At 36.9% G+C, this 126,919-nt stretch overlaps 1 protein-coding gene across 4 annotated transcripts; it reads right to left on the bottom strand.

The window, feature by feature from the left end:
• Nucleotides 1-5,985: 5,985 nt before the first annotated feature.
• LOC150089259 (transcriptional repressor p66-beta-like) lies at nt 5,986-95,964 on the bottom strand. Of its 4 annotated transcripts, none has more exons than XM_090388693.1 (6): nt 95,619-95,964; nt 66,006-66,138; nt 65,094-65,165; nt 44,139-44,853; nt 17,795-18,016; nt 5,986-7,305 (listed from the first exon to the last, which is right to left on the bottom strand). In XM_090388693.1, exons 3-6 carry the CDS (start codon nt 65,126-65,128, stop codon nt 6,385-6,387), a joined length of 1,893 nt encoding a protein of 630 aa, XP_090244819.1. In that variant the 5' UTR covers nt 65,129-65,165; nt 66,006-66,138; nt 95,619-95,964; the 3' UTR covers nt 5,986-6,384. The 4 variants fall into 4 exon arrangements, with proteins under 4 accessions (XP_090244819.1, XP_090244833.1, XP_090244825.1 ...); XM_090388707.1 differs by having other exon boundaries at nt 65,094-65,162; XM_090388699.1 differs by lacking the exon at nt 66,006-66,138.
• Nucleotides 95,965-126,919: the final 30,955 nt, after the last annotated feature.

Genomic DNA, 126,919 nt, shown 5'->3' with positions numbered 1-126,919 from the left:
ATCCTCTCACTTCAGCATTCTTACGAGGAATTATTAAAATGTCAAGCACAATTTAAGACAATTTGTTAAAGTTTCCTTCTGCACTCATTCAATTCCAAAATTGGGGGCCACCATACATCAGTTCTCTTCTTTCATAATAGCTACTGGTGGATTTTCAAACTAAAATTGACAAAACTAATACAGCAAAACATCTGTTACTTCATCAATTTCTTTATCTTCAAAGACATGAAAAAATTCAAATTTTAAAATGATAAAAAATTTCATCACTTTTATGAAATTCGTGCCATTTACAATGACATTTTTCAGTGAGAACTTGTGTGCCATGTAGCTACATACAGCAATAAAGTATTTCCTCACTGAAAAAAAAAAGTACAGAATTGCCTCATTTAAGACTAGGGGTTGCCAACCCTTTCCTGCATTATTCCACGTAATGCATAAAAAGGTTGGAAATGGGGTGTGTCAGCTAGGGGCAGATTCAGAAGCTACTGGTAAATGTCCCTAAACATTTTTGGCAACTATAAGGGAATTTTAAGCTAAGCACATAATTAGAAAAAATGTACATTCACACAAAAAATTTAATATAGATTAACAAATTTATGTCATGAAGAATTCTCTAACTCCCCTTGTTATGCTGAAAAGTAGTAAACACAAAGACAGGTTCCTGCACATTGCAATCCAGGGCATAACTTCTAACAATAACAGTAAAATTTAAACACACTACATGTTTATCTTCATTGCTGATTTTTATAATCAGTTGTGTAATTTTTTACATTACTTTTTCCAAAATCAATCGAGAGGTGGGCCACTGGCAAGAGCTGCTTGGGCCAGTTGTGCCATGCATTCCACAGGTTGGTTACTCATGTTTTAGGCTCTCCACAAACCTTGGCAGTAAAAATATTCTTGTTTATATTCCACGACCACCCACAAGGTCAGAGGAGTTTAACATTAATTATTTTTGACAATGAATACATCATTAGCCATATCCACTAATGTCCACTCAAAGTGCATGTGCTTCTGAACCCTCATGCCTGACCACTTGGCTATGTTGGGACGCCTCTGGAAAAAAATCAGAATCACCTTTTTTGTTCAGGCTGCTTTGTAATCAACTTCTAAAACAAAAGTGAAAAATTTAATAACTGTTGGTCAAACAAATTAACAAACCACTGCTCAGAATGGACCAAAGCACTCCACAATGCTGTTTGTCAACACATGCACATCATTAACGTCATGTACACACTTGATTATTAAAAATGAGATAGTTTATTAACACTGTTTCATAAAATTTTCCATTTTGCCCTTGAGTGCACCACATATTTCAATATGTCACGAAGTAATGACCATAGCAAATAGACGTGAGCCACTTTTGATTCAGGAACTATTTTTGCAATTTCAAATTTTGGCATAATGTTTAAAGGGAACAAGCAAAATGCTTTACTGAAGTCAGAAGAGAGGAACATAAACAGACTTTTTGTATGTGAGGATGGCCCGCCTATTTAGAGAAAAAGTTTTGTAAATCAGGATTCACATAACATCTTGTGCACACTGGAAAAGCAGTTTTACAAAGTTATGGAACCAGCATGGCAATTCCACCCCTATAATAAACTTCAAATTACTGACTGTTCAGAGTTGACTACATCTGTTGCAGTATTGCTTCTAGTCTGATTAACAGTTGCTTAAAAGGGTTTATATTCACTGTAATAGAATCTGCTACCCATCTGGATGGTCATTGGCTGCTTTGTATACATTGAGTAGACAGAAATAATGGGATACCTACCTAGTAATGGGTAGGCCCACCTTTTGCCCAGATAAGGGCAGTCACACAGCAAGGCATTGAGTCCACTAGTTCACGAAAGCGTTCCACAGTTATTTCCATCCATGCTTGCTGCACAGCTGTCCATAATTCCTTCGCATTTCTGGTTGGAGGATCCAAAGCTCGAATGGACCTTTCGAGAGCATCCCCAAAGTGCTCCACAGGGTTAATGCCCAGTGAATGGGGAGGCCCCATTCCATGGTGGTAAAATCTGCAGAATGCTCTTCAAACCATGTTCTAGTCACCACAGCTCTGTGGGGAGGTGCATTATCCTGCTGGAAGTCCATTGCCTGTGGGTGCACGATGACCATGAAGGGATGCAGATAGTCTGCAAGGATGGACACGTAACCTGGACCGTTCAGAGATGCATCTAGACATACCAAAGGTCTCAACATGTGCCAGTTGAACACGCCCCAGACCATTACTGACCATCCAACTGTCTGAACAGTTCCTTGTTGAGATGACAGGTGCATAGCTCTGTGTGGTTTCTGCCAGATACGCATCCTCCCATCTGCTCAAAATAACTGGAAACGGGTGTCATCGAACCAGGAGACCCATTTCCAATCATCCAAGGTCCAGTGCCGATGTTCTTTGCCCAGTTGGGGCATAGAGTCCCGTGTTGTGGTGTTAGTAATGGGTCTCTGGTGGGTCGGCAGCTCCCATAACCTGTTGTGGCTAATAATTGCCTGATGGTCTTGGTGGAGACGTTTCTGGCACCTCCCTCATCGAAGTCAGCGTTAATTTGTGCCACTGTCACTCTCCAGAGGGCTGAAACAATGCGAGGCAGATGTCGACGGCCATGTTCATCCACCACCTTTCTCTGCCCGCAAGGAGATGTTATTCCGGAAATGGCATATTCCCAATACTCTTGATACTGTTGAATGGGGATAATACAATTTCTGTACCACCTCCACAACAGAGTGACTCGTGCATCAGACACCTCCTAAAATCCCTCTTTCAAAGTCGGCTAACTCACATTTATCACACTGACATCAAATTACCATCTACGTGAATGCCGTGTACCTATATATATCTGCCAAGCAGTGGGTTTGTCTACTAGTGAGAGGGGTGACAGCGTTGCGTTGCCCAGGAACCCCACGAATTTTGTCCTTTCAGTGTAATTAATAATTATCCTGAAGATTCAGATTTTTCCCCTCTCCTTCCACCGCCACCTTTTTTCTCTAATATGTATGATTATCATGTCATGTGATCTGTTATTGTCCATAAAGAGCCGAAATGTACTCTCTGCTTTGTGTATTTTATTGCTTTTATTCCTTTATATTGTATCAGTTATTAACTGGTTTTTATCTTGTTTTATTGTACCTTACCATTCTCTTTTGTATACTTTATTAAATTTCACTTCATATTTGTGTTTACTTAATATATAAGAATTTTTTCTGTCTATAGTTATCATCAAAAGTTTGATTCAGGTCATGTCCATGAGATATACATCTTTTTGCAAAAATGTATCATGAACTTACCTTAATTTATACATTTGCCAGTGGTGCTCACTAATGATTGCTTGTTGAATCTTTTAATTTTGTTAAAACTAAAAATTGCCCATATGAATTTTCTCACCAACCTCTCCATTAAATTTTTTTTAACCTCTTCATTAAATATGCATATCAGAAGTCACCACTTCTGATACGCATACTTCAAAGCTTTTTTACTACAGCAGAATGCATTAATTGCTTCTATGTCTTTCCTTATAGCATCTCTTTCAGGTTCACCACACATTCATCCACTTACAGAGGAAGGCATCATCCTGTGACAGCAGTGGTTTTATCACTTGTTTGGAGAGGTCTGAGTTCATAACCTGTCGTAGACTAGAAATTTCTAAAGGCTTCTCCAAAGATGTAGTTAGTCGATCTAAATGGAGGGAGGATTTTTCTCCTGTGAGTTATTCTGGATTTTTCAGCCTGTAAGCAAGTAGTCTTTGCCATTGTACAAAATGGCATGGACTAAGTTGCTGATCTAAAATATAACAACAGAAGAAGATGCACGCAGCCCCTTCTCAGCACACAAATTAATCAGATTACAAGGACAATCAATTCTGCCTTAGTAAGGACATTATCAAAACTAAGTGACACAGTTTTCCAAAGGAATCACACATGCTTTCAGGTTGGTCAGATGCCTAATAGTGTATTTTGTAGCATCACTTTCTGATGCTGGCACTGAAAGCATATTTTGTTAGCAAAGGTCATCATAATGGGATATAGCTTGGAGTCACTGACTAGTCTTCAAGTAGAATGGGGTTCAAGCCCCTGACTGCTAAATACAGTCAATCTGCCAACTTGCACTGGACCAGTGAGGCAGATTATGGTCCATTTTTCCCTCAGCATGAATTGTTGAAGAGGCTTCCATCCTGCAGTGGGTTGATAACAGCTGCAGTTTATCCCTTCTTTCCCTCTGTTCAATTTCACTAACAGTGCCTGCTGTCTTTGTTCTGCCGCCATTTTTTTTTTTTACTAGACTTTTGGGAAGCATATTTCAAGCACAGCTCAGAGTAAGATTATGTTCTATGGTGGCCAGTGCAGATAAGCCTTATATATTTAACCACAGGGGCTCACATCTGGTGAGTAGGGGTTTGGCACACCCAGGGTCCTGAGCTGGATATCATCATGCTTCTCTTTCTTGGTGATTCCCTTCTACTCTCTCTCTCTCTCTCTCTCTCTCTCTCTCTCTCTCTCTCTCTCTCTCTCTCTCTCTCTCTCTCTCTCTCTCTCTCTCTCTCTCTCTCTCTCTCAGGGTAATTCATAAATTTTTTTTTTGGCTGGCACAGCATAAGCCTCAGGCTTCCTTGCACCATATGGCTAATAATAAGTATGAAACTATTAGTGCTACTGCTGTCAGGGAAACATTGGAATCTTGTTTTAACAGATGTCAGGCATAGGTATTATTAAACATGCTATATAATACTGACAAGATTTAAAATAATAAAATACTGTGACAGGTAATTATATAATTTAAGTAATTATGATGAGAAATTTAATTATTGTCTTTTGTCACTGAAAGAATGGCTTCAGATTTAAGTAAGGTTATAGACATTCTGCATTCAGTTGTATCAGTTTCACTGCACACTGGGAGTATTTTAGAAGTGAATAGTTTGAATAAATTCAAGTAAGAACTAGACAAACTATTGAAGGGATGAACAGGTGATGTGCGAAGGGTGTTTTTTTAAGCTAATGCTGCACAAGTTTTCTTTTTTGAATCATATACCATACTAATATTAATACTATAACAGTTACAGGTCTGAATTATAAAGAAGGAGGCAGGGAACTCGTATGACTTTTCTTGACACATCTGAGGGTTGGATGCATTCCTGAACCATTTTTTAATCAAAACAGTAGTGGACACTTTTGTCTTCACTTTAAAATGTACATCTGTCTTCCCATGTCTTCCTTTGCACAGAAAGATGCAATATGCATCTTTTTATGCAATGCATATTGCTCATAGTTATTCATTTGCAAATGTGCATTTTTATTTATTTATTATATTAGACAATCCCAGCCAGCTTTCCTGGCATCATTGCTACTAGTCACAATACTTTATACAGTTACTTAGACTTAAGTGAGAACTGCCTGTATATTAATGAACTGCAGTTGTCCAGAAATTTTCTTTTTTCATATAACTTTTCTGCTCATATCGTCACTTTCAAAATACAGTATAAAACTATAACCAATTAAACAGCAATGCAATCTTTAAATATGTTTTGAAATGGTAAAAAAAAAATAAAATAATAATAATAAAATAAGTAAATTGTCTTCCTTCATATACATATAAAAGTCAAACTGATTTTTCTTTCTGGACACTAAATTATTTCTTAGAAGTGCAAAGAAATAAACATTTTATTTTCATAATTTAATTATAAATTTGCAAATATCATAAGTTAGCTAAAACAGTACATGACATGCACAACAATTTTGTTTTGTAAGTGCACCACTATTTCAGCTTCAAACTGTATTCAGGAAGTAGTACATAAAAGGTATGGAACACTAACTTTTTCTCAGTTTCTCCTATTTTAGTGATTGAAAAAAGTGTGAAATACTTACTCGGGCTATAAGTCCTTTTCAACAGAATAAGAAAGAGATAGATCTCGTTTACACACATTTATTTAAGTAAATATAAAATGGATTATAGCTTTAGCTATAACCCATTTTATATTCACTCAGCCTGATATTTATTAAATAAAAATTGTATGTACACATTGAAGCTGAAATATGGGCTTAACTATCCAAGTCTACTTAGCTAATCCACAACTCTGTCTAGTGTTTAAAATGTCACTGTAGTATATGAAAAAAATATATAAAGTTGAGGCTGTTTCTGCTTTGTTTCTTTCTTGTACAGAAGCAGAATGCCAATTCATCACAAAAAGTACAACATTCTGACTGAAAATTACAGCATTCTGTAATCTTCAAATGCTTAATTTAAATACAAATTTTACACTGCTGGTTACTATACTATAATAGCAACATAGCCTGCAGTTAAGAGATTAGTGTCTATCAAAACACATTTGTACATCATTCTAGGCACTCAGCCTTAATAAAGGAACACCACTGTACTCATTCTAGTAATTATGTCTTCCAGTTCAATGACCCTTGAGACATGGACCTAGAAGGTATCATATCCAATAGATATTGTCGCTGAATATCAGTTGATAATGGTGCTTTCCCTAGCATTTGATAAGGATACTGTGTAGCTAATAAAGGTGGGAATGGAAGCATGTGGGCTGGTTGAGGTAGACTCTGAGTTTGGGCTAACTGTTGTGCTTGAGCTTGCAAGATTGATTGATGTGCTGCACTTAATTTAGGTATCTGTTGCAACAGTGACGTAGAATTTGTCACTCCAGTAATTGAAGGTACAGATGAGTTTCCTCCTATCCTACACAAAGAAGTAGATAAAGGACTGTGCGACAATGGAGGACTTGATGCTGCTGCTGCATTAATTGCTATAGGAGTAGGAGTTGAACTTGGTGTGCGAGAAGGTGGGGTGGTAGAAATAGGTGGGCTAGGAACAGCTTGGGCCATACGTTGTTCAATTTCCTGTTCCTGTTGCAGGGCTTTCACGAATGCAGTTTTCAAACGATTTGTATGCTCAGCTTTCAGTGCTTTTTTAATGTTGGAGGTTACACAACTTTCACAAATGACTGATGTGTGCTTTTTATCTGGTCCATCTTGCCATTTCCACACTGGAGTAAAGTCAGTTCCACACTGAACACATTCAAATGGGGTGGGTGGAGTTTTGCTGCTGCTGTCAACATTTGTAAGGAAGTCAACAACTGTCTCCAATCCCAATAAGCATATAAATTCAGGGTTATTAGCATTTGGTATAAAATGCATTTCTGGTGGAGGGGGCTTTGGAGGAGGAATCTGAAGCAAAGTCTTTTCAAGTTGCTTGCGCAAAGCTAACTTGGCTGCTGCTTGTCGCTGAGCAGGTGTCTGATTCTCTATTCTCTCAGACTGTGAAGGAGGCACTGGACTAGTAGATAGAGGAATCTATAAAATTGAATAGTTTTGTTTAGCATATGATGACAATTATTATAAAAGTAATTTTAACCTTATTTAGTGAAGTAAGAGAAATTGCAATGACACAAAAATACATCTGAAAATTATAAAAACTTCATTATAAAAGTTGTAAAATAAAATCAGTAATAAAGTGCAATTTAGTGTTAACAGCTCTTTTTATTAAGATTAAGTATTTTTCTGTACAAAGTCAGCATGTGTCACCTCAATCAACCACATCCAAAGATAAATAAAAAAAATTCAAACAAGGCACAATAAAAAGTGTTGCCTTTCACTGCAGTTACAGATGGAAACATGATTCTTACAAATAGACAAGTCACTGCCAAAGAGATTTTTCAATGAATGCATTGCAGACACAATGTTGTGGAACAGCTGGTCATTTAGGATTCTGAAAAGTGTTTATTTCTTGTCATTTAACAAAGGATATGAAGCTGCAAAGGATAAAGACATGCAGAGATATGGTGAATAGTGCAAATGTGCTCATTGGGACTGTTTCGAAGAATAGAAAGTAAACAAGTGAGGTTAGGATAAATGCCTAGAAACTCTGAAATGTGTGGCTATTTTATTTTCAAAGTGATATATATATATATATATATATATAGACAATACCCTCAATACAAATCCCATGTTTACACAGCAATATAAAATTCCTTCAAGTTACATTGTTTAACTTGGGGGATTTCAAATTTCAACTTTCCAGTAGCAAATTCTGTATCACTGAAACGATGGGAAAAGGGAGATTAGCTAAACAGATATATGAAGCAAAAGTGAATGTAATAGGCACAGAGGAAGGTAAATTGATAGTGGCAAGCAAGCGAGGACTTACTTTGGCTTGGGCTAATAGCCCGACATAAAATATATCTCCTAGCACATAAATCTGATAGACTAGAAGGACTGATATTTCTGTTGACATAGTAGTAGAAATCAGTCAGTCTGGATTATCAATATTCTGTACTATATTTCCTGTTAGATTTTTACCCTGTTTCTTCTAATAATTGCTTGATACCATCATCCATCTCCCTTTCTGTCTGCTTCTGAGTCTATTACCATTCACATTTGTTGTTCAAATAGTTGTTAGTTTCCTGTATTTTTAATTAAAACTCAAATTTTTTGAAGATCCTAATATTTGATCAATTACTTTATTTCCTTCTCTCAGCTCTCATCTCCATAGGTTAACATAAGCTTAAAAATTATGTAAAATGACTAACTTTGCCTTTCAACTAATTTATCTTTTGCTCTAAATTACCCCCAGGTATTTTCCACTTCCCTGAGAGCAGTACCACACAGTTGGTACATTTCTTTTCAGTTATTGCTACCCATATCCAGTACTTTGCATTTGTCGATGTTAAACTTCAGTTGCCACTTCTCAGCCCATTTTCCCAACTTATCTAGATCCAGTTGGAGTAGCATACTGTCTTTACTGTCGTTAACAACCCTGCCAACCTGTTAACAAAATCTGCAAACCTGGACATTAAACCTGATATACCTTCATCAATATCATTGATAAATATACAAAACTACAATGGGCCCAAAACCGAACCCTGGGGAACTCCACTAATAACATTCATCCACAAAGAGCAGTGTCCATTGATTACCACTCTCTGTCGTCTCCCACTCAACCATCCCTTTATCCATTGTAGCAACTTACCCTTAATGCTATACCTCTCCAATTTGTACAGCAGTCTTCCATGTGCAACAGTATTAAAAGCTTTCCTGAAATACAAGTATATGATATCAAAATTATTTTTGGCATTCAGTTCCTTTGTAACCACATCATAGTATCCAATCAAATTGATCAGACAAGACCTCCCTGTAACAAACCCATGCTATGTCTGAATTATTGCTGCAGTCTTGTCTAGATGATCCTGCAATGCTTCTTTAATCAGTGATTCCATTATTTTACCTGGAACACAAGTTAAACTAACAGGTCTGTAGTTACTTGTGTCGCCTTTTGAGAACCCCCCCCCCCCTTGTGAATTGGTGATACATTTGCACACCTCAGTCCATGGGGACCTCCCCTAAGTCCAAGGAAGCTTTCATAATTATGGATAAGGGTTTGCTTACTTCCTTTGCTGACTCCTTTAATATAACTGGATAGATCCCGTCCACCCCAGGAGCCTTCCTTATGTTTAACTTCAACAATTTCTCCTCTATTTTGATCTCAGTTATTACAAAATCACTTAGCTCCCTGTTAGCATTTCATACACTTCTGGCACTCCCCTCATTGAATAACTCCTCATTTATGAATGTAGATGCAAAATACTCATTCAGTTAATCAGCTTCTGAGCATGACCATCAATAGTCAACCCATCTATGTTAATTGGTCCAATCTGATTCATCCCTTTCCTTCTAGAGTTTACATAAGTAAAGAACTCTTTGCTGTTTTTCTTTGCATCCTTTGCCAAAGATTTCTCGTAATTTGCTTTCACCTGCCTAACCTCCTTTGTGACTTGATTACAGACTAGCTTATATCTGCCATAGGCTTCTGAGTCGCTTGATAATTTATATGCATCCCATGCATTTTTCTTCTCTGTCACGAGTCTCATTAGTTCATTTGATAACCATTTAGGCCTAAACCTTGAACAATATTTCTTAATAGGTATGAAACTTTTAGTAGCATCCACGATTAATTCCTTGAATGCTTCCCACTTAGAATTTACTGTTGGTAACATTGTCAGTTGATCCCACTGTACAGAATTTAAAAATTGTCTGAGAAAACTGTACTCACCTTTACGGAAGCAAAAACCATTTCCTTTACCCCCGATGGTAATTATATCTTTAAGTAAATCCCACATCAGTACACTGTGATCACTGCCACCTAGTGGTTCCTTTATCTGCAAATTCTTAATACACGAATGATCACTGCTGATAACCAAATCAAGAGTATTATACCCTCTGGTTGCCTCTCGAACATGCTGCTGCAGAAAACAGTCATCCAATAAATCCACAAAAGTCTTACTAGTGTGTGAGTGACCAACCCACAAGTTCCAGTCAATATCCAGGAAGTTAAAATCCCCCAGATTTGTTGCTGCGCTAACTGAAATAAGATTCTGCTTGCTAAAGTTGGATATGTATGTGTGTATGTACGTACATATCCAACATACATAGTCATGCATTCAATTCTCATTGAATGCGTGACAGTCTTTTAATAAGTATTTATGTATATTAATTTCAATGTAATTTTCGTAATTGATTTTATTTAATATTAAATATGGGACATTTATTCGTATAATTAGATAATCACATAATCCTTCTAATGTGAGTGTTGAGAGAATTCTGTTCCTGCATAAAGGTATAAGGTTTCCTTTTATAGTTTATAATTATTGAACAGAATATATACTGTCCAGTCAAAACATTATGACCACCTACCCAATAGTGGGTATATTTTCCTCTTGCTGCTAGTACTGCCACCACAGGTGAGACAATGGACTCTATAAGGCCTCTGAACGTAACAGGAGGTATACAGTACCATGTTGCCAGGATAGTATCATGTAGGTGTGCCATAGTTTGTGGTGGAGGATCCAAATGCTGAATCTGTCTATCCATGTAATTCCAGAAATGTTCTAAGACATTCATATCCAGCAGCCAAAGCAACACCTGGAAGTCACTTGTACATTCAGTGAACCGCTCTGCTGGAACACACATGTGCCATCTGGAAAGACAGTCACCATGAAGGGGTGTGTACCTGTTCAGCTATAATGGTTAGGTAGTTTTTAGAATTCAGTGTTGACTGTGGGTATGAGGGCAACATGTAATTCCCAGAAAAACATTCCCCATACCAAAATACCACTGCCACCTGCTTGTTTCTGTTGGACCAGGGCATTGGAGTAATTCCTCTCCACAGATTTAATGGTAACTTCATTACTGCTTGTTTTATAGTTTACTGTGCGGCACTGTTAAAAATTTCGCAATGTAAATATAAAGTCTAAAGGTAATATTCTAATATATGCTGCAATGAGTTGTTTTGCACTGAATGTAACCAAACAAATAAAATGCACTAATTTTCAATACTCTGCATTATTCAGAAATGTGTAACTGTTATACTTCTTTCAGCAAAAAATTACATGGTACACAGTAAGCAGTATGGTGGTGCTTTCTGAAATCCCTTTTGAAATTGAGAAATGCAAACTGACTAAAATAACTAACGGTTGCAATGTAAAGTTTTAACTTTAAGAAGAAGTTTTATTCTAACAGGAATCCTCCTTGAGTCAAGTGATTAATTCATTCACTCTAGGAAGTTATCACCTAAGGCAACAACCTGTAAGTCATAAATAATTTTTCACAGAAAATAACATACTAATACTGGCTGACAATGTTCTGAATCAGACTACCAGACTTCCCTTCTCCCAAGAGTGTACTTTAGTTGTGAACAGCACATCTGAACTTCATAGTACAGAATAATTATGGAGAACATTAACAAGCACAGTTAACTAGTTAATGCACCCTGTTAAGCTGTTGTTCAAAAAATGTTCTCTATAACAAAAACTGCATGGGTTGCAAATGAATATACATCCACAATCTGATAAATGGTGTTCACACACACACACACACACACACACACACACCAGTGTTGCCAACTCTTAATAATATTTCCCGCTAGCCGCATACTCAAAATCCGCTATTTTTAGCACTTGACCCGCCAAATTTTTTAAATTTTCATTTGTTTTGTACTTTGTAGTGAATAAAAACAAAACAAACAAATAGTATATATAAATAGTTATTTATTTTTCTGTTTTTAATATAAAATCAATATCTAAAAATCTAAATTAATTTCGAAATTCAATACCTCCTCATCATATGCTTCTTGTGTACCTATTTTGCGAAGCACTTCTTCAGGTAAAACATAATTTTTACAACACTTTTCAACTCTTTTGAGCCCGTATCGTACTGATAAGATTGCATTAACCGTGCCAACACTCATTCTGTTGCGTGTTTTGTTTTTTACTAGATTTAAATTGCTGAATATTCTTTCCACATCTGCATTGGATGATGGCAAAATTAAAATACCCAATGCAAATTCGCTAATTTCTTTAAATGGATTTTTACCGCTTGCATCTCGATATTTCGAAACTTCTGACCAAAACTTCATTGTATTGTTGATGTTTTCCCATTTAACGAGAGTAATGTTTATATACTGTTGCTCAATTTTTTCAATTTCTACTTCAGACAATTTGAAATTTTGTAATAAATTTATCAGTGGTTCTTTTTGTTGCTTTAATATATTGTTAACTGAGATTAATGACATTTTTTCTAATTCTTTTATGTTGTCCGGAAGGCGTTGTTTTAATTGTTGATACAAATCAATCAAGAAATTACGGCATCTCTCTCTCTCTCTCTCTCTTATTGCCATTTCATCTGTTGTTGTTGTGATAAGTTTATTCATTATTAATTCATTTATTTTTCTTTCAAATTGGTAACCTAAATATGGCTTAGGGTCTAAATAATTATTAATGTCCTCTTCTATCCTTTCAATATATGTATTTGGTAAAAACATTTTATTGGCAATCATCGACAATAGCATGTTTAAATCATGTAGTAATAATGTAGGATCGGCAGTATTTGATTCAAAAGATTTATTTACTCTTTGTACTTCAGATAAGATAGGTTTTAAAATAAAAGATATGCTAAATTACTTTCATCTTTGAACATTGAATAAAAAAGTTCTGCAGTATAACATTTGTCAGTCAAACGAGTTATTTCAAAATGGGCTTTTAATTCAATATACTGTTCTAAAATTCTTGTTATAGCAACTTCAATGGATAACCACCTTGTTTGATACGAATGAACTATCTTTTTCGGATCTGCACCATCGTTTATGGCACTGTATAAATATTTGAATTGATTTTGTCGGCTGGTGGATTTACTAAACGCACGATTTTGCATTGCACGGGGGTTTCTAGGAATACAACTATCGTGCTATACGAGGACTGACTATACTAAGATATTATTATACTGTGGTTATTAGAAATAATTATTACTTATTACTGTTATTACTTATTGCTCTGTAGTTATTAGAAACGTTGAAAGAGATGTCGGTAATTCGGATCGCATTTCTTGGAAGCCAAACAAATACGACGAAGAAAAATTATCCAATGCCATTCCTTCACTGTTTCAAAAAAAGGCGTCATTAGAATTTTTTCCACATTTATTTTTAGATTTGATCCAACAATTTAAAGCCATGACCCAATGATCAGGTCGTTTGACCGCGAGCGTAACTACGTAAAATTGTTGGGGTTCTCCTCAGGGAAATCCAGAATAATATAAAACCGATTCTTCGCTTTATAAAAAAAAAACTATGAAATATGATATCCCTACTATTTCAATTATGAATTAAATAATTAATTGAACAATTAATTTAATATTTCTTAATATAAATGTTACATTGCCAAAATCCATAAAATGCTAAACATTTATACTCTTCCCGCTAAAAAATCCGCTATCCGCTATTTCATATTTTTATCCGCTAAACCTGAAGCAATTCCGCTAAATCTAGCGGGAAAACCGCTAAAATGGCAACACTGACACACACACACACACACACACACACACACACACACACACACACACAGAGAGAGAGAGAGAGAGAGAGAGAGAGAGAGAGAGAGAGAGAGAGAGAGAGAGAGAGAGAGAGAGAGAGAATGGTCCACTAACTGGCAGGTGGTTCCCCCCTACAAAGGCGAATGTTTACTTTTAGCATTTCATCAATTTTTTTCCCCCTGTGCATTGTACTGATGAACACTCCTTTCCAATTCATTCTGCAGATGTTCACTAGACATGAGATCTATAATTGGGCTGGCAAGGTGAATGCTTGAAGTCTTACTCAGGTTTCTCGACTTACTCTTTAACACATTTGGTGTGGTCAATGGTTGCACTGTAATCTTTAAAGCACTTCTGTCCAAAGTTATTTAGGAGGACTTAATAAGCTAGACAGAATTTTCCCACCTCCAAGTGGCAGGGGTGGAAACCTGGTTCACTGGGATAGGTAGGCTGATATCTAAGTCCTATCTCACTTCATCACAGCTAAGTGGCATTTCCTGCTCTCTCTTTCTTTTAATTTGAATTTAATGTTTTAAGTTGCATTTTAATGTATTTAATTTGATTTAGAATAAAGCTTCTGACATAATTTAATACAAAGATCTAGCCATGAATAGACTGAGGTCTAAGCAGTGGTTCGACCTAAGTATCTTTAATATCCGGCAGGAATTTAACACTGGACAATTCAATTGAATTTAATATTGAAACTGAATTGTCCAAAGTTGCATGCTAAAGTAACTTTGTCCATGCAACATTGCCAAGTGTATCCGATTCACAACTATGTTTGGATATGCTCTGGCATTCATAGCATCCTCCAGCGAAACTGAGAACATGCCATTCACCTCCTCCAGCAGCCTACCAGTGCTGAAATGCATAAATTAGAACTCAGACTATTTGACTTAACTTCAGTTCTACCTAATTTAGTTTTTTTTTTTTTTTGTTGTGGTATAACATATTTCATATATATTTTTATCTTACCTTCAGTGCTCTGATTCCATCCTGGCACCAGTGCAGCTGCTTTCTGGTTGTTGTCCAAGGTCAGTAGCTACCATGAAGATCTCACTATCATAGTTCAGGCACTGATGTTTTGTAATATTCCAGCACTCTTGTCACATGACAACAATTGACAATCTGCTTCAGACATTGAGTGCCTTGATCTGTCACGTTACATTTTCATCCATTTACAGTTGCTTCTTATGGATGTTTTCTGGTGCAGCTGTCCTCTCTTATTGTAACACTAGCTGAATGCACACAGACAATCATACCTCTTTGGATGTACAAAATCTTCCCCCCCCCATTGCCAGTGAACCCATTTCATCACTAGTCGGGTCACACAGCTTTATAATGCTTTCTTGCACATATCATACACCTTGTGACTTCTTAGATTTACATATTTTTGCACAGACTACTGCATAACCTCCATGGTCCTAATTAAATGGCCAGGAAGTGTATATCATAAACAGTTCAACAGATTTAAATTTCTAGGTGGCCATTGTAGTAGTACTTAACATTAAAACTTGTTTTTATATTAATGTCTGAACTGCCAGTACACAACAGGATGCTACCAGTGACTAGAACACTTGAGTTCATTATTTTTAATTTTCAAAATGTAGTTAGTTACTTTAATTTCACAGACATTAAGAAAGTAGGACCATTCAGTAAAAGTGAGAACAACCAAAACTAAGTGTTAAAAAAACCTGTTTACTGGAGAGCACAAAGCCAGAATGGAATAGTTTTAATAGTAAGAGAGAGATAAATTTTATTAAGGTGAAGCTCTAATCGTGATTTTTTTAAAAATTTCTTATGGTGCAGTTGACTGCAATGAACCTATGTGCTTGGTGAGAATATTCTCAAGTTAAACTGTCCAATGCTGTCATTACTACAGAATGAAATTTCATGTCTATTGCTCATGGGTGAAGGATGACTGTGTGTTAAGGAATAAATTGTTATTACACCTATCCCAAAAAATTAGAGTAAGTGCTGGTTTTAGAAATTGATTTAAAAAAGACACATTAAACTGATGAACACATAAAATAGATAAATATATTATACACCAGGTGCACAATCATGCCACCACAGAGGGGAGATAGCAGTAGATGGCCTTAACAGGTTCTGCTCTTGTCAGATAAAAACAAGCAGCTACAGGTATAATGAGCATAGGAACACTGACAAGGATCATCTGAGTTTAAAAAAAGGTTGCCTGGTCTGATGAATACTAATTCCCACTGTTTCCTGATGATGTTATCAGACAACAGTGCGAATTGGTATTCATCAAAACACTGCAGATGGGCTTCAAGCCAAGAAGGCACTATGAGTTTAACCCCTTCATGGATTATCCCGAGATATCTCGTTTTTAGTTTTAAAAGTTATTTGGAACTACACGAAATATCTCGGGATACAATAATACCCGAAGCAAACAATGATACCTCCAAATTTAGGACTGAAACGTATTTTCTCTGGCATTTATCTGGCTAATTTTGCACTAGCCAGGTAAATCCTGAGTTTTCTCAGGATTTTCTTACGCCTGGCAGCAGACGACTGGCTTTCGTTTTATTTATATTGTACAGCAAGGTCAGAACAGTAGTGTGCGTTCCTGTGCTGCCAGCAAGCAAAATATAATTTGCCGTCCTAAATGCAGAATATTGAACCCATGAAAACAATTCACAAAAACAATATCGAAAAATATTTCTGCGCCCTCTTGAACTGCCGCCCGTAAGCGACGCTTACCTCGCTTGTCCACTTGTGGCAGCCGTGTGTCAGAATGTAGTTGGTTCGTGATTACTGCTTGTGCGTTCCACTTGATGTTTTAAATTTATTTATATAATGAGTAATGAAGACCTTTTCTATGCCTTTCTTTTAGCTCAGGTGCTAATTTATTAAAAAAATCTGTATAATTTGCACACTTTTTGGCGTACACGAGATAACTCGGGATATCCCAAATGGGTTAATTACTCCCATGTATTTTCTACGAAAAAATTAATAAAAAACACAAAAAATTATACGAGTATATGCATGATGCATACTTTTAATCTGTAAAATAAAAAAAGTCAATCCATTACGGCACATTTTCTGGAAAAAAAATGTTCCGGGAAGGGGTTAAAGATATCTCAATGTTCCCCAATAACAATAGGGTCAGGGTATGATGATAACATCATAAATTAATGGATCCATCATGTCAGTGGTGCAGGCTAGTAATGGAAGTATGATAGTGTGGGAAACGTTTTTGTGCATTAAGTCCCTAATACTGGTGAATTGATGTTCAAATGACACAATCTGAACAAGGTTTCTGACAGGCAAATCCCTTCACGATTCCAGTTTATACACCCAGCAACAGTTACTTCTAGCAATATAACTTGTCATGTCACAAGGCATGGACTGTTTCAGTATGGTTCCAGAAGCTTAAAGGTAACTTTACCAAACTTGGTCTGCTCATACAATGGATCTCAACATGAATGGGAATTTGTGGGAGGTGGAATGAGCTGTTCATGCAGTGATCCACTGCCATCCAATCTGAGGCAATTGTAGGATGCATTCAAGTCTTCATGCACCAGCATTCCCTATGAAATGCTTTCAACAACTTATGGATAGCTGAAATGAGTTTAAGTTGTTCTGAGGACTAAAGAAGGTATTAACTACTGTTAAGCCAGTTTACCTAATAAATTGGCCACTCAGTGCATTACAGATAGAAGAAAAAAAGTTAACAAAAATATTTACAATCTTTCGGTGCCAGTTTGTTCTTAAAAATTTCTCATGCTGTTTAATTAATATAATATTTAAGAGATTTTATTATAACTAATTATTAATTAAAATAAAATCTCTTAAATTTAATGTCTTTAGTGGCATATTAAATTGTATAGAATACTCAACAGAAGTGGATAGAGCAGGATTACCAATTTAGTATATATATATATATATAAAATATACATACCTGACTGGTTGACACTTGAAGAGGGATCTGAACATTAGATGGAGGCTGAGAAGTTTGCAGACCTTTAATGGGATACCCCATTACCACATTAGGAGTTGCAATAGATGTCTGTGACAGAGATCCAACTCCTGTGCGTAATCCAAGCTGATGATGAAGTGTATTTCCTGTCACTGATGAAGTGTTATTTACTTTTGAAATAGGATGGGCAACATGATTTCTTACCTGTATAAAATAGATATAAAATAATTACCCACGAAGAATTTCTCAATCAAAGTGGCCATCTCTGATATGCAAAAATTTAATGTGTTTAATATGTAATTTAATATATTTAATATATTTAATAAAATTTTTAAATAAAATTTAAAAATTTAATTTAATAAAAATTCAAACAAATTCTGAATAGAATTTACAAATTCTATACATAATTTGTAAATGACTAGAAAAATATCTACAGAAAAATTTAATCTCAAAGTTAAATATTTTTGGAAATAAAATCAAAACTACAGTTTTTACAGTTGTGTATATAATATATCACAAGATTTATCCTAGCACATATTTCTTATTATACAGAGATGTGTCCCTATGCAATTTTCACACTTGCACCATCTTTGTTTCATTTTGTCATGTGACAGTCTTGCTTCACCTATTTTACACGTAACCATTGGATTTTATGACTGTACAACTAAGATGTCTGAAATCAAAAGTTAAATGTAAGTCACAGAGGCATAGCAGAAGGCCTGGCTAACCCTACATTGGGAGAGTGGTGTATATGGGGCCACCCCCCCTCTTTCCATACTCCTATTTGATTTTTTTTTTTTTTTGGTAGTTGTTGGCGCATAGGCTTCTGTGGCCATAATGCACCTCCCAAGGTTTTTGCAGTACTTTGATCCAAGCCCGAGGCGGGAATCGAACCCGCAACCTTTGGGTTGCCAGGCAAGCACTTTACCCACCCGGCTAGCCCGGTCAGCTCCTATTTGATGCATGCACAAACTTTGTAAAACCTGCATGGAAAGGGACAGAGAAACACATGTGTAAATTGCCAACAGTTACAGGTTAATGCATAGTTGCAAACTTCTGACTTTCAAAAAAGCCAGAAATGAGGCATTTGTAAGTAGGAGGAAATCAAGTCTTTAGGGCCAAAGCAGGCAAACAAAAAAGTATGGTTTACTTTTAAATATTAGTTACTTAACATTCTTCTGTCTGCAGATTTATTTTATATTTTATTTTTATTAATAAAATTTTTATTAATTTTATTTTATTAAAATTATTATTTAATAATTTTTATTAAATTTTATTTTTCAGAACATCAAATTACAATGCATGTGTAACAGAATAATAATTATTATAACAAAAATAATGAAATAATAAATTAAGAACATAGTGGGATTAAAAAAAAGAAAAAGAAAGAATAAAGTCTAATTAAACTATATTACTTATTGCACCAATGTAAAATGCAAAGACATTAATGATATTCAGTAAGTTGTCAAAGAAATCTAAACTGAAATTATCTGCAATTGGGAAAATCTGTTGATGTATATTCTATTATACATCAACTGATTTTAATTGCTTCAAGAAAGATACTGTCAGTTGTAGATGTCACCCTCTTCTGAAATGTTGAGTCAAAGCTTTGTTCATAACAATGGCCCTGGTGTCTAGACTCAGTGGTCAAGAGCATTTCAAAGCTTCATTGGAAAGAGAAGATTTGAACTCAGTTTTTGTTTTTCTCACCTGGCTGAAAATTCTCTCACATACAGCTATGATAAAATATAACAGACTATCTCAAGTCATGCTTGGCATAATCTGTTATATTTAAAGTTTCCTTGTGCACTCTTCAGTTCCTCAAACAAAGACCACTGTACATCAATTCTTTCTTCTTTCATAAGAGCATCTTGTAGGTTTGCACACCAAAACTGTCAGTGATGATGTTGCAAAACATTTATTGTTTCATCTATTTCAGCAGTTCACAACCTTTTTTTGACTCGCGAACCCTTCTCAACAAAATATTTCTATCGTGAACCATTAAGCCTATATTCTCTGAAACTGTATAATAGTTCTGAATTTTTATCATAAAATATTTCCAGTACGTTTTTATATGCGATATTGTGTAATAATATAAAATTATTATTAAGTACCTATATGTAACAATGGTCTTTGAGAATGAAAAAAAATTTAGTATGGAAAACATTTATTTATGAGGTCTTAGAGGGGAACAGGTATCCTGTGTGTTATCAGACACTCAGTCTAAAACACTGATGGATCCAATATCTTTCTATTACAGAAGATTTAGGAGAAGTCCGGTTGGCCTGCCTCCCTAAAATCCATTCATGCACACCTTCTCGATGGCAAGCCCTGTTACGTCACTTAGGTGGCAATAAACGTGTAGAGTGGTTCTCTTCAAGACACCTGGTCAGCATGAAGAGGAAAGGACCAAACCCTCCAGCATATGACAGCACTACAAAACAAATGGCCCTCAGTTCCCAGCAGCTTTCACTCCCCCTCTTACGGCAGCAAGAGGATCAGAGTGGAAGCAGAGGGTGCTAAGAATCTCTGGGTATGACCAGGCTGCCATGCACGGAAACTGAACTTGGCCTGTTACAACGTAAGATCACTCATCAGTGAAGACAGGATATTAGAGCTGGAAAAGGAATTAGAAAATGTGAATTGGAATATCATTGGTTTGGCTGAAACAAGAAGAAGAAGAAATGAATCACTTATAAGTTTATCAAGTGGAAATCTGCTGTACACCAATGGAAACAGTGAAAGGAGTGAAGGTGGAGTTGGGTTTCTGGTCCATAAAGATTTAAAAAACAACATTTTGGAATACAAAAGTACATCACCAAGGGTGTCAAGACTAATACTCAAGATTTCTAAGAGGTACAAGCTAAAGGTTATAATGATTTATGCACCAACATTGAGACATGATGATGAAGAGGTTGAAGAAATGTACACCAAAATTGAGTCTTCTAGATGAGCAGAAAACCCACTACACTATTATTATGGGAGATTTCAATGCTAAGGTTGGAAAAAGACAAAACAGCGCAGATAGGGAGACTATAGGAAATTTTGGAATTGGTGAAAGAAATGAAAGAGGTGAAAGACTTGTGGAATTTGCAGAATCTCAAGAAATGTCAGTAATGAACACTTTTTTCAAGAAAAGGGTGAACAGAAAGTGGACATGGAAGAGTCCAAATGGATTAACAGCTAATGAAATCGACTTCATTCTCACTAACAGAAGATATATCGTGAATGATGTTACCGTCCTGAATAAGGTTGGAAGTGATCACAGAATGGTAAGATGTACACTTGATATAGATGTAGGAAAGGAAAAACATTCGAGTAAATAATACAAAGGTCTTTGAGATAACAGAAGAGGAGAAAAAGCAGTATGTACTGGAACTTAAGAACAAGTTTGAGCTTCTGCAGACTGCTCAGGACCAAGATATCGACGAGGAATATTACGACTTTCTGAAAGTGATAAAGCCCAAGAAACCTATAGGGAAAAAGAAATCCAAAGAAGAAAAAATTAGTCAAGAAACACTTGTTATGATGAACCGAAGGTGAAAATTGAAGAGCAAGATAAACACTGACAAGGAGAAAATTGAGTATACTGAGTTATGCAAAGCCATTAGAAAGAGCAGAGAGGACATAAGAAGATTTAACACAAGAAAAGTAGAACAAGCATTAAGGGAAAACAAAGGATTTAAATCAGCAGCCATGAGCAGTAATACAGAAAGACAAATGATACTGAAACTGAAGAATAGCGATGGTGTACTTATAAACAGCAGAGAAGGCATAATTCAAATAGCAGAAGACTACTATAAAGAATTATACAAGTACGAGTGAGGGAATGATGCCAGCAGTCGGGAAGATGGATTGCAAATTAGCAACACATACGACATACCCAATATTCTTCCTGATGAGGTAGAACATGCATTGAAGAAAATGAAGAATCAGAAAGCCCCGGGGGAAGATGAAGTTACTGTAGAGTTGTTAAAATTGGGAGGAAGAGACATAACACAAAAATTGGCAAGGCTCTTCACAAAGTGCATTAGAAAAGGTGTGATGCCTAAGCAGTGGAATATTGCAATCATAGTTTTGCTGAATAAGAAAGGAGATAAATCAGAAATTGGAAATTATAGACCAATTAGCTTGTTATCCCACATCTACAAGTTGTTCACAAGGGTCATCACTAACAGATTAGAAAGAATATTTGATGAGAATCAACCCGAAAGAGCAAGCTGGCCTTAGGACAGGATTCTCAACTATGGATCACCTTCACGTAATATCACAGCTAATGGAGAAAGCAAATGAATATAAAACCCCATTATGCCTGGCATTTGTGGATTATGAAAAGGCATTTGACTCCATACAGCATAAGGCAATGTTTCGGGCACTGGAAAGACAAGGCATAGATATCCCACATATTATGATTTTGAAGAAAATATGAGAATGCTACCTCCTTTAGTAGACTAGACAAAGACAGTAGGAAATTTAAAATGGAGAAAGGAGTTCGACAAGGAGACACAATATCTCCGAAGCTGTTTACTGCTGCCCTTGAGGAAACTTTCAGAAGATTAGACTGGTCACAGAAAGGAGTCAATGTGAACGGTGAGTACCTAAACCATTTACGATTTGCAGATGACATTGTGGTCATAAGCCACGATCCCAAAGAATTAGAGGAAAATCTGAATCAGTTATGCACAGTTAGTAAGGATTTTGGACTAAAGATGAATATGGCTAAAACAAAAGTAATGATGAACAAGTATGCCACAGAAAGGGAAATAATGATTGGAGGAGCAGTAATTGAAAAGGTGGAGTCATATACTTATCTGGGACAAGTCATTAGTTGTAATAATGATAAATGGCTGGAAGTCAAGAGAAGAATAAATTTTGGATGAGTAGCATTCAGGAAATATAGTCACATACTGAAGAGCAAAATCCCAGTTTGTCTGAAACGTAAAATAATGAACCAATGTATACTTACTCCCCACCATGACTTATGGAAGTGAAACTTGGGCACTCACCAAAAGAATGGAAGAGAAGCTGAGAACTACACAGTGAAGAATGGAACGAATTATATTGGGAATCAGACTGTTAGATAAGAAGAGAAACACATGGATTAGGCAGCAAACTCAAGTAAAGAACTAAAATGGTCTTGGGTAGGACACATAGCTCAAAGACATGATGACAGATAAACTAAGAAATAACAGAATGGTACCCAAGAGGAGCTAGAAGAAAACCTGGAAGACAAGGGTGGAGATGGATAGATGAAATTCATGAGTTTGTGGGTAGTAAATGGATGGCCAGTGCTCAAAACAGAAAGAACTGGAAAGTTGCTGGAGAGGCCTTCATCCTGCAGTGGATTGAAAATGGATGATGATGACTGTAAGATAGTAAACTAATTATAAGGAACTGTGGGAGATGTGGTTTCTTTTGTTGAAAATTTTTTACTTTATATTTAATTTAATTTTACTTTATTCTATCTTTATTATTAGTTATATACATATCATTAGTTAGCTGCACATCGGCATGTTCAAACCCAATCCCCCCCACTAACATTCTGTCGTGCATGCTTACTATGTAAAGGCACTTGACTCAAGCTGCAACTAAATATAAATTTTGAACCGAACCGCATAAATTAATAAACTATTTTGTAGTTTACAAAAATTTAATCTAAGCAGATGCCATTATTGAATTTTGAGTGCGGACCCCCAGGGGTTTGCAAACCACTGGTTGGGAACCGCTGATCTATTTCTTTATCAACACCAAGATTTACTGGAAAATTGCCCACAAAAAATTTCAAATTTGAAAATGATGCATTGCTAACTGATGAAATTTGTGCTACCTCAACAATTACAAGAACATCATTTTTAAACGGGAACTTGTGCACCATGCAGTCATATGCAGCCGTAAAGTACTTCCTCAGTGAACAAAAGAACAGAATCTTATCTTGTTTTAGACTCTCCAGAATCTTGGCAATAGAACAGCCAGTGATTAAGTCTGAATCATCCTTCTGGTTTAGTCTGTTTTGGTAATCAATTTAAACACATATTCAACATATTTAGAATGACCTCAGTGCATGGAGATGTGAGGTACATTGGGTTGAAGTGCTATGTTCAGATTTTCAAATGTGGGAAAAACAAAAATAATAATAAATAAAAAATAATAAGTAAATTGCTCTATTAAAGCAGAAGAGATGAATGTGAACAGACTTTCTGCATGAGTGAGGATAATATGCCTCAAATTATCATTTTGCTTGACCTATTTAGGATTGCTTTCACCAGAAGTTTTCCGTTCACAATTTATTTTTCTTGTGGAGTTCATTAATTTGCCTTCTTTCAAAACTTCTTTTGGATCATGAACTGGATTTGGATATGAGTCAATGCTATTCATTAGTGATTGCTTGTTGTACTTTTCAATTTGGAAACTCTGAAAAGTGCTCATATGGCTTTTCTATCCTTCTAACCTCTTTAATAAATAGACTTGTCAAAGTCTGCCATTATTCCACCAGTCTAGTTATGCATTTAACCAAAGATGCAACATGTATGCACATACTTCAGCATATTTTTTACTTCTGTGTCACACTGTTTAAATCTATCTTTCCTTTTAGTACTGCTCTCTAAATAGTAGTAAATATCCACTAAATATTCATCTCCTTTCACGGAGGCATGCAGCTTCCACATCAGCAAACAAATTAATAAGATGGCAAGAACAGCCTATTACCACCAAGTGATCAATCTCCTATATGAATCATTTATTTTGAGGCTTGCCATGACAGATGCATTATCAATACTAAGTACTAAACAGTTCTCTGAAGGAATTCCACGTGCTTTCAGGTTGTTCTGACATCCAATGTTGTAGCCTGTAGTCACCTTCCAATGTTGGCACAGAGTGCAAGCTGGTGTCAGAACAACCACAATAACACATAGCTTGAAACCAATTTGATTACTGCCATCTGTAGCAACTGAAAATGGTTTACTTTATCAAACACTAAAAATTTTTTCCCAATCAGTGCAATTTCACTAACAATGCTGTTGTTTTTGTTTTTCTACAACCATATTTTTTGCTGTTTCACTACTGGGAAATATCTGTGAACAACACACCTATATGATCGTGCTGATCATATAGGTGTGTTGTTCTGAGAAGATTATGTTCTATAAAAAAAAAAACAGATGCAAATAGCTAATAAACATTTGGAAAGTGGCATCACCACGAAATGCAACATCTATGTTTACAAATTTCTGATTACAACACATTTCCCACTTGAACTTGAAAAATCACATCTATGGTACATAATGTAAACATGTTACTATTTTCAGATGTTACAATACAAGTAAAATTTTGCATATACGAGGTGCGGCTATTAAATAACAAGACTGAGCATGCAGCCACTACAGACCAAGTGTCATATATGACACAAAGGCACAAGCAGTTTACTGTGATTCCCTAGTTGTCTACCAAGTCAAGTTCATTCCAATGTGCTAATTCACTTTGCAGTGACACAGGTTTTTATTACCTTATGTTTTTGACTTTGCCAGAAAATGACAAAAAAACAAAGAGAACAACAAATGAACCTCAAATTTTTAACAAAACAGCAACTGAAAGTTATGAGTTGTCAAGTTCATGGGGAAGATAACACGTAAAGAGCTGTCATGTCTGAATGGCATAAAACATTTTTTAGAATGAAGAGAGAATGTGGAAGATGATGAAAAATCAAGCCATCCAGTATCCATGAAAACAGATGAAAATGTGGACCGGGGAAAGACATTGATTAGAAGTGATCATGTTTAAGTAGTGGAATGGATTCATCAGAACTCAATATGGACAAAGAAACATTTATACAAATTTTAACTGAAAATTTAGGCATGATAAAAGTTTGTGCCAAAATTTCTAAATAAAGATCAATGATGAGAAGACTTAAGTTTGTCATGATGTTTGAAACAAACAGAAGAAGATCCAGTTTGTGAAGATGTTTTAAAAAAAACTGAAGATCCAGACTTTCTGAGTATTGTAATTACATGCATTGAAAATTTGGTTATGGGTTCCTATGCGATTCACATTGCTTTAGATGTTACCTACCTCCCCTACACGTTTGTACCAATATTTTTGAGACACCCTGTATGTACTTTGCATTTGTCAATGTTAAACTTCAGTTGCCACTTATCAGCCCATCTGCCTAATTTTTCTAGATACTGTTGCAGTAGCATACTGTCTTTACTGTCATTAACAACCCTGCCAACCTTTATCATCTGCAAATATGGAACAATGTGGGCAAGCACTAGGCAATTATTTTGAAGGGGACAATTTGTAATGCATGAAATATTTCATTATATTTATTTTATTGCAACAGTCTTGTTATTTAATAGCCATACTTTATTTCTCTGGTATCTTACTGAAAAACATTATTAAATAATGTCTGTTAAATTATTAAATAATGATACTGTTGCACATGGAAGACTGCCACACAAATTGAAGCAGTGTGGCATTGGAGGCAAATTGCTGCTATGGATAAAGGAAGTTGAGTGGGAGAAGACAGAGTGGTAATCAATGGACACTGCTCTTCATGGACTAATGTTAATAGTGGAGTCTCCCAGGTTCAGTGTTGGGTCCATTGTTGTTTTCTGTATTTATTAATGATGGTATATCATTATGAGGCTTATCAGGCTTAATGTCCAAGTTTGCAGACTATACGAGGTTTGGTAGGGTTGTTAATGACAGTACGTTGCTGCAACAGAATACAGAAAAGCTGAGCAGATGGGCTGAGAGGTGGCAACTGAAATTTAACATTGACAAATGTAAAGTACTGCATATGGGAAGCAGTAACCCCAGAGTAACATATCAACTATGTGGTACTACACTGACAGTGGTAGAGAATGAAAAGGACCTGGGGGTAATTGTGCAAGCAGATATGAAGTTTTCTGAGCAGTGCAAACTGTCTGCAAGGGTAGCTCATGGTGTCTTGTCAATCATATACAGGAATTTTTTTTAGCAGGGATAAGGTGGTGATTATTCCCTTGCATAAGGCACCCTGAGTACTGTATACAGGTCTGGAGGCCTCATTTTAGGAAGGCTGTAGAGCTGTTGGAGCAAGTGCAGAGAAAGGCAACAAGATCAGTGAATGGAACAAAGGGTTGCTCTTACAAAGAAAGGCGTAAGTTTTGCAAATTACAGTTCCCGGAGACTGGGCACCTGCGAGGTGATCTGATTGAGGTGTATAAAGCCTTGAATGTTTTGAGCATGCTCAATGCTGATAGGATTCTTCCTCTTGCTCAGAATAATCGCCTGAGAGGGCAGAAATTCAAATTGAGGAAAAGGACAGTTGTAGGACAGATGTGCAGAAGTTTGCCTTTAGCCAGCATATGATTGATTGCTGGAAGAAACTTCCATCTGTCGTTGTAGAAGTTGATAGCTTAAATAGATTCAAGGCAGAACTAGATAAACATTTGGAGTGAGTGGATGGGTGAAATTAGAAGATTTTTTTTTTTTGCAAAAACATAGAGAAACTCTTCGTAACAACTACAGCAGGCCCTCATTATAACGCGGTTTGCTCTGTGCTGATTCATTATAACGCTCTTCTTATATTAACGCTCACTCTAACGCTCTTTTCCAGCATACATATTGAATCTTTGGCATGTTTAACGAAAACATTTCATCTGATGTAGTCGATAGCTTGAAAATGAATAGCAAAATTTTCTCTCATGCTAATTTAATTGCACTATGGTGACTTGTTACGTAGTTCCGAGATCAACATTTTAAAAAATGATCAAGTATATTGCTTGTAATATTTGCATTATATGCATTTATCCGAAGTCTAGTCATCACTCGGTACAGTGTTAGACATCGCCCGTAACGGACAGTTTACTCGAACATTGTAGACGCCTCCGTAGCCAGATGGGCAGGAGCAGCAGTGCATAGCACACGCTTCTTGATTAGACCGGGATTCGAGCCCGTGAGCCACCAAATACGGAGGATGCGGAAAGGTCAGGGAATGACCACCGCATATCCCCGGAGCAATATGGCCTTAGTTGCTAATGCTACTGAAAAAAAAAAAAAAACACAAAAAAAAAAAAAAACACAATAACAAACATTGTATCATAATTAATGCAACTCAGTTACATTTTTGAAGATTAATAATGGCAGATAAGAATTAAAAAATAACAACACCTAGACGTGGCATGAAGCCTACCAAGATAAAAAAAATACTGAATTTGAAAATTAAATTATACGTTTTGAAGCGAATTGATTCCGTTCAACGACAAATGGATGTGTGCAATAATTCAGGACTGGCAGGTTCAACTGTAAGAACAATTATAAAAAATGAAGAATTAATTTTAGCAGTGGGAAAGACAGCTGTTCCACTGCAAGCAACTAAGCCAGCTATTATAATCGAAATGGAGAGACTTCTAAATAATTTTATTGAAGATAATATCCAACGCACAATTCCATTTGGTTAAATATTATTAAAGAAAACACGATTAGCCTATATGATGATCTGAAGAAAGCTCACCTTAAAAAAAACAAAAAAAAAAACAACATGCCATGCTTCAAAGCAGCGAAGGATCAGTTGACTTTATTGTTGGGTGGTAATGCTGCGGAGATTTTAAAGTAAAACCCTTTTTAGTTTACTAGGAAGACGGCCAAAGTACAACCCAAAATCGACCAAAGTTACGAAAACTCGACAGCCCAGGGCCATTGGATTAATAAATTCATGATTTTAATTGGCATTTTAAGTTTAATTTTGATACGTAATGTAGTTACTTACCACATAATTATATACATATGTAAGGGAGAATATTTTATATGTACAGATTTTTAATATTAAATATTTTGACCAACATTTGTGTGTCTTTTCACTACCGTTTATTATTGATTAGGAAATATCCTATGGTATAGACCACGACTCAAATACATATGTTACATTACAGGAATACGGTGCTTGCCTAGCACTGATTCTCTTAGCGCTGTTTTTCGGGAACGAATTATCAGTGTTAAGCGGGGGTCACCTGTACATTACAAGAGTGAGATGTTGTTGTTGTTGATGGGTTTTCAGTGCAATGGCTACTTAGGCCATATTGCACCTATAAAAGTGGTTCATACTGCCCGTGTTGGTTGCTGTGGAAGCAGTTAAATTCATTTTACGAAGGAGAAAAATTCCGTGAGCTTTGAGTTTTCACTTACGATAAGGCTAAACAACAAAGGTTCCTTTAAGTTTGCATGAGAACTGAATGACACTAGACGAGAAGTATTATACAAAGCACATTCCAGAAGTATAAGTTGGACTGTGAGTGGTATGTGGCAGTGATCATACTGAGGAGAGCCATTTCCTCACAAAGAAACAGATGGGTTAGGTGAGTATGGCCTATTCGGGTTCTGGTAAAATTACTTCTTCCTGTCAGTTTGGAATGAAGCTGGAAGCAAAGAATTTTGGTACAGGTTTAATTTGAAGGAGTTTATTATGAATTTGAGCTTACATTGAAGTGACCTTTACACTTCAAATATTTACACAGCGACAGTTTATAATTTGTTAATGGTACTAGGAAATTCATCGGGGCTGTGCTGGATGGATATTTGGTAACATCATCCACAATTTCATTTCCTGGTATTCCAGTATGGTCTGGGATCCAGCAGAAAACCTTTTGCTGATGCTCTCTGAGACAAATCAACTCTGTTCTGATGAGCTTTATTAACAGATGAGTAGATGGGGAAGTGTTTTGCATGGCTAATACGGAACTTTGAGTCTGTGTATATTAATAAATAAATAAATTTTATGTTTATAATCTAGGATGACCACATGGTCAGAGGAATTCACAAACCAGAGAGAACACAACAAACAGCACCATATTCAGCAGTCACAGGTTTGAACCCCAGTCACTCAAGGCACGTGTATTTATGCACCCCTCGTAGTAGTAGTGGCATGTGATGCAAGAAAGCAAGTGTATGAGCTTATGCACATCAGCCAAAAAAAAAAAAAAAAAAATTACAAAACAATTCCCTCTAAATGTTTGTCCAGTTCTTCCTTAAATATATTTAACCTATCAACTTCCACAAAGACAGATGGAAGTTTGTTCCAGCAATTAACCACCCGCTGGCTAAAGGCAAATTTCCACACATCTATTCTACATCTGTCTTTCCTCAATTTGAATTTATGTCCCCTTAGGTTCGTAGTTTGAACAAGTGGAAGCATCACATCAGAATTCAGCATGCTCAACCCATTCAAGGCCTTATACACCTCACCAGATCACCTCGCAGGTGCCTAGTCTCCAGCCACTGCAATTTGCAGAACATAACCTCTCTTCATTCCCTCATCAATCTTGTTGCTCTTCTCTGTACACGCTCAAGCGTGTACAGAGAAGGATGTACAAATCTACATCCTTCCTAAAATGAGGCCTCCAGACCAGTATGCAGTACTCAAGGCGCAGCCTGAGTACCTTTTCCTCAGGTACTCAGGCCGCACCTGAGTACCTGAGGAAAATCACCTCCTTTTCCCTGCTAGCAAAATTCCTGTATATCATTGACAAAACCCCATGACCTGCCTTGGCAGCCTGTCTGCATTGCTCAGAAAACTTCATATCTGACTGCACAATTACCCCCAGGTCTTTTTCATTTTCTACCACCTTAAGTGTAGTACCACACAGTTGGTACATTTCTCTGGGCTTACTTCTACTCATATGCAGCACTTTGCATTTGTCAATGTTAAACTTCAGTTGCCACTTCTCAGCCCATCTGCCTAAATTTTCTAGATCCTGTTGCAGTAGCACACTCGTGCCTGACTACTCAACTACTTATGCACTTGGACCAAGGCAACAGTGTTAACAGGGTGCAGGTGGGTAAATGGTGGTGTGGTTACACACAGAAAAACTACATATATCCAATAATGGCACTGTGACATGGTGAGGAAGCTCCATCATTAAATAAGAGCAACCACACCTATGGCTGCGACAGGTTTGGCAGTCGGCAGCTTAAATTTATTGCCTTCTACAGAAAATTAAGCCCCAGAAGTATGATTTATAACAAAAGAATAAGGGGAGACAAAAAAGGGGATGGCAGGACATGTTAAAGACTGGTGTGATTAAGAGAGGAGGAAACTGGAGTGAAATCAACGACGAAGAGATGTACTTGGATAGAACATGGTGGTGAGGCTTCTTACGTCGACCAGTGGAGCGGCAGAATGATGACAAATGAAGATTGGATTGATAGGTGGAAACTAACTATTTTCTAAAGCAAGCTTTATGCCATATAATCCAGTGGTGTAACTACTACATACTGTGGGAACTGATACAGAAATGGCAGTATCAGGAAGTACCACTGCAGCCCCCTTTCTACTCTCAGACTTCGATCCTTCAAGTATATATTTTAGCAAAGTCAGGACAATATTGTGTATGCGCAACATATAGCTGTTGGAAGTTAATGTCTGATAGAGTGTGTTTTCCCCATGGAAGTTAATGTCTGATAGAGAGTGTTTTCCCCATGGAAGTTAATGTCTGATTGAGAGTGTTTTCCCCACTGGTGGAAATAATTGTCACAAGACAGCATAACGACAGACCATGGAGGTTCAGGATCTATAGGATCTTGTAGGCCTTTACTGAAGTGTATATTCCAATCTTCTGCTAGTTTCCTGATAAAAAACTTGAGGATCTTTGTTGTAGGAAATTTTGGATAAAATATGGCAAACAGCCTTTCGGGCCAAGAGAGTGTAGATTGTTTAAGATGCCAAATGTTATGTGGTGTCAAAGGGTTTCTCAACATCAAGACAAATCACGATGAAATGTTCCTTTTTGATGAATGCATTTCTGATGTTTGCTTTGACTCGAATCGTGAGATCCAGTATTGATTGAATTTTTCAGAATCCAAATTGATTGTTGTTAAATCAGATTTTGGGACTCAAGGCACCAAGGTAATGTATAATTTTCTGAAGGGTTTTGCTCAGACAACTGGTAAGAGATATTGGACTGTAGTTGTGAGGAACAGAATGGTCCTTACAAGGTTTTGGGATTGTCAGTACATAGGAATGATGCCAGGAGCTTGGGAAGGTATGTTCAGGGAAGATTCAAACAAAAAACATCAGCAATGAAGATAGAAATTTTTGATCTAAATTTTGGAGCATTACATAGTGCATCCCATCCAGGGCCAGCAGCATCGTTTCTTTATTTGGTAAGAGATTGCTGCAGTTCAAATATGGTAAATGGTTGATTATAAGGCTAAGCAAGAGTGTCAGTGAAATTCAATCTGGACTTCACTGTTTTAATTTTTTAAAATAGTTGGTCGTAAGCTTTTGAAGAAGACAACTGAGAAAATATGATTCCCAGTACATTTGAGATTTCTGTAGGAGTAGAGAGCTCCTGTCCATTCCAGTTCAGCAGTGAGTGGATAAAGGAGGAAATTTACCGTTTAAATATTTTATTTTTTCCCAGATCAATCTGATATCAGTATTTTTATTAACTGAAGAGGTGAATTTAATCCAACATTCTTTTTTTGCTGTATGTCTGATATAACAAGCTTTTGCTCTAAGACATTTAAAATGAATAAGAATGGAGGCAGTTAGATGTTTGCAGAATAGGTTCCTTGATATATTTTTCTCTTTTGTTGCAATCTTCATTCCACCAATAATTTATTTTTTGGCGATTTCTTCCTTGATATTGCAGAATGGCAGTGAATGTGGCTCTTGACATTTGATTTGTGATGTGCTCAGTAACACTGCTGATGGAGCATGACTGGAAGATCTAGTTGTCAAATGAGACATGTATTCTGTACTTTGTCCACTCAGCCCATAAAAATTTCCATTTAATTGGCTTTTCTGTTGGGAAGGAATAGAATGTCTGAATTTTGCATATTAACAGGTAATGGGTGCTGCTATAAGGATCATTTAGAGCAAGGGTTCTCAACGGGGGAAAAAAAAATCATAGGTATTAACAATGGTTTGTGGCCCTCCAAAGTTCAACCCTATCTGACGGCATCTTATTCCTTAATATTTAATTTCTCTTATTGGGTTTTCTTTTCCCCTGAGACACTGATTTTTAGCATACAGGTATATATTTTGATAAAAGGAAGATAGTGGGCATGATTTAATTCAACCACCTTTGTTCTTCATAGGCATTAAATGCTTAAGTGCTTTCAGAGATAATGTCCCTGCAACCCTTGGTGTTTGTGCCTTTCCGACAGCTGTGACCTTGGCAGTGGCGAGGTGGGTGTGGTCTATTCATTTATTCTTTTGTTTCATTGGTCAATATATGAGGTATGGATGGAATGAGGAAATGTTTTCTTCTATTGTTTCTACTTTCTAAGCAACAATTAGTATTGATTTATTGTTTCCTTGTGGAAGTTGTTTATTTTTGATACACAGTGCTTTTGTGCATGACTTGGACTTAATTCTCTGTAGTTATTCAACCCATCATCAATCATGTCAAGTGCTGAAAAGAAAGTGTCGACAGTATCTGGATGAATAAAAGTGTACGGTACTGCACCTGGGGAACAGTAACCCCAAAATAACTTATACACTTGGCAGAGTTGAACTGAAGCCGTTAGTGGAGGAAAGGGACTTGGGTGTTATGATACGGTCAAATTAAGTTCTCTGAGCATTGTAGACAGGTTGCAAGGAATGCCCATGGTGTTCTATCGATGATGTATCGAACAATTGCTAGTAGAAATAAGGATGCCATAATCCCATTGTATAAGGCTATTGTTAGACCACACTTGGAATACTGTGTTCAGGTATGGAAACTGCACCTAAAGAAAGACATTGTGCTTCTTGAAAGGGTCCAGAGAAGGGTACCTCACCTGGTGAGATCGGTAAAAGGGCATCCATATGAGGAAAGACTTCGAATATGTGGGTTGCAGAGCATGGAAACTAGGCACCTTAGAGGAGACTTGATTGAGATGTTTAAGGATGTGAGAGGAATGAGCAAAATGAATGAGGAAGAAATTTTCAGGGTTATAAATGATTCGGACCATAATTTCAAGTTATGGGGAGGGGGATGTTTAGACTGGATTGCAGGTGGTTTTATTTTAGCCAGCGAGTTATAAATTACTGGAATAAGTTGCCTACATGGGTGGTAGAGGCTGACAGTGTGGGGAAATTCAAAGGCCAGCTGAATAATTACCTACAGGAGGAGAGAAACGCTTAGTTGTTGTGTTTGTTATTTGGTTTTTAGGAGCATTAGCAACAAGGCCATATTGCTCCGGGGATATGCGGTGGTCATTCCCTGACCTTTCCGCATCCTCCATATTTGGTGTTCAAGGGCTCGAACCCTGGTCTAATCAAGAAGCTTGTGCTACGCACTGCTGCTCCTGATCACCTAGTTACGGAGGCACGGGAAATGCTTAAGTTGTCCATTTTCTTTTCTCTTATTTTTTATTATTATTTTTTTTTTTTTGGCTGGTGCAGCATAAGCCATAGGCTTCCTTGCACCATGTGGCCATTGCTAACACTAATATCTAGCTTATGGTTTTATTGAAAGCCCATCTGACTCAAGACAGCCAATATGTCTTATGTGTAATAGTTCTTTTCCAAATGAGGCTATGAAACCATCAAGATTTTTAATGAAGGAAATACACAAGTGGCCTGTTAGGGCAAGGGACTTAAGATCTTGCAGAATACCAAAATGCCAAGTGGTGTCAACAGCCTTCTCTATGGTGAGATATACCATGACAAGATGTTCATTTTGGATAAACGCATTCCTGATGTTTGTTTTAGCTTTGACCATGAGATCCAGGGATGATAGATTTTTACTGAAACCAAACTGATTATCAGAGATATTTTTGAAATCAAGATACCATGTCCGTCAAAGGTGTATAATTTTTTTCTATGGTTTTATTTAAGCAGCTGGTGAGAGAAATGGATCTTTAGGCGTGGGGAACAGAGTGGTCTTTCCATGTTTTGGATATTGCCAGTACACAGGAATGATGCCAGGAACTGGGGAATGAATGTTCAATGAAGATGTGATTGTAGAAGGTCAGCAGCAAGGTTAGTGATTTATTGTCTAAGTGTTGTAGCATTATGTAATATATTCCGTTGGGGCCAGCAGCACTGTTCTTTGCGGTGAATATGGCCTTTTGAAGTTCAAACATAGCACGTAGTTGATTGTAAGGTAAAGAGGATGTGGTTCTGAAATTCAGTTGGGATTTTTTGGCTAGCATTTTAATCTTTTGAAAAAAAACAGATCATATGCAGTCAAGTCAGACAACTGTGAAAATACAGTTCCTAGGGCATTCACAATCTCTGAAGGAGTAGACAGCTCCTGCCCATTCCAGCTGAAAAGTGGAGAGGATAATAGGGGTAATTTGCCATTTCATTGCTTTATTTCCCTCCACATTATTCTTACATAAGAATAATAATGTGGCGGGCCATGGTTCTAAGTTTCTTGTAGTTTATAAGATTGGTGGTGGTGGGATATTAGTGGAATAGATTCCGCACACGTTTTTTTTTCTTTTTTGACATTCTTACAATCCTCGTTCCACCAATAATTTATGATTCTACAGATGCTTGACTGTGATTGTGGGATGGCAGTAGATGCAGCTGCTAGAATCTGTTTTGTATTATGGTTGAACATGATCAATGACAATCAGATCAATGATCTGATTGTCAGAGGATATACGAGAATTGTACTTTGCCCAATCTGCCTTGGAAAATTTCCATTTTATGCAATTTCTGAAGTTATATGCAGTTCATTTGGAGTGTGATGTTTGGATTTTACAGATTAATGAGTAGTGGTTGGTTGATTTCTTATTAGAGTCCTTGCATTTGTTTCTCCTCTAGTGTACAAACATTTGAATCAAAAAAGGAATTATTTAGAGCAGGGGTACCCAAACTAAATCTGGCCTGCAGATATTTCAATTAGATTTTAAAAATTAATGTTTATATTAGATCACAATAAAATTTATGAAAAACACCGATTATTTTAACATTTGTCGGTTGATTAATAGTGTTGACACCTCTGTGTCATCAGCTTAGTCTTGTTAGATATTAATTGTTATTTCCACCCAAAGCTATTCTTTGAAACATTGTTAAAATAATCCGTTAATCTTTACTCTGTCATTAAACAGCAATAGGCATTAGAGACAGTAATTAGGGATTGCCTAATCCTTTGCTAGCCTACATACTAACCCTTATGTTCAGAGTATGGGAGCAAAGGTCACCCTAGGCTTCCAAGTACACAAGAATCCTGGATCCAGGATAAAACTTGGCACTAGCAGCATGGTCTAATGATTGGCATCGGTAAGATCCTGAACCAGCCTGCACATGAACCTTGATGTTCACAGTATGGTAGCAAAGGTCACTCCTGGCTTCTACTATACAAGAAGCCCCGGATCCAGGATGAAAAACATGACACTATCCTATTGGTTAATGGAGTTAATCCCTCTGCTATAAATTAACTACTGGCAGTCTGTATGTATGCACATAAAGTTTCTGGTAGCATCACAGCAAGAGGAGGCTGTCGGCAAGTACGAATTTAATCTCTTTGTATTATCTTAGACTTCCTGTTTTCTATTGTAACAGCAATTCAAACCTTAATACTTTAGAATCGTAAATGCAAATTGTAATATTGGTAATTGTAATTGTATTATTGGTAATTGTAACTATTTAATATCCTAAAATATTTAAATTTGTAGCCCTTTATGTTCTTCCCACAGCATGGTCTGATGATGGGTATCGGTAAGATACCTGAAATGTCACCTTATTAAACTATATTACAATTAATAATCTATATATTAATACGGAAGCTGTTTTCTTGAGACGGCCATTGTGAACGACAGGCCTAACTGATTGGGTTGAAAGTGGTCTCAAATTGAAGATATTTCTTCCTAGATGTGCATTCTGAATAGTTTTATTTTACAGACTGGGCCAGTTTTGTACTACAAACGAGAATAGTTTAACATTCACTTCATCGATGGAGCACCACGAAGATGTTAACTGTTAAACAAACAATCGTCTAAGTTGATAAGGCATCTTTTTCTGATTAACAATTTGCACATTCGCACAATTCTGTCCTTTGTTCCGAAAAAATAATAATAGGACAGCTAGAGAAAAACTCTACTAGCAATTGTAAAACTTTTGCAATGGGTTTAGAGACCTATTTGGTCTCAAACTGAAAATATTTCTTCCTAGGTGTTCAGAAACGTGGGAAAATATAAAAATTCCGAATAGTTTTATTTTACAGAATGGGCCAATTTTCTCTATTAGCACTGCCTACCTTAAAAGAAAGAACTAATCGTTAGGATTCCACTGCACTGCTATGTCCCCACATTGCACATGCAAGCTCATACACTCATTGCCATTTGTTGTGTTTAATACATTTATACTCATCATTTTATCGTTATTCATTTTGAGTTTATTTGAGTTAAGTAATTTAAGGATTTAGAAGTATGTGACAGTCAGAGTGTGGAAGAGGAGGGCAATGTGGCTGCTGCCATGCTACACTGACTGGTCGTGTTGAATGTATCTCGTCAAAGAAGAAACACAGGTTTTCGTACTCCTGCAAATGCATCCAGGATCGAGGATCACGGCAAAACATGGACTACATTTCTTTAGGACAGCTAGAGAAAATCTCTGCTACCAACTGTGAAATTTTTGCAACGGGAACAGCTAGTATAGTTTTATATTATAATAATATAGTTTATTAGGCAAACAGCCTAAAAAAAAAAAAAAAAAAAAAGGTAAACTGCAGCCCTTATCAATCCACTGCAGGATGGAAGCCTCCTTCAACAATTCATGCTGAGGGAAATGGACCATAATCTGCCACGCTGGTCCAGTGCGGGTTGGCAGATCGACCATATTAGCAGTCAGTGGTTCGAACCATGGTCTACTCAAAGAGTGTGTGTGCTACTGCACTCCCATCCTGACCACTCGGCTAAGGAGGCCTGTAGACAAACAGCCTAATAAACTGTATTATTAATTTCATATGATATAAGAGAGATATAAATATAATAATAACCTTTATGTTAAAAATTTCACAAAATTGTATGACACGTCAGTGCTTGCTTACGTTAATATTCACGAGTATTTTTTTTTTTTTTATTCCAGTGACCCCATAAAATGTCGAAGTTGATGTAAAAAAAAATAAAAGTTGATGCTGAGTGTCGTGTTTTTAATGAGCGGTGGCCAATTAATTACTTTTTTGCACTGCTCAATGATAATTGCACATCTGTTTGCAATGAAGCCTTGTCAGTGTTCAAGGAATATAATTTGAAATGTCACTACACCACAAAACATGCCTCAAATTACGATAAATTTCAAGGTACTTTGTGGCAAAAAAAACTCCAAGAACTAATCCAAACTTCAAAGTCAACAACAGAAGATTAGAACTTTTCCTAAAAGTATCTGCAGTTAGAGCTTCAAGCTTCCCAAATCACTGCCAAAGAAGGAAGGGCCTTTACAGATGGAGAATTTGTAAAATGAATTTTTTTGGCAATTGCAGAAGTATGTCCTGAGAAAGTAAAGAATTTTGCATCTGTAAGTTTATCTTCATCAACTGTAAAGAAGAATTGAAGATTTAGGAGCCGATGTTCAAAATCAACTCGTAGAAAAAGTTCATGAATTCACACATTTTTCAATAGCAATTATTATAACAAATGAGTAGATGAGAGTGAAGATACAAGCCATACAGTTCAATTACTAATTTATATCTGAGGTGTAAATCAAAATTTTTCAGTAACTGAAGAGCTAGTTGCATTAAAAAGCTTGAAAAATCCAACAACAGGTGAAAATATATTTTTGAGTGTGTTCGAAGGCAACTGACGACCTCAAATTGAATTGGAATTTGCTATCAGCAGTTACAATGGCTGGTGCTAAAAATATGGTCGGTATTAAAATTGGGTTCATGGGTCGGCTTCATAAATATCTTGAGAGCAAAAATATTAAAAACCAATGCAATTTCATTGTATAATTCACCAGCAATCTTTGTGTGTAAATTTTTTTAAAAATATTAAAAAAACCAATGCAATTTCATTGTATAATTCAGCAGTCTTTGTGCAGAAAATTTTTGGGCATAGATTCAGTCATGTCAACTGTAATATCAACAGTAAATTTTATTCGCAAGACTGCTCTGAATCATCGGTAATTCAAAAATTTTCTTGAAACTACTGAGGCTGAATATGGTGATTTGTTGTACCACAGTGAAGTACAATGGTTCAGTTGTGATAACATGTTGAAGTGATTTTTTGAACTTAAATCGAAATAAATCTATTTATGAACAAAAAATCAAAACCTGTTCCGGAACAGTCAGATCTCAAATGGTTGTGTACCTTGCCTTTTTAACAGATATATGTGAACACCTGAATTTTTTTAATATGAAAAAAGGACGAGATAAACTTGTCAATGAATTGTATTATAATGTCAAAGCATTTGAAACAAAACTGGAGTTATTTAAAAGTCAACTACTTCAGAATAATTTTTCACATTTTCCATGTTGCAATAATTTATCTAAAAATATGCCTAGTTGTAATTTTCCTACTGAAAATTTTGCTCAAAACATTAGTTTGTTGCAGAAAAGAAAAGTTTTGCAGTGATTTTAAAAATAATTCAAAGGTGTTTGAACCGTTTCAAAATCCATTTGATGTACCCGTCAACAATGTTGATAAGAATTTACAATTAGAGTTGGTAGATCTTCAATCTAATGATGCACTGAATACAATATTTAAAAGTGAAAATCTAATTCAACGTTATCTGAGTCAGATTATCCAAAAATTAAAAATTTTGCAAGAAAGGTTACAGCAATTTTCGGAAGTACGTGTATATGCGAGTAGACCTTTTCAAAAATCAAATGCGTAAAATCAAAAATACGATCATATTTAACTGACCCACATTTACATGACTTTTTTAAGAACTGGAACGAGTACTTTAAAACCCGATATTACGAAACTTAGTCACACTCTACAACCACATTCATAGCATTAGTTATAATTTTGTTCTATTACTAACTGTATTTTTGTGATTAGTACAATAAATAAGTAATAATTAATTTTGTTGTATTATTGACTGTATTTTTGTGATTAGTACAAGAAATAAGTAATAATTAAAATTTGATATAAACAAACTGGTATATTTTATATTACATATCCATCTATTTATTTTTGAATCTGTAGGTATAAAATTTATTTCTCTGCATAACATTTGAAGTTATGCAGAGAATGTAGTTTTCAGTTTTTTTTTTTTTTTTTGGTAGTTGTTGGCGCATCGGCTTCTGTGGCCATAATGCACCTCCCAAGGTTTTTGCAGTACTTTGATCCAAGCTCGAGGCGGGATTCAAACCCGCAACCTTTGGGTTGCCCAGGCAGGCACTTTACCCACCCGGCTAGCCCAGTCGGCGTAGTTTTCAGTAATTAGGAATTTTCTCTGGCCAGCCAAATACAGTCGGTCCTCGTATAACACGTGTTTGCATTACACGAATTCGATCATACACGATTTATAAATAGGGGAACGATATCTTATATAACACGAACCGAATTCGCTTATACACGATTCGCCTTTGTGTTTACAAGAAATAGCGGTCGAACGCGGAATCACCCCAACTGAACGCAACACGATAGGAATGAAGGAGATTCTGAAAATGTATTTATGTGTTTTATATCAGTGAAGGGGAAACACATTTCACCATAATAACGTAAAAACCAACACAATTCCAGCTATCGATATAATCGCAAATGCAATTAGATAGAGTTTACTACCAGTTTATAACAGGTTCCACTAGCAGAAATGCAACTGGAAATTGTTTTTATTGTTTTATGGTAGTAACCTCCAAAAATGTGCTTTAGTAAAATGCGAGGTGTTAATTAATAGTGTATCTTGGCCTTTACGGTGTTATTTATTCAGTTGCTACACGCGCGCAGCTTTGTTTATGTGTATCAAGCGTGCCTCCTCGATTTGTAATTGTGCTTTATTCCCTAAAAATTAGTAAAATACTTAAAAGGTGTGAAAAGGAAGCGTCCTGGCTAAGACACTGCAGATTCAGAGAGGAAAAAAAAAAGCAATATCGATAAACAGAGGCGGACTGGATCAAAAATTCTTACCCGGGAAAATTTATAGTGGCCTCATATTATGGTTTATGGCCAAAATCACACCGGCCTCCGGCCCACCGTGGTTTCCCCCGTAAGGCTTATGGCCAGTCCGCTTCTGTAAATAGAGAAAAAACATGAAATTGTGAAACGCTTTGAGCGAAATGAAAGACCATGTGATATTGCACGTGCTACACACCTAAATGAGGCAACGCCGAGAATTACAAAGAATGCGGAGAAAATAAAAACTTTCATAGCGGGAACAACTCAAAGTGTAATTAAAATCCATTAGATTAAGACACAAAGAATTGGAAGAGATGGAACGGCTGTCATCTGTTTGGATAGAAAATCAAACAAAAAGCAAGTTTGCTTACGATAGAAGCAAAAGCATTAGCAATATTTTATTACGATTTACATATTATAATTTATACAGTACTGACGTATTATAAAATACGTAAGTATTTTATTACGACTATTTTATTTAATATAATAATTTTTTTACGAATAAAATACGTATTTTATTCGTAAAAAATACTTTTTTAGTATTAAAAAATACTAAAAATACTTTATTATAATATAATATTATTTTTATTACGTATTTTAATCGTTATAAAATACTTACGTATTTTATAACGATTAAAATTACCCGATTATTTATTGTGTTTGGTAATGTTTTGGTTCCAAATGTGTGTTCAATCTTGGGTGGTCGGCACCTAACCCTACTTTTCCCATAGGGCCTGTTGTTTATATTGCACGATTTTGCATTGCACGAGGATTTCTAGGAACGCAACTATCGTGCTATACGAGGACAGACTGTATTCCAAAAATTCATGTGGCCCACTTCTTGAAAAGTTTGGGGACCCTTGATTTAGAGCATGGTAAAAAAAAGGTAGAAGATAGGTTAAAACTTACAATTTCAGTACATTCCTATACCGAATTTTATTAACACGTGTTATTTCGCTGCTTATTCAAATGAATTACTGGTTGAACAAAAGGAAAAATATGATTCAATGACTTTTGCCAAACCCATGATATGGAGCCAAAAGACCACAATGTTGGTTGTTGCTTTTGTAATGTGAATGTAAGCGTTTCTCACCAAAGAATAAGCACAATACTGTTTATCCAAACTTGGAATCAGCAATGAATCCAATCCTTCACAATAATAGTACTACTTCTTATACCTCCACATCATAGACTATATTCTTCAGAAGACAATATGGAATGCAATGAAGATGCAATTGGCAGAGACATGAGAACTTTGGCTGATCTTAAGTACACTGGTCTCTGGAAAAGAATGCAAAGAAAAGCAGCAAAGACTTCTTAACTTATGTAAACACCAAAAGAAATGTGATCAATCACACTGACCCAATATGAATGGTTTAACTATTGATGATTATGAAAGTTCCCAAAGAGGTACAGATGGTCTGGGATAACTTCCAACAGTGGCAGAATTGCTGTCTCACTGTTATCAAGTTCAAAAGAACTACTTCAGAGATGACAGCATGAAATACTCAGTGATATTTTTTAAAATACAATCTGGATACGTTTTAAACATTCGGGTGAATATTTGCATGTGGCAACATGCTGATGCTACTGATGCTAATGATCAAACTGATGCTGATGCTAATGCTGATCATTAGCATCATGCTGATGCTAATGATCAAACATTTCTGGAAGTTGCATAATCTCCAAATGTCAGAACAATGTCATTGCCATCCGTATCACCAGTGGATGCTTTTAAGAGACTGGATAATTAGTTTAAGCAGGTTATCAAAGTGCAGCTCATATCAATAACAACATTGCAATAATTCACTGAGGTCAGATAGAGTGGTTACAAGAAAAGGTCACCACCTGTGTTGGGAAGGTTATAACAGGCAAAGATCAAGTGATTAGATATAAGGCTCTAACAAATAACATTCAACTATTCAATGATGTGTAATGACAATTCTGTGCCATCCACAAACTGCATGAACCACTGCAAGATGCCATGCAGAGACAGAAATGCATGCCCACTGCCCATTACATTGCTTGCCACTGTTTGACCAGCATAAAGAAGATAAATGTGACCTAAATACTTGGACAGTCTCAATGAAGAGTCCCACATTGTCCTCAATGCAGGTTATAACCATATTCGTGCATCGCCATGCACCTGAAACCATCCACTGTTCGTGAATGCCACAACATGGGCAGCAAGTGCCATGGTATGGGGGCACCATAAGTTATGTCAACCAGTCCCCTATGGTAACTGTTCGGAGAAGTTTGACAGCAACAATATCCTGCAACCTGTTGCCCTGTACTTTTCAACCTGTGTACTAGATGGCACTTTTCAACACAATAATGCCCATCCCCATATTACCAATATCTACATTCTCTGCCTGCATCACACGAATACCACACCACGTCCAGCCAAGTCTCCAATAGAGACTGTTCGGGACATGATCCTGTACTTGGGCTCATTACCAGTTGGGTCAAACTACAGCAGCGCTGCCTGACTACTTGCAAGATATGTGGTGGATGTTTTATAAGCTGATATTCATCAGCTGTTAGACTCTGATCTCAACGTGTAGCAGTGTGTATTGCCAACCAGGGAGGTAGATACTGAAAAAGCTTAAAGATCCACAGTTAAGATGCAGGTCATTTTTGTGGCAGATCTCTTCTGATTACAAAAATGGCGTGTATAAAGTTGTTAGACCTAAACAGCCTATTTCTAATGTTATAGGATTGGGCTGGTAGTGAAAACATACAGAAAACTCATAGTGATAGCAAAATATGTGATGGACAAAATGACCTTTAACAGAAGTCCTGTATCTTTAGTCCTCCTCTCAGGAGAAGGCACTCGACATGATTGACATTTGCTCTAGCAACAGGCTGCTTCATTATACCAGTAGATAATTGACTTTTGAAGATGTGTTAGTTCCCCCGTGAACATCTATGGTAAATTGTAAATTTTGGAAAAACAACCCTTACAAAAGGAAGGAAGAAATAATGCCGATAACAAACAAAAGACAAAAGCTGAGCAAAAAAAAAAAAAAAAAAAAAGGTTTTGAACAGGTGTCTGTTGGAAATCAACACATTCAAACTAACGTAACAAATCAATCTGTTGCCAGCAACACTAATCACATCACATGTCTTATCCTGAGAGGAGGAATACCCTAATATACAGATTTCAATGATTAGATATGACTTGTGTGAATGCTAATTACTTGTCACCATTATACCGAAGTTAAATTTTATCATTTCATTTATTGAAAATAAACCTTAAGTATAAAAATTAGAATAAAATATTATGTAAAACTGTTAAATTATTTCCAATAAGAAATCTGACTGATGTATTTTTGGAGGTTTAAGTAATACTTACTCCAGTACTCCCTACTGGAACCTGCTGTTGCTGCAGGATATTTTTACTGCTCAGATGTTTGTTTGGTATAAGTGAGGTAGAAGGAGAACTGTCTAACACATGACTACTCCGACCAACTGAAACAGGTAGTTTTGCTGAAACTGGCGTTGGTGGTGCACCTGATGGAACAACTAAATTTTCTTTCACCACCTGACTTTGATGCAGTTTCTTCAACAACACCAATTTCATTTCCTCATTTCGCAGTTCTTCTCTCAGCTTTTGAATTTTTCTTTCTCTATCCTGCCACTCTTCCTCAGTTAACTCCTTCAGTTTTGGTAAAGGTGGCATTTCTAAAGTATCACAATCAGAATCACTGTCATAACCATTATAATGGCCATTTATCTTAGCATTTTCTTCATCTGATAAGACAATTACATCTGGTGAAGGTGGACCACTAGTACTATATGATTCAGTATATCGTGCTGCTCGATGAGGTTGCAAACGTGTTGGCTGAACTGGCTTGCTGCTATTTCGCTGTTCTTCATACTTAATTTTCCTCCTGTTTACAACTGGTGAAATTATATCTGGTGTTAAGGTAACATCACCAGGTTCATCTGGTCTACAATCTAAGGAATCTTTGTGCTTCAGACTTAGATCTATACTCTCATCAGGACTGTTAGAGGCTTCAAAAGAACTCCAAGTTTCTCCACTTTTACGTGGTCTTCCCCTTCCTCGCCTATAGCAAATAAACAATAACAAAAAATATCAGTACACACTTAAAAATTTAGATATTACATAAATAACACAGGCATGCAATATATTTTTTAATCTCTTAAATATTTTACTTTACATCAATTCCCACTCTGAAAATGGTATCTAGTTTTCATTATCACATACAATTTTCACAAAACTTCATGTTTATTTTTTTATTTAAATATGTCATTGTTGCACATTAATTGGGCTCCACTCCCATCCATTTTAATGGCCACGATGATTAATTTTATCATTCATCGCAGGCTTTTTAGGTGCATTTGGATATACAGCGTGTCTCAAAAATATTGGTACAAACGTTTAGGGGAGGTAGGTAACATCTAAAGGAATGTGAATTGCATAGGAACCCATAACCGGAAACGTCACGGGAAAGTAGTAGCAGAGGCACAAGAAGCAGAAATGACACAAGACAGTAATTAGTGGCAAACATTTATTTTACATAATATTAACAATGGAGTACGAGATGGATGCATTTCATGATGTTACAACAGATGCTTGAAGGTTCCACCACGAGACGCGATGCATGCATCACACCGATGCAGCATGGATTGGCGGACACGGTCGAACACACCTGGAGTTTCTTTGACAGTAGCAGCAGCAACACAGACGAGTCTCGCCACGAAATCCATTTCTGTCTCCACAGGTGATTCATACACAATAGATTTTAGGGCCTCCACACAGAAAGAAATCAAGGCTTGATGAATCAGGTGAGCATGGGGCCAGGCAACGGGTCCACCACGGCCAATCCATCGACGCCCAAAACGCCTGTTCAAATGGTCACGAATACACCTTCCATAATGGGCAGGCGCCCCGTCATGTTAAAACCAAATGTTGTGTCTCACATTTGCTGGAACATCGTCATGTAACCCTGGTAGAACTTGTTCAAGAAAGATCCGATATTTAGCGGAGTTCACGTGGGATGGTAACAGGTATGGGCCGACTAAGCAGTCACCGACCTTACCAGCCTACACATTTATTATGAAGCGATGTTGTGCCGCATGGGGGCGCACACCATGTGGGTTGTCGTGAGCCCACACATGAGCATTGTGCTGACTGAATAATACCTCATCCGTGAACAAAACATAGGCTGGAAAATTCAAGTCTTGAACACTTTCTTGGAGAAACCACTGCACAAAAGCCACACATGCAGGATGATCTTGGGGGAGCAGTAACTGAGCCCTTTGGAGATGAAAGGGGTGTAAGGAATCGTCGTGCCAGACACACTGTACACTGCAACGGCACGTGTGCTGGTAGTAGGATTATTCTGGACTGCATTCAACACACTTTCTTCCATGGCGGAAGTTCGCGTCGAATGTGGTCTGCCCACAGTATTCCTGTTACCTCTAAATGACCCATAATCGCACAAATTTTGATGCACATGCACAAACAAACGGTGGTCCAGTACATGTCTGTCTGTCTGTCTGGGAAGCGTTCTCCATAAATTTGTTGAGCGGCTCGTCCATTGCCCTCTGCTAATCCATACACTAGGTGCATGTCTGCCAGCTCACAGTTCGTATATCGATGCATGCTCTTTGTGTGGCGACTACCGCGCCCTCTACCGACTCACAGTGGCGTTTCCAGTTATGGGTTTCTATGCAATTCACATTCCTTTAGATGTTACCTACCTCCCCTAAACATTTGTACCAATATTTTTGAGACACCCTGTATATGTGCATACACGCCTATTGTTTTTACAGTGTCCACCTGTCTGCATAAAACAAAGGGACTCCCAGTGGATAGATTTTCACGAAATTTTATATTTGCACTTTTTAAAAACATCTGAAGCCATTCTAAATTTTATTAAAATCAGACCTCCAGCATTTAAAATGTATTTTTGCCCATACAATTTGTATGGAAAATAGAAATACATAGATTAAATGTAGTTTTAATGCAGTATTGTTATGTAAAACTCGGTGAATGTGGTGTTGCTTGTGAAGAGATACATACACATATAGAGAGAAAAGAGACACTTAAAAATGTATATGGAAGAGAATAATAAATATTATATGGTTGAAATTAAACTAAATAGCTGTTTCGAGTACATAAAACTATACAGTTTTAAGTGTTCTATAAAGCTATAATCTTAGTAATTAATTGATAAGGAGATAACTATATTTACTTTTCACTTCTATTAATCTGAGAAAAAAAAAATTCAATAAATTCAAGAAAAAAACTAAACACACATGAAATGTAGCACTGTGCACCTTGACTAACTTGTTTTCTGTTTCCATATTTGGTCTTCAATGGCACATTGGCATCTAATGCTCCAGGTCAAGATAAACTGCCACTGCTTGATTACAGACTTAATCTGCTTTAGTTTATTCGCAGCTTGTCCATACCTAGAATCTTGCCACTGGAAGTATAGTTTGCCCATAATCTGTTAAGGGGAAGTCTTGTCTAACCAATTTAATTGGATACTATGATATGGTCACAAAGGAACTGGATGCAAAGAATAATTTTGATATCATATACTTGGATTTTAGGAAAGCTTTTGATACTGTGGAACACTGAAGACTACTGTACAAATTGGAGCAGTATGGCATAATGGGCAAGTTGCTACAATGAATAAAAGGATGGTTGAGTGGAAGAAGACAGAGTGGTTATCAATGGACACTGCTCTTCATCGACTAATGTTATTAGCGGAGTCCCTCATGGTTCGGTGTTGGGCCATTGTTGTTTTCGGTATTTATCAATGATATTGATGAAGGTATAACAAGGTTAATGTCTAAGTTTGGAGATGATACGAAGGTTGGCAGGGTTGTTAATGACAATAATGATAGTATGCTACTGCAACAGGATCTGGAAAGGTTGAGCAGATGGGCTGGAAGTTGGCAACTGAAGTTTAACATTGACAAATGTAAAGTACTGCATATGGGTAGCAGTAACTCCCCAGAGTAACATATCAACTGGGTGGTACTACACTCAGAGTAGTGGAGAATGAAAAGGACCTGGGGGTAATTGTGCAGTCAGATATGAAGTTTTCTGAGCAGTGCAAAAAGGCTGCAAGGGTAGCTCATGGGTCTTGTCAATGATATACAGGAATTTTGCTAGCAGGGAAAAGGGGTTGATTGTCCCCCTGTATAAGACAATAGTTAGGCCACACCTTGAGTACTGTATACAGGTTTGGAGGCCTCATTTTAGGAAAGATGTAGAATTGCCGGAACAAGTACAGAGAAGGGCAACGAGATTGGCGAGTGTAACAAAAAGGGTTGGTGTTACAAAGGCTTAAAGTTCTGCAAATTGCAGCTTCTGGAAACTAGGCACCTGTGATGTGATCTAACTGAGGTGTATAAGACCTTGAATGGATTGAGCAACTTCAATGCTAATGGGATTCTTCCTCTTGCTCAGATTACTCACCTGAGGGGACATAAATTCAAATTGAAGAAAGACAATTGTAGAATAGACGTGCTGAAATTTGTCTTTAGCCAGCAGGTGGTTGATAGTTGGAACAAACTTCCATTCTGTTGTAGTGGAGGTCAGCAACTTAAATAAATTCAAAGCAGAACTAGACAAACATCTAGAGTGAATGGATGGATGAAATGGGAAGGGCTTTTTTTTTTCTTTTTTTGGCTGATGCTATATAAGCTTGCTTTCTTGCATCATATGCCTCTACTAATGCTATCTGTTTAAAGGACTGACAGCCAACAGTTATTTTTGGGGATTGCTCATTTTGCAGTATTCCAATTATGGCCCGGGATCCAGCAGAAGTGGATGTCAAATTCAAATAGGGAATAAAGCATCTGCTGAATCTGGGACAGGACTAGGTGAGGATTATACCTCACTGTTGATAAAGCCTGTAGAACACTTTATACAAATTAGTGTATATCACATCTTTTATCATTGCTAACTTTTATACGATCCAAGGCTAGTTCTACTGCAAGTAACTTAGCGATATACAGTGGAACTCTATTATGAACTTCTATTTAACGAATTTCTCTATATTACGAATTTTTTTGCAAAACATTGCACCTTGAAACGAAATTACATGTAAAATTAACCCCATATAACGAAGTGTTAGTCTCTTTATAACGAATTTTTAAAAAAATTAGTAAAAGCATTTTTGAAGATTTTTAAGCATTTACTGCTAAACAGCCGCTCAAATATACTGCCTCCTTCCTCCCGAAATTGCGCATTAGCATGTGGAATTAAATAATCATCCTTTTAGTGAACACTTCTGGCCATTGACGCCCGTAGGAGGGTCTTTGTTTCATTTTTGTTACAGTTATTAAACCAAATGTGTTTTCTTAAAAGTGGTCGTAAACTTTACAATAAATAGGGTAGATTTGTAAATTGATGTGGGCTCAGGGGAAAACGAAATTTGCTGCGGTAATCCTTTACCATAGTCAGTTTTTAGTAATGCCTACTGAGTGACATTCGCTTCTCACCTCAACTGTTGTTGTTGTTATTTGGTTTTTTAGGAGCATTAGCAACTAAAGCCATATTGCTCCGGGATATGCGGTGGTCATTCCCTGACCTTTCCGCATCCTCTGTATTTGGTGGTGACGGGCTCGAACCCCGGTCTAATCAAGAAGCGTGTGCTATGCACTGCTGCTCCTTCCCACCTGGCTACGGAGGCGCCTTCACCTCAACTGTACCACGTGACCTTCATGTCAATCATTATATGATATGTCCGTTCTCATCTAACTGGACTCCCAGTAGATGGTTTTCGTGAATTTTTTTTTTTTTTTTTTTTTTGTTCGTCATCAATCACATAGGCTATATGCTCTTGTTTTTTTTTTTTTTTTTTTTTTCTAAAAAGTAACATACAGCATACGTTAATCATAAATTTTCTTTCGTGTATATATGAATGAAAGTGGAATAAAAGAAATTCACAAAGTCGTATATTTCTTCAAAGTGAGTGATACTGTTGAATTGGTAAGCGAATGTCATTGAGTAGGCGGTACCTGTACTAACAATTCACTATATGGCCAGCGCAGCGAAGTTTGCGGTGTATGTATCGGCAAGAGCTGCAGTCCAGTAATTTTTACAATTGCGAAAACAATGCCGAAGAGAAAGTGTTTAAGTATTAATGATAAAGCAAAGATTGTTATGATATTGACCAGGGTTTTAAGAAAAAAGATGTTGCGGAGAAATATGGCATATCTGCAAGCAGTTTATCTACGATTTTAAAAAAAATCAAGAATCAATTTTAAATGCAACTGAAGGAGGAGCAGACAAGAAGCGAATTAAGTTGTGTATATACGAAGATGTTGATAAAGCTGTTCTAAAATGGGTGCAAATGATACGTGAAAAGAATATCCCAATAACGGGCCTAATAATTAAGCAACAAGCTCTGAAATTTGCACAGTCCCTTGGACATACAGAATTTAATGCGAGCACTGGGTGGCTAGATAAATTTAAGAAGCGCCATAGAATTGTGGAAAAGGTTATTTGTGGAGAAAGTGTTAATGTAAGCGAAGAAGATTGCAACAGTTGGAGGAACAATACCTTAAAGAAGGTTTTGGAAGAATATGAGCGTAAGAATGTTTTTAATGCTGACGAAATGGGTTTATTCTTTAAATGTTTACCGAATAGAACACTTGCTTTTAAGGATGATAAATGTTTTGGCAGAAAACAAAGCAAAGAAAGAATCACCATGCTAGCTGGAGCGAATATGACAGGAAGTGAAAAATTAAGACTTTTAGTCATCGGAATATCAAAAAACCCAAGATGTCTTAGAGGCACAAAATCTTTGGAAGTTGACTACACCTTTTAATAAAAAAGCATGGATGACAAGTGATATTTTTGAAGAATGGATATTAAAACTAGACAAGCATATAACAAAAGAAAAAAAGAAAATCGTGTTGGTAACTGACAACTGTCCGGCACATCCTGCCAAACTTAAAAGTGCGAAGTTGTTTTTACCACCAAACGTAACGTCAAAACTCCAGCCAATGGACCAAGGCATTATTAAAAATTTTAAATTTCATTATTGAAAGAGAATAATAATGAAGATTGTCAATGCGTTATCAGAAAATAGAAACTTGGAGGTTAAAATTAATCTTAGAGATTGCATCTCTGAACTGGCAAAAGTTTGGACAAACGATGTCACTGAATACACTATTCAAAATTGTTTTTCGAAAGCGGGATTTGCATTGAATACAGAAGTCGAACAACAACTGGACGAACAAGATGAACTGCAACTTTCACAACTGAAAAACTTTTGGACATTATTAGAATCGTCTGGAAACAGCGAAAATGAAATAACACTGGATAGTTATGTTTATGTAGATCACAGCAGAACATCCAAATGAAGATGAAATACTGCTGAACAGTGTTAAACGCGACCATGATCACAAAGAAATTAACGATGACGCTGAAGACGCATGAGAACAGCCCGTAGAAAAGCCAACTTGCTAAGAAATGATTAACGCTTTTAAAACGGGTCGTATGGGTCTACAGTTTTGTGAAAATGTTCCTGATAATGTTTTTAATGCTCTGAATAAATGTGAGGTTTTCTTTGAGAATCAGACAATTTTTAATTTGTGATACTGGCGAAAATTCTGTAAACGTAATTTAAATAAGTATGTTTTTGAAATAAAATACAATAAAAATAAATGTAGATTCGTTTTCATTTTCTAATTAGATAACAATTTCTAATAAAAAAGATATTCTCTGTATAACGAAATTTCTCTATAACGAATTTTTTCGCTGGATTTATCGAATTCGTTATAGGGAAGTTCGACTGTATATGCTACTTTTCATAGAAGCCGGATGTTGTTATCCTTGGATTAGAATACCAAAAGGTTGGGTATTGTCCAATGGTATTGTAGAGATTTTCCCACTGTGGCTCAAAGATTGATGTCCACATGGAGCGATCAAGCAGGACTCTAATACAATTAGTAAAAATCCTCGTGTAACTCCCTCTTATTGGCAAAACACTTGACAGTGTGGATCTGACACAAACTTGAAACTGGCAATTAAGTAGGAAGTTTTTAATAAAAACAGGAAGGTGACCCTCTAAGACCAAAGTTATGGAGGTCTTATAATATGCTAAATCGACAGGCTGTGCCGTACACTTTTCGATATCAAAGAAAACTGATACCAGATGCTCAGATTTAATAAGAGCATCACGAATGTACATTTCAGATATAATTAAATGATCCAAAGTGGCCCTGTTTCCTCAGAAGCCACACTGCAAAGCAGAACATTTGTTTCCAAATACCATATAAGGCAAGCATTAACTATTCTTTCTAGAACCTTGAAAAAACATCTTGTCACAGAAATGGGACAATAGTTACTTAGATTTCTAGAATTCTTTCTTGGTTTTGGGAAGGCAAGAAGAATGATTGCCTTCTTCAAGAAAGATTCTATTAAAACTAGAAGATGATCCTTAGATTCTGTTGAAATGTGGTTTATCATTTCGTAGTGGATGTCACCTAGCTCCACAGTGCTTGCTCATGAGAGAATGAGGGCTGCATTTAACTCTTCCTGTGTAAAGGGCTGTTGTATGATTTTAAGCTCTTCTAAAGAGAAGCTTAATGAATGTTTCTCACTTTTCTCTTTTAGGGTCAAGAACTCTGGGGGAATGATGTTATTGCAAATGTTTCCCCTAACATATTTGCAATTGTAGTTGGATCTACAACTGGCATCCATTGTACTGCAGGATCACTGAAGGACATGGTGGATATTTTACATAATTTTCCAAATCCTACTCCAGACTACTTTTGCACTAGCAGCCTGAGTTATGGAGGAGGTAACGCAGATCCAAGATTACCTTTGGTTCTGATGTCGAATATAGCATGCTTGGCATACGCATATTTAACGAATATTAAATTTTCTGTGGTGGGATATTGGTAGAATATTCGCCATGCTTGTTTTGAGCTTTCCTTGTTGCTGTATATTCTGAATTCGACCAAGGTTTTGGAAATGGTGTAAAACATGTGGGCCTTTTTGGAATGGCAACTGTTGCTGCCATGTGGACAATACTTTCTGTAATGTACATAACTGCATCACTGATGGATTCCTGGCTCACTCGTGATCTCAACCTGTGCCAGGTGTTTGAAGGTGTTTCAGCCAGAGGTGATATCACAGGGAAGTGATCTTTTCTATATGGATTTTCTTCAATCTTTCATGCAAACAAAGGGAGGAGAGAAGGAGAACAGATAGAGATCAATGGCAATAAATGTATGAATAGAATGTGAAGAACGGTGTTCATTCCCACATTAAGGAGAGAAAGAGCTCATTGTTTTCAAAAATGTACTAAATTTCATATCAGTGTCTTCATCATCCCAGCAGGTATTATATGTCCAATTGACCTCTTTGTAGGGCACTCAATAAGTACCCTACAAAGATGCAAATGGCAACTGCCTCTGCAGTGGTTGTAAAAGGATTACTTGGAAAGGATACGGTTGCCCACTAAAATGGCAACTCCACCACGAGTAGGTCCATCCCCAATTCTGTCTGTGTGTATTATCATTTGCTTTTAGATATGTCTCTTGCAAATAAAGGCACACTGGCTTGTGCCTATGGAGGAGGGCCTTGATATCAACGTTCCATCAGATTTTGCAGAAATTCCGTTGCGTGTGGATCCATCAGACAGTTGGAGCCTTAGGTTTTCAGTCTTGGATTTATCTTTTTTGGGGAAGTATGGATGCTGTCTTATATCAATTTCTTCCTTGGCAAAGAGTTCCAGGACTGAATCATCTGGTACCTTCTTTACCTCGATATCCATGTTTTTCTATGTTACAGGTGATTCTACAATCTATCTCTACCACTTTCTGTTACAGGTGGAGCATTAGGAAGCACAGATATAAGAGTGGCAGCTGATGGTCCTTCTGTATGGGTTTTTGCAAGCTCAGTAAGTAGAGTGCAACTGGATTAAGTGACTCTGATGGTATGGTAGTCTCCATTTCTGTCCCAACTTCCCAGAAACCTGGGTGTACAAGGGCCTGTTGAAAGGAAATGTTCAGTTGGTTTCAGTTTTTGAATTTTATTCTCTTCCTTTCATCGCTGCCATGCTCAAGAGTATGCAGGGTGCACTCCTGAAGCTGAACCAGTTAACTATCCAGTTGACCTTTGAATTTATTAAAACTGTCAGCCTCAACTAACTGCGAGGGCAACTTGTTCCAGCAATCAACAACTAGCTGGCTAAAAGAAAACTTCCTACAATCTAATGTAAACCTCAACCCTTGTAATATGAATATATGAGCTCTATTTCTGGAATTTTTTTTAACAGTGAGTATTTCACCTTCATTAATTTTACTAATCCCTCTCAGAACATTATAAACCTCAATTAGGTCACTTCTGTGGTACCTGGTTACCATGCTCTGTAGCCCACATAATCAAAGTCTTTCCTTGTACAGTTGTCCTCTTGTCAATCTTGCCATTCGAGTTGCTCGTCTTTGGACCCTTTCAAGAAGCTCGGTCTTTTTTCAGATGAGATCTCCAGATGTGGTCTTACAATTGCCTTATACAGTGTGATTATGACCTCTATCTCTACAGGATAACATTCGATAAATGAAGAGGCATTTAACTCAGCAATTCTGGAAGGTTGTTTTTTTTTTTTTTTTTTTTTTTTTTACATTATCCATTTTGAACATCTCTACAAGATAACGTTTAAAAGAAACCTGCCAGAATTTCTTGTTAATTGTCTCCTCATTTAAAATACTTTTGAAGTACTGTAAGAAGCACTTTTGTACCCTTTTGTGATCACTGAAGCAACTTGTTGAACTACCTTACTTAACTTGTATTTATAGTTTTTGCTATTCTCAACTTTTGATTATAGTTAGAATTTCTGCTGTAAACAAACAGAAATTCATATGATGTGAGAAAGTGTTCATTGTGCAAGTGAAACACATGCATAAGATAACAAATATAGCTTAAGTGGCTATGGTATAAAGTTTTTCCCATTGTAGTGCCGGCTTCAAGACAAAGCTGTCAATAATCAGAGAGTTGTAGGATATGTTTATGAACCTCATTGGTGTGCATCTTCAGCTATGAAAGTGCAGTCTTATTACATCACTTAAGTACTCTTGGGGTGGTAGTTTTTCATTGATAGCATCATATAACCACCCAGCTAAAGTTGCAAGCATTTTTAAGTCTATGTCCATTACAAGATTTGCATCAGCAGGAAAGTGCCATGTTAGTTAGATACTTGTATTTGTTACCACTCTCATCAGCCTGCCAAGCATATCACACTCAGGTAGGAGATCACCTAAGCCTCTAGAGAGGATATTTGAGGTGTCTCTCCCTCTCTAGACTGAATAGTCTGAATCAAGGTCACCGTTACGCAACATGCATAGTGGTGACTCTGACTTAATCTTATGAAATAAAAACATTTTTAATGTTTTTTATTTAGTTTTTCTTAATCTTTTGGTAACTTCATATGCATTTATAGCTCACAGACAGTGATCACTAGTGGACAGGCCTCACATTCATATACAGCCACTCCCCAGCTTACATTATACTCGACTTACGGAAATTCGACTTTCCATAAGTTTCTGCAAACTTAAAAAAAATCATGGAAATGTAGTTTGCATCCCTTATGAATAAATGAAGGTATCGCAAAAATATCTCATTGCGAACCCAATAACACATTATTTTTTTGGTAATTCGTTCCAAGACCTCGGAAGTTGAAATTTTCGCTTATACAGTGGATTCCGGTTATTTGGGCCACCGGTTAATCGGGGCAGCCGTTTATTTGGGACAAATCTTAAATACCAGAACCCAATTGTGAAAATAAGCAGGGTTTACTTCGCTTAATTGGGACAAAATGCCGTTTAATCGGGGCAGGAGACGGCAGCACTGGAGATTACCCTTCGATTGTCTCCGACTGTTCCACCTAGTTCGGTCGGATTTCTGGAGGTCACAACCATAAAACAATTAGCAGTCACCTGTTTATTGGGCTTTTCTGTTAGTGAAATCTATCATAAACGGATAGTAAACTCGATCTTATTGAATTTGCGATAATACGGACAGCTGGAATTCTGTGGGTTATTATAGTAAAATGTGTCTACACTCCATGGAATCTTCAATCACATAAAAAAAATAATTTTCAGAAGCTTCTCTTCATTCCTATTTTTAAAGCTTTGTAACTCGTTACTGACTTGCGCGTATTGTGTTACTTGCAATTTGTGTGTGCCATGTTCTTAGTTATTGATTGCTTATCTTTTTACTGTTTTAAATATTAACCCCCACCCACGAGAGGTATTAGAACCTATAGTACTTAGTACAGTGCTTGGGTTGGAGGTTGAGAACACAAAAGAAGATATTTGTTGACATTGGACTTGAACTTCTGCACATTGTAATTTTCAGGAAATACGTATGAAGGAAGGTTGTTCCAGAAAACAGCAGTTGAATGAATAAATGAGGAAGATGAAAAGTTGGTTCTGTGGGTTTGAAGTTGGACAGTAAATGGATGTTGGCTGGTGGCGGCACGTGTTCGGACTGTTTTGAAAGAGAGAGCGGGAATTATAGAAGCCAATTCAGAAGAACAGTGCCCATGGAAGTATCTGTAGAAGAGGCATGCAGTAGAAACAGTACGTCTATGAGAGAGCGAGTGGAGAGACTCTGTTAGAGATGAATCATTAATTAACCTAACTGCCCTCTTCTGAATGGAATCAAGAAGCCTGAGAGAGGTTTTGGGGGCACCACCCCAGATGTGGGAACAATATTCCATGGCAGGGTGGATTTGCAATTTATACAGAGTGAGCAGCTGTTTGGAAGAAAAGTAACGCCGAGAGCGAAAGAGAAAACCAAGTTTTTTAGATGCAGAGGAAGCAATATTTGTAATGTGCTTGTGCCAGGAGAGATTAGAAGTCAGGGTAATCCCCAAAAGAGATATATCATTTTGCCTAGAAATCGGAGTGTCACTAAAGATAAGCATAGGAGCAGAAGAATCCTTTTTGCGAGATATAAGACAAGACTGAGTTTTAGAAGGGTTGAAATCAACTAAGTTGTCTTTGCCCCACTGGAGAATTACCTGAAGATCGGCATTTAAGGAATTGGTAGCAGATTTTCAAGAAGTTGAAGCTGATTGAGCAGGACAAGGTTTCTCAAAATGGAAAGTGGAATGCAATGTGCTATCATCGGCAAAACTATGGATAGGATTTCCAGTCAATGGAAGAAGGTCATTAATATACAAGAGGAAAAGAGTGGGGGAAAGAACTGAACCTTGGGGGACACCGGCATTAGTGGAGAAGTTAGAAGACAGAGAGCCATCTACCATCACCCTCAGTGAGCGATCAGAGAGAAAACTGGATAACCAATTACTAAAAACAGTTGGCAGTCAGTGAATAGAAATGTCAACTAGTTCGTATGTACATATTACAGTACGTATTAATTATTCCGATTATCACGTATATTCTTCCGAATTTCACGTATACCATTTAATTTTTTTAATTGGTAGGGTAATAAAGGGTAAATTTGTGCTTAATATATCTTTGCTTTTATAGCCTGTGGATAATATTCCTCCTATTTTCGCTAATTAGAATCAAATAGAATTAAAATTCAATTCACAAACGCGATCACAATGACTGGCGTTTACTGCACCTCGTATAGTGAATGGTACTTTACTATGGTGAGTTCGTCGTAACGTGATTTGATTGTACAGTGAATCAATTGTAAAGGGGGGGGGTACATTGTATTTTTAACTATTTACGTGAAACTTCGGATAACTGGGGCAGCTGCTTAATCAGGCCAAAATGCACTAGTCCCGATGTGTCCCAAATAACCGGAATCGACTGTATAACTAAGCTACAGTAAACCCCCGCTATTCGTGGGGGTTACGTTCCTGAGAAATGTCGCGAATAGTGAGTTATGGCTCCCATAGTAATAAAGGGGTTCCATTCCAAAGTATGAAATATATAAGAAAAACTAGTCTAAAATTTTGTCTATGTATGTATTATATGTACCTTCATAATATGACTATGTACATAAACAGTACATAGTGAAATGCAAGCATATGGCATCGAAATGAAAATAAGAAACAATTTAATATTAAATGTAATATTTATTAGAAATTTCAAACAAATCTTTCAAACCAGCACCTTTGCTAGCAAAAAAACTTATCCCGCCAGTGCTATCACGAGTTTTGCTAAAGTGTTGATAAAGGAGTTTTGCTTTTTCACGAATGATGAGTGAACTTAACGGAATTTTATTTTGAGTTCGGTCTTCTATCCACAGATTTAAAGCCTTTTTCATTTTTTCTAATTTAACATCACGAGTTACAGAGCAAATTTTTTAAGCAATTAGCGCGTTTTCACGGACACTACGGCGGATTTTTTCTTCCGATTTTTTGATTGATCGTACCGTTGACTCATTGATTTTATGTTTTGCCGCTGAGGAGACACTTTCACCATTAGAAATTTTGTCTAATAACTCAATTTTATTCGCTAATGTCATCACCTTCTTTGATATTTTCACATTTCACATTCCCTTGTTATTTGTAGCCATATTTTTGTATGGGTTAGAAAGAACTTGTCCAAATAAAGTCACTTTCTTCCATTAACACACTCGAAAAAGTCTGTTTTACACTGCAAAACGGTAGATTTATCACTTTTGTAAGCATATCAATTTATAAATTGATAAATTTATTAAATTTATAAGCATATAAATTAAAAGCAAACGACAAAACCTTCCATGACCAGTGCATAACATATACTGAACAAGGATTAGCGAGAAACATCCATGCTCACGATTTTGTCACCCCTCTCCCCCCACTCACTGAGCGCTGTTTTGACCGGGAAAGATAATTTTAGCCACTCCCAATTTTTTTTTTTTATGGCGGAAAATATTCACGGCACTTTAAAATTCACATTTTTTAAGGTTTCATTTTATATTAAATCAGCCATCGCGAATACGCGAATAGCGGGGGTTTACTGTATTTATCTCTCTAAAAGGTCATTTTTATAATGGAAATTGCACTACACTTTCATCATTATCATATGTTCCGTTATAAGAATCAGTTTTGAATGGCTTTGTTGATATTTTTCTAAAACACATTTCTGGAAGTCATGACCATAAAACAATAAAAGCAATTTGCACTTTCCGCTTTATTGGGCTTTTCTGTTAGTACAATCTGTTATAAACGGGTAGTAAACTCAATCTTATTGCATTTGCAATAATACTGATAACTGAAATTCTGTGGGTTTTTATGTTATGGTATTATGGTGAAATGAGTTCCCCTTCACTGAAATCGTCAATCATATAAAAAACATAAATACATTTTCAGAATCTTCTCTTCATTCCTATTTACTTATTACAATGGTGAAGAGAAAGGTACCAATGGAAAGTGCAAGTGCTGGCAGTGCTAGGAAACAAAACAAAATTGATTTAGAAATTAAGATGATTAATTAAGAAGTACGAAGCTGGACAAAGTTTGTCATCTATTGCAGTGGTCTCCAAAGTTGGGTGCACGAGATAATCCACAATAAATCAATATTTATTAATTATGAAAACTGTAGTTTTTCAAAATGTAATTGAAAATAAAAATAATAAATAAATGTTTTTTTAATACTTCATTACGCGGCTTTGTTTGATCATGCACGTTCAAGTACATGCATTTCAACTTAATTTTGTTTTGTATTTTTTTATTTGTGATCTTTTAAAATTATATGTGATTTTAGATATAATGCCTTCCACGTAAATGATTTATAAATAAAAAAATATATTCAACTTATTTATTTAATTTTTTTATTCCGAGCTGCACGCTAGTGTTTTTAAGTCAAATAAGGGTGCGCGAACAAAAAAGTTTGGAGACAACTGATGTTATTGCACGGAATTAGGTCTCACTGCTTCAACAGTGAATACTATTTTAAGGGACAGTGCACATATAAAAGAACATGTTAAAGGATCAATGCATTTAAGATCAACAGTGATCACAAAACAGCATTCCGGTGCTATGTCGAAGATAGAAAAGCTATTAATAATATGGATGGAAAATCAGATTCAGAAGCAAGTGCCCCTGAGTCCAGTGGCCATTCAAGCTAAAGCAAGGAGTATTTATGAAGATATTAAGGATAAGTATGGTGAACTCCAAGCCAAGTTTGTGCCAAGCAATGGGTGATTTATTAGGTTCAAGCATTGCACTGGTTTACGAAACATTAAAGTATGCTGTGAAGTCGCCAGTGCTGATTCTGCAGCTGCAGAGAAATTTTGTGATGTGTTGGAAAAAACCTCTTCTAAATCTCCACAGCCCTCAACTTCCTCAGTGGCGTGCTTATCAGCTGGAGATGATTAATTCTGTGATGCTTGAAAGATAAAACTTGCTGACGTTTATGCCTGTTTCCGCTCTCTTTTTATAATTTTAAATTTTTGTAATTTTTCCTGCACATGAAATAAAAAAATTGAATAAATAGTTCTATTTACATGTTCATTGAACATTTCTTTTTTGCTTAAATCAAATTTGCGGGTGCCGCATATGCATTTAGGGAAATTCCGACTTACGTAGATTTCCGCGGAACGCAACCCTTGCATAAGTTGGGGAGTGGCTGTACTCCATTAAATTGAATTAAATTAAATACTGTATTATTTTTAAAGGCCCCTATTGTAATATCCAACAGCAATCAGCCATCATAATATTCCACGATTTCTAATACCTCCTCTCCATTTCTTCAATATCTCAATGAAAATGTTTCATCTATAACTAACAATTACAGATGAAAGATTCGCTAACAGTTTTGAGGTTTTCAGGGAAATATAATTTAAATGTCTGTATAAGGACAGGTTTTGTGAACTGCTTCAAGCCCAGTATCATGTGAAGTTGGAGGTAATGACTTTTATTATTTTTTTTTTTTTTTGAGCCAACCAAATTTTTATGCATGGTTTGATTGATTGGAAGAGAGGTGCTACATAATTGTTAATAATACAAGAATGAATTAAACAAATCACATGAAAGAGCGGTTTTTATTGAAATGCTGCAATTAAATTGGAAACAACTTATTTTAAGATCAGATTTACATGCCTGTGCATGGTGAGGGCATCTCCCAGTGATGCTGCTGGCCTTCCAGATTAGAATCATTGGGATTGAGTGCCGATTCCTTGGTTTCAGGTTATATCACTGAATCTGACATGTGCAGCCATGACCTATGGAAACTTGGAAAGGGAGAATCCAGGTGGGTGGGACCCCAGTCCTAATACACCACTTTGGCCCCTGCTTTGACAAGACAGGCGGTCCTGGATTGGCCTGGCTGTGATCAATTGGCAGGTGGTTATTGCTAGCCTTAACTGCATTCCAGTAGATCTCCTTCCATTTGGTCCTGAGATGGATCAAGGCTTACTAGAAATGTGGGTATGATACCCTAAGCAAACTTAGCATCACATTTGCATACACAATACCTGCTAGTTTGTGAGTGGGCTTCTTCTCATAGGGCTTTGTGGCAGGTGAGATACTTAAGAGCATCAGAAATTTGGTTTTGCTCTTATGAGTAATTTAAATCCTTTTTCTTCTGTGGCCCCAACAAGGCCCCTACCAAATCAATCAGATGATACTGACAACACTTGTAAAAAGACCCAGACCTGAGGATGCATTACTATCATTGACATTACTTTTCCTCTTTCTCCATTCCACTAGAGAGCAGGCAATCAGAAAAATGCCACCCTTATTTATCCAGAAAGGATTAGAAAGGTGACAGGATCTCTAAAATCTTGAAAAGGCTGTGTTCTGGAGACCTTTCAATTGAAGCTTCATGTCCAAAACATGCCAGAAACTTCAGGTCCAAAGAGATTCTGAAAGCCACATTGATAGATGGAATGTCTTATCATGTACTCCCATAAAACCCTGAACCCTTCATGTAGTGTCATATCAGAGTGAATCTTCTTTATGTTTCTGACGAAGAGATCTGCTCTGAATTGAAAGATTAAGGTGTGGCAACTGTCAAGTGGATACTGATGCAAAAGGATGAAATCTCGTTCGCATTCGAGTTCTCATCTTTATATTCAACACCCCCCCCACAGCCTCCAAGTTCCATCGTGGGAGGCTACATAAACTGCCAGTAAGGATTTACATACCAAATCCACTGAGGTGTTTTAAATGCCAAAAGTATGAGCACTCACAAACAGCCTGTGCTCGATGTAGTAACAAAGACCACAAGAGTAAGGAATGTTCAGCTTCAAATCCTCAGGATTTGAAGCTGAACATTCCTTACTCTTGTGGTCTTTTTCTCACAAACAACCCTTCTAAGTACACGATCAAAGTGAGAGGTCCTTTAGTCACCTCAGATCACAACATGGCGATTTTCTCTTCTCCAATGGAGCCTTTATCTCATGGCTATTCCCAACCTTGTATTGTTTGGCATTACAAGAATGCAAAATGGGATGACCTGCGAGATTTCTTTTCTTCTTTTCCTTGGTCGGATTACTGTTTCAAAACTTCTGATGTCAACATTTGCTCAGATCGTGTCAGTGAAATTATTCTTGCAGGGATGGAATCCTTTATCGAACACTCCACTTTAAAATCTCGTCCTTTATCTAAACCTTGGTTTTCCAATAAATGTGCTAATGCTGTTCACAAGAAGAACGCTGCATATCATAATTGGCTTGTTTCTAGTTCTTCAGTTCCATTTTCTGCCTACACCAAAGCTCGCAACAATTGTAAAGCAGTTATTAATCAGTCCAAACTACAGTTTGAACAGACTAAGAGTAGAAAACTTGCTTCTTGCCCTAATGGTAGCCAAGCATTCTGGTCTCTTGCCAAAGCTATTGGCCGCAACTTTTGCCCATCTCTGCCCAAACCAGATGGTTCTGTTGTCACTTCAGCCAAGGATAAAGCTGACCTGCTAGCATCCCACTGGTTATCCAATTTTCTCTCCGATCGCTCACTGACGGTGATGGTAGCTGGCTCTCTGTCTTCTAACTTCTCCACTAATGCCGGTGTCCCCCAAAGGTTCAGTTCTTTCCCCCACTCTTTTCCTCTTGTATATTAATGACCTTCTTCCAATTGACTGGAAATCCTATCCATAGTTTTGCCGATGATAGCACATTGCATTCCACTTTCCATTTTGAGAAACCTTGCCCTGCTCAATCAGCTTCAACTTCTCGAAAATCTGCTACCAATTGTTTAAATGCCAACCTCCAGGTAATTCTCCATTGAGGCAAAGACAACTTAGTTTATTTCGATTCTTCTAAAACTCAGTCTTGTCTTATATCTCGCAAAAAGGATTCTTCTGTTCCTATGCTTAACTTTGGTGACACTGCGATTACTAGGCAAAATGATATATTTCTTTTGGGGATTACCCTGACTTCTAATCTCTCTCTTGGCACAAGCACATTACAAATATTGCTTCCTCTGCATCTAAAAAGCTTGGTTTTCTCTTTCACTCTCAGCGTTACTTTTCTTCCAAACAGCTGTTCACTCTGTATAAATCGCAAATCCGCCGTACCATGTAATATTGTTCCCACATCTGGGGTGGTGCCCCCAAAACCTCTCTCAGGCTTCTTGATTCCGTTCAGAAGAGGGCAGTTAGGTTAATTAATGATTCATCTCTAACAGAGTCTCTACACTCGCTGTCTCATAGACGTACTGTTTCTGCTGCATGCCTCTTCTACAGATATTTCCATCGGCACTGTTCTTCTAAATTGGCTTCTATAATTCCAACTCTCTCTTTCAAAACAGTCTGAACACATGCCGCCACCAGCGAACATCCATTTACTGTCCAACTTCAAACCCACAGAACCAACTTTTCATCTTCCTCATTTATTCATTCAACTGCTGTTTTCTGGAACAACCTTCCTTCATACGTATTTCCTGAAAATTACAATCTACAGAAGTTCAAGTCCAATGTCAACAAATATCTTCTTTCGTCTTCTCAACCTCCAACCCAAGCACGGTACTAAGTACTATAGGTTCTAATACCTCTCGTGTTTGGGGTTTACATAAAAAAAATAAATTAATTAAAACTTAAGTAAATACAACCAATACTGCAAACCAACAAGAAAAGATGAAATATTGCGACTATTCAAGCAGAATTCAAAAAACCATAACATTTTTCAGAAATCAAAAAGGAAGTTAAGCAGGTGACCTGTCACCATTTTTACTACACTTTGGGGTGTCATAACCAACAGAAGGGAAAAAAAAAAAAAACAATCCAGAAGTGCAATTTACCAAAACATGACTATACAACTGAAGTTAAAAAAAAAAACACTTGCATTTCAGAAAGCTACAGATCATGCATTTTGTCCCCACCTAAAAAAAAACAGATTTTTTTGGGCCAAAACAAGTTGACAAGAGGGGAGTTTCTTTTTCCTCAAAAAGCAGGAGTTCATTGCAAAAAATGAGATTTTTCAAGAAAAAGAAGGTTTTTGTAAAGTCCACACTGCATCATAAATTAAATTTCACAGACAACATACATATTTCATATTAAAATATATGCATAGGAATGTTTTTAACAGTAAATAATTTACCAGTTTTTACCAGTTTATTTACCAGTAAATAAACATAGGAATGCTTTTACCAGTATGCATTCAAACATGAGCTTACCGGGGATTTTCTGTCTATGAATTTCTGTTTGGATATTCTATTAGACAAACTGATTTAGCTTTAGCAACCATCCACCACTCCTCGAAGTTGAAAGTTATTGCTGACAGATTCTCAGCCCTTTTAGAAACATTTCATTAATTGTAAACAACAGCTTTATTTAAATGTGCATCAACAAATGCAGTTCTTAACATTTAGAGGATTTCCAAATGCTAAGAACTTTTCCAAATGTTCTGTTTTTCCCATTCTTCACACAAAACCTGATAAACATGTTCTGTTTCCTGAACTGCAACACGTACTGATCATTGCTGGTTTCGCAAAGCAGCTTTAAAAATGAGAAATGTAATGACCTCTCCACTATGTTTACTCATCTTGTTGGACCCCTGCCACTTCTTTGCAATAAATAAATTATCAGACCTTGTATACATATTGCACTGTCAGCAAAGCAGATATAACAGATTAGCTTAAAGGTACACAAGACCTCCCTGGGTTAGAATTATCATTTCTATGTAAAAAAATGCCTTTGAACTTTGCAGGACTAACATACCCTTTGTGCAATGTTTACCCAACAGGTCATATACTGCTGATACAAGTACCTAGAAATGGATCGAAACAACTCTGTGCAACTAGTATTATAACAGTTTTGAAAGTAATCAATGATGGATACATATTTGCAACACTATATCTGTCTTACAACAGTGATAAAGTGAAAATAAGGTCTATTAAAAGCTAGTGGTTTTGTATAGAGTGACTATACAAAACCAATTTGAAATTTCTTTACAAATACTCACTTTAAAGAAAGATCTGCTGCTTGCTGTAGTTCCATGGACTCCAAAAACAAGTCAGTTATACGGTTCTTTCTACTGCACAATGAAAAACAAATTTTTAAAAAATCATAATTGTGCACAAAACCTGTTATATTACACAAAATTATCAGTAATATACAGAGCAGTATCATAAACATTTCTATGAAAGTCCTTTTTCTTTTTTTGTAATCACTATTGTAATAGAAAACACAGAAAAACTATTGTTTTAAAATTTATAACATCAGTATATAAATTTTATAATATAAAGGTTAATAAAAGAAAAGTGACATAATTCAAAATGAGAAGTGTCATTCTGTCTGGATTTATGGCTAAAGATTAGTATTTACAAGGAAAGTGAAACAATTGGTGCTTTATAGCAGCTGGTGCTGCAGTTACACCTGTGGGTATTTTCAAGATAAAAACTTAAGTCTTTTTGTATTATTGACACAATAAAAAAATAAATAAATAAAAAAAAGAAGCCAATTTTTGACTTGTGTCACTTTTCTTTAGATGTGATATATTATTAAACAAAACCTATCCATATTATTCAAAATTTTCACCCCTAGTCTTTACATATTCCCTTAATTTTGCCTGGCCACTCATCTATTCTTGAACAGTGCCCAATAAAATATTGGCTGCTTCTCTGACTAATGCTTCAGACTGTCAGTATTAGAATGTCATTTGCTAAATGACATAAACTCCAATTCTGCCCATTATCCACGTACTCCACAGCAAGTTCAGGCTGACTTCCAGAAAGCCTTTCCAAAGAAGGAATAGCAGGTTTCAGGAATGTAAAACCCTACTGATAACACAAAGAAGGGCTTCCTTTGTATATTTTTCAGTTTTAATAAACAATATTATTATTTAATATCTATTATATTACATCGTTTGTATTACCTATTTAAACCTGCACATTCTCTTAAGTGGCACTTGTCAGGTCCTGTGCATGCTGGATTAACAGACTTCTATATATGCACACAAACTTCATATACCAATCCAGGCCAGGTGCACTGCACCAGTTGGTCAGTTGCTGAAATAAAATTCAATTAATTAAACCAAAATGAGGTGCTAAGGCTAGAGTACCTATAAATTTAACAATATTTACTGATGTTTTAGAATACCAGATTAACTTTGAAAATTATATCAGCTAGATCTGTCTCAACTACAATAATATCAAACTCCAGGAGCATGTTACCACAAAATTTAACTAGTTTGCTTTCATCAATTTGTTATAATCAAGTACAAATTCCAAACTACAATTGCACTATCATGTATATCTATTTAATATTTAATTAATTAGCACATTTTATGTAATCCAAGCTCCTACTGAAAAAAAATATTTATGACTTAGTCGAACAAAATTTTAAAAACAAATACTTTTAAGTACTGTACTGTACTGTAATGACTGTGGCCAAGTGGTTAGAGTTCCCAAAATCAAATGCATGAGTAAAATATTACTCATGCATATGTATGAATTTTGAGCTATAGTTCAAATACAGTGGGGCCCCAACATTTGATGGTAATTCGTTCCACAAAACTCATTGTATGTTGAAAATATTATTGTAAGTTGAAACCAATAATACATTGATTTCCTGTAATTCGTCCCCCAGTAACACATGAAATAGCTATTTCTTACATGTTATACTTCATTTTTACATTAAAATTTGTGTTTTATAAGGATCATTTAATAAACGGTCATAAAATATCTTAAAATAAAAAACAAACAATAAATTAGCATGTAACTTAGATTTGAAGTGCAGAGCTGATGAAATCACTGGTGACATAGTGGTGGTGAAACTGTATCAAGCATCAGGTCTTTTCAGTCTTTTGTTGATACTAGAAAAAAAAAAAAAAACTGTCCAGAGTGGACTGTTTTTTTACTTTTTTTTTTGTAGCTTCCTGAAGTAAGAAATGATTTCATTTTCCATTTTGCACATCACGAGTTCAGTGTTTTCGATGTCGGGGTGTTTTTTTTACCACTTTGCTTAAACGCTCCCAACAAGAAATTAGTCTTCAGCTGACACTTTTTGAGTGTCTTTTTCTTCCTCTCCAGTGTCACTCTCCGTAATTTTCTTCAACTCTTGTAGCTCCTCTGTTGTTAGCTCACGCCCATGATCATTAATAAGGTGCTAAGGCTAGAGTACCTATAAATTTAACAATATTTACTGATGTTTTAGAATACTAGATTAACTTTGAAAATTATATCAGCTGGATCTGTCTCAACTACAATAATATCAAACTCCAGGAGCATGTTACCACAAAATTTAACTAGTTTGCTTTCATCAATTTGTTATAATCAAGTACAAATTCCAAACTACAATTGCACTATCATGTAAAAAGTTTCGTCCTCCATATCCTCTTCGCTAACCTCCAGACCCATTGATTTACCAAGAGTGACAATATCAATTGTCAAAGCACCATCACCCTCAAATCCATCAAGGTTATGGATAAATAAAGGCTGGGCGTTTCTCAAGGCTGAATTTAAGCACCTGGTGGAAACGTCATTCCAAGAACTTACAATCAGCCTCACACAATCCAGCATGTTGAACTTTGACCTCCAAAAATCTTTGAGGGTGACAGCATTTTCACCAGAGGTCACTGCAAAGCAACTTGTGAACATTTTCATGGTGTAGATTTTCTTGAAGTTTGCAATCACTTGCTGGTCCACTGGTTGAAGAAGAGGAGTGGGTTGGGTGGCAAAAATTTTACTTGAACAAAGCCAAATTGTGCCTTGAGATTGAACAAGGTTGGGATCATGGCCTGGCACATTATCCAGCAGGAGCAATGCCTTCACAGGAAGCTTATTTTTCTCAAGATAACTCTTCACTGAAGGACAGAAAACTTCAACTCCCATTCATTGAAACATATCCTGTAAACCAAGCCTTCTTGTTACTGTGCAAAAACACTCCCAGCATGCCTTTGTTGATCTTTTGTTGTTTAAATATTCTGGGGGTGTTAGAGTGATATACAAGAAAAGGCTTCAGCTTAAAATCACAAGAGGCATTGGTACCCAACAGGAGGGTGAGCCTATCTTTCATAGGCTTATGCCCAGGTAAACTAACCTCATCCTTAGTGATGTACGTTCTCCTGGGCATTTGCTTCCAGAAGAGGCCAGTTTCGTCAATGTTAAAAACCTGCTGGGAAAAATAACCCTCCTGATCAAAAAAATTCTTGGAATTCAATTTTAAAGGTTTCAGCTGCTTTTTTATCAGCACTGGATGCCTCCCCAAGCCTGTCAACACTTTTGATATTCACCCTTTTTTTGAAGCACTTTAAAGCCAGCCTCTGCTGGCTTTAAAGTCTTCAAAGTGCACAGTACTGTCACTGGAGCTTTAAGTTTCAGATCATCATAGATCTGAAACAATCACACAAGAGATGTTTTGCGTGCCATGCATTGAACAATAAAAAAGACGCTAATAAATTGTGAGAATAATTGTACGAGTGACGTTCCGTGCACCATGCGTCTGAAAATTTCCACCCATGTATTGTTCCAGCTATATCGGAAAGCCATCGGTACCTGCAAATATCATCGATCCTTAAAATAAACGATCATATGGAAGGTATATCGGTTCCTGAAATATCAGATGTCAATGTCATCATAAGTTGCAGCCCCACTGTACAGTTCAACCAAGTAAAATGGACACTATGTCAGCAAATTAAAATGATCTTTTTGTCAAATATCTCAGAATTTTTTGAAATTTAACACTTTCTGGACATGACAGTAACTTTTCTTCCTTTAAAAAAAAAAGAAGTTTATTCAGTACGATATTCAACACACTCCTATCATGGTTGTTTAATCCTACTATATTTGCAAACGACAATTGGAAGCACACAATGTCAGTGGAGAGCAGAAGGAAGTACAGTGACAAAAATGGTGCATTTCACAGATCTATGACTGAATCCAGTAAAAAGCAACTATCAAAATAAAAAATTATGCTGCTGAATGGCTGCCCCAACAGAGCAGCCATTCAACAGCGTAATCCTCACTCAACTTGTTCACTAGCCCCCTAGACGACTGCAGCACAGCACAACTGACACAAAAACCAATAAGAATTCAAGTAATTCACAACTGAAAGAATACCTTCTTCAAATACCACAAGAGTTGAAATCAGTTACATCCTGAACATTAGATATTATGTAAACTGATTATGTTCTGAGCATAGCAAGAAGCTCTGAAAGTGACATCTTCCTACATGGCCATTCTAAAAGTCTATATTTTCATCAGAAATTACTGTTAGCTCAGCTGAGCAGATAAAACTTTTGCTACTTTATATTGTCCTTTTTTAGTTGGCATACATAAAGCGCAGGTAAATCAAAATGGAGAAAAGTGAAAATTTAAGCACTTCAATCTGTACGAAGTATAATCTGTCTTTAATTCTTAAAGGAATATAGAAACTTCTCAGATTTGCAGTACTTCTCAACATCACTTCTTCAGTGATTAAAGATGGCAGAAGAGGAAAGTTAGTAATTATATATTCTGGATGATAAGACACTGTTTTAGAAGGGAAATTTTGGGGTGGAAAAATATTTTATTATACATATTTGAAACAAATTCACAAGTGCTAACTAAACATGATGCCAGTGTATAACATTAGCATTAGTTGAGACATACGATGCAAGAAAGCAAGCTTATGCAGAATCAGAATATGGCGGTACAATGTATACAGAAATGACAGCGTAGTGTTGATTGTCAAGTGGCCAAATGCCCAGCCAAACTCTGCAATACAGAAAGGAGAGACAGGATTGGAGGGGAAGGGGTTGTGTTCTTAGTTAAGAAGCACAAAATCTAAGGAAGTGCATCCAGTTGACATAGGTGGAGAGTGCAATGTTCAGTCAATTTGGTGTGACGTGATTACTGGAAAAGCAAAAATGAGAATAGTAGTGAGTTATAGGCCTAATGACTCTAATGAGTACAACAAACAATTGTGCAGAGAAATAGAGTGGACCAGTAAATCACGTCTTATAATGGAGATTGTAACTTTCCATACTGACAGGAACTTGTGGTTGGTAACTTACACACTAACAAAACTTTTGTGGATCTATTGGATGACTGTTTCTACAACATCAAGAGGGAGTAACAGTAGTAGTAATGGCAAATGATGCCGTTACTACTACTGTAATGGCATCATCAGCAAAAAAAAAAAACTTACTGGGTTCACCAATCTGTACACTCCAAAAACTTGGAGTTTGAATTTATTCAACCCATCCACTTCCACAACAATAGATGGAAGTCTATCTTAATATTCCATACTCTTGATCTGATTATCAGCAGTGACTGTTCATGCATTAGAAATATGCATTAAAAAGAACAGCTAGGTGTTTTTTCTTTGCAAAGAAAAACAAAAAATGATTCTTTAATTATGTAAACTCTAGAAGAGAATGAATCAAATTGGTCTGCTTGTTATTGATGGTCTCATATTGATTTGGGATTTACTTAAAGATGCAACTATCATCAAGTGTAAAGTGGAAAGGGAAGGGGTTTTTGCTTTTGTAGACTACAGTGGTAGTAGTAATGGCATGTGACGCAAGAAAGCAAGTGTATGAGCTTATGCAGCAGCATCAGCAAAAAAAAAAAAAAAAAATCACACCATTCCCTCCAAATGCCTGTCCAGTTCCTCCTTAAATTTATTTAACCTGTCAACTTCCACAACGACAGATGGAAGTTTGTTCCAGCAATTAACCACCTGCTGGCTAAAGGCAAATTTCCGCACATCTATTCTACATCTGTCTTTTCCTAATTTGAATTTATGCCCCCTTAGGTTCGTAATCTGAACAAGTGGAAGGATCCCATCAGAATTCAGCGTGCTCAACCCATTCAAGGCCTTATACACCTCAATCAGATCACTGCGCAGGTGACTAGTCTCCAGCCACTGCAATTTGCAGAACTTAAGCCTCTCTTGGTAAGAGGATCCCTTCATGGTCTTGGACAGTTTTTAAATTCTATACAGTGGGACCAGCTGATGATGTTGCCATCAGCAAATTCTAAATGGGAAGCATTCAAGAAATTAATAATAGAAGCTACTAGGCTTTTCATACCAACTAAGAAATACTCAGCAAAGTATAGGCCTGAAGGGATGTTGGATGAACTGATGAAACTCGTGGCAGAGAAGAAAAGTGCATGGGAAGCTTATAAATTATCGGCCGACACAGAAGCCTATGGTAGATGTAAACTAATAATCAAGTCACAAAGGAGACTAGGCAAGTGAAGGCAGATTATGAGAAATCTTTGGCAAAGGATGCAAAGAAAAACAGAAAAGATTTTTTAATTATGTAAACTCTAGAAGGAAGAGGATGAATCAAACTGGTCTGCTTGGTATTAATGGTTTGACTGTTGATGATCCTGCTCATGTTGCTGAGAAACTGAATGGGTATTTTGCATCTACATTCACACATGAGAAATTCTTTAGGGAAGGGGATGCCAGAAGTTTGTCAAGCTTTTAACAGGGAGCTAAATTATTTTGTAATAATTGAGGAAAGTGGAAGAGAAATTGTTTAAGTTAAACACAAGAAAAGCACCTCAGATTGGATGGGATCAATCTAATTATATTAAGGGAGGCAATGAATGAAGTAAGCAAACCCACAGATAATTACGAGCACATTCTTGGATTCAGAGGCAGTCCCTGCAGAGATGTGCAAATGTATCCGAAATTCACAAAGGGGATCAAAGGACAACAGGAGTAATTATAGACATGTTAGTTTAACTTCTGTTCCAAGGAAAATAATGGAATTGTTGGTAAAAGAAGTAATGCAGGATCATCTAGACAAGGCTGCAATTATACTTCAAACACAGCATGAGTTTGTTAAGTGGAAATCTTGTTTGACCAATTTGATCAGTTACTACAATGTGGTCACAAAGGAACTGGATGCAAAGAATAATTCTGATATCATATACTTAGATTTCAGGAGTTTTGATACTGTTGCATATAAAAGACTGCTGTACAAACTGGGGAAGTGTGTCATTAAAGGCAAGTTGCTTCTATGGATAAAGGGATGGTTGAGTGGGAGAAGACAGAGAGTGGTAATCAATGGACTTTGCTCTTCATGGACTAATGTTATTAATGGAGTCACCCCGGGTTCAGTGTTTGGCCTATTGTTGTTTCTATATTTATCAATGATGATGGCATATCAGGCTTAATGTCAAGTTTGCAGATGATATGAAGGTTGGCAGGGTGGTTAGTGACAGTACGCTGCTTCAACACAATCTAGAAAAGTTAGGCAGATGGGCTGAGAAATGGCAATTAAAGTTGATAAATGCAAAGTACTGCATATGGGTAGCAGTAACCTAAGAGTAATATATCAAAAGTGTGGTACTACACTCAGAGTAGTGGAAAATGAGAAAGACCTGGAAGTAATTGTATAGTTAGATATGAAGTTCTCTGAGCAATGCGGACATGCTGCAGAACAGCTCATGGGATTTTGTCAATGATATACAGAAATTCTGCTAGCAGGGATAACGATTTACCAATCGATTTGGAGGCCTTATTTTAGGAAGGATGTGATGCTGCTGGAACGAATACAGAGAAGGGCAACGAGATTGGTGAGCAGCACAAAGGGGTGCTCTTACCAAGAAAGGCTTCAGTTTTGCAAATTGCAGGGTCTGGAGACTAGGCACCTGTGAGGTGATCTGATTGAGATTTGATCAACTCAATGCTGATGGGATTCTTCCTCTTGCTCAGATCACACTCAACAGGGCAGTTGCAGAATAGATGTGCAGAAGTTTGCCTTTAGCCAAAGGGTGGTTGATTGTTTAAATAAAATCAAGGGAAAACTTGAAAAACAATTGGAGAGAATGAATTGGTGAAATGAGTTTTTTTTTTGGCTGATGCTGTATAAGCTTTCTTTGTTACATCATTTGCAACCCCCCCCCCCAAAGGTATCTCAACTTTGACATAGTGATGGGACTTGTGTGGCCAAATGATCCTGTGAGCTGAAATGGCGGTAGTCTAACTACCACTAGGGCCTCCCGTGCCGGACAGGTTACAGGTGATGACTCAGAGTAAGAGAGATACCCTGGTCCTCCAGGTTGGGGGTTGGGCGTGGGGCTAACAACCTAAACCCAGAAAACAAACATTGTTACGAAACCTCAAGGAATAGCCGGACTGTCTCCTGATTTACAACTAAAATGGTCAAACAACTTTTCTCAGGAGAGCCCTTGTAGAAACATCAAACACAAATCAATCTAGGCAGCTCCTGAAGCAAATGACCTTTGGAGGCCTTCCCATTTCTGTAACCCACACAGAACTTTAAACAACTCAAAAGAGATCATTTTCAAATGGGACCTCCTTAATGTTCCAGAGGATGAAATTGCTGAAGAACTTAAGGCACAACATGCCAACAGTGCTAAAAGAATTATGACCAAACAAGATGATGTCCTTACACCCAGAAGAAATGTAATTCTTACTTTTAACACTCCAAATCTCCCTGCATCAGTTAAAGTTGGCTACCTTTCCTGTAAGATCCGGCCATACATTCCAAATCCACTTAGATGCTTTAAATGCCAGAAGTATGGTCATTCTCAAACAGCATGTCAAGGAAAGGCCATTTGCCCTCTGTGTGGCTCTCTGGACCATTCCAAAACTGAATGTACAGCAGTAACACCAAAGTGTCCAAACTGCCATGGTGCTCACCCTGCATATTCCAGAACTTGTGAATCATGGAAGATGGGCAAGAAAATATTGAAGTATAAGGTAGAGAAAAATGTCTTATACCAAGAAGCATGAAAACAGATATTAAACCTTCCAAATCATACTCTAATGCAGTTAAAAACACTAAAGAGGTTTTAGCACAGACATATTATAAATCCTCCTAAATTACCTCTTGTCCAATGGGCCAGATCCATCCTGATGGATGGTGAGACACTGACAGCAACAAAGACCAAAGTAAATCAAATTCTACTAATACAAAGCCATCCAAGCCACAACAAGATGATACCCCCAAGTCCGGAACCTTAACAAAGGAGAAAGACACAAATCTTACACTGAATAAATCAATTGATCAAACTATGGAAATTGATGAGAAGTCGGATAATAAAGATGCAGTTCTCCTGCTACATGCTGATGATGAGATGGATATTGCTCATCCAGTTTTTCCATATTAAAAAGTATAAACAGGATCGAGGGAAAACAAAAAGGTCAGACCAGTCTACCTAACCTAAATCCTAATAATGCAGAAAATCATTCAGTGGAATTGTAGAGGCCTAAGAAGCAATATAGATGAACTAAAATATATGATGCACCAGCATGACTCTGTAAGAGTTTGTCTACAGGAAACATATTTATCATCAAATCATACTCCCCACTTATCAAGATATACTCTATACAGATGGGACAGATGTTCTGAATCTCTGGCAAGAGGAGTAGCCATTTTAGTTCGTAGAAATGTTCCATCCAAACCTATTCAGCCTTGCACCACTCTAGAAGCAGTAGCTGTTCGCATTGTTCTTGACATTACTCTCACTCATGTCCATTTATATTCCACCAAATGCTTCGTGTTCCACTACAGTACAGAACTAGACCATTTTCTAAATCAACTGCCCCACCCTATATGCCTTCTAGGCTATTTAAATGTTTGCCATCCTTTGTGGGGTTCCCCAAACATAGATTGGAGAGGGTGGATGATCGAAACTACTCGATAATCATCATTTAGCCTTTCTGAATACTTACTCCACCTATCTACAGGATCAAGCTCTGCTCTTGTCCTGTCTGTACGTTCCACATCCATTTATCCTAGCCTTGAGTGGACAGTATTAACTGACTTTCACAAAAGTGATCACTTTCCCATAATTTGCAAAATACAGACATACAAACTAGGCCTCCAACCAATGAATTATGTGCAATTTTCATCGAGCAAACGGAACAGTTTTCTAATACCATCCAATTTGATACTTACTACATCTATTAATGATGCCGCAAGGCATATAATAGAACTACTTGGAATTATTGCTGCTACTGCAATACCGAAATCAAATATTACTAAACAAAGATATAATGGTTGGTGGACAAGAGATTGCTTTCTTGCCATAATAAAACAAAATAAAGCTTGGAACATTTTTCGCCTTGGAATCTTATAAATTATAAACGACTGAAAGCTGAAGCATGCCGAATTCGTAGGAAAGCAAAACAGGATGCGTGGATTGATTCATTTCTATCATTTACAGAAACATTGACCCCAGAATAAACTGGAGAAAGATCCGTATCCTCAGTGGAAAATTTCAACAAACTTCGACCCCATCCTGTCTTGGAAAGAAATGGATATTTCTTCTCCGACTGATATTGCAGAGGCACTAGCTGAAACATTCACTGCCACTTCATCCTCTCAGTCTTATGAAGACTCATTTAGTTGCACAAAAATGTCTGCGGAAAAGTATAAAATTAATTTCAAGACAAACCAATCATATTCCGATAACCTTCCGTTCACTATTACTGAACTCAGTGAAGCTCTCCAGATTTCTCTAAATAGTTCTGCTGGGCTAGATGGCATTTTCTACATAATGCTTTGCCACCTAAACTCAAAATCTACACTACTGAAATTTTATGACAGAACCTTTGAAGAGAATGTTTACCCAGATACATGGTATAATAGTGGTAGCCATAGCAAAACTGGGGAAAGATGCTTCCTCCCCCAAAATTGATCTTATATCATTGACCAGCTGTTTAGGAAAGGTACTAGAAAAGTTGGTTCACAGGAGACTTGTCTGGATTATTGAAGATCAAGGTGCTATAACACACTACCAATTTGGTTTCCACTGTAAAAGGTCTACAACTGATGTCCACATCAAAGTCGAAGCTCACATTCGAAACGCTTTTGTCAAAAAACAGCACATGGTAATGATAACTTTTGATGTTGCCAAAGCACTCGGCACAACCTGGAGATATGGAATCCTCCAAGGCTTATACAACATTGGGCTGAGAGGTAACCTGCCTAGATTCATTCAGAATTTTCTTCATCTCAGGACCTTTTAAGTAAGATTCCAGAATGAGCTATACACACACAAGAAGGAGTACCTCAGGGATCGATTTTAAATGTCACACTTTTTGCATTATGTACCAGTAGCATTACTCGAGATATCCCAGCTCCGGTGGAAACTTATATGTATGCAGACGATCTTGCTGTTTCCTGTCAATCATCAAACATGGCTACCATTGAAAGACAACTACAGTTAGCAATAACCAAAATTGAAACTTGGACAAAATGTAATAACTATCAATTAACCGAGGGGGAAAACAGCAGCAGTACACTTCTGTAAATTACGATTGCTTCATCCAGAACCAGTATTAAAACTGAAAGGCAGAGAAATACCGATCACAGACTCCATAAGACTATTGGGTTTGATTTTAGACACCAAACTTAATTTTCATAAGCATATAACCTACCTGCGAACTACGTGCCTTCAGAAATTAAACATTCTTCGTGCAATATCTTCAACTTCTTGGGGTGCTGACAGGCAGTCAGTGCTGCATTTATATCGTGCTCTAATCCGGTCATGATTAGATTACAGAGCTACAGTATATGCTTCAGCTAAAAACAGCATCTTATGGTCTCTGAACACCATCCAACACAGTGCCTTTCGATCCACACTAGGTTCCTACAGAACCTCGCCAGTACAGAGCTTGTACATAGAAGCACATGACCTTCTGCTTTATCTTAGAAGACAATGCCTGCTCTGCCGAAATATACCTCGATGAACCTCTTTGGCCAACACTACAAATTCAAGTCTAATGAACCTAGGCCTGCTGGGATACATCTTCAAGAAGTAAATCAGAAGTGGAAAATCAACCTCAATAAGATTGCGGAAAGTAGAAATATGCCTTTTCCTCCATAAGATAGACGTGATATAGACATTGATATATACTTCGCTCAATGGTCAAAAAATACCATTCCACCACTTAATATCAGACAGTTACATGCCAACTATACCTCAGAACACACTGGGAAACTCATAGTCTGTACGGAAGGCTCTAAATCCCAATCACATGTAGAGGCAGCAGCTGTTTTCCCTTTGCATGTAATCCCAAAATCCCTTCCAGTTGAGTATGCCTTTTATATAACTAACTACAATGATTGTGCTCCCACCTTGGACTTTTTCCAAGCCAAATCTGGATAACTGATCATCATGGGAGAGATTCCAGAAGGGCATACAGTCAATGGACAAAAACATCAATGAAAGAGGGACAAAGCTATGATGGATTACTACATCTGGTTCAAGATGATCATAGTAACCACAAAAGACATAGATGTTCAAATATATTTTATTAAGATTTTTTTTGATTAACCCGAGGAGGGTTTATACTTTTTAATTTGTGATTTTCTTAGCTTGTTGCCTAATAGAAGCAAAAAAAAATTAATACTGTATTGCATATTTACTTTTCTTTCGTTTCAGGACAAACCATTGATGCTTAAACAAAAACCAAGGTCATAATTCGGAATCAGCATACCCACATTCATAAAAAAAAAAAAAAAAAAAAAAGGAAGATAAATAAAACCTCTGAAAATTGTCACATGACCTGTGTTAGGGTTACTAAGAGCCGAAAAAGGCACATACACATGCTCGTTATGCATTAATGTTAGGAGCATAGTAAATAAGTTTGATAATGGTTTCATAATGGCGACGTTATAGAAATTATAGGCCAGTATCAGAAACATTTTCATACTGGGCATGCAGAATCTGAATACTGCAAATGCAACATTTACAGAAAGAACAAATATGACTGGAGTTATTTTAGAATGTTAGAATTTTTTTTTTTTTTGTTATTTAACATCACGATAATGTTTGTACCGAACCGTTAAACATTATATTTCACTGTAATATATAAAATATGCTACGCATAACAAAATATTTTTTGAAAAAGCGATTCCTACAGAATCATAATTGGATATGTATTTGAAATGGTGACAAAATGAAGGCCAGGGAAATTTACTGAAAGCTGTATTTAAATGGTAGATGAAGTCCACTGATGCTTGCTTGTCTAACTTTGTACAGAGCTTCAACTGGAGATAAAGACGATGAAATTAAAATTTATAGAAAAATGTAACATTAAGCATGCACGAATAGTGGCATGTTTAGGTCATTAAGGGCCCCTAAGGTGCTCGAGGTTTTTAAGATCACTACTGTTACAAAATTTAGCAAATTTAAAATTCAAATAATAAATGAAGCACATGCAAGCACGTAAATGTTCTCTTTATATTCTGGCACAAATACTAAGGAGAAAATAGTTTAATCTGATTATCAGCAGTGTTTCACTGTAAAAGAACTTTCAAGTAAAGGAACTAGGTGGCAGCGATCATAGTGTACTGATGTAAGATTTATTCAAGAACATACCAAGGATACAGGGAAGGAATTTACTATTCAGGATGTAGAGAGGGAATTTTGGTTTTACAAAAGTGATAATGTACTCATAATAAGAGATACTGTTTGAAATTTTGAGCAAATCTGATGTCGGATAAATTGAAGTTTTAACAACAGAGAAGAAAAATTCATGGGATGATAATAAATTGTCAAGGGGCGAAAAATCCCATAGCAAGTACAAATCACTCAGTTAACAAATAACTCAGAGGGTTAGAGGCATACTAAGGCAGATTATGAAAAGTTTTTGGCTAAAAATACAAAAGAACAAGGAATTCTTTGCTTTGGTTAATGCATTACTGTCAATATAAGGGATGAATCACAATGGTCCACACAATATGAATAGTATAATCATTGATGGATCCTGTATAGACTGCAGATAAAGTGAATAAATAATTTTTATCTATCTATTTCATCTACTGAGAACATTTATTTATCACACATACATGAAGACGTTTTTACACATGGAGATAGCAGATATCTATCTAATACTGATTAGGAGTTAATGATCTTATGATAAAGGAAAGGAAAGGAAACTGCAAGATAAATCATGCGGAACAGTAACAAAAAGAATAATTCTGATATCATAAATTTAGATTTCATTGAAGCATTTGTTACTGTTCCACATGAATGACTGTTAAATAAACTGAAGCAATATGGTGCCAGGGCATATTACTACTATAAATAAAGGGATGGTTAAGTGACAGGAGAGAAAGAATAGTTATAAATAGCCACTGCTCATGATCTAATTTTATAAGTGGGATACCTCTTATAAAATTGTGTACACTTATAAAATCGGTATTGTGTCTCTTACTGTTTTTAATATTTAATGATGATACTGATAAAAATATTTCAAGTATGTTGATGGTACAGATATGGGCAGAGAAGTTAATGACATTAACCAGGATATACTATTTTCAAGATCTAAATAAGTTAAGCAAATGACCTGAAATATGACAATGAAGTTTTAATGTTGATAAATACAAGTTACTGGATTTGGGTTGCAGTAATCCCAGAATAACATTTAGATAGACCCAAACTCACGGAAGTTGATAAGAAAAATATCTTGGGGTAACTGTACAGCCCAAGAAAGTTCTCAGAGCAATGCCAGCAGGCTTCTAAAACAACTTGTGAGGGTTCTGTTGATTGCATACTATGATGTGGTCACAAAGGAACTGGATGCAAAAAATAATTTTGATATCATATACCTGGATTTCAAGAAAACTTTTGATACTGTTGCACACGGAAGACTACTTGTTGTTTGTTTTGTTATTTGGTTTTTAGGAGCATTAGCAATTAAGGCCATATTGCTCTGGGGATATGCAGTGGTCATTCCCTGACCTTTCCGCATCCTCCGTATTTGGTGGTGACGGGCTCGAACCCCGGTCTAATCAAGAAGCGTGTGCTACGCACTGCTGCTGCTCCTTCCCACCTGGCTACGGAGGCGCCACGGAAGACTACTGTATAAATTGGAGCAGCATGGCATTAAGGGCAATTGTTACAATGGACAAAAGGGTAGCTGAGTGGGTGAAGACAGAATGGTAATCAATGGACACTGCTCTTTGTGGACTAATATTATCAGTGGAGTAGCCCAGGATTCAGTGTTGGGCCCATTGTTTTTTTTTCTATATTTATCGATGATACTGAAAGTACATCAATGTCAAAATTGCAGATGCTACGAAGACTGCCAGGGTTGTTAATGACAGTATGCAAAAGGATCTAGAAAAGTTGGGCAGATGGACTGAGAAGTGGCAACTGAAATTTAACATTGACAAATGTAAAGTACTGCATATGGGTAGCAGTAACCACAGAGAAACATACCATGTGGTACTACACTTTGTAGTGGAGAATGAAAAAGCCCTGGAGGTAATTGTGCAGTCAGATATGAAGTTTACTGATCAGTGCAGACCGCTAGAGCAGCTCATGGGATCTTGTCAATGATACACAGGAATTTTGCTAGAAGGGATAAGAAGGTGATTATTTATTTGTATAAGGCAATTGTTGGACCACATCTTGAATACTGCATACAGGTGTGGGGGCCTCATTTTAGGAAGGATGTAGAGCTGCTGGACAGCATACAGAGAAGGGCAACAAGATTGATGAGGGTAAAAAAACTGTTGCTCTTACCAAGAAAGGCTTTCGAATCCTTGCCAGCATTTGGACTTAATATTATTACCATTGTGTGCTATTGGTTCTCATATAGTAAGGATATATCCTACTGTAATGAATAATTTATCTATCTATTGTCAGTACTTGGTCATGTGACAGTATAGTCTAGTTTGAAGTGTTCGGTGATATTTTTTCTGTTTGAACATTTTTAAGATATTTAAATATTGTGAAATTCAGAATGGAACAACAAAATCACATCAACTGATATGAAATGGATGAACAAATTATTTTTTAAATAATTCCAACATACAATTTTTTAAAATTCTTCCATCTCTTTTCTGATGATCGTTTAACAGAACAGATAATGAGGCGAGTTACTTTATAAGGAGCTCTCTATGTTTTTAATACTGAATTGGTAAAACAAATTAATTACTTGTATATAATACTAGTTATAGCAACCTTTAGGCTATAACTCATTATATACCAGTAATTAATCAAAACAACAATTAATTAAGAACACTGTAGGATGTAAGTTTTGTCTTCTAGTTTTTGTTTTTTAAAGCCATAAAAAAACTAATACTACATCTTTAAGAAAACTCCACCATATTTGGAGTTTATATTGCTGCAACAGGATCTGGAAAGGTTGAACAGATGGGCTGAGAGGTGGCAAATGAAGTTTAACATTGACAAATGTAAAGTACTACATATGGGAAACAGTAACCCCAGAGCAACGTATCAACTCTGCGGTACTACACTGACAGTGGTGGAGAATGAAGTTCTCTGAGCAGAGCAGACGAGCTGCAAGAGTAGCTCATGGTGTCTTGTCAATGATATACAGGAATTTTTCTAGCAGGGATAAGGAGGTGATTATTCCCTTGTATAAGGCAATGGTTAGGCCACATCTTGAGTACTGTATACAGGTCTGGAGGCCTCATTTCAAGAAGGATGTAGAGCTGCTGGAACGGGTACAGAGAAGGGCAACAAGGTTAGTGAATGGAACAAAGGGTTGCTCTTACAAAGAAAGGCTTAAGTTTTGCAAATTACAGAGTCTGGAGACTAGGCACCGGCGAGGTGATCTGATAGAGGTGTATAAGGCTTTGAATGGTTTGAGCATGCTCAATGCCAATGGGATTCTTCATCTTGCTCAGAATAATCACCTCAGAGGGCATAAATTCAAATTGAGGAAGGATGGATGTCGGATAGATGTGCGGAAATTTGCCTTTGGCCAGCGGGTGGTTGGTTGGTGGAACCGACTTCCATCACTTGTTGTTGAAGTTGATAGCCTAAATAAATTTAAAGCTCAACTGGACAGGTATTTCGAACGAACGGAGGGGTGAAATGGGAGTGGTGTGTGTTTTTTTTGTTTTTTTTGGCTGATGCTGAATAAGCTTCCTTTCTTGCATCATATGCCTCTACTAATGCTAATGCTAATATCTAGCTTAAAAACTATAAGGCAATTTCAGAAAAATTACAAACATGTTAAAAATGTAAATTAAAAAAGAAGAAAAGGAAACAGTAACAAAAAAGGCAGTGAAATGTGTATAAAGAAAAAAATATTTTCATTCTGTTGTTGGTGAAGGAACTGTAGAATTTGCACAGCCTTATTTGATACTGGATCAAGAGGTATGTGTGTGTGAGACAGATTTTTAATTGGCAGAAATACATACAATACTACAAGCATATACAGGGTGTCTCAAAAATATTGGTACAAATGTTTAGGGGAGGTAGGTAACATCTAAAGGAATGTGAATCGCATAGGAACCCATAACTGGAAACGTCACCATAAGTTGGTACACGGCGCTGTTCATCAGTTCGCGAGAGGGAAAATTTCTGGTTTACTCATTCAAGCAGTAGTCGCCGCACGAAGAGCATGCATTGATATACGAACTGTGAGCTGGCAGATATGCACCTAGGGTATGGATTAGCAGAGAGCAATGGGCGAGCCGCTCAACGAATTTATGGAGAACGCTTCCCAGACAGACATGTACCGGACCACCATTTGTTTGCGCATGTGCATCAAAATTTGTGCAATTATGGTCATTTAGAAGTAACAGGAGTAGTGTGGGCAGAACACATTCGACGCGAACTCCAGCCATGTAAGAAAGTATGTTGAATGCTGTCCAGAATAATCCTACTACCAGCACACGTGCCGTTGCCTCTGCCTTAGGAGTATCTCGTTGCAGTGTACAGCGTGTCTGGCACGACGATTCCTTACACCCCTTTCATCTCCAAAGGGTTTAGTTACTGCTCCCCCAAGATCATCCTGCACGTGTGGCTTTTGCGCAGTGATTTTTCCAAGAAAGTGTTCAGGACTTGAATTTTCCAGCCTATGTTTTGTTCACGGACGAGGCTTATTTCACTCGGGAAGACTTATTCAATCAGCACAATGCTCATGTGTGGGCTCACGATAACCCACACGGTGTGCGTCCCCATGCGGCACAACATCGCTTCACAATAAATGTGTGGGTTTGTTGTTGTTGTTGTTATTTGGTTTTTAGGAGCATTAGCAACTAAGGCCATATTTCTCCGGGGATATGCGGTGGTCATTCCCTGACCTTTCCGCATCCTCCGCATTTGGTGGCTCACGGGCTTGAACCCCAGTCTAATCAAGAAGCATGTGCTACGCACTGCTGCTCTTGCCCACCTGGCTATGGAGGCGCCAATGTGTGGGTAGGTATGGTCGGTGACTGCTTAGTCGGCCCATACCTTACCATCCCGCATGAACTCCGCTAAATATTGGATCTTTATTGAACAAGTTCTACAAGGGTTACTTGATGATGTTTCCAGCAGATGTGAGACGCAACATTTCGTTTCAACATGACGTGGCGCCTGCCCATTATGGAAGGTGTGTTCGTGACCATTTGAACAGGCGTTTTGGGCGTCGATGGATTGGCCGTGGTGGATCCATTGCCTGGCCCCCATGCTCACCTGATTTCTTTCTGTGGGACCCTCAAATCTATTGTGTATGAATTGCCTGTGGAAACGGAAATGGATCTCATGGCGAGACTCATCTGGGCTGCTGCTACTGTCAAAGGAACTCCAGGTGTCTTCGACTGTGTCCGCCAATCCATGCTGCATCAGTGTAACGCATGCATCGCGTCTCATGGTGGAACCTTCGAGCATCTGTTGTAACATCATGAAATGCATCCATCTCGTACTCCATTGTTAATATTATGTCAAATAAATGTTTGCCACTAATTACTGTCTTGTGTCATTTTTGCTTCTTGTGCCGCTGCTACTACTTTCCCGTGACGTTTCCAGTTATGGGTTCCTATGCGATTCACATTCCTTTAGATGTTACCTACTCCCCCTAAACGTTTGTACCAATATTTTTGAGACACCCTGTATACTGTATTTACAATGGAACTTGGATAATATGAAATATTGGCGAAACCTCTCCATAACGGATGCCACTGGGGCAGAAGAAAGTGTCTGCCACTCTTGGAAGGTGTCCACTTTGCTGAGGTCAGTACACGTCAGTTTCAATAATTCGAAAAAATGAAATTCACCATAACTGGTTACTTAACACAGACTTTTTTTTATTGCTTATCGTTATATATTTGTGTTTCAATTAATTTTTTAATAAAGAATTAATTTTTAATAAATAAACTTTTACTTGGTTTATTCATTATAAAACATCATTAACTTATAAATTGCTTTGTTTAGAGTATTTCATTTTCATGGTGGATAATTAGATCGCTCACTAGTTCTACTCCATATTCCATATTCATCATTTTTACTCACAGAGAATTCTTTTAATGTGTTTAGGTAATCTAATGCATTTGCGTATTTTTTTAATTTGGGGTCATGCTGCTGCTCACCTTTTCAGGTTCTTCACTTTCTTCTAGAAGTTCTTTATTGTTCATAAATTCACTTACAACATCTTTTAGTTCAGTGTTTATGCCTTCCACCACTACATTAGAGTCTACAGAAACAAGTTCATCACTGCTCAGTAAAGACTTTCCTAGTGTCCAAGGCAAGCCATTAAGTACAGAGGCATCTGACTAGCACTCAAATCATCCTGCTTTGTGAAAGCAGTTTTTAATCGTAGAGGGGCTCACTGCATTCCATGCTGCACTAATCTAGATTACAGCTTGTAGTGCATCTATACTTTTGCAAAGTTTTGAATGACTTTTTTTCTTCATGAAGTATTGAAATCAAGTGTTTAAGAAACATCTGTCAATATTTCACCTAAAGTTTGCAATTTTTCCTCTATCTATTGGTTGAGAAGCAGATGTGACATTGGGAGGAAAAAACACCATTTAAACATTATTCAGTTTAATATGTGGGTGAGAGGTAGCATTGTCAAGACAAAATTTTTCTATTATGGAAATGTTATTTTATCCAACTAGATCAACTATTCTGTCATTATCTCTCTAACCATCCAAGCTTTACTGCTTGATTTCCAATGTACACTGAGTTTGCATAAATCCAAACTTTTTTTACACCTTGGTTTCATATATATGCCTACAACAAGAGGTAATTCACAGTGCTTGTACACAAAAGTACAGTTAGACACTCCATTGTCAAATTAGCTTCAGCATGTTTCCCTCCTAAAGTACAATGTTTTATCTGGAACTGTGCAAAAAAAAAAAAAAAAAAAAAAACCACTACCATTTTCATCAGCATTCAATGTTTTCTGGTGATTATGCAAAAAGTATTCACAGCAGCCTTTTTTCCACCCATCAATGGTTTTCAAATTAACACCACTACACTCCCCACAAATTGCATTGAAGGAAATCTACAGAACTTACCTAGCCAACCATTAGACACTTTCGAGTAAATGGTGCCAATTTCTTTAGCAATTTTTAAAGCTTTGGTTTCATAGGTCCAGAGATGAGAATGTTTTGAGTGCATACTGACTAAACCACTCAAATGTCAATTTATCCATCAAAGCCCCTTTTTACCATAAGAAATTGTATGATACTGCTTTCCATTTCCCCATTAGTGTTTAACAAAGTTTCTTGATTTTTAATAATTGCTGCTGAAGTCTCCAATTTTTGAAATAATCAACTAACTTATGAACTCCACAATCCACATTTTCCTCTTCTAGAATATTCTGTCACTTCTACTTTTCCTTTCAAAGTTAACTGCTTTTGAGACATACTGTAGTACAGTATGAGTGTCTAACTGTAAATTCATACCTGGACCTAGAATTCTGTACAGAATTTCAAAATCATCCAGTATCTGTCCACTTGAAATTTATTATAGTGCTGTAACAATCACACTCTGAGGAAATGAACTGAGTATTACAGAATAGATAGACACTAGTTCCAGATATGTGAGTCAGGTGTCAGTTGTTCTTCTCTGTTCTAAACATACCACATGTTTAGGGGGTGATAGACTACAGAGAAGTTTCAGTCCAAGTCTCTGATTACGTTTGATTGACAGTTTTATTAATGCAGCACACATCTGTAGAGGACTAATGCAAATACATTAGAGTCTGTTTGTAGTGTTAATTTTTTAAAATAAATTTACTGTACAGTACTGTATTCTTGCATTCACACTAAAACTCTCCCCTTTTTTCACTCTCTCTGCAACATCACTCAGGTTTACAATTTTATTGCCTCACTAAGTGACGTGTGTGTGTGCCGGTGGAACTGCTTCAAACAGACAAAATTAAATTTGGTAAATTCTATACCAGCACTGATGAGCATATTAACAACACATTCTTCAATCTACTCCATAATCTATGACTATTCAGAAGTCTAATTAGTGTCACTGTTACTGTAATGACCTTGACATTCACTTGCCATCGTGGCTAAATGAAAATGCACATGTGTCATCAGCAATGAATGCATTCATCCAAAATGTTACCCTTGAAAAAAAATCTAAGTGTCCACTTCAAGTAGATTGAAAAATCAAAAACGACAGCTATCAAAGTGTCCGCTTTGGAGAGGCCGCTTAACATGCAATTTCAAATACTTATGGCCAGGACCCAGCTTGAGTGTCCACAACAAGAGGTGTCTGTTAAAGGTTTCACTGTATTTTTCTGCTGGTTGAACCTCCTATTCTATCAAAAAGAATTATTAAATTTAAAGTTTTAGTTGGGTTGGCTGGTTGGTTTAATTTTTTATGGCACATTGGCAGCTTAGGCAATAAGGCTGCAAAGTCAATTTGAATAACTGGAAATAATTCTGATGCTCCTTCAGCTTCAAATTATCCACGCTCTACTGTACATATAAAACAAGTACAATATTTAGCAGTTTAACCCTTCAAAACCAAAAGGCCAGAGATTTTACAGGAATTGAGACAGATGAATCAGTGGAGTGGTGCTCAACAAAGGAAAAGGAGTTTATATCGTAAGTTAAAAAAAAAAAAAAAAAATAGATATAAAATAAATAAAAGAAACTATGTATAACAGAACAGTTCCTTGAAACTCAGTCAATAGAATCAAATCAGTCAGAGATGTTTTATCTTGACAAAGATAGACAGATGATTACATTATACACAGCTGAAAAAAATATTTGATTGATGACACTGGCACATGTGGCGGCAACTCGTCATTAAGACCTTGGTCGAAAGACAACTTGATTGAGGGGGTGCATTTCTGATATATTCTGTTCTCTACAAACATGTTGAAGTCAGCATCCATCACTTAGACAAGTGGAAACATCTGGGCTGGCTGAAAATGATCTGAAAAGTGGAGTCAAGTTTTGTGGGAGAACAGAGTTCTGCACTGGGGAAGAAGTTTCTTCTTGTAAATAGCACATTCTGACTGAGCAGCCAGTACTCTGATGCAAGGAATTCTGGCTGCTCAAATGATTGTAGTGGAAGCAACTGACACATAAAATTCAGTTCCATATAAAAGAGGTGGAGAAACGACAGTGAATGTGGTTGAATGTAGGCGCTGGCTGTAGTCCTTGGGTAATGTGTACTGATGTAAATTCACACGTTGCGAGATCAAGCCTAAATGCGGACACAAAAAGTGCACAGCCCATTGTTAGCATCTGCACTGTTGTTTTATTGCAGCCAATATAACAGTTACAATTCTGGCATCGGCTGTCTAGAGTATAAATGGACATTTATTTATCAAAGTATTGTCTTCAGCCACCCTGACCACTAATCAGTGTGGTAGGAGGCTCCATAATGCATAGGCTGGATTGGTGGTATAGGTTTGCCTCAATGAGAAGGACATGCACTCAGATTTATTGGGGTTAATTTTTAGTTCAAATCGTGTGAGATAAGTGACAACGTCAAGCAGAACTTTGAATGTATTGTCTGGATAGGACTATCACTGGCTGTGAGAGGCATGAGTATCTTGATATCAGTCATCAGAATAACTTACAAGATCCATCCTTTGCTAACTAGTGAGGAGATGAGTGCTGTGAACAGGGGAGCCAGGGAGAAACATTTTGTGGGACTCCAGATGGGATGCATCTCATACACTCTGTTCTCGGCAAGGAGCTTGACTGATCTGTTTTGAAGAAATGTGGAGAGATTAGAACAGTGGTCTTCAACCGGGGTACTGCGGCACACTAGAGTGCCACAACAACATTCTTGGGGTGCCATGTAATTTAGGTTTAAGTTACTTAAAGCTATTATTTTTTTTTTGAAATTTATATATTTATTTAATTATAAAAAAGGGTACAATATAAAGGGTAATTGTACCGTATCTTTTTAATTTTGTGGTGATCTGTAATTGATCTTTATTTAGTACCTCTATATAAAGAATAAAGTTATTATACAGGGTGTCTCAAAAATATTGGTACAAATGTTTAGGGGAGGTAGTTAACATCTAAAGGAATGTGAATCGCATAGGAACCCATAACCGGAAACGTCACCGTAAGTCGGTACACGGTACTGTTCATCAGTTCGCGAGAGGGAAAATTTCTGGTTTACTCATTCAAACAGTAGTCGCCGCACGAAGAGCATGCACTGATATACGAACTGTGAGCTGGCAGACATGCATCTAGTGTATGGATTAGCAGAGGGCAATGGAAGAGCCGCTCAACGAATTTATGGAGAACGCTTCCCAGACAGACATGTACCGGACCACTATTTGTTTGTGCATGTGCATCAAAATTTGTGCGATTATGGGTCATTTAGAGGTAACAGGAGTAGTGCGGGCATACCACGTTCGACACGAACTCCCACCATGGAAGAAAGTGTGTTGAATGCCATCCAGAATAATCCTACTACCAGCACACGTGCCGTTGCCTCTGCCTTAGGAGTGTCTCGTGGCAGTGTACAGCGTGTCTGACACGACGATTCCTTACACCCCTTTCATCTCTAAAGGGTTCAGTTACTGCTCCCCCAAGATCACCCGCACATGTGGCTTTTGTGCAGTGGTTTCTCCAAGAAAGTGTTCGAGACTTGAATTTTCCAGCCTATGTTTTGTTCACGGATAAGGCTTATTCAATCAGCACAATGCTCATGTGGGCTCACGACAACCCACAAGGTGTGCGACAACCCCATGTGGCACACCTTGTGGGTGTGCGACAACCCCATGTGGCACAACATCGCTTCGCAATAAATGTGTGGGTAGGTATGGTCGGCGACTGCTTAGTCGGCCCATACCTGTTACCATCCCGCACGAACTCTGCTAAATATCGGATCTTTATTGAACAAGTTCTACCAGGGTTACTTGACGATGTTCCAGCAAATGTGAGATGCAACATTCGGTTTCAACATGACGGGGTGCCTGCCCATTATGGAAGGTGTGTTCGTGACCATTTGAACAGGCATTTTGGGCGTCAATGGATTGGCCGTGGTGGACCCGTTGCTTGGCCCCCATGCTCACCTGATTTATCGAGCCTTGATTTCTTTCTGTGGGGGGGCCCTCAAATCTATTGTGTATGAATTGCCTGAGGAGACGGAAATGGATCTCGTGGTGAGACTTGTCTGCACTGCTGCTACTGTCAAAGAAACTCCAGGTGTGTTCAACCGTGTCCGCCAATCCATGCTGCGTCGGTGTCACGCATGCATCGCGTCTCATGGTGGAACCTTCGAGCATCTGCTGTAACATCATGAAATGCATCCATCTCGTACTCCATTGTTAATATTATGTCAAATAAATGTTTGCCACTAATTACTGTCTTGTGTCATTTCTGCTTCTTGTGCCTCTGCTACTACTTTCAAGTGACGTTTCCGGTTATGGGTTCCTATGCGATTCACATTCCTTTAGATGTTACCTACCTCCCTTAAACGTTTGTACCAATATTTTTGAGACACCCTGTATAGGTACAGTGCTTTTTTTGTGACGGTACGCAACGGTACAGTGTGCCGGCACCTTTATTAACAGTTACGTGTGACATTTGGATGCAAGTGCACTTTGAAATTTGTAATATTCCATAAATTTTTTTCACATGTTTATCTACTATTCAAATAAGCTTAAAATTATTTAACTAAATTTACATTTTTCACTATCTGTTGTTAAGATATTTTCTATATAAAACTGTATAACCATTTTTAAAATTCTAAATTACTCAGTCGGACATCTGTTTAATTATTTTGAATTCTCCCTGGAAGTTACGTTTAAAATAGTTTCCGTTGAGCGAGAAAATTTTCATATAGCGAATGGATTAGGAGAGAATTAACTTGGTACGCCCTGTTCACATTTCTGGCCTTCAGGCAATTAGTGCTGCTGTGCGAATTAAGAGAGCTAAAGGGATTACCATTCTACAACTTAGTGGTACCTTGTAAAAACTATTTGACCACCTGTCCCATATACGGAGAAGTCGCGTTGGTCAGCAGTGAGCAGATCAAGGGGTATTCCCAATGGGCTCTGGCCACTTTCTACTGCAGTGGTGTCCAACCTTTTCCCATACAGGGAAAAGGTTGGACACCACTTACACCCCTTTCATGTGTGGGCTCACAACACATGAAAGGGGTGTAAGTGGAAATGTAACACACTAGATTTCTTTAGTGTGTTACATTTTCCATATCTTGTTGCATGTAAAAGTAAAATTGAAAATATTCAAAAATTTTATGAAGTACAAAAAGTACTGAACAAAACATTTAATGAGAATTTTTTTCATAATTAACAAAATTTAAAATGCTGTTTTAGTTCACTTTCCAAGCGGGCCGTAAGTTGGACACCTTCGTGAATCAACTGTAAGCACCCCGTTCGAGAATGAGGAGGGAGTGATTTTCTTTTACTCCGACAAATAATCATCTGTTGTTTTGCGGAAGTGTGTTATCCGCGTATTTCCATAAATTTTCCCTATCTCTGTTTATATGGTAACAGTACCTGAATATCCGAATGACACCGACATTTTGGACAGTTTCAAAAAAAAAATTTAATTTAAGAACTAGTGACAATAACGATGACAAGAGAAGGAAAATGAGGACAACAAAGGTTTAAACCTTCTAAGCATGAATCGTTGGCATTTGGTGAAAATGAAGTTAGAAATTTGCCAATTAGTTTACAGTTAAATGCAATTCGTGGATTTTGGGGGTACCTAATTGAAAAGATGGTTTCGGAAGAATTGAAGAATTTGATGGATGCTCCGAGTATGGTACCAATTTCATAGAGTGAATGTGAACGAGGATTTTCACAAATGAATCTGATTGTCAGCCCAACCAGAGCTTCATTGATGACAAAAACAGTTTCTTCACTAATGTTTCTTAAAATTGTAGGCCCACTGCAGACCGGCTTAGATCCAGCAAAATATGTCAATTCGTGGCTGCTTCAGAAACATCGTTCAGCAACTGACACACACACAAAGAGGAAGAAAAGAAGTCAGCATAGGGTGTCGGATGAGAACTTAATAAAAATTTGGAATATTCTACAAAAACTTTATTATAAAATTATTTTTACTTATGTTATTTATTTTTACTTATTTTTAGGGGCCATAATTTAACAAAGGACCCTTAAAATATCACTCGTTTGTCTGCCTGTCCGTCCGTCTGTCACAGCATTGTATCTACGGTACCACTCAACCTACTGACTAGAAATTTGCATGGGTTTGCACATCAAGTGGGCCAACATAAAGCCATATTGATCATTGTTAACAAAAATTTGTCTGAGAAATGGGGGTTAAATGTGGGCAGATAAAAATGTTGTCAACAACCTATAGCTACACTGTTGGAAAGAGCTCAACGAGTATGTTTAAAATATTTTTAAAATTAAAAATGGCGGCACCAGACAGGAAAATGTAAGTAATTTTTGTGTCCCCCCCCTCTATTTCTGTCGCTAACAATTTAAAAATCACATTAGCTATGCATTATTTGATGCTTATCAAGGGAAACTATTGCGATTGAAATCTATCAATTTATTTTTGTGTTAAAATTAAAAAAACAATTTTTTATTGCACTTCGATAGCACGCTTCTTTTTATTAAGTAACTCTCCTTTTGGTGACAAAAAAAGGTTGCTAAACAGTTAGTTAATAATTCTATAAAGATCATTTATAAATTTTGCGACGAGAAGTATTTTTTAACAATTTTCAAAGCTAGAGTTGTCCCGGCAAGGAGATAGTCAGAGAATCCATGTTGAGGCGGCGGTGGTGGGGAGGCACCTGCACAGAGTCTTGCATGGCTCTCACCTGCCAGTCGCTTCTCCTCCAAGTCTTTAATTGCTTCTCCAGGAAGAAGTTGGAGCCGCTTCTCCCACCCTTGGTATTCACAACAACTAGAAAGACTCAAATAGACGTTTTCGTTATTTCCTAAGTTTTAGGCCAAGCTGGGGTACTAGAAACTTTTTTCAGTTACCATAAAGCTCTCTATTTGAGATACTATACTAACAACCATTCGTGTCATCCTCAGTGCCCGACACTCAGTAGTTGACTGATTTATTTACTTATTTTTCTATTTATACTTGAATAATTAATTTATACTTAATAAACTGTGTTAATATACTAAATTTGTTGTTCGTATTCCAAAAACATTACTACGAAAGTAACAATATCAGGAAAAAAAAAAAAAAAAAAAAATTTTTAAGAGTACTTTTCATATCCTTTTAATTTTCAATTTTTCCTGATAGCAAAGATGGAGTACCGGCACCTATTTTTTTACAAAAAAAGCACTGTATAGGTATACATTAAAAAGTCGAAAACCACTGTGTTAGACATTTCTTTTGGCCTAGGGGTGCCATGCCCTTACTGGGATAGTAAAGGCACCGTGAACTGAGAAAGTTTGGGAACCTCTGAATTAGAACATCACCATCAACAAGGAAGCAGCTTTCTAAGAGCTGGAGTAAAGCAGTCATGCTGATGGTGTCGAATGCCGATTCCATATCAAAACAGATGACTGCAAGCTCAGCAGGTTTTTCAAAAGCATTAAACATTTAAACAGAAAACACAGATAATATCTTAAATCTAGAAAATTTCTTTGTTTATTTTAAACAATCAAATCTACAGAACTATAGACAAAATAAATAAATAAATAATTTACAAGCAACATGATCAGATAAAGGAAACACTGCCAGAAAGATCTGAAAGGCATTGTCAAGATGATTTGAATGCACCATTAATAAAAAAGTATATGTATATATCACAGTATTTCTGAAGCAATTTAAAAAAGCTTTGGATGAGTTGGAAGCTTCGAGTAAGCCAATGCTACATTTAACTATAATCTATAATATGACTTGGAAGACTACAGAGGAACCTCCAGTCTTCCCTTCTGGATGGAGAAATTATTTCTGAAGAAAATGTCTATCTATTCTGCAACAAAAATTTCTACTGCATTTATTAGATAAAAAACTCTCATGTTGTAACTCATACTAGAGAGTTGCACTGCAACTCTCTAGTACATTAAAGTTAGCTTGGGCTGCAAGTACATTTCTGATAAACTAAGAAAATGTCAAATGACCTTTTCTTGGTTAATTACAAAAATTCACCACAAAATTATTTTGTAATTTAGTGTTTGACACTAAACCCTCGATTTTCCAACATCAGTTAGTCCCACTGAAGAGAGTTGTTTGGAGTGTGGAGCCTGTTGGGATAGGTGACATTACTTATGTATTATAAGTAATGTCTTTACTTATGTATTATACAATACCACTGCCAAGTTAACATTATTTTTATGCAACTTTAATAGTGTTAATAAGTTATAGAAAAATATAAAATGATATGAGTGATTATTTGAAATTGGGGAAATATGTGGTAATCCATAACAAACAATATCAGTACAAAGAAAGGCATTATTAAAACATGTGCAAATATTAAATATGTTTACTGAAAAGTTCCAAGAGAAATCAAATAACCACCACAACAGGGTGACATTTCGAAACTCCACTAAATAACATCATCAGGCCTAATAGGAATTAATAACATTATAATGAAAATAAACAATTCACAATGATGAATCACAATAATAAATAAAATAAATTTATTCCAAATAGATTTTAAATTATGATTAGGATTGAATACAGATATTTAAAAAAAAAAATAGTGCACTATATAAGTTAATACAAAAATACATTACAAAATTGCAATAATGACAAAAGAATTGAGGTAAAGATAAAATATGAAAGAGTTATCAAAGAAACACCTAATGACCACAAATGGAACAGACACAATGGTTGCAAAATGATGTGTCTTTGTATTAAATTACAATAGGCTATTTACTTCTGTATTTAAAATTCCTTTATTCAATTCTATTTTTAATTTACGGCCCATTTGTAAATTTACATTTATTATTGCAATTCATCACTGTAAATTGTTAATTTTAATTCTTTGTTATCCCAATAGGCCTGATGATATTACTTGTTTCAGTTTTGAAATGTCACCTTGTGCTTGTTTGTTTCGTTCTCGTGTAACCATTACATAATACACAGTGTCTTCCTGTGTATTATGCGATACAAATGATTTTACATACTAGATATATAAAGCAATCGCATCAACTATAAGAACAAACACTTTATTGTATAATATGTTTAAGGTGCATTTATTTAATTCAGGTTACAAATTAAAATTATAATTAGAAGTGGCCAGGGATGTTATGCAAATTTGTTAATATGGGCTCGCTCAAGATGGATTTCAGCCAAGGGTCATTCCTAGTTAAAATAATCTATTAAATTTTATCAAACTAACTTTTTAGGAGCCCCGATAATCCCCAAAAATTTAAGAAGGGGTTCGCGTGGACTCCATCCAGCACACTCCTGGTAATAGACCAAGTGAATGAATCCTTCCCTGTGGGTTAAGCCCGTATATCAACAATAAAAAAACAATAACAGCTTAGATGATGTGGCCACCATGTTTCCTATTATCAAAATTAAATGCACATGTCAACCCACATTTTGCAGCGAAGTGTTTGCTCCTCAATCAAACCAACATTGGTCTTTTACTTTGTGTTATCGATAATGGCTACCTCTATGTATGCATACAAAACATATTGACAAAAGAATTCAGGAATTGGAATCAAGTTTTGGATCAACTTTCTCAACTGCAGTGCAATTTTTTTAATTCGAAGTCTTTGTGAACGTAAATATATTTTTAAGTACTGTACAATTAGTCTATTGTATTACATTCAATAGACTAATCGTACTTCCTAAAAACAATTTTCTATCACTTCCACGGAACATTTTTTTTAATACATCTAATAATAAGTTATTAATAGAAGTTTCTCTTAACCATACAACAAAAAATTCTTTGCTGTAAGTTAAAATTCGTAAAGTTATCAAAAAAAAAATCACATAATATTGTGTTTTTAAATTAGATAACGTTTACCTAAATATGAAGATATTAATTTCTTTTAAGAGCTTTCCTATTTTGTACTAAAAAGACAGGGTATTTTATCCATTGTGCTGTTCTGCTCTTTGCTACACCTCAATTAATTATTAACAATTCATTTCAGAGTTTAATTATGTAAGCCATAAATTATACATAATACACAAAAGCACAATGCATAAATTCGACACTACGCTACAACACATCAACTGGTATGAAATACGGGCTCCGATTCGTTGCTCAAACATCACCGTAGGCACCGCCCTATAACAATCCACGTAACCGCCATAGTAGGAAAAGTACTTCCCCCAAATCGTACTGTTGGCTGAAACATCTCGCGCCACTTTTCCAAATCTACTTTTCAAAACATATCACCTCTATGTTGTCCTCTATAGACACAAAAGCGAAGCTGAAATTATACGCTTAGTTTATATTTTGCTCTTTCTTACCTGGTTTTCGAGCAGCAACTGAAGAGTGGGTCAAAATGTCTTCTCTAATAGAGGCTGTTCCCTAATGAAAGACGATAGCAGCCCGCTCAATGAAGTGATAGCTTTAAGCCTATTGACGGCCTAGTATTCAACGAGGCTGCTTAGTAGCAGTAAGTAAGAATATTTTTAAAAATTTCCTTTCGATGTGTTGTATTATTCTTTCAGTATGTGCTCTTCACAACTCAATGTATCAAAAACAGTCATTTTAAAATGTACATATAAATTAAGAATTCTGCTACACTTCGCTTTCAACTGACGTCCGGTCCCATCACTACCAACCAAAACAATTTCAAACAACATGGCGTGCCCTCACCCTCGTCAGCCACAAATGCGCTTGTACGGGGTTTTCATTGCCTACAGCACGGGCGGTGTAAACAAATTGTTTATTGTAAACAGCTTCACTCGCAGTTATTGGATGAGAAGCTTGATCATATGATTGCTTTCAAGGTCGCGAGAAGCAGAAGAGACACAATGAGAATAAGCCTTAGTTGTTGGCATGGCAACAGAGAACTTTGCCGTTATCCGCGTTAAAAACTTTGGAGTGAATTATGTAATCGCGGTATTTATTCGGGATGGGTTTGTTGTTCTGAACTTCTCTCTTGGACTGCTTGGTGACGGTGGAATTCATCTGAAAAATTTTAATAATAGTTCGAAGTTTTCGTAGGCGATTTATTACTGCTTAACAATGGTCATATGATAAAATAAAGGAAAATTTATATTCGTATTTATTTATTATATTCATTACATTTATTTATTATATTCATTACATTTATTTTTTATATTCATATTTATTTAATTTATTACAGTTATTTTTCGCCCAGTACATATATTTGGTCAGTAACTTTAGACTTGAAAACTTGTAGTGGTCACCGTATGACCAGATTACAAAAGAAACCGATTGTGTGTTAGTCTCCGGGTATCACTGTATTGTGGCCAGTTCTAAATTAAGAATAATGAAACCGGAGCTTTCGGGACATATGAGCTTCATCAGAAGAGTAAGCACTTCCCCAGAAACTGTAAAAATACAGAGATATACCCGAAGTAAATAAACAACCATTTAAATTACAGCGCCATAAATGAATATTTTTGAGCATAAATGAGCATTTTTTTATTTATTTAAAACTGCAGAAATCAACTGGAATGGCGCATTGATATTATTAGTTTGAATTTAGACATTTTTGAAACGATTTTAGATATTTTTTTGCAATTTTGTTAGCTGGAGGCGTGAGTTAAATTTACTGTTGATTCTAAGTCAACCATATATGGAAAGATGCAGTAGTGAGGAGACGTAGGTACCGATTCATGGTGGGGGTAATTCCCTTCCGGTCTGCTAACCATGGAGGAGAAGAATCATTCCGCCCCACCACGGGTACGAAAAATATTTTTCGAAAAGTTGTAATGTTGTTTATTAACACGGCAATCTAAAAATTATCAATTTTATTAAGTTCAGTTAATTATTTATTATAAATTAATTTTAATGAGCAAACTGAATTTGTTATTTAATGCATTTTGAATCACTTCACCAGTAGTTGCCCCGACTTTTTTTTTTTTTTTATACTGTATAAATAAAAAATGCCAAGGGCGAAGTATTTTCCGTTAATTTCTCGTGATGAAGTGCCACCACAATATGACATCAGCATATCGGCGACTTGGACCAATATAATTGTGCCATTGTTTATTATAGTTGTGTACAAGTGTGTGTTCATATTTTGCATGTTGTGCAGACTGAAAACCGAGAATAAGTCGCTGAAAAACCTTATTCTCTTCACCTGAAATAGCTAACCCAATGTTGAATCCGGGGGTGAATTTCACCCCGGTGGAATAAAATCCCCCCCCCATCGGTGAAAAATAGTAAATTTTATTTTATAAAACACGAATTCAATAAATTTATGCCAAATAAATACAACACGAAAAATCACATCAACTAAGTGCGGCAATTGTTAGGTGGTACACGGCGAAAATAAATCACCAAACATCAAAAGACAAGAAATTTTCAAAATAATTAAAAGGGCAGTATTCTGGCTGCGCAAATTGTAACTAAACGCCACTAATTCAAGTGTTCGCATTCTCTTTAATTTTAACACAACCCATCTCTTGATTGCGTTTCACATAAACTGTCTACTTGCGACTAATTCTTTGTACTGTATATCGCAAACAAGATCGCAGGCTGCGATTTGGTTCCTGACCTAATTATAAAGTGTCCCACAACTTTCAGGGAATGGCTAAATGTCTGAGCAGAGAGGGCCGTCTACTGCAGCCACTAATTCAAACGTCGGCAGTTTCATTCGCTTTATGGTTTTCACATTCTTTTTATTTTTTTTTTGCAGAGCAAGAGTCTACTTGTGGCTAATTCTACCTTTGTATACCGCAAACAACACAGTTTGGTCGCAGCCTATAAGCAATATATTTTATTACCTTTTTATTATATATGCATCTGTACTGCAAGATTGCATGAAGATAAGCTTCGCGAGACCGAAGACGACCGTGCCAGCCGGGTGGGTAAAGTGCCTGCCTGGCAACCCAAAGGTCGTGGGTTCGAATCCCGCTTCGGGCTTGGATCAAAGTACTGCAAAAACCTTGGGAGGTGCATTATAGCCACAGAAGCCTATGCACCAACAACTACCAAAAAAAAAAAAAAAAAAAAACCCGAATGAGTTATCGGAAAAATTAATAAATGAAGTGACTGATACACACGCAAAGAAGAATAGGATTATTACAATACAGTACTTGCAAATATTAAATTTTGCCGAATTTTAATCTGTGATTTTCACATTATTGAACTGTGATTATTTTCAGTAATGGGTTTTTGTGAACTCAGTATTAGTACAGTATTTAGATGTTAAATAATAAATATTTCCTTTTGTTTTCTCATATTCTCTTATTATAACATTCATAAATATATAGATTAAATATAATTTATTACGCATAAATTTATATTTATGCATAAATAAATATATATACAGATTTGTTTGTAACATACATATGTTGCAAATATTAAATAATAATAAAAAATATACTAAATGTACCCCCAAAGTTTACATTCCCCCCCCCCCCAGGACGGTTTCTCTGAATTCAACACTGAGCTAACCGCATCCTAGATTAAAGAGGCCCTTGGAAATACCCCCAGTCATCGACTGGAGTCGACCAGTGGAAAACCTACAATACTGTCACGTAGGACCCTTGCATGCACTTTAAATAAATAGCAATATATTTCTCCCTAGGAACAGTCCTTTTTATTTGGAGTTGTGGAAATAGTGAATGGTCTGATTAGATTTGAACAGAGTTTAACATTCTTTTTATGCAAATATCCACAGTTTTTACCATCGTTTATACACGAACCGTTTATTATACTGTATATATATATATATTGTATTTGGTGTACTACCAATTTGTTAACAAGGGGTCGGCCGCAAAATGTTGTTGGTGTCTACGTAAATTATGAACAATACTTGCATAAAATACAAAATTCTTTTAAAATTAATACAGTGAACAAATTAGAAATGTGGAAAATTAAAAAAATAGGTAACTTGCATTTTTAAATATATGAACGTGTATTTGTCAAGATGGATCCACAGCAAACATATTCTCTCATGGTTCTCCAAAAGTTCTTGGATGAACTGTGGTGTTAGTTGTAAACAATGTTTCCGGTGTCAAGTTTTGACAGAAAGTGCTGCATCATAATTTGTTTTTATGGTTAGTCGGATATATGACCAACTATTAACTTCATTGAAATCGGATAATACGACTCTTCACCGTGATGAGTCATATTTGTTTGCAAAAAGTTTTTTCACCTATGGCTGCCACAACCTATTGAGATTTCTGCGGCCACAGGTGAAAACATTTACAATCGACCCAGAAGGCTTAATTCAAGTAGACTCTACCCAAGGAAGCCAATAATTTGTGTCTTATTAACTCAAAGAAACAAGGAATGTGGTACCATCCAGCCAACATCAGAGTAAGGAACACTTACGGAGGCGGTGTTTTCGTATAGAGCAGAATAATTATCAATGGCTGCACCCCCTATGTTTTTGATAGGGGTACCGTAACTGCTCAGAGGTACCGCAAACAGATTAGCATTAGTAGAGGCATATGATGCAAGAAAGCAAGCTTGTGCAGCAAAAAACCCTTCTACTTCACCCCTCCGTTTGTTCGAAATACCTGTCCAGCTGAGCCTTAAATTTATTTATGCTATCAACTTCCACAACAAGGGATGGAAGTCTGTTCCACCCGCTGGCTAAAGGCAAATTTCCGCACATCTATCCTTCCTCAATTTGAATTTATGCCCTCTCAGGTGATTATTCTGAGCAATAGGCAGTATCCCATCAGCATTGAGCATGCTCAAACCATTCAAAGATGCTCGAACCTTGTGTGCTACTTTTTAGGGGTGTGGTTGTCCCAGATTTTCTTTTCATGCTCGACAATGGCACTGCACATAGAGCTCAAGTGGTGGAGGAAGACCTTGAAACTGAAAGTAGTCAACGACTACCGTGGCCAGCACGATCAGTAGACTTAAATCCGATTGAATGTGTGGGGCGCCCTTGGGCGTCGCATTGCACGCCGACAGCCAACTCATCGGTCACTTGGTGAGCTAAGGTCTGCGCTGGTGAAAGAATAGGATTTGTTGCCACAGAATCTTATAGAGATCCTTATATCAAGCATGGTTGGAGGGGATCATACGCCGTACTGATGTCATATGCTCATATTTTCGAGCATCTTGTATCGCCTTCTGCAATGTGACCTTTTTTGGTAGTTCTTATACGACACCCATAAATGTCCCTTATACCTGTCCGAACTTTCTCGCTATCTCCTCATATCAACGTTATTCTATGGTACCATGATACCAAATTTTGTCGAGCAGTGTAGTTTCAAGTTTGTAAATTTTTAGAGGAGAGAGAGACCATCCTTGTCTTCTTTAGAAATGAGAAAAATTCATCCGTGTTTGTTTCATATTCCAAGATATGCTTAATTGTTATAGGTTCCTGTCAGTGGGGTAACCATGGTAGGTCAGCAGGCACATTGTACCCCCTGACGCCAAAAATTCTGGTATTGTGCTTTTTAGCATTAGGCGTCTTTTTTTTTTTTTTTTTTTTTGTTAAGGTACATGCTGAGAAAAAATCCTGGCTACGTTACTGGTTCCTGTAAACGTCTGTGAGATAGGAATGTTTCTAGCCTTTCCTGCTGATAATAGGAGCAGTCAAGTAAAATATGTTTCACTGTGAAAATATTATAGCAGTGAGTACACCTTGGAGGGGCCCTTGCTTGTCAGAAGGTAAAAATGAGTTTCCCTGTGCTGAAAGTCCAGAAGGATGGCTGGGTTTTAATTTCCATAAGGTTATTGTTGCTATGTTCTTGCCATATATTTTTCCATTAGGAGTAGTAAGCTTTTCGTATACATAATGGTTTTGTAGTCTTGGACAGGAATCTTCATATTGTTTTTTTTTTTTTTTTTTTTTTGTTTGTTTGTTTGTTTGTCAGTCATATGCTTTTTGTCTTGTAGCTGGGTTAGTTCGGATCTGATTTATTTCAGCAAGGAATGGTAATTGTGTTTCTTTCTGCATTGAGTTGATAGAGGTTGAAGAATCGGTATAGATGATAAGTTGTGTGCTGGTTTGAGAATCTAGGTGCTTAAAAACTAGGTAGATGGCAAAAAGTTCTTCAGAGAAATTGTTGAATTCTGTTGGTATAGAAGCAGAAACAGTGAAAGCAGGTTAGACTGTCTTGTCTGATTTCGAATCATTAGTGTATATCTGATTATATTTAGCATAACTTTGGGTGTGGATAGCATGAAGTTGTCTTATATTTAACCTTGCCGGAATAACTATCAAAATAACTGAAACTGGAAAATGATGCTTATTTTTATATCGCCCCGTCTATTGAGGCTAGACCAGGTATGGCCAAATAGAATGAGCTGGCAAACTCCAAACTTTGGATGCCTAGCTTAATAATAAAAATTTCCTTCTAATATGTAATGGTGGTCCGTGAGCTTCTGTATATAAGCTTTGAGGAAGTTCTAAAGGCTCTTCACTCAATTCTGAGTGAGTTGTGCTGGATAGGCTCAAGCCATGCTAGTGCACTCTTCCTGACATAGCCATAGACTGGATAGCCACAGTCCAGACGCGATTTAATTAAAGCTGGATAGAGATTGCGAAGGCTAGCACGATCAGCAGGAATATTGAATAGTGAATCTAAGAATATTCAATTCTGGCTCTAATAAAAATTTAAAAACTCGTGCTAAGCAGTAACTGTATTTATAATTAATGTCTAATACAGAACTGTATTATATATTAATTGCAATAAAAGTGCAAATCAGAAAATTCAAATATAAAAACTTTTATATGAGGAAAGGATAAAATCTTCAAATGATCTCTTTAATATAACAGTTTGGAGTTTGTAAAAGCCGTGTATGAAGTGGAAAGGTGGCAAATGCAATCAGAACTTTTTAATGCCCTTTCCTAATCTTTTGCTCTTCTCTGCACCCGTTTCAACAAATCGACATGCTTTCTAAAGTGAGACTTCCAAACTTGTATGTAGTACTCAAGTGCGGCCTAATCATTGCTTTATACAGGGGATTGTTGTTGTTATTTGGTTTTTGGAGCATTAGCAACTAAGGACATATTGCTCCGGGGATATGCGGTGGTCATTCCCTGACCTTTCCGCATCCTCCGTATTTGGTGATCGCGGGCTCGAACCCCGGTCTAATCAAGAAGCGTGTGCTACGCACTGTTGCTCCTTCCCACCTGGCTACGGAGGCGCTTATACAGGGGGATAATCACCTCCTTGTTTCTGTTGGCAAAATACATATATATCATTGACTTGATAAGAGATCGCTTAATACATGTCAACAGGACCAATTAAAAGAAAGCTATAAAGCCTTGAAATTCGGCAATTAAATAAAAAGAGGAAAACGGGTTACGTCAACGATTACATTTATTTTAATCATAGAACATTGACATCAATCAGTGCGATTTCGTATGACGAACTTCTCTTAACCGACATCAAGCAACTGAAGGTTCTACGTGGCCTCTCTCGACTGGGGAGACAGCTCACAGTGTGAACACAAGAATTATGGTAACTTTAAAGCTAAATTCATGGAAGCCTTGAAAGCGTGTATGCCATTCAGAAAAGATAGCAAAACAAGGAGGCATGGCAAAAAAGCGATAAAAATGTATTGAGGCCTATAAACAGCTACAAATTCGTTTGTAACAATACCACAGAAAAGATTATGCTAGTAAAGGCAGATTATGAGAAACTGCTAAGAGAGCAAAAAATAACAAAGGAATTTTTCTCGTATGTGAATACTAAGAAGATAAAAATGAATCAGAGCAAACCCTTGCATAAATGGCGATGCTGCAGATGATTTGAACAAGTACTGTACTTTGCATCGATACAAAGGGTACTAGGAAAGTTTTGCAATACAGCTTTGTTTATTTAATTTTTTCAAAGTAATTTCCTCTACATTCAATACACCTCTCCATCCTCCGAAACCAATCTTTAAACCAGTTCTGCCAAGTTTCACTAGGGAGTAAAGCACACTCGTTGTCCCAAGCCCGTAGAAGGTCCTCATCACTGGAAAACCGCCTCCCTTTTAGCTTCATTTTCACATGCGGGAACAGTACAAAGTCGCAGGGAGCAAGGTCTGGACTGTAGGGAGGGTGCTCGAGAAGTTTCAGTCCTGTCGTGGTCAAATATTCGGTGCAGGCTTTGGCGAGGTGAGCTGGAGCATTTTCGTGATGGAGGTACCCAGTGTCCTTTGGCCGCAGGTTCTTCATAGATCCAATGACTTTAGGCAGGCATTGTTCAGTATACCACTTAGCTGTGACTGTCTTCTGCGTGTCCAAAACGACACGTTCCACAATTCCACCTGATTTGAAAAATACAGCTATCATTTTCTTCTTTACAGATCGGGATTTTCTGACAATTACGGGTGTGTCGTCATCATCAAAGACCCAAACTTTGTTTTGAGCCTTGGTCGGCAGATCGTAATAGTACAGCCAAGTCTCGTCACCTGTCACGATGTTGTTCACACACCGAGATTGTCCCTTATCAAACTTTTTTAACATCTCCCGGCACCAAGTCACACGTCGTGTCATCTGCTCTTCAGTCAGTTGATGCGGCACCCAGAGAGAACAAAGTTTCTTCACGTGCAAATGATCTTGCAGAATCGAACGAATTGCTGGTGCATTTAGGCCCAAAGTATCCTCTATCTGTTGGTAGGTCACTCGCCTGTTTTCGTCAAGCATTTTCCTCACAGCAGTAACATTTTCCTCCGTAACTGACGTTCGTGGCCTTCCCGGCCTCTCAGAATCCTCCAGAGTGAAATTTCCCCTTTGGAATTCTCTATACCACCTGAATATCGTTGTACGATGTGGACAATCATCATCTAGTGCAAGAGTCATTTCTTCTAAGCACTGGTCTATGGTTAAACCACGCACGAAATTATACCGCAAAACTGTCCTTATCTCATTTCGTGACCACGATGCCATCGCAAGCACTTTACACTCTCACTACTAATGAATAACTGAGTCCATCGACTTGGCACGGCGGTTACTATGCACGTATGAACATGTCTCAACATGCAGCAACAAGCAGCTTCCTGTGATTCATTGTTGCGTCATATTGCAAAACTTTCCTAGTACGCTTTGTATTTATAGAAGAATTCTTCATGGTAAGGAGAAACTGCGAATGAAGCTGGAAAGCATGAAATTAGTGATATTGAAATTTCAGATGATTATTTGTTAGAAAAACTTTCGAGCCTAAAGGCGAGTAAGTCTGCTAGAGTTGATGGCATTTATCCAGTAATGATGAAAAAGGCGGCATAGTGTAAGAGTCAGGCGCCACCACATTATGCCCCCGGATTGGAGAAGTGCTAGTGTATGGCTAATACATAAAGGTGGCGCTAAGAGTGAAGTGGGTAACTACGACCCTTCAGTGGTAAAAATCATGGAGGCAGTGATAGGGAGTGCATATCAGGATCATTTAGATAGAAATGGATTACTGAAGTAAACAGCATGATTTATAAAGAGAAAATCATGATTAACCAACTTGGTCAGCTGTTTTGAGAGTCATTTGTGAGCTGGACGTAGGAAATAATTTCGACACAGGCGCGCGGGTGCATAAGTACACATGCCTTGAGTGACCGGGGTTCAAGCCCGTGACTGCTGAATATGGTGCTGTTTATTGTATTCTCTATCTTGTGAACTCCTCTGACCGTTTGGTCGTCCCGGAGTATAAACAGAAAATTTATTTATTTATTTACTTAAAGTTCAGCAAAGCATCTGATTCAGTCTTGCATGAGAGGTTACTGTAGCATGTTGCGAGTCATAGCAAAAAATCCTTAGATTGATTTAAAGATGGCTGTAGGACAGGAGGCAGAGGGTTGTGGTTAATGGTTATTTTTCGGATTGAGCTAACTTAAGAAGTGGAGTTCTGCAATGATCAGTACAGAGACCACTCTTGTTCTCGATCGACAAAAGGAAAAAAGGCGTGATGTCAAAATTTGCAGCTGATATCAAGGTAGGTGGAGTTGTTAATGATCAGCTTGTCGCTGATCATTAACTACTGATCTATGTAACTGATCTACGTAACTCGTCCAGCTTCTTCAAGACAACTTATACAGACTTCAGAGATGGGCAGAAAAGTGGCGGCTATCTTTTAGTGTAGCAAAATCCAAGGTCTTCTCTGTGAACACTTGGGGAACAGCAGCCCCAAAATAACTTACACAATTGGTGGGTTGAACTATAAATAATAGAGAAAGAAAGAGATTTGGTAATGTGATACTGTCAGACACGAAGTTTTTCGAACAGTGCAGATGGGCAACAGGGAGGACTCATGGTATCCTATCGATGATTTATCGGACATTTGCTTGTGGAGTGGTCATAATACTACTCTATAAGGCAATTGTGAGACTATACTTGGAATACTGTATACAGGTATGGAGAGTGCATGAAAAAAAATAAATAAATAAACAGAAAATACATGGAACTTCTGGAAAGGATCCAAATACGAGAAACGCACTATATTAGAAAGGGGCGTTCATATGAAGAAATGACTTCTTCAAATATGTGGGCTGCAGAGTTTGAAAACTAGACACATTAGAGTAGATTGAGGTGTATAAAGCTGTGAAAGGTGAAATTAAAATGAATGAGCGAAATTTTCGCTGTTATAAATATTATAAATTCAAATTTGGTGGGGGGGATTAGAAAACTAACTGGATTGCAGGAAGTTTTCTTTTAGCCAATGAGTTGATAATTATTGGAATAAGTTGCCCCATGGATGGTTGAGGTTGACAGCTTGGGAGAATTTGTAAGCTCAGCTAGATAGATAGATAGATACCTACGTGAGGAAGTAGTCAAAGAAGTGGTTTATTGTTTGTTTATTTATGTTCATTTATACAATTGTAAAATGATAAGAGGAGTTTACCTCAATATAGTACGTAGAACGCTTCCGTATGATACTCTCCAGAAATTAAAACGAAAAAATCGAAAAACTTGCATTAGAGTAAAAAATAATTAAAAACCAATTTAACACAATTAAAAATCAATTAAACGCAATTAAAAATAATAAAAAGAATCTAACGAAAATATTCAAAACGATTTAGACACGAAAATCGTTTTGAATATTTTATTGAATTGTTTTTTTTTAATTGATAATTTATATAAATATTTATATAAGAATAAATATTTATTTATATAAGATATTTTATATAAGAATTTATATAAATATTTTATATAAATATTCAAATCAATAAATAATTGAGATGGATATTTTAATTGTGTTAAATTGGTTTTTAATTATTTTTTACTCTAATGTAAGTTTCTGGAGAGTATCATACGGAAGTGTTCTACGTACTATATTGAGGTAAACTCCTCTTATTATTTTACAAATATTAATATCAACGTAGAACGCATTGAGATTACAGCTCTGATTCATACTATCTAGTTCATTTATACAATATTTAATTTTTATATATATAAATAAACAAAAAATATATATATTTTTGCCTTGTGCACCATGTGGCTGACACTAATACTGAATAATGTGCCTTCCCTTGCTTTATAAGAATCGTAATATAATTTCTTTCTTTTTTTTTTTTTTAATGAAGTGTGAGTTTATATTAGTTCGCAATTACCTGATATATTTAAAGTGAATAGTGATATAGACATACACATGTATGTTAGGTTAATTACGAAACTATTTTATCTCAAATTCCAAATCCAGCACGGTGCGCAAATTGAAACGTTTCTACTCATGGTACTCTTCTGCTTATAAAATGATAAGTACATATTCTGGCCAACATTCCCTCTAATTTTTTTACAGCTGCGTGGACCTGCCAATGCTCTGAGCAGAAAATTTTTAAGTGACCTGACTTCTGCGCGACATTTTAAAACTTTTCTGTAATATACATAATAAGAATATTTACAATGAAAATTTAAAAACAATATTTTGTATTTTATTTATTAATTGAATGGGACAATAAAATCAGCACAACAAAGAAAATTATTTCATGTTTCGAGAACTTTTTCTCGTCTGTCCTTATTAGACATCCATTGACTATAAGCACATCTAGATTAATTTCGCATGCAGATGAAAGATAGGTCTTAATCATCATCAGATCATCTAAATGTTCAACTTCCAGTCTATTTCTAGATTTACATATGATGTAATTCATGACACTGAATCCACGTTTGCATTCAGCACTAGAAGCTTGAAATGTTCCACAATGTCAACAAGAATTGACAGATTTTCGTTTCTGAGCATGTAGTAGTGGCATGTGATGCAAGAAAGCAAGTGTATGAGCTTATGCAGCATCAGCCAAAAAAAAAAAAAAAAAAAAAATCACACCATTCCCTCCAAATGCCTGTCCAGTTCCTCCTTACTCGTAACAGAGAAGAAAATTGCATGGGATGCATATAAATTATCAAGCGACTCAGAAGCCTATGGCAGATATAAGCTAGTCTAGTCAGGTCACAAAGGAGGTTAGGCGGGCGAAGGCAGATTACGAGAAATCCTTGGCAAAAGATGCTAAGAAAAACAGCAAGAATTTCTTTACTTATATAAACTCTAAAAGGAAGGGGATGAATCTGATTGGTCCACTTGACATCGATGGCTCGACTGTTGATGATCCTGCTCAGATATTACTGAGTAATATCTGAACATATCAGTGATCTGTCGTTCACTGATATGTTCAACATATCAGTGAACGACTTAATTGAACCACTCTTAACCTTCTCAGAAACGACGCATTTCAAATCACAGTACTGGTATTATTGTGGCAATGCTTTCGTTTATTGTAATCGTAGCTGAGTATTTTTTATTAGTTGTTTAACATTCTCTTCTCCAAATTCAAAATTCGTTGCGGTTGCCATAGTAATTGGGTCAAAAGCTTGCCATTCGCTTAACTCATCATCACGAAATCTATTGTCCAAGTGATTACACACACGTTTGATGAATAGAATGATAGGCGTAGAATCGACGTCAGAACTTATAAATGAAAGCAAATCTTTTACTTTGTCACTCCAAAGTTCCTACCTAGGCTAGGCGCATTATAGCCTAAGCTGCTCTTGCGCCAATAGGTCTTAAACAACAACAACTCCAAAGTATGGCCAAGACACTGTGACCTTATCTTTTTAATTTTTGCTTTTGTATACTTCAGTGCTTCAATTGTATTCAAACAGCTTTTCTGAAGGAATTTACAGAGAGATGCCAGATCTTTTAAAACAGTTAACGCTACTCGATATTGTGGATTGGTCAAAATCTTCAGGCAGTACAGTAGTTACCAGTTGGATCGTTACATTCATTAACTTGCTCTTTACAATATTGGATTAAAACTTCGTAATTTCTCAGTAAAGCAGTTACGGCAAGATGTCTTGACAGCCATCTCACTTCGTTTATTGGTCGAAATGACAAAACATCACATTCTGTAACATTGGCTAATTCTTCTAGCTTTTCTTTTTTAATAGACGACCACTGAACATTGTATATACTGTTCGTAACGGTTTTTCTATATCCCGCATGATTGACACTTTTTTCCATGCATCGTCTAATTCCAGGTCTTCTCTGTAGACAACGCAATGTTGTTCAGGCAGATGCTTTATTTCTCGTCGAAGAATTGCTGCCACACCATTATTCTTTCCAAGCGTAACATGTGCTCCGTCTGATGTAAACATCACAATCTTTTGAAGATCAAAGTTGTTCTTGATATAAAATGTTCTTATTGCTTCAACAATAGTTATAAATGTCACATGCAGTTAATTTCTACGTTTATACAGCTTCTACGTTATTATCATCCAGTTTTGTTTGTATGCATTCCTTTCGAATGTTGACAGTGCTTCCAGCAGCGTTTTTAAAAGAAAATTTCAGCTGTGCGGCAACAATCTAGCATTGCGCGGCAGCATTTCAGTTATTGCGCGCCGCGCAGCTTAAGGGAATATTGATTCTAGCATATACGTGGACTTCTCTTTTTTGCCCTGAAAATTTGTTTAATTATATATTCATCATATAAACCTATCCTTCTTCCCTTTTTGGTCATCTTTCTCATCTGACAATAAACTCTATTAAAAATCGCTTTCTACCATTTAAATCAGTTTTTTTCAGCTTTCTTTTAAAAGTGTACATTTTGTCATGTTATTACACTGCAGCACAGTAAACTGTAACGAAAGCGGTAAGCGCACACAGTACTGTTATGTAGAAGCTCATGAAAGTAAAACCTACAAACATGACAGCCAAGTGGTCAGGAGCGAGAATGCATAGCACGCGTTCCCTGAGTGGCCCGGGGTTCGAACCCGTGACTACTAAATACGATAAATATTTGTATTGACGATTTGTTGTAAACTCTACTGACTTTGTTGTAGTGCCGGAGTATAAACAGAAAATTAAAGTTTTTTTTTAAAATAAGTGAAGTCTGATTATGTAACCGTGCCACTCTGTTGTCCGTTTGTACAGTTTCTGCAAATTGGATTCCTGTAATTATATATATGTAATTAATTAATTATAAATATTAATATTACAAATGCAAGATAATGCATATGGGTAGCAGTAATCCCAGATTAACTTGCCAACTATGTTGTACTACACTCTAGGTAGTGGAAACTGAAAAAGACTTTGGGGTAACTGGGCAGTCAGATATGAAGTTTTTATTATTATTATTATTGGCCATATAATGCAAGGAAGCCTGAGGCTTATGATGCACCAGCTAAAAAAAAAAATACCCTGAGAGAGAGAGAGAAGTAGAAGGGAATCACCAAGAAAGAGAAGAATGATGATATCCAGCTCAGTTCTCCGAGCAATGAGCAGCCCATGGGTTTTGTCAATGGCATAGAGAAACTTTGCTAGCAGAGATAAGGATTGGCACATGATAATGGATAGGCCGTATCTTGAGTGCTGCATACAAGTATGGAGGCCTCATTTTAGGAAAGATGTAGATCTGCTGGAACGGGTGCAGAGAAGTGTGACGAGAATGGTGAAGGGAACAAAAAAGAGGTGGTTTTACCAAGAAAGGATTCAGTCTGCAAATTGCTGCATCTTGAGACTAGGCACCAGCGAGGTGATCTGATTGAGGTGTTTAAGGCTTTGAATGACTTGAGCAATCTCAATGCTAATGGCATTCTTCTTCTTCCTTAGACTAAACATGTGGGGGGGGGCGCATAAATTCAAATTGAGGAAGGATAGTTGCAGAATAGATGGGCGAAAGTTTGCCTTCAGCCAGCGGATGGTTGTTTGTTGGAACAAACTTCCATATCTTGTTGTGGAAGCAAGTAGTTTGAATAAATTCAAGGAAGAACTCGACAAATTATTGGAGGTGATGTAGGAAGGTCCCCCCCCCCTTGGTTAATGCGTATAAACTTGCTTTCTTGTATCATTTGCTACTACTAATATATTTGTATAAAGTCATGTCTATCAAGTCGCCGACCGGACTAGCCAGGTGGGTAAAATGCTTGCCTCGTAACCCAAATGTCGCGGGCTCGAATCCCGCCTCGGGCTTGGATCAGAGTAAAAGGCAAAAACTTTGGGAGGCGCATTATAGCTACAGAAGCCGATGCGCTAACAAAAAAAAAAAAAAGAAAAAAACTATCTAGTTGTCAGTTGGGGATTTTATACTCGGCGTATAAGTCGACCTTAACATTTTAGACGATTGTTTAGTGCTTCAGATATCGACTTACACGCTGGTATATATGGTACTTTTCCTAATACTGTATATCGCGAATTCTTTAAAGAATTCCATTCTTTCATTATTGCCACTGAAGAACGTTCTTTGTCGAAATTAAAAAACCACTTCATATCAAAATATATATATGTGTGTGTGCGTGTATCAAAATAGGTTATCACATTTAGCAATAATATCTGTAAATAACGAAATATGCAATGACCTTGATCTGCGCAGAATTATTACATAATTTTCATTGTAGAGAAAAGAAACACGAACTTTATTTATATTTAGTTAAAGTAATATTGCTGTTATTATAAATTTGATTTACTTTTTATTTTTTTTATATCCAAATATAAGCTATGTTCATTTTAAAAGTAAATTCACGAATTTAGTTAGTGCATTTGCATCATTCATTACTACATAGTTTGAATTTTTTTAGATAAACCGAAGTTTGTACATTGGCATCATTGTTGTAACATCTCATATTGTGAAATACTTCATAACGATTTGCCATCAGTATACTTCAAATAAGTAACACTTCCCCATGAGAGAGACCTACTGTTAGTTATTTCTTCTTTAGAAGCTAATTATATATTTCTTTAACACTTCCCCGTTAAACAAGAAATCTTCTGTAATATGGAAGTGTTATTTATTTATTTGAAATAAAGGAGGGTAACTCGTTATGAAGGATTTCACAATATGAAGTGTTACAATAGTAATGATGTAAATGTACTAACTAAAGTCATAGTTTGAGGCATTCTGCCCTAAAATATTAAAGTAGTATCGGAGGATGATAGTAGCACGTTGTCAGTATGGTAGTTTCACTGCTCGGATGAGGAGGTGGAAAAATTTAATTTCTAGTCAGGTGTTGGTTTTATTTTTTCTCGATAGATGGCGTTAGTGGTATTTTCAGAATGTAATTTTCAATTTATTTTTACCTTTGGGCTGGTTTTGATCTGGGATTGTTGGGTTCAGTGGATGTTGACGTTTCCTCACTGCTGCGGGATCCCTGTTTTATGTTAAACGCAGCCTTTGAATGTATCGATTGTGATGTCAAATTGAATTTTTGTGAATATTTTTAACGTTAATTTTGTGGCATTGCATTGTGTGTCTTAATTAGGAAGGTGTATTCTGGGGAAACTTATTTTGGAGTGGCTATGCTGTGGGGGGTGGGGCTGCCCCTGCGAAAAAAAGTTTCACAAGATGCTATGTCTGTGAAGCAGATGCGATATCTTGTTTGTGTGATGGAAAACTTTTTTTTTTGACGAAGTTCTCTGTTGTTGAGATCTGAAATAAAATTATCTGCAGCTTAATATTCTTAAAGTTTTTCTTGCCAAAGTTCCATTTGTTCTTGAAATCTGAAAATTAAAACTGTATGCATGTTTCTTTGAAGTCTTATCAAGTTTATCTGCAATGATTGTTTTTTTCTGTGACCTCAGAATATACTTGATGTGAAAATAATTTCCAAAGTAAAAAGTTAAGATTTAAAATTAAGCAGTTGTTAATTCTTTAGCCCTTAAAACGTTATTTTTCTCCCCCAATGCTAAGGAATCACATAGACACAGATAAAATTTGCAAAAAGAATAATTTTATTGGTTGTAACCAATAGGCATATTATTTTTTTCAAGATAACAGTAAGCACAAATTAATTTCTTAGTTTGCAACAGAATGTGAAATTCATGTCCATAAATATAATAGTCACATATTTTCACCAAGATCACACTTTTCTGTCTTTTTTCATTTAGTTGAAGCTATATTTGATAGAATACCCTGCCTCTGGTTCTCTCATCATAGCAACAACAGCCTGGAAAATGGCGTAGGAGTTGAATATGGAATGTCTATCCTCCCTCAGATCTGCATTTACCTAAAAAAATTTCCACAGCAGTAAAAAGAATGGCTGTGCAGAGAGAGTGTTCAATAAACAGGTTAAAACGGTATTTCGAACAATGATGGAAAATATTCTGCTCTCAGTCACTCACGTATGGTCTTCCATAACTGTGAGTTCCATTAGATGGAATACTGGCTTTTCTGATTTCAATTTTTGTAGGAAATCATCAATAAATGGGATTTTAATAGATAATAGCTCAAATTCGGAAATGTCAAGAGTTAATTGAACTCCTTCCCCTTTGTTAATGAGAGCTATAATTGCTTGGAATTACCTATTTCGACAGTTAACCTGTGAAGATGTGAAGTCTCTTTAGCCCTTCCACGTAAGAATAGTACAATTTCATCAAGTTTAGCCTTCAACTCCCGCCATTGGTTTTTAGACAGTCTTACGCAGCCATTAGCATTTTCAACCAAAGTACACGGCTGGAAATTAGAAAACAAAACTCGAATCGTTGAGTGTGTACCCAAGCATCTATAGAAAACAACATTTTTCTTCTCCAAGACGGAGACATCATAGTTAGTAGCACCAGTCATTTTATGAAATCAAGCTGAGAATAACTTTCTAAACCCAGAGCAAGAGCATTCATCGGATGTGACCTCTTTTTTTATTAGAGCACATATTTGTATACTTTTGTGTTCAAACAAAACAAGCCCGAGCCTGTCCCTTTCAGTGACAACCTATGATTCATTTCCTGTGGAATTATCGGTTGCCATACTTCTGGAAGGGTTCTTCTCAAGTTAGCAACCTCTCGTTACCCTTGAGCAACCATTTCCAAAAATAACTTTCTGATTGGTTGAAAATGTGACCTCATATTTATTTTCCTTCTTTGGGATGAAATTGATATTTTTTCCCCATTGTCCATAGCTATTTGAAAATATAAAATCAACAAGACGTTTGCTTTGCTCTTGTAATTCCCATGGAAAAGATGCCAGCATGCGTTTATTTTGAATTTTCGGATAATATTATTTTTCTTCAATTTATTTTTAAAGGCTAACTTCGAAAACATAAAATCAACGATGTAAACCTTATCAAATGGCCATAGTTCAGACCAGAAATTAGGCGGACAAGATCAAAGTGTAACGTCCTTCCTTTACATTCACAAGTCACAGAAGACATAAGATGTTGACATTCACTGAAAACGATAAATATTTTTTCTTTGAAATTAAAATGGATGTATTTTTCTTCTTTTAGAATTAATGGTTATTTTCTTTTATTTCAGCTGGGTAGTTGCCTTTTTTTTTTTTAATCCTAAAATTTACTTTGGTGTCTGTATTTTCAAAGTCAGAGTTAAAACCAAGGCATTCTTATAGGAAAGAAACATAGCACGAGAGCTGGTTTCCAAATTTACGCGTTCATCGGTTTGTATTCCCGACCCACATAACTTCAAAACCAACCTGCTAAAAAAAAAAAAAATGATTCGTTCATTTTTTTCAAATTTTAAATTAATAATCTTTCATTCCTACTCATTTTCGAATTTTAAATGAATAATCTGCTAATGTGAAAACAGATAGTAATCACATTTTCATCTTAAGTCCACCCAATCCACAAAAATATAGAGAAATGCACGCTTTTAAAACCCTTATATGGTATTTCTGGAGCTAGTTCCCAGACCTGTGACCTTGGAACCAATTCTAATCAAAACTCAGAACTATCACGAATCACGGCACACTGCAGCTATGGGAATTATGGAAAAACGTTAATTTAACGTATAAATCTCATCCCAAAAGATACAATTAGTCCGTGTAACGAATAGACAAACCACTTAATTGGCTTTACTGTTCTTACTGTCCGGACAAAAACCACCTGATTTTCACGAACAAAGCATGTTTTCCATCCCGAAAAACAACAGCTGTGCTTTTTCCTGTCAGTTTAAAAAAGATGATGAAATGATATTTTTTCCTACTATTTATTTGAAGGTTTACTTTTCAAATACTTAAATTGAGATTCACAGAGAAAAGCAGGTGAACATTTTTTGTCCCTCACCCCTCCCCTCCTATCTAGAGGTCGGAGTTGATGGGTGGATGTATGACCCATAGGTCACATCCTGCCCTGACCATCAACATATTTTGTGTTCTTAAAAAAATTTATTGACTAGTTTCTACCCATTTCGAGTCTTCCTACTAGTACCCAAAACCCTTTCAGATCTAATCTCTGATTGGTCGGTTTCAACTGCCATTTCAATCCAAACTAGGGTTTAAAAAGAGCAATTTGGTACCATTCCCTCATTTGTGTTTTCCTGTTTGTTGTCACTGCCTTTTACTTATAGTATTCTGAAGAGCTAGATTTCTACATTCACTCCGAGGGTGAAAACGGGGTGGTTGCTTTAGCCAATAAATTGGAGGGGGAAGCTGAAATAGCCAAACGTACCAAAGTTAATGCTGAGAGAGCAAGACAGATCCGAGCTGAAAGATGCTTCTACAGGGAATTGGATTTTACTAATGTGAGTATTATTTCTTGTTGACGTTATAGAGTTACTTTTAATTCTTTTTAAGTGGCTTTTCTTTTAAACCAAATTATAAAAATATACGACTGTTATTCTTTTCTGCCTTTTAATTGACGATATTTTCGAGTTCTAAAGACAACGATCTTAATTTAAATTTAAAAATATATATATTTTTTTATTTTAAAAATATATATTTTTAATTTTTTTACATTTAAATTTTTAAATATAAAATTTTAATTTTATATAAATATAAAAAATTAAATATATATTTTTTAAAAAATTAATTGATGTTTTTGTCCTGTGTACTACTGCTAAACCTCTAGGCAAGCTGGACTGCTGAAGTGAGGCCCTCAGATTTTAAACAATGTGGAGCATCCAGAGGAAGGGGCCACAAGCCCGGATGCCATGTCGCTGCACGATGACTGATAATGAGCAGATAAGTTGAAGTCTAAATTTGTGTAATTTGAAACGCGCTAATTTTTTTGTTTTGAGTGAAAAAAAGGCTGTCTTACGCATTTTTTTTTATTTTCAGGTGAGGAGGTGAAGTTCCCCCTGTTGTGGATTTCGAACATTTTTACAGCATACAAGATGGTGTCGAGAAGTATTATAAAAAATACCAGACGCTATTTAAGACTTATGAAACCCAGTTTATTAACATGGACATGCTGGGGGAAGGTGACGACTTTTTTTTTTTGAGGCCTTCCGCCAGATGCTTGAAGAAATAATAAGGCGCTTAAGTGCCCAGGGTAATTACTCCCATGTGAGATTGTGCCTTGATGCTGCAACCTTGAAGACGCCGATCAATCTGCCATTCATGGCATCGTTAGACCTGACTGGATCGCATGATAGCAGTGATCCAGAGTCAGGATATAAATAGAATATAAATTTATAAAGAGATATAAATTATTGCTTCATGAGCACAGATTATCTGAGTTTAGATGTGATCCTTATTAACATTTCAAATCGGGGTGGTGGTGGGGGGGAAGCAATCGTTCTGAAAATATCAAAAAAGGGGAATGTTGCATTTGAACGATTTTTTGAAAACGAAACGTTCTAATCAACAATACCGACAGTGCTTATTATTGCCCTCTGTGTTTAAAGGTTTTCACGGATAAGCACCACCTTTCCACTCACATGTCCACATAGATGTAATCGAAGTAAGGCCTGCGCTGTTCATAGTGGAAGCAACCTTTTGTGCAGCAATTTCAACAGAGATATTTTAAGGGTAGCAAGTGTTTGGAAAGTCACAGGGCAAACAAAACTTGCTCTGAACTGCACCGCTGCCGTGTTTGTTTGTGCATCTTTCTCCCGGACACAGCACACAAATGTGAGATTCCTGATTACTGTAGCTACTGCAAGACTGTGCATAAGGCCCAACACTGTTTCATCCAAAAACCGGAGCAACCAAAGAATCCCGTTTCTGTTATTAATTTCGATACGATCCTCTTAAATGGTGCACACGTGGCTGTACTTGGAATTGGCGACCAGGAATGATCTTGTGTGGCCGAGTTTTTGGGGGACTTTTTGGGGTCTGAGAGACCATGAAACGTGCCCTTGATGACCAAAAACTTCGAAACGTCGAGGCGAGGTTTAAGAATGTATGGGTGGTCGCTCATAACTTTTGTGGTTTTGAGGGCTACTTCGTCTTTTTTTTACCTCTACTCAAAACACATGGCACCACACATGATAAATGTCTGTCGAAGATTTTGGGCATTTTTCTCAGCTCATTAAACTTCGACTTCTTGGATTCGTATTCAGTTCTCCTCTGAAAATTGCCACCAATGTTCGAGCTGCCAGAGGGATGCTTTCCTCATGATTTCCACAAGATAGACACTTTAGACCAGTGTTTTCGAGAAAACTGGGGTCCGCGGATCCCAGTTTGGGGTATACTGATCTGTAGACCAGTTCCAGGGGTTCCCGAAACAGACCCTCTGGAACTGGTCAAAGTATTCGTTCTATGTATAGCAAATTGATGATAAAAAAAAATTATTATTATATATTTGTGTTAAAATAAGTTGAGTCATTTTAAACATAAAACTCTGAATTTTTTTTTCAGAAAACCCAGTGTTCATAAATATATACACACAAAGAGAAACGTATATTTACAGGGTGTCTCAAAAATACATGGCATAACTTCAGGAATGAGTTCCTCATATATAGACAATAAAAATATTTTATATCAACATAGTTCCGGAAATGCTTGGTTCCCGAGTTATTAACCAGAATGTCTTATCTCTCAAGGGTGATTTCCTTCATCACAAGGTATTGACAGAATCTGGTGGTTTTCCATTCCGACCATGTACTGAAATAAGAAGCAAGTGGATATGCACTTTATGTACGGTTTGGCGGACGGCGATGCTCTGGCGGCTCGTCGTTTGTACCACGAAAAGTTCCCAGAACGAAGATGTCTAGACAGGAAAACGTTTGAAGGTATCCATCGCCGCCTTTGTGAATATGGGACCTTTACACCTCGTGCTGCCGACAGAGGATGACCAAGATCTACGACTCCTGAAGTAGAGGAGGAGATTTTGGATGTTGTGCATGCCATCCCTGGAATCAGTACACGCAGAATAGCAATGCAACTGGCTGTTCAACGGTCGACTATTTGGAGAGTGTCGTGAGAACACCAACTGTATCCTTACCATCTGCAACGAGTACAGGCCTTGTCACCAGCAGATTACCCTGCTCGAGTAATGTTCTGCCAGTGGTTCTTGCAGCAGTGTGGTACAACTCCTCACTTTCCTGCCTTAGTGATATTCACAGATGAAGCACAGTTCAAATGAGACGGAATCCAAAACTTTCACAATCGGCATGTATGGGCTGAGGAAAACCCACATGCAATTCTTCCATCACATCACCAACAGTGGTTTAGCCTCAACATCTGGGCGGGTGTTTTTGGTGATAAGTTATTTGGGCCCCATGTACTTCCAAACAAACTCACAGGGCAGGCGTACAGAAACTTTCTGGAAAGTTTGGAAAGTTTCTGTACGCCTGCTTTCTATTTCTATTTCTTGTTTTAATTGAAGTCATAGTGCTAAATTCTTGCTCGCAGTCCGCACTTGATGCTTGAAATGTACCCATAATATCACAGAGAATGGATATGTTACAAAACTCAAAATTTGTAAATACGAAATTTAAAGTGTCACTGAACGTTTTAAATGTTCCAGTTTTAGTTTTTTTTTTTGGCAATTATAAATTAATTCCGAATATTCTTCTGATATTTTAGAATTATTCTTCTGATAAACATCACTTTCGTTATTTGTAATAAATCGTGAATATTTTTTTTTTTTTGCAAGGCGTATCACATTAAGTTTCCTAAAGTCAAAATTATTGCTTTCATTTCTGATAGCATTAATATCAAATACTTTTCAATCGTTTAATTCATCATCAGGAAATCTGTTATCTACTGTAAGTGAGCACATACACATTTGATAAACCGAATTATAGCTGCAGTGTCAGCATCACTTTGAATTTTTGATATACTTCTTTCACATTTTCACTCCAGAAAATATTTTTTCCGAGATATTGGTTTCTTAATTTGTTTATTTCAGCTTTAACATATTGATGTGCATCAATAATGTTTAAACAATTTTTTTGTAGATATTTGCAAACTCTCCTAATACATCATTGAGCGCAATTAATGCCACATGATATTGTGAATATGTCAAAATTTGTAAACAGTATTTACTAATAGGATCATTATATTCGTTAACCTGCTCATTACAATATTACATTAATATTTAATTTTTTTATTAAATCATCAATTGCAAAATGTCTGGATAACTATCTGACTTCATTTAATGGTCTAAAAGATACAACGTCGTGTTCTGTAACCTTGGCTAGTTTTTCTAATTTTCCTTTTTTTATGCTAGACCTGCTAAACATTGTGTATACAGTTCTAAGCAACGTCTCTATATAAACAACGCATAATAGATATATTTTTCCATGCGTCGTCCAATCCTAAATCTTCTCGGTGTGCAACACAGTGTTGTTCAGATAGATGTAATATTTCCTTTTTGAGAATTACGCAACGCATAATAGATATATTTTTCCATGCGTCGTCCAATCCTAAATCTTCTCGGTGTGCAACACAGTGTTGTTCAGATAGATGTAATATTTCCTTTTTGAGAATTGCTGCTACTCCATTTTTTCCTTCCAAGCATAATACTTGCTCCATCTGATGTGAACTTTTGAATATTGTGAACTTGCTCCATCTCTTGAATATCAAGATTATATTCGTCGTGCAAAAATTTTATTTTATCTAAAATGGACATACTGTCACAGTTTGTAAGCTTCAAAATACCTCCAAATACTATTTTGTAATATGTTTCATTTTGCACTCGAAATTTAAAATACAAAATTAATACTTTTTTGTACTGAAATATCAGCGCTTTCATCTACAATTAACATGTGGAAAGTAGATTCTCTTATTTCGTTCAGAATATTTTTATGAGAACAGAATTTATACATTCAACAAATTCAAATGAATAATTTTTGCTTCTCCAATTTTTAGGTAAATCTATAAATTTTTCCATGTGTTTATGAATGTCTTGTACAGAGTTCATTGATGCGTTAATTTTTATGGCTAATATCACATCATTAATTAAAACCTTAACCATATCAAAATTTTATTTCAATCGTTCACTTCTTTCCTTTTTTATGTATTTTAACGAAAACTTCTACAGTTTCCGTCAAAATACTTAAATTTATATCTTTTTTCAGATTACGTAACTTGGTAACTGTGTCTATATGTATCTTGTGACTTATATGCCGTTTTAAATAGTCTAGTTTCCATTATTCCCATTTTCTTCCTGTACTAAATTCTCCTGCGACTTTTGCTTCTGCACAAAAAGTATACAAGACGACACCATTTTCTTCATTGTACTGAAAAATATCTCCTGGTTTTAAGCTTTGCTTTTTTGAATTTAAGCATCAATTTATTTTAAAAGCCAATCGTTTTTAAATGTTTTGCAAGTTTTTTTATTTACAGTATTTACGTCTTCAGTTTTTCTTTTGGACATTTTTTATCTGAAAAAGTTTAAAATTAAAAAATTTTATTCAGTAATACTAAACATTTTTGGTTATACATAAAAAAAAATCCAGATCAGTATAGCAGCCAACCTTCCACCCACATATTTTTTACGTATTAATTAGTAAAAACCAATACGTAAAAAATTCGACTTCGAAAATTTCACGATCACAGTACATTCCTTATACACCTACCCCTACACATACTGTGTATGTGTGTGGTTGAGTAGATGGAATGTAAAAATGCTGACCTTCCCTATTATATGGTATTTATATTATTTTTATAACAATAACCCCACCTTAAAAGCATACAATATAAACTACAACCGCTGCAGTCCTTCATATATTCGTAATGTAATAATTTTTTTTCATATAAATAAAAATCAACACATACATTTTCACTATGCACTATGTATTTGTAAATAAAAGATGTGGGAACATGTCATGCAATTGCTATCTTATGGCATTAGCTCTTCTCCCTTTCTATATCCATTCTTATACTCCTGTCGCCGTCTAGTATGTCGAGTGTGTGTGTGCGCGGGAAGTAAAAACACCTGTGCAACTTCATAGAAATCAGTGTGCAGCTTAGAGGGAAACCGTGCGTTAGGGTATTGCGAGATTCATGCAACAAGCTTCGATCTCTCTTTATAGCCATCCCGCCGGGGCCTGTAGCAGGATCTTTGCCCGGAACTTTCTAGAATCTAACACAATGGCAGTCCTTGCCCCAGGCGGATACATTGGGAGTATCATACTGAGTCGTAAAACGTTGGCTTGGATTTCGTGGCTGGAACAACAGAACAACATTAAAATTCAACATGCTCGTTCACATGGAGGGGAAGTTCGAGTAGGGCTTTTTTGCTAGATGGGGTTTGTGGTAACACGGCCTGCGAGTTTTATGGCTGTTATCATCATGGGTCCAACAAATATTTTAGGCCTAACACTCTACAGGCATAAAGAAACAAAATGATGGGATTCCTGTAAGATGAAATCATAGGTTCAAGGGTATGAAGTGGTTTCTATCTAGGAATGCCAATTTAGCCAACAGAAAAACGCATGAACCGAATACGGCACATAGCGCTCTCAGAGGTGGTAGAGTTGACTGCTTTAAACTTTACCACCAGGTGGCAGATAACGAAAAGATTATTTATGTGGATTTCTGCTTGTTGTTTCCATGGGTTTGTAAATACGGCATCTTTCCTCGCGATCACCCTAAAGTCATTCTTAGTGACTTTGATTATAGTCACAATGCATACTTTGGTATTATCCATGTAAGGGTGACCACTCCCAAAAAGCAGTTTTTGCCTGTCTTCCAAATAAGCTCCACTGGCAAGCTAGTGTTCCCACCATGTGATGCTTGTGCTAAGCAAATGTTACACGAGTGTAATCACAAGGACAGGAGATTTTTGGAACTGGTGTATGCTAGAGTTTTACTGTGCTATCGAGAGTGGCTATAAAATTAATGAAATCTACAACGTTTGGCATTTTTGAAGAGGAATAATTCTTTATTTGGTGGCTACATAGATACCCTCTTGAAAATTAAGCAGGAGGCATCAGGATTGCCTGAGGGTGGGGGGGGTAGACCCTGATGCTTACATCCCTAACTTTCAAAGTAAAGGTTGTATCATTATGGACAGGAACGAAATAAAGGCGAACCCAGCAAAGCGTGCACTTGGTAAAATTTGTTTGAATTCTCTCTAAAGAAGACCCCTCGCAATGAGAACCACTAGGGTGAGCACAAAAGCATGTAACACTTACGAAAGCGTTTTAGAGCTTTTCTTGGACGATACCAAATCATTCACGAGGCCATGTTAGTATCAGAAGAACCCTCGAGATTCTCGCCAAATCTCGCACCTGGCCACGCAGATATTCCTGGGCTGGCCATGTGTCCTGTGGACATCTATAATAACACAACGTGCGATCCACGCACGTATTTGTTCTTTGATTTTTGTCAGGTGACGTGACAGACTAAGTCTGCTCACACACTTTTTACCAGAAGAAATGACACAATTGCCTACGTGCCTTCATGGGTTGACGTTTAAGACGACATGCAAACATTATCAAGTATCTGGTGGAAGCAGGCCTATGCTGTTTTGAAGCCTTCAACTCCCTCGCAAATTACTTTGCTTTGGGAACTTTGCAAGAGCTTGATTCAGGTAATATTCCTGTGACTGCTCAAGAGAAGCATAAGTTAGAACGCAAGCAAAAGTTACTCAGGACACTCGCAGATAAGGTACCTTTAAAATAAGGTGAAAGTTAATACACCAGCAAGGCGGTGCACCTTTTCCGCTTTTGGGCAGTCTAATAGTGCCACTCCTCAACAATTTGCTGAGAAGATGAATGAGTCTTTCCATAAATTCCTACTTGTTACAGCTCCACCTGAACAGCATCAACTAGTGTCTTTAGACAAACAGATGTCATTGGTCTTCAAAACACGAGCTTTCATCTGATTCAAAAGAAAAATGGATCTGCAAACTTTTCAGTCTTATGTAGGGCTAAAATCCAATGTAGCTATGCATCACTCCGTATTATTACCCAGAATTCCCTCTGAGGAGGAGACGGAACAACAACCACTGCCGGCAATAGAACCAAGGGAGCGGAGAGGATCTCAGCGGAAATATATACAGCACTCATTTCACCACATATATAACGGGATTTTCTTGTACGTACATATGTATAATAAAGTTTAATTGATAAATTAAACGTGAGAAAAATGAAGTGTACTGGGCAGTTCTATGGTGTTTTAAAAGATTATTTTAAAAATACAAAAAAATGTTACAATTGTAACGAAATATGGGACAGTTACTCAGGAAGTAACAAGAGGTTCTCCACAAGGTTCAATCATAGGTCTCTATAGTTGGAATATTGTATTGGATGAGCCACTGGTTCAAGCGTGGGTAGGATGTGAACCAATAGCATAAGCTGATGATTGGTTAATAATGGTGGTGGGAAAGTCTAGAAAAGAATTGGAGGAGAGGACTATGGGACGAGTGGAGAAATGGGCTAAGGTCCATAAAATGGAGATATCGATGAAAAAACTCACATGGTTCTGCTCAAAGGGAAGCTCAGTGAAAGAAGAAGGCCAACTCCAAAAATATTTGGTACGACGATAACATGTCCCCTTGGTCAAGTACCTAGGAGTTTATATGGATGAAAGGATGTCATATTTGCCTCACGTGCAGAAATTAAGAGATAAAGTGAGGATGATTTATTTAAAAATTAGGAAAATTACAAGAGTAGAATGCGGAGTGAAAGGCAAGTCCTTAGACCTCCTCTATAAATGTAAATTTCTACCGATTGTAACATATGCATGTGGGGCTTGGGGTCATAAAGTGACTAATAGCCACGTTAATAGAAGTCTTATTTCAGCACAGAGATATGCCCTTCTGGCAGTGACACGGTCGTGCACAACCGTTTCAAACGATGCTCTGCAAGTTATTGCAGGAAAGGAACCAGTGGATCTGATTATACTAAAAAGGACAGTGGAATATGCAATTAAGAATAATAAGAGAGTAGAACGTATGGCATAAAAATCTTTTAGGGAAGAGAGTATGGAAGACACGTTTTCAAAGTAGAAAAGAAACGGTTACAGCAAGATATAGATTGTATATGGCAGGAAAGATGGAGCAGTTCTGCTAAGGGGTGTGTTACCTTTGCCTTTCTGCCTGGGGTGTAAACTATGAAAGAGATTTCATCTTGGTCTGGTCAGGAATGTTCCAAACAATGTTAATAACTGGACATGGATTAAAGAAAAAACTGGTAGAGCTTGGTGTAGAAGAAATTCCAATGCGTATTTGTGGGATGGTAGAGGATCCAGAGCATATTTTATGGCAGTGTGTAAGATATGATATACCAAGGAATATGTTAATTAGGCAGATTGGCTCCAATTCATACACCTGGAATGACTTGTTTAAGGGCGAGGAAAATTTCTCAGAAGGACGGTGAACTTCGACCTACAAAAAAAAAAAGGTCAGGTCAAAATTCCTCGAAAAAAGTCCGAGCCAGGAGAAATTATTAGACCGGGGTTCGAGCCCGTCACCACCAAATACGGAGGATGCGGAAAAGGTCAGGGAATGACCACGCATATCCCTGAGCAATATGGCCTTAGTTGCTAATGCTCCTAAAAACCAAATAACAAACAAACAGCCAGGAGAAATATAGGGAGAAGGTCAAGGACGAAGGAACTAATCAGGGATTATATTAAAATAAGGGGTGGGGGAGAATTTAGGATCAAATGGGATATATAAGGATTTTTTTCGGCGGGAACGAAGTAGTTGTTGGTCGGTTTAGAGTGAGTTGGTGGTTTGGAGGTAGTTGTTGGTCGTTTTAGAGAGAGTTAGTGGTTTTAAGTGAGTAGGCCGTATTAGAGTGAGTTGGTCGGTGAGTTTTTTTTTTTGATACAGAACAAAGGAATCCGATTTGAAGACCATAATGGAAAGTCGCCTTAAAATCAAGGAGCTGGCCCAACCCGAAGAGGGAGACAAATAATTGTAAGTACTGTTAGTATTATTATACGTAGTCAAGATATAGTCTTGGGGAAAGGAGAAAGGCATTCTGAAATCCTAACTGTAAATGACTTGATTAGCCTTTGAGGTGGAAGGAAAAACACAATTGATGTTTTAAAGGAACTGTAAATAAATCTTCCTGGTAATGAGGTATAGTAAGGAACTTTTGTAACTGCACATCCCAGTGGAGGTGCCTGTATTAGAAATTTAGTGAAAAATTTGTATATACACGAGTCAGTTTCCTAGAATTAAAAATGTTGCAATTTTTAGCATTAGCATTAGTAGAGGCATATGATGCAAAAAAGCAAGCTTATTCAGCATCAGCCAAAAAAAAAAAAAAAAAAAAAAAACAACCACTACTCCCATTTCACCCCTCAATTCGTTCGAAATACCTGTCCAGCTGAGCCTTAAATTTGTTTAGGCTATCACCTTCAACAACAAGCGATGGAAGTCTATTCCACAAACCAACTGCCCGCTGGCTAAAGGCGAATTTCCGCACATCTTTCCGACATCCGTCCTTCCTCAATTTGAATTTATGCCCTCTCAGGTGATTATTCTGAGCAAGAGGAAGAATCCCATCGGCATTGAGCATGCTCAAGCCATTCAAAGCCTTGTACACCTCTATCCGATCACCTCGGCGATGCCTAGTCTCCAGTCTCTGTAATTTGCAAAACTTAAGCCTTTCTTCGTAAGAGCAACCCTTTGTTCCATTCACTAATCTTGTTGCCCTTCTCTGTACTCGTTCCAGCAGCTCTACATCCTTCTTGAAATGAGGCCTCCAGACCTGTATACAGTACTCAAGGTGTGGCCTGACCAATGCCTTATACAAGGGAATAATCACATCCCTGTCCCTGCTAGAAAAATTCCTGTATATCATTGACAAGACACCATGAGCTACTCTTGCAGCTCGTCTGCACTGCTCAGAGAACTTCATATCTGCCTGCACAATTACCCCCAGGTCCTTTTCATTCTCTACCACTGTCAGCGTAGTACCACAGAGTTGATACGTTGATCTGGGGTTACTGTTTCCCATATGTAGTACTTTACATTTGTCAATGTTAAACTTCATTTGCCACCTCTCAGCCCATCTGCTCAACCTTTCCAGATCCTGTTGCAGCAGCATAGTATCAGTAGTGTCCTTAACAACCCTGCCAACCTTTGTATCGTCTGCAAACTTGGACATTAAGCCTGATACACCATCATCAATATCATTTATAAATACAGAAAACAACAATGGACCCAACACTGAACCCTGAGGAACTCCACTAATAACATTAGTCCACGTTGAGCAGTGTCCATTGATTACCACTCTCTGTCTTCTGCCACTCAACCATCCCTTTATCCATAGCAGCAATTTGCCTCGAATGCCACACTTCTCCAATTTGTGCAACAGTCTTCCATGCGCAACAGTATCAAAAGCCTTTCTAAGATCCAAATATATAATATCAAAGTTATTCCCTGCATCCAGTTCTTTTGTGACTACATCATAGTATCCAATCAAATTGGTCAGACAAGACCTGCCCTTAACAGACCCATGCTGTGTCTGAGCTATAACTGAATTCTTGTCCAGATGATCCTGCAGTGCTTCTTTAACCAGTGCCTCCATTAATTTTCCTGGAACCGAAGTTAAACTAACAGGTCTATAATTACCTGTGTCAGCCTTTGATCCTCCTTTGTGAATTGGGGTTACATTTGCACATCTCCAGTCCATGGGTACCTCCCCTGAGTCCAAAGAAGCTCTCATAATTATGGCTAGGGGTTTGCTTACTTCCTTTGCTGCCTCCTTTAATATAACTGGATAGATCCCATCCACCCCGGGTGCCTTTTTTATGTTTATCCTCAACAATTTCTCCTCCACTTTCCTCTCAGTTATTAGAAAATCATCTAGCTCACTGCCAATGTTTACTTCACCTACGACATTCCCCTTCCTGAATAACTCCTCATGTGTGAATGTAGATGCAAAATACTCGTTTAGATTGTTAGCCACCTGAGCTGGATCCTCAACTGTTGAACCATCAACATCCAGTGGACCAATCTGATTCATCCCTTTCCTTCTTGAGTTTAAATAGGTAAAGAACTCTTTTCTGTTTTTCTTTGCATCCTTTGCCAAGGATTTCTCATAATCTGCCTTTGCCTGCCTAATCTCCTTTGTGACTTGGTTACAGACCAACTTATATCTATCATAGGCTTCCACGTCACCCATTAATTTGTATGTATCCCATGCATTTTTCTTCTCTGCCATATGTCTCATTAGTT

Source organism: Mastigoproctus giganteus, chromosome 2 (assembly GCF_048544385.1).
Source record: "Mastigoproctus giganteus isolate SK-2022 chromosome 2, ASM4854438v1, whole genome shotgun sequence".
NCBI classification, from domain to species: Eukaryota; Metazoa; Arthropoda; class Arachnida; order Uropygi; family Thelyphonidae; genus Mastigoproctus; species Mastigoproctus giganteus.
The sequence above is the reverse complement of the archived record's forward strand: the minus strand, read 5'-3'. Positions and strand labels throughout refer to the sequence as shown.

Excerpts from the sequence above, each read along its gene's own strand:
- LOC150089259 (XM_090388693.1), bottom strand. The coding sequence starts at position 65,128 with ATGGAACTACAGCAAGCAGCAGATCTTTCTTTAAA. Across the intron at positions 44,854-65,093 it reads GCAGCAGATCTTTCTTTAAA|GCGAGGAAGGGGAAGACCAC; the intron begins GTGAGTATTTGT and ends TATTTGCTATAG. Across the intron at positions 18,017-44,138 it reads TTCCAGTAGGGAGTACTGGA|GTAAGAAATCATGTTGCCCA; the intron begins GTAAGTATTACT and ends TATTTTATACAG.